This window comes from Salmo salar, chromosome 05, assembly GCF_965601325.2.
Source record: "Salmo salar chromosome 05, fSalSal1, whole genome shotgun sequence".
NCBI lineage: Eukaryota > Metazoa > Chordata > Actinopteri > Salmoniformes > Salmonidae > Salmo > Salmo salar.
In genome coordinates, this window is record NC_138295.1 from 13,499,525 (window position 1) to 13,628,184 (window position 128,660).

The 128,660-nt window shown below is 43.4% G+C and overlaps 6 protein-coding genes and 2 long non-coding RNA genes across 11 annotated transcripts; 3 read left to right on the forward strand and 5 right to left on the reverse strand.

Annotated features, from left to right (window-relative positions):
• Nucleotides 1–20,162: 20,162 nt before the first annotated feature.
• On the reverse strand, nt 20,163–52,104 carry LOC106604302 (cohesin subunit SA-2). The gene is made up of 32 exons (XM_014198813.3): nt 51,907–52,104; nt 48,879–49,007; nt 48,716–48,794; nt 46,025–46,177; nt 44,798–44,971; nt 44,409–44,613; nt 44,108–44,259; nt 42,440–42,513; nt 42,191–42,314; nt 41,959–42,057; nt 41,639–41,718; nt 41,341–41,448; nt 39,475–39,586; nt 39,228–39,345; nt 39,046–39,149; nt 38,672–38,764; nt 38,493–38,582; nt 38,011–38,214; nt 36,747–36,817; nt 36,176–36,344; nt 35,941–36,033; nt 35,667–35,841; nt 35,283–35,422; nt 34,855–34,956; nt 34,336–34,484; nt 33,945–34,073; nt 32,821–33,047; nt 32,478–32,730; nt 31,921–32,028; nt 31,371–31,497; nt 24,358–24,435; nt 20,163–22,767 (listed from the first exon to the last, which is right to left on the reverse strand). Exons 2-32 carry the CDS (start codon nt 48,920–48,922, stop codon nt 22,744–22,746), a joined length of 3,858 nt encoding a protein of 1,285 aa, XP_014054288.1. The 5' UTR covers nt 48,923–49,007; nt 51,907–52,104; the 3' UTR covers nt 20,163–22,743.
• An 85-nt stretch (nt 52,105–52,189) lies between these two features.
• LOC106604303 (uncharacterized) lies at nt 52,190–55,425 on the forward strand. Its single transcript, XR_001328646.3, has 3 exons — nt 52,190–52,596; nt 53,066–53,138; nt 53,245–55,425. It is a non-coding gene; the product is annotated as an uncharacterized LOC106604303 (long non-coding RNA).
• A 3,266-nt stretch (nt 55,426–58,691) lies between these two features.
• On the reverse strand, nt 58,692–69,211 carry LOC106604301 (E3 ubiquitin-protein ligase XIAP). 3 transcript variants are annotated; one of them, XM_014198809.3, is made up of 8 exons: nt 69,086–69,211; nt 63,472–63,751; nt 62,801–63,362; nt 62,530–62,629; nt 62,358–62,436; nt 62,187–62,226; nt 60,360–60,542; nt 58,692–59,861 (listed from the first exon to the last, which is right to left on the reverse strand). In XM_014198809.3, exons 1-8 carry the CDS (start codon nt 69,142–69,144, stop codon nt 59,668–59,670), a joined length of 1,497 nt encoding a protein of 498 aa, XP_014054284.2. In that variant the 5' UTR covers nt 69,145–69,211; the 3' UTR covers nt 58,692–59,667. The 3 variants fall into 3 exon arrangements, with proteins under 3 accessions (XP_014054284.2, XP_014054287.1, XP_014054285.2); XM_014198812.3 differs by having other exon boundaries at nt 60,360–60,597; XM_014198810.3 differs by lacking the exon at nt 69,086–69,211 and adding an exon at nt 65,539–65,900.
• Nucleotides 69,212–74,574: 5,363 nt separating this feature from the next.
• psd10 (26S proteasome non-ATPase regulatory subunit 10) lies at nt 74,575–76,844 on the reverse strand. The gene is given in 5 exon segments (NM_001141034.1): nt 74,575–75,346; nt 75,484–75,650; nt 75,905–76,051; nt 76,422–76,520; nt 76,662–76,844. Coding segments are annotated over 5 exon segments (690 nt in total). The 5' UTR covers nt 76,779–76,844; the 3' UTR covers nt 74,575–75,186.
• Nucleotides 76,845–79,522: 2,678 nt separating this feature from the next.
• On the forward strand, nt 79,523–82,993 carry nxt2 (nuclear transport factor 2-like export factor 2). Its single transcript, XM_014198808.3, has 4 exons — nt 79,523–79,783; nt 81,076–81,162; nt 81,299–81,443; nt 81,876–82,993. Exons 1-4 carry the CDS (start codon nt 79,769–79,771, stop codon nt 82,058–82,060), a joined length of 432 nt encoding a protein of 143 aa, XP_014054283.1. The 5' UTR covers nt 79,523–79,768; the 3' UTR covers nt 82,061–82,993.
• On the reverse strand, nt 82,268–99,384 carry LOC106604299 (long-chain-fatty-acid--CoA ligase 4). Of its 2 annotated transcripts, none has more exons than XM_014198806.3 (14): nt 99,278–99,384; nt 96,831–97,333; nt 96,140–96,317; nt 95,519–95,628; nt 94,544–94,682; nt 94,185–94,335; nt 89,337–89,460; nt 89,147–89,218; nt 88,315–88,454; nt 87,926–88,098; nt 87,445–87,708; nt 87,171–87,285; nt 86,833–86,990; nt 82,268–83,798 (listed from the first exon to the last, which is right to left on the reverse strand). In XM_014198806.3, exons 2-14 carry the CDS (start codon nt 97,182–97,184, stop codon nt 83,641–83,643), a joined length of 2,136 nt encoding a protein of 711 aa, XP_014054281.1. In that variant the 5' UTR covers nt 97,185–97,333; nt 99,278–99,384; the 3' UTR covers nt 82,268–83,640. The 2 variants fall into 2 exon arrangements, with proteins under 2 accessions (XP_014054281.1, XP_014054282.1); XM_014198807.3 differs by lacking the exon at nt 99,278–99,384 and adding an exon at nt 97,699–97,959.
• A 299-nt stretch (nt 99,385–99,683) lies between these two features.
• On the reverse strand, nt 99,684–101,244 carry pin4 (protein (peptidylprolyl cis/trans isomerase) NIMA-interacting, 4 (parvulin)). Its single transcript, XM_014198804.3, has 4 exons — nt 101,066–101,244; nt 100,819–100,892; nt 100,563–100,682; nt 99,684–100,136 (listed from the first exon to the last, which is right to left on the reverse strand). The coding sequence occupies exons 1-4, from the start codon at nt 101,142–101,144 to the stop codon at nt 99,978–99,980; spliced, it is 432 nt and encodes a 143-aa protein (XP_014054279.1). The 5' UTR covers nt 101,145–101,244; the 3' UTR covers nt 99,684–99,977.
• A 3,284-nt stretch (nt 101,245–104,528) lies between these two features.
• Nucleotides 104,529–109,295, forward strand: LOC145879494 (uncharacterized). Its single transcript, XR_014392282.1, has 2 exons — nt 104,529–104,754; nt 108,821–109,295. It is a non-coding gene; the product is annotated as an uncharacterized LOC145879494 (long non-coding RNA).
• The last annotated feature ends 19,365 nt before the right edge of the window (nt 109,296–128,660 follow it).

Here is a 128,660-nt window from a genome sequence, read left to right on the forward strand (position 1 = left end):
GGAGTATAGCTTGGTGCATCTATACCAGGAGTATAGCATGGTGTGTATATACCAGGAGTATAGCTTGGTGTGTCTATACCAGGAGTATAGCTTGGTGTGTCTATACCAGGAGTATAGCTTGGTGAATAGCTTGTTGTGTCTATACCAGGAGTATAGCTTGGTGTGTCTATACCAGGGGTATAGCTTGGCGAATAGCTTGGTGCGTCTATACCAGGAGTATAGCTTGGTGCGTCTATACCAGGAGTATAGCTTTGTGTGTTTATACCAGGAGAAAAGCTTGGTGTGTCTATACCAGGAGTATAGCTTGGTGAATAGCTTGGTGTGTCTATACCAGGAGTATAGCTTGGTGCGTCTATACCAGGGGTATAGCTTGGTGAATAACTTGGTGCGTCTATACCAGGAGTATAGCTTGGTGCGTCTATACTAGGAGTATAGCTTGGTGAATTGCTTGGTGTGTCTATACGAGGAGTATAGCTTGGTGAATAGCTTGGTGTGTCTATACCAGGAGTATAGCTTGGTACGTCTATACCAGGTGAATAGTTTGGTGTGTCTATACCAGGAGTATAGCTTGGTGGGTCTATTCCAGGGGTATAGCTTGGTGCGTCTATACCAGGTGTATAGCTTGGTACGTCTATACCAGCAGTATAGATTGGTGCGTCTATACCAGGGATATAGCTTGGTGTGTCTATACCAGGAGTATAGCTTGGTGAATAGCTTGGTGTGTCTATACCAGGGATATAGCTTGGTGTGTCTATACCAGTAGTATAGCTTAGTGTGTCTATACCAGTAGTATAGCTTAGTGTGTCTATACCATGAGTATAGCTTAGTGTGTCTATACCAGTAGTATAGCTTAGTGTGTCTATACCAAGAGTATAGCTTGGTGTGTCTATACCAGGAGTATAGCTTGGTGTGTCTATACCAGGGGTATAGCTTGGTGTGTCTATACCAGGAGTATAGCTTGGTGGGTCTATACCAGGAGTATAGCTTGGTGAATAGCTTGGTGCGTCTATACCAGGAGTATAGCTTGGTGAATAGCTTGGTGCGTCTATACCAGGGGTATAGCTTGGTGTGTCTATACCAGGAGTATAGCTTGGTGAATAGCTTGGTGTGTCTATACCAGGAGTATAGCTTGGTGTGTCTATACCAGGAGTATAGCTTGGTGCGTCTATACCAGGAGTATAGCTTGATGCGTCTATACCAGGAGAATAGCTTGGTGTGTCTATTCCAGGAGTATAGCTTGGTGCGTCTATACCAGGAGTACAGCTTGGTGTGTCTATACCAGGAGTATAGCTTGGTGCGTCTATACCAGGAGTATAGCTTAGTGTGTCTATACCAGGAGTATAGCTTTGTGCTTCTCTACCAGGAGTATAGCTTGGTGTGTCTCTACCTGGAGTATAGTTTGGTGTGTCTATACCAGGAGTATAGCTTCGTGTATAACTTCGTGCGTCTATACCAGGAGTATAGCTTGGTGCGTCTATACCAGGGATATAGCTTGGTGTGTCTATACCAGGAGTATAGCTTGGTGAATTGCTTGGTGTGTCTATACCAGGGATATAGCTTGGTGTGTCTATACCAGTAGTATAGCTTAGTGTGTCTATACCAGTAGTATAGCTTAGTGTGTCTATACCATGAGTATAGCTTAGTGTGTCTATACCAGTAGTATAGCTTAGTGTGTCTATACCAGTAGTATAGCTTGGTGTGTCTATACCAGGAGTATAGCTTGGTGTGTCTATACCAGGGGTATAGCTTGGTGGGTCTATACCAGGAGTATAGCTTGGTGGGTCTATACCAGGAGTATAGCTTGGTGAATAGCTTGGTGCGTCTATACCAGGAGTATAGCTTGGTGAATAGCTTGGTGCGTCTATACCAGGGGTATAGCTTGGTGTGTCTATACCAGGAGTATAGCTTGGTGCGTCTATTCCAGGGGTATAGCTTGGTGCGTCTATACCAGGAGTATAGCTTGGTGCGTCTATACCATGGATATAGCTTGGTGTGTCTATACCAGGAGTATAGCTTGGTGAATAGCTTGGTGTGTCTATACCAGGGATATAGCTTGGTGTGTCTATACCAGTAGTATAGCTTAGTGTGTCTATACCAGTAGTATAGCTTAGTGTGTCTATACCAAGAGTATAGCTTAGTGTGTCTATACCAGTAGTATAGCTTAGTGTGTCTATACCAAGAGTATAGCTTGGTGTGTCTATACCAGGAGTATAGCTTGGTGTGTCTATACCAGGGGTATAGCTTGGTGTGTCTATACCAGGAGTATAGCTTGGTGGGTCTATACCAGGAGTATAGCTTGTTGAATAGCTTGGTGCGTCTATACCAGGAGTATAGCTTGGTGTGTCTATACCAGGAGTATAGCTTTGTGCTTCTCTACCAGGAGTATAGCTTTGTGCTTCTCTACCAGGTGTATAGCTTGGTGCGTCTATACCAGGGGTATAACTTGGTGCGTCTATACCAGGAGTATAGCTTGGTGCGTCTATACCAGGGGTATAGCTTGGTGAATAGCTTGTTGTGTCTATACCAGGAGTATAGCTTGGTGCGTCTACACCAGGGGTATAGCTTGGTGTGTCTATACCAGGGGTATAGCTTGGTGCGTCTATACCAGGAGTATAGCTTGGTGCGTCTATACCAGGGGTATAGCTTGGTGTGTCTATACCAGGAGTATGGCTTGGTGCGTCTATACCAGGAGTATAGCTTGGTGTGTCTATACCAGGAGTATAGCTTGGTGTATCTATACCAGGATTATAGCTTGGTGTGTCTATACCAGGAGTATAGCTTGTTGAATAGCTTGTTGTGTCTTTACCAGGAGTATAGCTTGGTGTGTCTATACCAGGGGTATAGCTTGGTGAATAGCTTGGTGCGTCTATACCAGGAGTATAGCTTGGTGCGTCTATACCAGGAGTATAGCTTTGTGTGTTTATACCAGGAGTATAGCTTGGTGTGTCTATACCAGGAGTATAGCTTGGTGCGTCTATACCAGGAGAATAGCTTGGTGTGTCTATACCAGGAGTATAGCTTAGTGTGTCTATACCAGGAGTATAGCTTGGTGAATAGCTTGGTGCGTCTATACCAGGGGTATAGCTTGGTGAATAGCTTGGTGTGTCTATACCAGGTGAATAGCTTGGTACGTCTATACCAGGTGAATAGCTTGGTGCGTCTATACCAGGAGTATAGCTTGGTGTGTCTATACCAGGGGTATATCTTGGTGAATAGCTTGGTGTGTCTATACCAGGAGTATAGCTTGGTGAATAGCTTGGTGTGTCTATACCAGGTGAATAGCTTGGTAGGTCTATACCAGGTGAATAGCTTGGTGCGTCTATACCAGGTGAATAGCTTGGTGAATAGCTTGGTGTGTCTATACCAGGAGTATAGCTTGGTGAATAGCTTGGTGTGTCTATACCAGGAGTATAGCTTGGTGCGTCTATACCAGGGGTATAGCTTGGTGAATAACTTGGTGCGTCTATACCAGGAGTATAGCTTGGTGCGTCTATACCAGGAGTATAGCTTGGTGTGTCTATACCAGGGGTATAGCTATGTGTGTCTATACCAGGGATATAGCTTGGTGCGTCTATACCAGGAGTATAGCTTGGTGCGTCTATACCAGGAGTATAGCTTGGTGCGTCTATACCAGAAGTACAGCTTGGTGTGTCTATACCAGGGATATAGCTTGGTGTGTCTATACCAGGAGTATAGCTTGCTACGTCTATACCAGGTGAATAGCTTGGTGCGTCTATACCAGGTGAATAGGTTGGTGTGTCTATACCAGGATTATAGCTTGGTGCGTCTATACCAGGAGTATAGCTTGGTGTGTCTATACCAGGAGTATAGCTTGGTGCGTCTATACCAGAGGTATAGCTTAGTGAATATCTTGGTGCGTCTATACCGGGTGAATAGTTTGGTGTGTCTATACCAGGAGTATAGCTTGGTGTGTCTATACCAGGAGTATAGCTTAGTGAATAGCTTGGTGCGTCTAACCAGGTGAATAGTTTGGTGTGTCTATACCAGGAGTATAGCTTGGTGCATCTATACCAGGAGTATAGCTTGGTGTGTCTATACCAGGGGTATAGCTTGGTGTGTCTATACCAGGAGTATAGCTCGGTGAATAGCTTGGTGTTTCTATACCAGGAGTATAGCTTGGTGCGTCTACACCAGGGGTATAGCTTGGTGTGTCTATACCAGGGGTATAGCTTGGTGAATAGCTTGGTTTGTCTATACCAGGAGTATAGCTTGGTGCGTCTATACCAGGGGTATAGCTTGGTGAATAACTTGGTGCGTCTATACCAGGAGTATAGCTTGGTGAATTGCTTTGTGTGTCTATACCAGGAGTATAGCTTGGTGAATAGCATGGTGTGTCTATACCAGGAGTATAGCTTGGTACGTCTATACCAGGTGAATAGTTTGGTGCGTCTATACCAGGAGTATAGCTTGGTACGTCTATACCAGGAGTATAGCTTGGTGCGTCTATACCATGGATATAGCTTGGTGTGTCTATACCAGGGGTATAGCTTGGTGAATAGCTTGGTGTGTCTATACCAGGGATATAGCTTGGTGTGTCTATACCAGTAGTATAGCTTAGTGTGTCTATACCAGTAGTATAGCTTAGTGTGTCTATACCAAGAGTATAGCTTAGTGTGTCTATACCAGTAGTATAGCTTAGTGTGTCTATACCAGCAGTATAGCTTAGTGTGTCTATACCAGTAGTATAGCTTGGTGTGTCTATACCAGGAGTATAGCTTGGTGTGTCTATACCAGGGGTATAGCTTGGTGGGTCTATACCAGGAGTATAGCTTGGTGGGTCTATACCAGGAGTATAGCTTGGTGAATAGCTTGGTGCGTCTATACCAGGAGTATAGCTTGGTGAATAGCTTGGTGCGTCTATACCAGGGGTATAGCTTGGTGTGTCTATACCAGGAGTATAGCTTGGTGCGTCTATTCCAGGGGTATAGCTTGGTGCGTCTATACCAGGAGTATAGCTTGGTGCGTCTATACCATGGATATAGCTTGGTGTGTCTATACCAGGAGTATAGCTTGGTGAATAGCTTGGTGTGTCTATACCAGGGATATAGCTTGGTGTGTCTATACCAGTAGTATAGCTTAGTGTGTCTATACCAGTAGTATAGCTTAGTGTGTCTATACCAAGAGTATAGCTTAGTGTGTCTATACCAGTAGTATAGCTTAGTGTGTCTATACCAAAAGTATAGCTTGGTGTGTCTATACCAGGAGTATAGCTTGGTGTGTCTATACCAGGGGTATAGCTTGGTGTGTCTATACCAGGAGTATAGCTTGGTGGGTCTATACCAGGAGTATAGCTTGTTGAATAGCTTGGTGCGTCTATACCAGGAGTATAGCTTGGTGTGTCTATACCAGGAGTATAGCTTTGTGCTTCTCTACCAGGAGTATAGCTTTGTGCTTCTCTACCAGGTGTATAGCTTGGTGCGTCTATACCAGGGGTATAACTTGGTGCGTCTATACCAGGAGTATAGCTTGGTGCGTCTATACCAGGGGTATAGCTTGGTGAATAGCTTGTTGTGTCTATACCAGGAGTATAGCTTGGTGCGTCTACACCAGGGGTATAGCTTGGTGTGTCTATACCAGGGGTATAGCTTGGTGCGTCTATACCAGGAGTATAGCTTGGTGCGTCTATACCAGGGGTATAGCTTGGTGTGTCTATACCAGGAGTATGGCTTGGTGCGTCTATACCAGGAGTATAGCTTGGTGTGTCTATACCAGGAGTATAGCTTGGTGTATCTATACCAGGATTATAGCTTGGTGTGTCTATACCAGGAGTATAGCTTGTTGAATAGCTTGTTGTGTCTTTACCAGGAGTATAGCTTGGTGTGTCTATACCAGGGGTATAGCTTGGTGAATAGCTTGGTGCGTCTATACCAGGAGTATAGCTTGGTGCGTCTATACCAGGAGTATAGCTTTGTGTGTTTATACCAGGAGTATAGCTTGGTGTGTCTATACCAGGAGTATAGCTTGGTGCGTCTATACCAGGAGAATAGCTTGGTGTGTCTATACCAGGAGTATAGCTTAGTGTGTCTATACCAGGAGTATAGCTTGGTGAATAGCTTGGTGCGTCTATACCAGGGGTATAGCTTGGTGAATAGCTTGGTGTGTCTATACCAGGTGAATAGCTTGGTACGTCTATACCAGGTGAATAGCTTGGTGCGTCTATACCAGGAGTATAGCTTGGTGTGTCTATACCAGGGGTATATCTTGGTGAATAGCTTGGTGTGTCTATACCAGGAGTATAGCTTGGTGAATAGCTTGGTGTGTCTATACCAGGTGAATAGCTTGGTAGGTCTATACCAGGTGAATAGCTTGGTGCGTCTATACCAGGTGAATAGCTTGGTGAATAGCTTGGTGTGTCTATACCAGGAGTATAGCTTGGTGAATAGCTTGGTGTGTCTATACCAGGAGTATAGCTTGGTGCGTCTATACCAGGGGTATAGCTTGGTGAATAACTTGGTGCGTCTATACCAGGAGTATAGCTTGGTGCGTCTATACCAGGAGTATAGCTTGGTGTGTCTATACCAGGGGTATAGCTATGTGTGTCTATACCAGGGATATAGCTTGGTGCGTCTATACCAGGAGTATAGCTTGGTGCGTCTATACCAGGAGTATAGCTTGGTGCGTCTATACCAGAAGTACAGCTTGGTGTGTCTATACCAGGGATATAGCTTGGTGTGTCTATACCAGGAGTATAGCTTGCTACGTCTATACCAGGTGAATAGCTTGGTGCGTCTATACCAGGTGAATAGGTTGGTGTGTCTATACCAGGATTATAGCTTGGTGCGTCTATATCAGGAGTATAGCTTGGTGTGTCTATACCAGGAGTATAGCTTGGTGCGTCTATACCAGAGGTATAGCTTAGTGAATATCTTGGTGCGTCTATACCGGGTGAATAGTTTGGTGTGTCTATACCAGGAGTATAGCTTGGTGTGTCTATACCAGGAGTATAGCTTAGTGAATAGCTTGGTGCGTCTAACCAGGTGAATAGTTTGGTGTGTCTATACCAGGAGTATAGCTTGGTGCATCTATACCAGGAGTATAGCTTGGTGTGTCTATACCAGGGGTATAGCTTGGTGTGTCTATACCAGGAGTATAGCTCGGTGAATAGCTTGGTGTTTCTATACCAGGAGTATAGCTTGGTGCGTCTACACCAGGGGTATAGCTTGGTGTGTCTATACCAGGGGTATAGCTTGGTGAATAGCTTGGTTTGTCTATACCAGGAGTATAGCTTGGTGCGTCTATACCAGGGGTATAGCTTGGTGAATAACTTGGTGCGTCTATACCAGGAGTATAGCTTGGTGAATTGCTTTGTGTGTCTATACCAGGAGTATAGCTTGGTGAATAGCATGGTGTGTCTATACCAGGAGTATAGCTTGGTACGTCTATACCAGGTGAATAGTTTGGTGCGTCTATACCAGGAGTATAGCTTGGTACGTCTATACCAGGAGTATAGCTTGGTGCGTCTATACCAGGGATATAGCTTGGTGTGTCTATACAGGGTATAGCTTGGTACCAGGAGTATAGCTTGGTGTGTCTATACCAGGGGTATAGCTTGGTGTGTCTATACCAGGAGTATAGCTCGGTGAATAGCTTGGTGTTTCTATACCAGGAGTATAGCTTGGTGCGTCTACACCAGGGGTATAGCTTGGTGTGTCTATACCAGGGGTATAGCTTGGTGAATAGCTTGGTTTGTCTATACCAGGAGTATAGCTTGGTGCGTCTATACCAGGGGTATAGCTTGGTGAATAACTTGGTGCGTCTATACCAGGAGTATAGCTTGGTGAATTGCTTTGTGTGTCTATACCAGGAGTATAGCTTGGTGAATAGCATGGTGTGTCTATACCAGGAGTATAGCTTGGTACGTCTATACCAGGTGAATAGTTTGGTGCGTCTATACCAGGAGTATAGCTTGGTACGTCTATACCAGGAGTATAGCTTGGTGCGTCTATACCAGGGATATAGCTTGGTGTGTCTATACCAGGGGTATAGCTTGGTGAATAGCTTGGTGTGTCTATACCAGGGATATAGCTTGGTGTGTCTATACCAGTAGTATAGCTTAGTGTGTCTATACCAGTAGTATAGCTTAGTGTGTCTATACCAAGAGTATAGCTTAGTGTGTCTATACCAGTAGTATAGCTTAGTGTGTCTATACCAAGAGTATAGCTTGGTGTGTCTATACCAGGAGTATAGCTTGGTGTGTCTATACCAGGGGTATAGCTTGGTGTGTCTATACCAGGAGTATAGCTTGGTGGGTCTATACCAGGAGTATAGCTTGTTGAATAGCTTGGTGCGTCTATACCAGGAGTATAGCTTGGTGTGTCTATACCAGGAGTATAGCTTTGTGCTTCTCTACCAGGAGTATAGCTTTGTGCTTCTCTACCAGGTGTATAGCTTGGTGCGTCTATACCAGGGGTATAACTTGGTGCGTCTATACCAGGAGTATAGCTTGGTGCGTCTATACCAGGGGTATAGCTTGGTGAATAGCTTGTTGTGTCTATACCAGGAGTATAGCTTGGTGCGTCTACACCAGGGGTATAGCTTGGTGTGTCTATACCAGGGGTATAGCTTGGTGCATCTATACCAGGAGTATAGCTTGGTGCGTCTATACCAGGGGTATAGCTTGGTGTGTCTATACCAGGAGTATGGCTTGGTGCGTCTATACCAGGAGTATAGCTTGGTGTGTCTATACCAGGAGTATAGCTTGGTGTATCTATACCAGGAGTATAGCTTTGTGTGTCTATACCAGGAGTATAGCTTGTTGAATAGCTTGTTGTGTCTTTACCAGGAGTATAGCTTGGTGTGTCTATACCAGGGGTATAGCTTGGTGAATAGCTTGGTGCGTCTATACCAGGAGTATAGCTTTGTGTGTTTATACCAGGAGTATAGCTTGGTGTGTCTATACCAGGAGTATAGCTTGGTGCGTCTATACCAGGAGAATAGCTTGGTGTGTCTATACCAGGAGTATAGCTTAGTGTGTCTATACCAGGAGTATAGCTTGGTGAATAGCTTGGTGCGTCTATACCAGGGGTATAGCTTGGTGAATAGCTTGGTGTGTCTATACCAGGTGAATAGCTTGGTACGTCTATACCAGGTGAATAGATGGTGCGTCTATACCAGGAGTATAGCTTGGTGTGTCTATACCAGGGGTATATCTTGGTGAATAGCTTGGTGTGTCTATACCAGGAGTATAGCTTGGTGAATAGCTTGGTGTGTCTATACCAGGTGAATAGCTTGGTAGGTCTATACCAGGTGAATAGCTTGGTGCGTCTATACCAGGTGAATAGCTTGGTGAATAGCTTGGTGTGTCTATACCAGGAGTATAGCTTGGTGAATAGCTTGGTGTGTCTATACCAGGAGTATAGCTTGGTGCGTCTATACCAGGGGTATAGCTTGGTGAATAACTTGGTGCGTCTATACCAGGAGTATAGCTTGGTGCTTCTATACCAGGAGTATAGCTTGGTGTGTCTATACCAGGGGTATAGCTTGGTGTGTCTATACCAGGAGTATAGCTTGGTGCATCTATACCAGGAGTATAGCATGGTGTGTATATACCAGGAGTATAGCTTGGTGTGTCTATACCAGGAGTATAGCTTGGTGTGTCTATACCAGGAGTATAGCTTGGTGAATAGCTTGTTGTGTCTATACCAGGAGTATAGCTTGGTGTGTCTATACCAGGGGTATAGCTTGGCGAATAGCTTGGTGCGTCTATACCAGGAGTATAGCTTGGTGCGTCTATACCAGGAGTATAGCTTTGTGTGTTTATACCAGGAGAAAAGCTTGGTGTGTCTATACCAGGAGTATAGCTTGGTGAATAGCTTGGTGTGTCTATACCAGGAGTATAGCTTGGTGCGTCTATACCAGGGGTATAGCTTGGTGAATAACTTGGTGCGTCTATACCAGGAGTATAGCTTGGTGCGTCTATACTAGGAGTATAGCTTGGTGAATTGCTTGGTGTGTCTATACGAGGAGTATAGCTTGGTGAATAGCTTGGTGTGTCTATACCAGGAGTATAGCTTGGTACGTCTATACCAGGTGAATAGTTTGGTGTGTCTATACCAGGAGTATAGCTTGGTGGGTCTATTCCAGGGGTATAGCTTGGTGCGTCTATTCCAGGTGTATAGCTTGGTACGTCTATACCAGCAGTATAGATTGGTGCGTCTATACCAGGGATATAGCTTGGTGTGTCTATACCAGGAGTATAGCTTGGTGAATAGCTTGGTGTGTCTATACCAGGGATATAGCTTGGTGTGTCTATACCAGTAGTATAGCTTAGTGTGTCTATACCAGTAGTATAGCTTAGTGTGTCTATACCATGAGTATAGCTTAGTGTGTCTATACCAGTAGTATAGCTTAGTGTGTCTATACCAAGAGTATAGCTTGGTGTGTCTATACCAGGAGTATAGCTTGGTGAATAGCTTGGTGCGTCTATACCAGGAGTATAGCTTGGTGAATAGCTTGGTGCGTCTATACCAGGGGTATAGCTTGGTGTGTCTATACCAGGAGTATAGCTTGGTGAAGAGCTTGGTGTGTCTATACCAGGAGTATAGCTTGGTGTGTCTATACCAGGAGTATAGCTTGGTGCGTCTATACCAGGAGTATAGCTTGATGCGTCTATACCAGGAGAATAGCTTGGTGTGTCTATTCCAGGAGTATAGCTTGGTGCGTCTATACCAGGAGTGCAGCTTGGTGTGTCTATACCAGGAGTATAGCTTGGTGCGTCTATACCAGGAGTATAGCTTAGTGTGTCTATACCAGGAGTATAGCTTTGTGCTTCTCTACCAGGAGTATAGCTTGGTGTGTCTCTACCTGGAGTATAGTTTGGTGTGTCTATACCAGGAGTATAGCTTCGTGTATAACTTCGTGCGTCTATACCAGGAGTATAGCTTGGTGCGTCTATACCAGGGATATAGCTTGGTGTGTCTATACCAGGAGTATAGCTTGGTGAATTGCTTGGTGTGTCTATACCAGGGATATAGCTTGGTGTGTCTATACCAGTAGTATAGCTTAGTGTGTCTATACCAGTAGTATAGCTTAGTGTGTCTATACCATGAGTATAGCTTAGTGTGTCTATACCAGTAGTATAGCTTAGTGTGTCTATACCAGTAGTATAGCTTGGTGTGTCTATACCAGGAGTATAGCTTGGTGTGTCTATACCAGGGGTATAGCTTGGTGGGTCTATACCAGGAGTATAGCTTGGTGGGTCTATACCAGGAGTATAGCTTGGTGAATAGCTTGGTGCGTCTATACCAGGAGTATAGCTTGGTGAATAGCTTGGTGCGTCTATACCAGGGGTATAGCTTGGTGTGTCTATACCAGGAGTATAGCTTGGTGAATAGCTTGGTGTGTCTATACCAGGAGTATAGCTTGGTGTGTCTATACCAGGAGTATAGCTTGGTGCGTCTATACCAGGAGTATAGCTTGATGCGTCTATACCAGGAGAATAGCTTGGTGTGTCTATTCCAGGAGTATAGCTTGGTGCGTCTATACCAGGAGTACAGCTTGGTGTGTCTATACCAGGAGTATAGCTTGGTGCGTCTATACCAGGAGTATAGCTTAGTGTGTCTATACCAGGAGTATAGCTTTGTGCTTCTCTACCAGGAGTATAGCTTTGTGTGTCTCTACCTGGAGTATAGTTTGGTGTGTCTATACCAGGAGTATAGCTTCGTGTATAACTTCGTGCGTCTATACCAGGAGTATAGCTTGGTGTGTCTATACCAGGAGTATAGCTTGGTATGTCTATACCAGGTGAATAGCTTGGTGTGTCTATACCAGGAGTATAGCTTGGTGCGTCTATACCAGGAGTATAGCTTGGTGAATAACTTGGTGCGTCTATACCAGGAGTATAGCTTGGTGTGTCTATACCAGAAGTATAACTTGCTACATCTTTACCAGGTGAATAGATTGGTGCGTCTATACCAGGTGAATAGTTTGGTGTGTCTATACCAGGAGTATAGCTTGGTGCGTCTATACCAGGAGTATAGCTTGGTGTGTCTATACCAGGAGTGTAGCTTGGTGCGTCTATACCAGGAGTATAGCTTAGTGAATAGCTTGGTGCGTCTATACCAGGTGAATAGTTTGGTGTGTCTATACCAGGAGTATAGCTTGGTGTGTCTATAGCAGGAGTATAGCTTAGTGAATAGCTTGGTGCGTCTATACCAGGTGAATAGTTTGGTGCGTCTATACCAGGAGTATAGCTTGGTGTGTCTATACCAGGGGTATAGCTTGGTGTGTCTATACCAGGAGTATAGCTAGGTGTGTCTATACCAGGAGTATAGCTTGGTGTGTCTATACCAGGAGTATAGCTTGGTGTGTCTATACCAGGAGTATAGCTTGGTGTGTCTATACCAGGAGTATAGCTTGGTGAATAGCTTGTTGTGTCTATACCAGGAGTATAGCTTGGTGCGTATATACCAGGGGTATAGCTTGTTGAATAGCTTGGTGCGTCTATACCAGGAGTATAGCTTGGTGCGTCTATACCAGAAGTATAGCTTTGTGTGTTTATACCAGGAGTATAGCTTGGTGTGTCTATACCAGGAGTATAGCTTGGTGTGTCTGTACCAGGAGTATAGCTTGTTGAATAGCTTGCTGTGTCTTTACCAGGAGTATAGCTTGGTGTGTCTATACCAGGGGTATAGCTTGGTGAATAGCTTGGTGCGTCTATACCAGGAGTATAGCTTGGTGCGTCTATACCAGGGGTATAGCTTTGTGTGTTTATACCAGGAGTATAGCTTGGTGTGTCTATACCAGGAGTATAGCTTGGTGCGTCTATACCAGGAGAATAGCTTGGTGTGTCTATACCAGGAGTATAGCTTAGTGTGTCTATACCAGGAGTATAGCTTGGTGAATAGCTTGGTGCGTCTATACCAGGGGTATAGCTTGGTGAATAGCTTGGTGTGTCTATACCAGGTGAATAGCTTGGTACGTCTATACCAGGTGAATAGCTTGGTGCGTCTATACCAGGAGTATAGCTTGGTGTGTCTATACCAGGGGTATAGCTTGGTGAATAGCTTGGTGTGTCTATACCAGGAGTATAGCTTGGTGAATAGCTTGGTGTGTCTATACCAGGTGAATAGCTTGGTACGTCTATACCAGGTGAATAGCTTGGTGCGTCTATACCAGGTGAATAGCTTGGTGAATAGCTTGGTGTGTCTATACCAGGAGTATAGCTTGGTGAATAGCTTGGTGTGTCTATACCAGGAGTATAGCTTGGTGCGTCTATACCAGGGGTATAGCTTGGTGAATAACTTGGTGCGTCTATACCAGGAGTATAGCTTGGTGCGTCTATACCAGGAGTATAGCTTGGTGTGTCTATACCAGGGGTATAGCTTGGTGCGTCTATACCAGGGATATAGCTTGGTGCGTCTATACCAGGAGTATAGCTTGGTGCGTCTATACCAGAAGTACAGCTTGGTGTGTCTATACCAGGGATATAGCTTGGTGTGTCTATACCAGGAGTATAGCTTGGTGAATAGCTTGGTGCGTCTATACCAGGAGTATAGCTTGGTGCGTCTATACCAGGAGTATAGCTTGGTGTGTCTATACCAGGGGTATAGCTTGGTGTGTCTATACCAGGAGTACAGCTTGGTGCGTCTATACCAGGAGTATAGCTTGGTGCGTCTATACCAGGAGTATAGCTTGGTGCGTCTATACCAGGAGTAGTTACCAGGTGTAACTACGCCATTCAATCCTGGACAGATTTGTTTGGTGGAAAATTCTCAATTTGGGTAAAAACACACTCCAGGCCACTCTGAATATCTAAAACTAGATAGACAGTATGTAATTATAATGGACATATATAACTAGATAGACAGTATATAAATTATAATGGACATATATAACTAGATAGACAGTATGTAAATTATAATGCGGTAATCAGTTTTGAAATAACTGCCCTTTTTTGGCCCGCAAATTGATTTTGTCAAACAAATTGGAAAACCAAAATTCTGTGTGGATCTCCATTGAATTTTGAAATCCCGATTTGGCCCTCAAGCCCAATGGTTTGCCCACCCCTGCTCTACACAAAGAAGCAGTTTTCTGAGAGCAACCTCTGACCCTCCTTTCCTCCTCCTCTCCTCTGTGTGTGTGTGTGGGGGGGTGACCTTAGTTCCAGCCCTGACCTCTACCTCTGTTCCTCACCTCTCCTGGACTTAAAAACCTCACCTTGGCCTGTTGTGGTGACAGGATCCATTCACACACTAGTCTCTCTGCCAACCTTACACAAGGACAAGAGTGGCTAGTGCCAGTTTCACTCATTTACCAACTACAACGTCTAACACTCGTTCAGTCAGTTGTTCACCACACCTTCCTTCACTCTAGCACTCCGTCACTTACAGGGGAAAATGACAGGCAATCAAGAGTGGGCTGAACACACCACACCACAGGGTTCCCACGGCACAATATAGTTAGAACAGACATACCGTGGAATCCCTGACCTCTTTCTGCTTGTCTTCATACTCCGTAAAACCACCTCTCTTTCTCTAATGAACAGAAATGCATTGATTCTTAGATTTAACATCCCCGTCACGTTTAACATCGATCCTCTGATCCACAAAGTTTTTCTTTTCTAATCCGATAGATGTTTTTTTGCTTGTTACATTTTTTTTTTAAAGTTATTAAATGACTCTATAGGGTACTTTCCATACCTGTCGGTCTGCCAGTCTGTCTGTGTAAGGCCAGAGGAGACTAGTGAATGAATATTCTCTTATCTCTGCCCTGACATCCCCAGCGAGATTACAACTGATTACTTCATTAATGATTTAACCAGGGAATTAGAATCCTATGGATTTAACGCTTTGAGGTGCAGCCTACAGACAAAATGTTAAAGGCTTTGTTTTAACACTAACAGATTCTAATCGATGATATTACATAACGATACACATTGAACAGTTATTTACGGAATAGAACAGCGATGGGAGTAACTGACAGGCAGGTATAACTGAGCCCTTACTTAGACCAGTTCTCAAACCTCCTGCTTTAGGTTCAAACATCCGTTAAAGTCCACTGGCCAGTGCGGCTTCAGATTGCTGGTCTGAAGGGCTGCATCACAAATGGCACCCTAGTTTTTATATATTTCCTATGGGCCTTGGTCAAAAGTATTGCACTAAATAGGGAACAGGGTGCCATTTGGTATGGAGAGGGGGCCCTTAGGTTATCAGGAGTAAATATTAGCCATATCTCTGGCCTCTGCAGCTGGAGGAACTGCCAGGCTGAGATTTAACCTCTCAGCCCTGACCCTGTCAACACCTACTAGAGCAGGGCAATGAGAGATTCTAGATGTACACACACTAGAGCAGGGGAGTGAGAGATTATAGACGTACACACACTAGAGCAGGGAATTGAGAGATTCTAGACATACACACAATAGAGCAGGGGAGTGAGAGATTATAGACGTACACACACTAGAGCAGGGCAGTGAGAGATTCTAGACATACACACACTAGAGCAGGGGAGTGAGAGATTCTAGATGTACACACACTAGAGCAGGGCAGTGAGAGAGATTCTAGACGTACACACACTAGAGCAGGGCAATGAGAGATTCTAGATGTACACACACTAGAGCAGGGGAGTGAGAGATTCTAGACGTACACACACTAGAGCAGGGAATTGAGAGATTCTAGACATACACACAATAGAGCAGGGGAGTGAGAGATCTAGATGTACACACACTAGAGCAGGGGAGTGAGAGATTCTAGACATACACACACTAGAGCAGGGGAGTGAGAGATTCTAGATGTACACACACTAGAGCAGGGCAGTGAGAGAGATTCTAGACGTACACACACGAGCAGGGGAGTGAGAGATTCTAGACGTACACACACTAGAGCAGGGGAGTGAGAGATTCTAGACGTACACACACTAGAGCAGAGGAGTGAGAGATTCTAGATGTACACACACTAGAGCAGGGGAGTGAGAGATTCTAGACGTATACACACCAGAGCAGGGCAGTGAGGGAGATTCTAGACGTACACACTCTAGAGCAGGGGAGTGAGAGATCTAGACGTACACACACTAGAGCAGGGGAGTGAGAGATTCTAGACGTACACACTCTAGAGCAGGGGAGTGAGAGATCTAGACGTACACTCTAGAGCAGCGGAGTGAGAGATCTAGACGTACACTCTAGAGCAGGGGAGTGAGAGATCTAGACGTACACTCTAGAGCAGGGGAGTGAGAGATCTAGACGTACACTCTAGAGCAGGGGAGTGAGAGATCTAGACGTACACTCTAGAGCAGGGCAGTGAGAGATCTAGACGTACACTCTAGAGCAGGGGAGTGAGAGATCTAGACGTACACTCTAGAGCAGGGCAGTGAGATGGCGCCGAAGAGGATGGCTGACGTTTTACATGCTCCTGACCAATTGTGCTATTTTTTTTTTTATTTTTTTTCGCATTGTTTGTAACTTATTTTGTGTATAATGTTGCTGCTACCTTCTCGTAGGACCAAAAATAACTTCTGGACATCAGAACAGCGATTACTCACCACGAACTGGAAGAAGCTTTTTCCTTTAACAAGTCCGACGAGATTACATTACTAAAATCGTTTGACCAAATTTGTACCAGCATGTCACATGCAACCAGAGGAAAAAAAACTCTAGATCACCTTTACTCCACACACAGAGATGCATACAAAGCTCTCCCCCGCCCTCCATTTGGCAAATCTGACCATAATTCTATCCTCCTGATTCATGCTTACAAGCAAAAACTAAAGCAGGAAGCACCAGCGACTCGCTCAATAACAAAGTGGTCAGATGACGCGGATGCTACGCTACAGGACTGTTTTGCTAGCACAGACTGGAATATGTTCCAGGATTCATCCAATGGCATTGAGAAGTATACCACCTCAGTCATCGGCTTCATCAATAAGTGCATCGACAACATTGTCCTCACAGTGACCGTACGTACATATCCCAACCAGAAGCCATGGATTACATGCAACATCCGCATCAAGCAAAAGGCAAGAGCTGACGCTTTCAAGGAGCGGGACACTAATCAACGAACCATCAAACAAGCAAAGCATCAATACAGGATTAAGATTGAATCGTACTACACCGGCTCTGGCGCTCATCGGATGTGGCAGGGCTTGAAAACTATTACGGACTACAAAGGGAAACCCAGACGCGAGCTGCCCAGTGACGCGAGCCTACTAGACGAGCTAAATGCCTTTCATGCTCGCTTTGAGGCAAGCAACACTGAAGCATGAATGAGAGCACCAGCTGTTCTGGATGACTGTGTGATAATGCTCTCGGTAGCCGATGTGAGCAAGACCTTTAAACAGGTCAACATTCACAAAGCCGCGGGGCCAGATGGATTACCAGGACGTGTACTCAAAGCATGCGCAGACCAACTGGCAAGTGTCTTCACTAACATTTTCAACCTCTCCCTGACCAAGTCTGTAATACCTACATGTTTCAGGCAGACCACCATAGTCCCTGTGCCCAAGGAAGTGAAGGTAACCCGCCTAAATGATTACCTCCCCGGTAGCCAGTAGCCATGAAGTGCTTTGAAAGGCTGGTCATGGCTCACATCAACAGCATCCTCCCGGATACCCTAGACCCACTCCAATTCGCACACTGCCCCCACAGATCCACAGATGACGCAATCTCAATCGCACTCCACATTGCCCTTTCCCACCTGGACAAAAGGAACACCTACGTGAGAATGCCGTTCATTGACTACAGCTCAGCGTTCAACACCATAGTGCCCACGAAGCTCATAACTAAGCTAAGGACCCTGGGACTGAACACCTCCCTCTGCAACTCGTTCCTGGACTTCCTGACGGGCTAACCCCTGGTGGTAAAGGTAGGCAACAACACATCTGCGATGCTGATCCTCAACACTAGGGCCCCTCAGGGGTGTGGACTTAGTCCCCTCCTGTGCTCCCTATTCACCCACGACTGCGTGGCCAAACACGACTCCAACACCATCATTAAGTTTGCTGACGACACAACAGTGGTAGGCCTGATCACCGACAACGATGAGACAGCCTATAGGGAGGTCAGAGACCTGGCAGTGTGGTGCAAGACAAAGGAGCTGATAGTGGACTACAGGAAAAGGCGGGCCGAACAGGCCCCCATTAACTTCAACGGGGCTGTAGTGGAGCAGATCGAGAGCTTCAAGTTCCTTGGTGTCCACATCAACAACAAACTATCATGGTCCAAACACACCAATACAGTTGTGAAGAGGGCACGACAAAACCTTTTCCCCCTCAGGAGACTGAGAAGATTTGGCATGGGTCCCCAGATCCTCAAAAGGTTCTACAGCTGCACCATCGAGAGCATCCTGACCGGTTGCATCACCGCATGGTATGGCAACTGCTCGGCATCTGACCGTAAGGTGCTACAGAGGGTAGTGTGTACGGCCCAGTATATCAAGCTTCCTGTCATCCAGGACCTATATAATAGGCGGTGTCAGGGGAAAGCACATAAAATTGTCAGAGACTCCAGTCCCCCAAGTCATACTGTTTTCTCTGCTACCGCACGGCAAGCAGTACCGGAGCATCAAGTCTAGGACTAAAAGGCTCCTTAACAGCGTCTACCCCCAAGCCATAAGACTGCTGAACAATTAATCAAACGGCTACCAGACTATTACATTGACCCCCCCATTTGTTTTGTACACTGCTGCTACTCTGTTTATAATCTATGCATAGTCACTTCACCCCTACCTACACATACAAATTACCTCAACTAACCCGTACCCCCGCACATTGACTCAGTACCGGTACCCCCTTTATATAGCCTTGTTATGTTATTGTGTTACTTTTTAGTTTATTTGGTAAATATTTTCTTAACTCTTCTTGAACTGCACTGTTGGGTAAGGTCTTCACTTGTTGTATTCGGCGCATGTGACAAATAAAGTTTGATTTGAGACAGATTCTGGACGTATACACACTATAGCAGGGCAATGAGAGATTCTAGACATACACACACCAGAGCAGGGCACTGACAGGGATCATGGACACACATGTTTGAGTAAGTTCAGAGCTGAGAAAGGAACCTTTTTAGTTTCCCTACACAGCGGTACTTTGTCATTCTGAAAGGAGGGATGACGAGAGTCTGATGTGAGGATAGACCTCTCCAGATCTTTCAGACAAGTAGCGTATTGAATGAAACCCTTCCCTTCACATCCCTCTATTCCGCTCATCTCTTCACCTCTTTCCTTCTCTGCACCATTCACCAGATCACAGGCAGCAGCCGTAGTGAATGGTGCTGAATGGATCCCTTCCCTTCATCCCTCTTATTCACCCCTTCCCTCGTTCCCTGCACTATTCTAACGAGCAGCCATTGATTGGAGGTTCTCTTTAGCGCTGTGTTTAACATAGAGGCCTCCACAGTCTTTCATCTACTGCCAGAATCTCCTATAAACAGCCATGGACTCCATCTCTCCCTCCTTCTCTAGACAGACAAACTGATTGCTACCAGCATGGGGGAGCTGTGCCCTGCATAACTTGTAACAGTAGGTAGAAGATAAACAATGTAGAAAGAAGATGGGAGTGATATACGGAATGATACACTAGTTAGAATATCAAAAGTGGAATGGAAGTTGTTCTTTGATTTTCTATTGTTGATTCGATAGTCTGTTAACAGTGGCTACGCACTCACAATATATACACACTCTACACAGGCTGCGCAACCCATTAACAGTAAGACACCAGCTATATACACTGAACACAGGCTGCGCAACCCATTAACAGTAAGACACCAGCTATATACACTGAACACAGGCTGCTCAACCCATTAACAGTAAGACACCAGCTACATACACTGAACACAGGCTGCTCAACCCATTAACATTAAGTGTATAAAGCTGTTATCTTAAAGGCAAAGCAGCTGTGACAGTGTCCTAACAGGGCCACCCTTCCAAACTTCATCTTGTTGACTCATGAGAAGAACAGAACGTGAGAAGCCTGCACTTCAAAGGCTACTCTGACTGACACTTGATATGCAACAAGAGAACCCAAACATGTTGGTGTCTGGGATTTATGTGCCTATATAGTTCATGGGGCCCTGGCCAGTAGTGTAGGGAATAGGGTCTTTCATTTCTAAGGAAACAACACCCCCTTGTGGCAATGAGTAGCTGTGGTTAAATAAACTAAAAATTGTTTCATTTCAAACAATGTGAACTGATTAAATAAAAATCACAGCACTCATGTCGAGTTGGTTTACTTTTATTCCAAAAGTGACTGTCTCCAGACAAGTAAAAATCTGACTGTGAGTGACAATAGGATGGGGAACAAACAATACCACAGAAGAGTGTGTGTGTGTGTGTGTGTGTATGTACGTACGTACGTACGCACGCACGCGAAAAGATTAACACACACAAATGGCCAAAAAGGAAAAACACAAAATGAAAATAAAGCTTGATGTTTGTTTTATATACAGGAAGGTTCAAATAAAGGAATTATACCAATGTAGTGGTAGTAAGTGACAAAACAAAAGCCACAGTCATTTTTACTCCAAAATATTTACTTACATAAAATAATAATTAGGTAAAACACACACAGGCTGTTTGTATCTACTTCATCGACCTCACATCTGGACCATCTCGAATGTTCTCTGTCGTCATAACAACCCCAATAATCACCTTTCATGGCTACCTCTGACATGGAAGAAAGTTGTGAGAGAAAACAAATGTAGGCCCTTTCCAGAAACAACCCCAAGCACCCTAGTGTCACGAGGCCCAACCAAATCTCATCTACATAATCTTTCCGGGGCTACCTCAAGCCTAACCCCTAGGTGCTAGTGTAGATCTATAGTAATTTGATGGGTATAAGCAATACGATAGTAGCTTCACCATTTACCTCTGACAGACTAGTTGGGATGAAGCCAAATTGCTTATACCTTACCCATTCCTATCAGATATACACAGGCGCCTTAGAGAGTCTAGGTATATAAGCATAGAATGACTAGAATGGGAAAAAGTGCCCCTTAGGAATTACTAGAATGAAATTGATATTGTCTATTTCTATGGGGCTGGGGCAGTTTCTGGACAGGGCAGTTGATTTCCTTCCACTATAGCATGTTTAAGGCTCAGGCATGGAATGATTACAAAGTAGATAGATTTACCTCAGTAGACAAAACATTTAATTAAAACTTATGGACGACATAATAGTTCATGTCACATTTAAGCTTTGTCTAGCTGCCAGAGTGCTGCTACTGTTGAAAAGTGTCCCAAATGGCACCCTATTCCCTATATAGTGCACTACTTTTGACCAACGCCCATTGGGAATATAGGGCCTGGTGAGGGCACTAGGGAATAGGGTACCATTTGGGATGAAAACAATCTCAACCTTTCTATAGGACTATAATGATGACTGGTTTTTAGTTACACAGTTTTATATTGTTTCGCAACAGGTCATTATTATTACTCATGGATGTTGAAAACCTTAAAGCTGAAATTTCACAAGCCAGATTTATTTTCTCATAATGAGTCTCATCCAAACTAATTTACACGTAGGAAAAACGGTAGAAACCCCAAGACATTAAGAAAAAAATAATAATACAAATGTAAAAATCTTCCGCCACCTGACTACCCATGCTTTTCATTTGAAACAGTTTTACACATTTCTGAAACATTAACTTTTTAGGTTGAACATTTTAATTAAAAAAAAAAAAAAAAAAAGCACAGTTATAAAATCAGCACCGATTCATATATAACTTTATTTAAAATTTAGAGATAGCTATTTCAACACTAAATATGCTGGATTTTCTGGAGATGGTGAAATGTATTTTCTGTGTATTAACGTGCTGCTTGCTTGTCTCAGTCAGCACAGTGGTGGAACTACCAGAGAGAAAATCACCTCGCTGTCCATTGGGAGAGAAAACTCTTTGGGTAAGCTTCAGGACTTGTGTGACAGCCTAGTTCCTTGTTAAAACACTTTTCGCTGCATACCAAATGGCACCCTATAGAGCACTATTTTTGAGATGCATCCTGGGCCTCTTCACAGGAACTACTGGGGTCCTCAGTCAGACTGTATCCAACAACCACAGAATGGAAACAGTACCCACACATTTAGATGTGACGAAGAGACCTTACGGTCCAAACGTTGCAAGAAACTATACTGAAGCATGGTGTTATATCTACTTGTTTCGTATGAAGGAATCTGCTCTTGGAAAATGGTTGTGCCCTTTACTTAGGCCAACGGTTGGATGTGTGTTTCTACATCCACGACTCATACAGCTGATCTATTCAACAGGTCACCAACTGAACCACCAGCAGTCATCATCACAACCACAGAACCAACAGATTCTGACAGTCCAACATGGAGGAAAGGAAAAGTAAAAAACTGAAAATAGCATAAAGACCATGTCCATCCACTACTACTACAGCACAGCTAGCTAGCCACCTTTCCTACTAACAAACTGTTTATAAATTACTAGACCACACCGGGTTACTGACTATACTAGCATAGAGACAGGGTTAGAAGACATTTAAAAATCTCATTCCATCTCCATTTGGAAGAAAAATAAAACATTCTAGAATAATGGAACTTTCTTCAGACTAAATGTCGAGGATTCCTTTAGGTTTGAAACTGGTTTGCCACTAACTGAAAGGGGAAAAGCTTACCCAAGGATTATAAAAGTATTTTGTTTTCATTCAGTCCCCTCTGAGCAAGCAACACTGTGTGTGTGTGTGTTAGACCATGGAGTATAAACCAGAGAAGACTTCAGATCCGCATCTTAACTTCTCCATAAATACAAAATGCCTCTCCTCTTCGTCTACAAATACCAGTTTAAAACATGGACACTCCAAGGACCTGCAGAGACAAAAGTGATCATTACACATCTGTAAAAGCACTTAGCAACAACATGTCTTACGTGTTACTATAGAGAGGCTAAACCAACTTCCCAGATCTCATGTCGACTATTGGAAGTCTGGAGAACTTCAGTATTGGATTGTGTTTTAACGTAGCGCTGGCAGTCAAAGCTTGTGTTTGATTAGCTCGGAGTAGAAATTAAACATTGGATAGACTCGGAGTAAAATTGTGTTTCCCCTAAAGAGGCATTTCCTTGATTTAGCTTATTGTTTCAGTAGCCTATGAGGAGTTAGTTTGTATGTTATGCATACTAGCTTGTTGCATCACTAGACCACTGTACTCCACCCCTTTTAATCGTCTTCCTGAGGAGAACTTCCCCAGGCTTTCCAACAGAAAAAGCTCAAAAGGAATGTATTCAACCAAATGATCTTCCACATTTAACCCAAACCCTCTAAATCAGAGAGGTGCGGGGGCTGTCTTAATCAACGTCGGCGCCCGGGGATCAGTTATTGGGGGTCGGCTCGTATTTTCGGACCAGCAAGCTTTTGGTTACCGGCCCAAAAGTTCTTAACCGCTAGGCTACCTGCTGCCCCAGAATGTGTAAAGCCTGGGCTTCCAAGGCTAATATTACTATAAAATCAGAGGTTGGAACCTAAATTATTTTCCAATCATTCAGTTCTGAACAGAACCATAATTGTTTGTTACGTTCCACTGTTCTGACCAGCAAAATCAAGTTCTGAACCGGTTCAAAACCTAAACTAAGTAACGGTTTATATCGCTCCTTTCTGAAATTCATTTATTTTTACATTTAGTGAGACATTAAATTACTTCACCAATCATGCAGTGCGGACAGAGCAGCTTGCTATGGAGAAATGAATACATTAATCTGAAAAAGGGGCTTCCGCATTTAACCCAACCCCTGAATCAGAGGTGCGGAAGGCTGCCTTAAATCGACATCCACGTCTTCGGCACCCGGGGAACGGTGGGTTAACTGCCTTGCTCAAGGGTAGAACAACAGATTATTACCTTGTCAGCTCAGAGATTCGATCGAGTAACCTTTCGGTTACTGGCCCAACACTCCTACCCGCCAGCCTACACACGCAATGATTTACAGCCGGCAGACACACTGGGTGCCAGCTGGAATTGTCAATGTAATGCATCTCAATAGGAAAATTATGATTGTACACAATATAGAAACCTAATAATCTACAAAATGACTTTGTAATTTCAATGAAGTGTATTCATAACATCTTAGCTTTTATAATAAATTAAATGTAATTACAATGTTACATTAGTTTCTTTTAGTTGTATTATTATTTTTTTATTCTGCAGCTTTTTTACCAGATTTTTACCTTGTCAGCTCGGGGATTCGATCTTGCAACCTTTTGGTTACTAGTCCAACGCTCTAACCACTAGGCTACCCTGCTGCCCCAATAAAATAGAAAAACTCTTATTTTCTGGTGCTCCTAAATTTAAGTTGAGAGCACCAGTACAACCAATGAAAATGTTTCATTTAGAGCACGGTGTATGTATAAGGAAGAGTATTACTATAAAGTAATAATGGTTGAGTAGAAGAGAAGAGTTACTTACAGACTCGTCCATGATAGAACCAGGGTCAAAGTAGTCTGGTTTCAGCTCTGATCTCTCTCTCCTGTTCTTAGAGGGGGGCTGGAGAAAGGAGAGAGAAACAAATATGAAATGATTTCAATTCTGCTTATATGAGCCGATTGTGATAATTACACACTGAATAAAAAAAAATAACGCAACATGCAACAATTTTAAAGATTTTACTGAGTAACAGTTCATATAAGGAAATCTGTCAATTGAAATACATTAATTAGGCCCTAATCTATAGATTTCACATGACTGGGAAAACATATGAATTTGTTGGTCACAGACACCTTAAAAAAAGGTAGGGACGTTAATCAGAAAACTATTCAGTATCTGGTGTGACCACCATTTGCCTCATGCAGTGTGACATCTTCACATAGAGTTGAACAGGCTGTTGATTGTGAGCGTTGGAATGTGGTCCCACTAACGGCTGTGCGAAGTTGCTGAATATTGGCGGGAACTGGAACACACCGTCATACACGTCGATCCCAGAGCATCCCAAATATGCTCAATTGATGTCATGTCTGGTGAGTATGCAGGCCATGGAAGAACTGGGACATTTCTAGCTTCAAGGAATGGTGTACAGATCCTTTCAAAACATGAGGTGATGGATGAATGGCATAACAATTGGCCTCAGGATCTAGTCACGGTACAGTGCATTCGGAACGTGTTCAGAGTTCACTTTTTTCAACATTTGGTTACGTTACAGCCTTATTCTAAAACGTATTTAAAAAATGTTTCTCAATCTACCCTATGATGACAAATCAAAAACTGCTTAGAAATTTTACCAAATGTATAAAAAAAACAAAAAACAAATATCACATTTACATAAGTCTTCAGGCCCTCCTGTTTCCATTGATCATCATTCAGATGTTTCTACAACTTGACTGGAGTCCATGTGTGGTAAATCCAATTGATTGGACATGATTTGGAAAGACACACACCTGTCTATATAAGGTTCCAGTTATTTTTTTATGTTGGTAGTTTTACCCCCTTTTTCGTGATATCCAATTGCGATCGTCTCATCGCTGCAACTCCCCAATGGGCTTGGGAGAGGCGTCCTCCGAAACATGACCCGCCAAGCCGTGCCACTTCTTAACACCCGCTCGGTTAACCCGGAAGCCAGCTGCACCAACCTGTCGGAGGAAACACCTTTCAACTGACGACCCAAGTCAGCTTACAGGCGCCCGGCCCGCCACAAGGAGTTGCTAGAACTCGATGAGCCAAGGTAAGCCCCCCGGCCAAACCCTCCCCTAACCCGGACGACGCTGGGCCAATTGTGAGCCCTATGGGACTCCCGGTCATGGCCAGCTGTGACACAGCCTGGGATCGAAACCCAGGCTGTAGTGACGCCTCAACACTGCAATGCAGTACCTTAGACAGATAAGGTCCCACAGTTGACAGTGCATATCAGTGCAAAAACCAAGAAACTGATGTTCACTGACAGAGCTCCAGAGTTTCTCTGTGGAGATGGGAGAAACTTCCAGAAGGACAACCATCTCTGCGGGACTACAACAATCAGGCCTTTATGGTAGAGTGGCCAGACGGAAGCCACTCCTCAGTAAAGGGTACATGAGAGCCCGCTTGGAGTTTACCAAAAGACACAAAGAAACAAGATTCTCTGGTCTGATGAAACCAAGATTCAACCCTTTAGCATGAATGCCAAGCATCACGTCTGGAGGAAACCTGGCACCATCCCTACCATGAAGGATGGTGGTTGCAGGATCATGCTGTGGGGATGTTTTTCAGTAGCAGGGACTGGGAGACTAGTCAGGATCGAGGGAAAGATGAGCGGAGCAAAGTACAGAGAGATCCTTGATGAAAACCTGCTCCAGAGCGCTCAGGACCTTAGACTGTGGGGAAGGTCCACCTTCCAACAGGACAACAACCCTAAGCACACAGCCAAGACAACACGAGTGGCTTCACGATAAGTCTCTGAATGTCCTTGAGTGGCCCAGCCAAAGCCCGGACTTGACCTGATGAAACATCTCTTGAGAGACCTGAAAATAGCTGTGCAGGGAGAAACTCCCCAAATACAGGTGTGCCAAGCTTGTAGCGTCATACCCAAGACGACTCGAGGCTGTAATCACTGCCAAAGGTACTTCAACAAAGTACTGAGTGAAGGGTCTGAATACTTCCGTTAAATGCGATAGTTTTATTTTTAATACATTTGCCAACATTCCTAAAAACCTGTTTATGCTTTGTCATTATGGGGTATTGTGTATAGATTGATAAGGGAAATGTAAAAAAAAAAAAAAAAAAAAAAATATTTTAGAATAAGTAACAAAATATGAAGGGGTCTGAATACTTTCTGAATGCACTGCATCTCTGTGCATTCAAATTGCCATCGATAAACTGCATTTGTGTTTGTGGTCCGTAGCTTATGCCTGCCCATACCATAACCTCACCACCATGGGGCACTCTGTTCACAACGTTGACATCAGTAAACTGCTCGCCCACACGACACCATACACGCTGTCTGCCATCTGCACATTTGAAACAAGGATTCATCCGTGAAGAGCACACTTCTCGTCTCCAGTGTGCCAGTGGACATGGAAGGTGAGCATTTGCCCATTGAAGTTGGTTACGACTTCCAAATTCTCTATAGCTGGGTGTACACTACACAATTTCATTCCCGATTTAGCTGTTCCAGACACGTTTTCGAGATCAGAGACAAAAAAAAAAAAAACATGTTGCCCACTCCGGGAGGCGTGGCCCACACAGACGCTCGTTTAATGTGAGCAGGTTAGAGACGCAATCCGAGGGCTATCGATCTCGACTTTCAGCTGTGCCAGACGTCCCAATATTTTCAAATGTTTTGATTTTATCAGCACAAAATCTTCCATGCTCTTGTAGTGTGAGATGTGCAATGGAAATGAGCAATTGCCAATAAGAGATCGCCAGAGAAGAACCTAGTGAGATGACGCTGCTTCATATCACCCAGAATGTGTAGACTCTCGAAGGAGCCATGACTACTACTAAACTCAGCAAAAAAAAAAGGTCTCTTTTTCAGGACCCTGTCTTTCAAAGATAATTTGTAAAAATCTTCACAGATCTTCATTGTAAAGGGTTTAAAAACTGTTTCCCATGCTTGTTCAATGAACCATAAACAATTAATGAACATGCCCCTGTGGAATGGTTGTTAAGACACTAACAGTTTACAGACGGTAGGCAATTAAGGTCACAGTTATGAAAACTTAGGACACTAAAGAGGCCTTTCTACTGACTCTGTCCCTGCTCATCTGCGTGAATGTGCCTTAGGCATGCTGCAAGGAGGCATGAGGACTGCAGATGTGGCCAGGGCAATAAATTGCAATGTCCGTACTGTGAGACGCCTAAGACAGCGCTACAGGGAGACGGGGTGGACAGCTGATCGGTCTCGCAGTGGCAGACCACGTGTAACAACACCTGCACAGGATCGGTACATCCGAACATCACACCTGCGGGAGAGGTACAGGATAGCAACAACAACTGCCCAAGTTATGCCAGGAATGCACAATCCCTCAATCAGTGCTCAGACGAGGTCGACCGATTAATCGGAATGGCCGATTAATTAGGGCCGATTTCAAGTTTTCATAACAATCGGAAATCGGTATTTTTGGACGCCGATTTGGGCGATTTTTATTTTTTTGACCTTTATTTAACTAGGCAAGTCAGTTAAGAACACATTCTTATTTTCAATGACGGCCTAGGAATGGTGGGTTAACTGCCTTGTTCAGGGGCAGAACGACAGATTTTTACCTCGTCAGCTCGGGGATTCAATCTTGCAACCTTACGGTTAACTAGTCCAACGCTCTAACCACCTGCTTTACATTGCACTCCACGAGGAGCCTGCCTGTTACGTGAATGCAGTAAGAAGCCAAGGTAAGTTGCTAACTAGCATTAAACTTATCTTATAAAAAACAATCAATCAATCATAATCACTAGTTAACTACACATGGTTGATGATATTACTAGTTTATCTAGCCTGTCCTGAGTTGCATATAATCGCTTAGGTACACGTTGCTCCAACCATAAACATCAATGCCTTTCTTAAAATCAATACACAACTATATATTTTTAAACCTATATATTTAGTTAATATTGCCTAGTAACATGAATTTCTTTTAACTAGGGAAAATGTGTCACCTCTTGCAACAGAGTCAGGGTATATGCAGCAGTTTGGGCCGCTTGGCTCGTTGCGAACAAATTTGCCAGAATTTTACGTAATTATGACATAACATTGAAGGTTGTGCAATCTAACAGGAATATTTAGAATTAGGGATGCCACCCGTTAGATAAAATATGGAACGGTTCTGTATTTCACTGACAGGAAAAACGTTTTGTTTTCGAGATGATAGTTTCCGGATTCGACCACAATGACCTAAGGCTTGTGTTTCTGTGTGTTATGTAATAATGAAGTCTATGATTTGATAGAGCAGTCTGACTGAGCGATGGTAGGCAGTAGCAGGCTCGTAAGCGTTCATTCAAACAGCACTTTCGTGCGTTTGCCAGCAGCCCTTCGCAATGCATTGTGCTGTTTATGACTTCAAGCCTGTCAACTCCCAAGATTAGGCTGGTGTAACCGATGTGAAATGGCTAGCTAGTTAGGCGGGTGCGCGCTAATAGCGTTTCAAACGTCACTCGCTGAGACTTGGAGTAGTTGTTCCCCTTGCTCTGCATGGGTAACGCTGCTTCGAGGGTGGCTGTTGTCGATGTGTTCCTGGTTCGAGCCCAGGTAGGAGCGAGGAGAGGGACGGAAGCTATACTGTTACACTGGCAATACTAAAGTGCCTATAAGAACATCCAATAGTCAAAGGTATATGAAATACAAATCGTATAGAGAGAAATAATCCTATAATTCCTATAATAACTACAACCTAAAACTTCTTACCTGGGAATATTGAAGACTCATGTTAAAAGGAACCACCAGCTTTCATATGTTCTGAGCAAGGCACTTAAACGTTAGCTTTCTTACATGGCACATATTGCACTTTTACTTTCTCCAACACTTTGTTTTGCATTATTTAAACCAAATTGAACATGTTTCATTATTTATTTGAAGCTAAATTGATTTTATTGATGGATTATATTAAGTTAAAATATGTGTTCATTCAGTATTGTTGTAATTGTCATTATTACAAATAAATACATTTTATTTTTAATTATTTTCTAAATTTTATTTATTTATTTATTTATAATTAAATCGGCCGAGTAGTCGGTATTAGCTTTTTTTGGGGGGGGGGGGGGGGAAATCCTCCAATAATCGGTATCGGCGTTGAAAAATCATAATCGGTTGACCTCTAGCTCAGACTGTCCGCAATAGGCTGAGAGAGGCTGGACTAAGGGCTTGTAGGCCTGTTGTCCTGGACTGAGGGCTTGTAGGCCTGTTGTCCTGGACTAAGGGCTTGTAGGCCTGTTGTCCTGGACTGAGGGCTTGTAGGCAGGTCCTCACCAGACATCACCGGCAACAACGTCGCCTATGGGCACAAACCCACCATCACTGGACCAGATAGGACTGGCAAAAAGTGCTCTTCACTGACGAGTCGCGGTTTTGTCTCACCAGGGGGGATGGTCGGATTTGCCTTTATCGTCAAAGGAATGAGCGTTACACCGAGGCCTGTACTCTGGAGCGGGATCGATTTGGAGGTGGAGGGTCCGTCATGGTCTGGGACGGTGTGTCACAGCATCATCGGACTGAGCTTGTTGTCATTGAAGGCAATCTCAATGCTGTGCGTTACAGGGAAGACATCCTCCTCCCTCATGTGGTACCCTTCCTGCAGGCTCATCCTGACATGACCCTCCAGCATGACAACGCTACCAGCCATACTGCTCGTTCTGTGTGTGATTTCCTGCAAGACAGAAATGTCAGTGTTCTGCCATGGCCAGCGAAGAGCCCGGATCTCAATCCCATGGAGCACGTCTGGGACCTGTTGGATCGGAGGGTGAGGGCTAGGGCCATTCCCCTCAGAAATGTCTGGAAACCTGCAGGTGCTTTGGTGGATTAGTGGGGTAACATCTCACAGCAAGAACTGGCAAATCTGGTGCAGTCCATGAGGAGATGCACTGCAGTACTTAATGCAGCTGGTGGCCACACCAGATACTAACTGTTACTTTTGATTTTGACCCCCCTTTGTTCAGGGATACATTATTCCATTTCTGTTAGTCACATGTCTGTGGAACTTGTTCAGTTTATGTTTCAGTTGTTGAATCTTATGTTCATACAAATATTTACATGTTAAGTTTGATGAAAATAAACCCAGTTGACAGTGAGAGGACGTTTCTTTTTTTTTGCTGCGTTTAGTATGCGTTTGTACTTGCCTTTAAATCAGAGCCAAAGTGTCAAACTGTTACAGCTCTGAAGTTCACAAGCAATGTTATTCAATTCAACTCAGTATGGCAAGCATGAATGTCTGACTGAAAATGTTTGAGGTTGCTTTGAGCCAGATTGTTGTAACTACTTTAAATCTACATCACATCATGTTTTTGGCGAGACAGCGTGCTATGGAGAATCCTCACGACCAAGTGAAGAATCCTGCAGTGTGTGACCTACCGTCCGTGCCACATCGTTCAGTGTGCGCACCACTACGTCGGCAAGACAACAACAAACTGGGGAGATTAATGTGAGAGGTTTAGCGATGTTAGGATTTTTAAAGTCGTGTTGTGTACACCTGGGTTAAAACGACGTTTGAGGTAGCTTATTGTAGAGAAATGAACATTAGATTCTCTGGCAACAGCTCTGATGGACATTCCTGCAGTCAGCATGCCAACTGCACACTCCCTCAACTTCAGACAGCTGAGGCATTGTAGAAAATTACAGAACATTTCTGGGATCTTTTATTTTAGCTCATGAAACCAACATTTTACATGTTGCGTTTATAATTTTTAAATATTGTTTTTTTCAGGATATTTCGGGTTTCTTGACAGAGATCTTTGTGGATCACCACATAATTCGCTGTAAAAGGTTTCATAAACCAAATGCCATATTTGTAGTAAAAGGTCAAAGGTCTCACCAGGTCGATGTCCATGGTGTCAAAGTCCATGCCCTCGTTGAGGTCTTCCATACGACCCTCTGACGACATCATCACATCCTCTACGATAGGCTCCTCATCCTCCTCCATCAGCCCTGTACCACGCCGACTACACACACACCATCATTAGTACAAACTACCATCAATATAGAGTAGCTGTACATCAACAAATGGTTAGTCCACAAACAGATATGTAAAGGAAGTAGCTCTTATATGGCCTGTTGCAGGTTGGTCCTGAGCTCAGGGTTAGGGAGGGATGGGTATGTGTGTGTGTGTGTGTGTGTGTGTGTGTGTGTGTGTGTGTGTGTGTGTGTCTGTGTGTGTGTGTGTTCTTACATGGCCTGTTGCAGGTTGGTCCTGAGCTCAGGGTTAGGGAGGGATGGGTATGTGTGTGTGTGTGTGTGTGTGTGTGTGTGTGTGTGTGTGTGTGTGTGTGTGTGTGTGTGTGTTCTTACATGGCCTGTTGCAGGTTGGTTCTGAGCTCAGGGTTAGGGAGGGATGGGTATGTGTGTGTGTGTGTGTGTGTTCTTACATGGCCTGTTGCAGGTTGGTTCTGAGCTTGGCGTAGTTCATGGCTCTCTCCTGCTGCTGACGAACCTCCTCCTGCTGCCTCTGAGCCAGCATCCACGTCACCTGGGTACTACAAACACAGACAACAATAAGTTAAATAACCACACTGGTGGTTCAGGTAGCTATACGTCGAGAGAGAGGAGAAAGAGAGAGGAGAAAGAGAGAGAGAAGGAAAAAGAGAGAGAAGGAAAAAGAGAGAGAAGGAGAAAGAGAGAGAAGGAAAAAGAGAGAAGGAAAAAGAGAGAGAAGGAGAAAGAGAGAGAAGGAGAAAGAGAGAGAAGGAAAAAGAGAGAGAAGGAGAAAGAGAGAGAAGGAGAAAGAGAGAGAAGGAAAAAGAGAGAGAAGGAAAAAGAGAGAGAAGGAAAAAGAGAGAGAAGGAGAAAGAGAGAGAAGGAGAAAGAGAGAGAAGGAGAAAGAGAGAGAAGGAGAAAGAGAGAGAAGGAGAAAGAGAGAGAAGGAGAAAGAGAGAGAAGGAGAAAGAGAGAGAAGGAGAAAGAGAGAGGCGAAAGAGAATCTTACTTGTAGTCGATGGGTGTCTGGTGGAGTTGTGGGGTTTGCGGGAGTGTGTGAGGGTGAGGATGCTGCTGGGAGTCTGAAGGGAGGGCATACACTCCCATGTAGCTGTCGTCTCTCCCCCGTTTGGCCTCCTCCCTCATGTCCCCTGGTCCTCTCATCATGGTAGAGGTGAGGTGGGGGGAGGGCATCATCACGGGAGTCTGCATGCTCTGGTGCTGCCACGACATATCTGTACTGCTGCTACTGCTGTCCTCAGCTAGAGAGAACACACACCGTTAAACACACACACACACACACACACGCACACACACACACACACACGCACACACCCTGGTGCTGTAGCTACCTTCAGGGAGTTTCCTCTTGGCTGCAGCGACGGTAGCAGTGGGAGTAGCAGCCTTGGTCTTCTTGGATCTGACCGACGACCCTCTGGAGGAGTAGCCGGAGACCACAGACATGGTGTCATCGTCCCCGCCAGCCTGCAGGGAGTTCCTGTAGGAGATGAGCGGTAGCCAGCAGTCGTCTCTCTGGAGGGCCATCTGGAAGGTCATGAACCTCTCCAGATACATGTGACTACAGGGGAGAGAGGAGAGATGTTACACACACTGAACAAAAACATAAAACGCAACATAAAAAGTGTTCGTCCCAGGTTTCATGAGCTGAAATAAAAGATCCCAGAACAAAAAGCTAATTTCTCTCAAATTTGTTTACATCCCTGTTAGTGAGCATTTCTCTTTTTCCAAGATAATCCATCCACCTGACAGGTGTGGCATATCAAGAAGCTGATTAAAGAGCATGATCATTACACAGGTGCACCTCGTGCTGGGGACAATAGACTACTAAGACGTGCAGTTTTGTCACAGCACAATGCCACAGATGTCTCAAGTTGAGGCAGCATGTAATTGGCATGCTGACTGCAGGAATGTCCACTAGAGCTGTTGCCAGAGAATTGAATTTCTCAAACATAAGCGCCTCCAATGTTATTTTCCAGAATTTGGCAGTACATCCAACCGGCCTCACAACAGTAGACCACGTGTAACCACGCCAGCCCAGAACATCCATATGCCTTTTCTTCACCTGTGGGATTATCTGAGACCAGCCGCCTGGACAGCTGATGAAACTGAGGAGTATTTCTGTCTGTAATAAAGCCCTTTTGAGGGGAAAAACTCATTCTGACCGGCTGGGCCTGGCTCCCCAGTCATGTGAAATCCATAGATTAGGGCCTCATTTATTTAAATTGACTGATTTCCTTATATGAACTGTAACTCTGAAATTGTTGTGTTTATATTTTTGTTCAGTATACATACACACACAACTAAACAAAGTCATCTGGAAGGTCCTTATGGTCATGTGTCTGGGAGGGGACAGTCCCCGTATCCTGCCTCGTGACATATCATGAGTCATCACTTACACAGACATCAGTTACCACACACACACGTCTGATTAGGAGAGGCAGAGGCGTGTACTCACACAGTCCTCTTGTCCTGCCTCATTAGTTTGGAGGAAAACTCTGAGAGGATGTCTAGGAAGGCCAGGTGAAGAGGAGGGTTGCCCTCTCCCTGAGGACTGGGCTCCTTAAATGCAAACTCTATACCATCCCTGAGGGGGGGAGGGGGAGGTAGGTAGGGAGGGAGAGGGGGGGAGAGGAGACCATTTTAGTTCAGAAAATGGGAGGTATCTAACAGCATATACATATACACATACATACATTAACTAGTCCTATGTACAGCTCACATTCATCATATGCTAATCATGTTCAGTAATTGTAATCATATTAAAAAGCTGAAGTATTTCTTATCTGCTGGTTATGTCAGTCTTGTGTACAATAAAGCTACGGAGAAAGAGATCAGAGGAGACTGACTTGTGCAGCATGGCGATAGCGTCTCGTGTTTTGACCTGGTCCAGACCGAAGGTGAGAGAGAAACGTCTGGCCAGCTCCTTGATCCCACAGAACGCTGAGGACGAGCGGTCAAAACCTGTCCCCAACTCTGACAACATCTCATGGAATAACTGGAGGAGACAGGGAAGAGAGGGCAAGACAGGGAAGAGAGGGCAAGACAGGGAAGAGAGGGCAAGACAGGGAAGAGAGGGCAAGACAGGGAAGAGAGGGCAAGACAGGGAAGAGAGGGCAAGACAGGGAAGAGAGGGCAAGACAGGGAAGAGAGGGCAAGACAGGGAAGAGAGGGCAAGACAGGGAAGAGAGGGCAAGACAGGGAAGAGAGGGCAAGACAGGGAAGGGTGAATAAATGTGTGGAATAAAGACATGGTTCTTTCAATCTGATTGGTTCCACAAAGGCTGGCCTGCAGTCTGGAGATCAGGAGATCTAGCTTGACTAAAACAGTGTGTGTGTGTGTGTGTGTGTGTGTGTGTATAACCCACCTGTTGTAGACTGAGGATGAGTGTCTTGGCACATTGGATCTTGTCTATCTGTCTGGTCTTAGACATGGTCTCCTTGATGATGTCACCGTAGTCATTATAATACTAGAGAGAAGAAGACGGTTCAGCCACAAGTCAGAGTCTCTTACAGGAAATAAAACAGGACTTCAGGTCATTTGCAACCAAGCAGTAGACGGGATGTCTCCGGTAATGATCTGGTGTTTAATGAGTGTCGTAGGCAAGGAGAAGTGATAACCATATAATCTATGGAATGGGCGTCCCTATTCCAGTCAACCATGGGATAACGTGTGGACTGACAACCATTGCGAGTGTACCCATGAGTTTAACAGTCAAACTGCCAGGGTTAGAGGCCCTTTCTAACGATTCTATTTCTCTGGTCGTAACTGTGTAAAGCGTTTCTCCATTCTCACCCTCATGTACTGCTTAAAGATGTCAGCGCCAGTGTTCATCTCTACTACGTTATAGATGATAAGTTTACAGTAGGCTGCCAGGAGGTTACGTCTCTTGTGAAGAGCTTCTATCTTCGCTGCCTCGTCATCCTGCTGGCCATCTGTACATTCAACATAACAGATAAATAGTTAGACAGCCAGTCACAGAGCTCTTATCTAGAGCTTCCACCTGGCTGACCATTTAAAAAGGTAGAGCCAGGTACACACATCACAGGACCAGACAGTAATGTTTAGCAGGGTCTCATTTGGCCATCGCTAACCAACAAGAGCTATTTTCAAGTGAAAATAAGCAACCTGCTAGAAAAGACTGTAGCGGTGTGTGTGTGTGTGTGTAGTGGTGTGTACCTGTGCTGCAGTTGTCATCGTCCTGGTCTATAAAGACATGGTGCAGTATGAAGGACAGTAGTTCTGTCTGTAGCGAGTCATCAGGACTGTAGACCAGAGGCTCCAGCTGCTCTCTGCCTCCAGAGACCATCTGATGACTAAAGACCAGCAACACATCACACAGGATGGTGAACGCCTGGGGAGAGAGAGATGGACTGTTGGTTATCAGTGGTCTGCCTCCCGGGGATTCTGAGCATTTAAAATCACTAGGATGTGAATAGCTACAGGACAGTACCTGTTCCTTTACGGTTGTGTTGACGTTGGTGAGGTAACGCTGACACATCAGACAGAACATCCGCATCTGTTTCCTCAGGCTCACCAGCTCCTCCTACAAAACAATCTTATGTGATCAACACATCATCCGAGGGAACATCCCTCAAAAGACTTGCTGTATAAACCTTCACTGCCTCCCCAATGCCATTTTCCTAGCTACCAGATAACACATAAATGAATGAGAAGGTTCTGCATACCTTTCTGTGGCTGCCCTCTGAGACCTTGGCCAGGTGCCACAGGACAACGTAGTGGGTACACTGTAGAGCATGGACCACTATCTGCTCTGGCATGTCACCGTTCTCAATACCCGTGTTGAGCAACTTGAAGTTACTGCTGAACAGATCCCACTGGGACAGGTCATGGGCACTGGGGGAAGAGAGTTAAGAATGTCAGGAGAGCCAGAGAGAGAGAGAGCCAGAGAGAGAGAGAGCCAGAGAGAGAGAGAGCCAGAGAGAGAGAGAGCCAGAGAGAGAGAGAGCCAGAGAGAGAGAGAGCCAGAGAGAGAGAGAGCCAGAGAGAGAGAGAGCCAGAGAGAGAGAGAGCCAGAGAGAGAGAGCCAGAGAGAGAGAGAGCCAGAGAGAGAGAGAGCCAGAGAGAGAGCCAGAGAGAGAGCCAGAGAGAGAGCCAGAGAGAGAGAGCCAGAGAGAGAGAGCCAGAGAGAGAGAGCCAGAGAGAGAGAGCCAGAGAGAGAGAGCCGAGAGAGAGCCAGAGAGAGAGCCAGAGCCAGAGACAGACAGACAGACAGGATAGAGACAGAGTTTTCTTTACTTGTGGAATGCTGTGATTCTCTTGAGAGTAGACAGGACCTGGTAGGCATCATCATCATCAGGCTCCTCACCCTGAACACAGAGAGACCAGTATCATTATCAACCACACACAGAGACAGATCAGTATCATTATCAACCACACACAGAGACAGACCATTATCAACCACACACAGAGACAGACCATTATCAACCACACACAGAGACAGATCATTATCAACCACACAGAGAGACAGACCATTATCAACCACACACAGAGACAGACCATTATCAACCCACACAGAGACAGACCATTATCAACCACACAGAGACAGACCATTATCAACCACACACAGAGACAGACCATTATCAACCACACACAGAGACAGACCATTATCAACCACACACAGAGACAGACCATTATCAACCACACACAGACAGACCATTATCAACCACACACAGAGACAGACCATTATCAACCACACACAGAGACAGACCATTATCAACCACACACAGAGACAGACCAGTATCAACCACACACAGAGACAGACCATTATCAACCACACACAGAGACAGACCATTATCAACCACACAGAGACAGACCATTATCAACCACACACAGAGACAGACCATTATCAACCACACACAGAGACAGACCATTATCAACCACACAGAGAGACAGATCATTATCAACCACACACAGAGACAGACCATTATCAACCACACAGAGACAGACCATTATCAACCACACACAGAGACAGCCATCCCCCGGGCGATCTTATCAACCACACACGAGACAGACCATTATCAACCACACACAGACAGACCATTATCAACCACACACAGAGACAGATCATTATCAACCACACACAGAGACAGACCATTATCAACCACACACAGAGACAGACCATTATCAACCACACACAGAGACAGACCAGTATTAACCACACACAGAGACAGATCATTATCAACCACACACAGAGACAGATCATTATCAACCACACACAGAGACAGACCAGTATCATTATCAACCACACACAGAGACAGACCAGTATCATTATCAACCACACACAGAGACAGACCAGTATCAACCACACAGACTGGTCCACTCCCCCTAATTGATGTAAAATGAAGACTGGTGGTAGAAAGTCCCTCTCTGGCCCAAACAGCTCTCACACCCTCTGAGCGCTCTCCCTCAATCCCCTCTCACCCCTTGTAGGAAGTCCTTTAACAGTCTGTTGATTGTCCACCGGTTCATTCTACCATCCCCTCATCACTCCCCCTCTCACCTCTTGTAAGAAGTCTTCCAGCAGTCTGTTGAATTTGTCCACCATTTCATCCAGAAGCTGTGACCTGGCGATGTCCACTCTGTTAAAGATGGTGAACTCCTCGTTGCAGAGAGCGTGGTAGGTCTTCGAGCACACCTCCAGCACCTCTATGTCTGTGTGTTTCTCCACGATCTCCCTGATCTGACGCAGCAACGCCTCCAAGTGCTAGAAGAAGAGGGAGTCAGGAAATATGTTTTACAGACGTCTTGCAGTGTTATGTATTTCATATTTCACAGTTGTCATTGTGCTGCACAGTGTTTTGAATTAGACTACAGCGTAGGGCCGGGGGTTAGAGTTTGAATTAGACTACAGCGTAGGGCCGGGGGTTAGAGTTTGAATTAGACTACAGCGTAGGGCCGGGGGTTAGAGTTTGAATTAGACTACAGCGTAGGGCCGGGGGTTAGAGTTTGAATTAGACTACAGCGTAGGGCCGGGGGTTAGACCTTCTCTAGTCGTCCTGTGGTGTAGATATCCAGGTCGAAGAACTGAGGGAGCTGCAGCAGGTTGGTCACCTTCTCTGTATCTATGGAGTACTGAAACAAAGAGAGGCAGCACACTCACACACAGTACTGCATGCAGGGGAGACACGTTTATTAGAGAGGGTGAAGGTGTAGTGTCCTACCTTGGCCAGCAGAGGGGGTAATGTCACAGCAAACAGCTCTGTCATTCTGGTCCTGTCATCAAGCTGGGTCTTCTTCTCCTTCGCTGTCATCACCTGGCGGGAGAACAAACACCATTGTAAATACAACCCATGTTTATTTATTTTCCCCTTTGTACTTAAACTGTTTGCACATAATAAAACTTTACATAGCCATGACATTTAAAATGTCTTTATTCTTTTGAAACTCGTGAGTGTGATGTTTACTGTTCATTTCTTATTGTTTATTATCCATTTCGCTTGCTTTGGCAATATAAACATACCTTTCCCATGCCAATGAAGCCCATTGACTTGAGAGACAGAGAGAGTTCCCTTTTCTGACCAGTCTAGTGTCTTACCCTCTTCCCAGTTCCGCGGCCTACGGGTGGGTGGCACTCTGCAGCCTGGCGCACCGTACACAGCATTATCTCTATGAGAGCCGTCTCCTGTCTGTCTGTCAGGGCTACACACACCAGATATATTACAGACAAGATATAGAGGTTATGGGTCAGAGGTCAAGTATAGAGGTCAGAGGTCATACCTTCCTCCCCTGGCACAGGGTCGTCCAGTAGCAGGCTGGTCATACACTCCCAGTCCTTCAGTAGGTCTGCTCCACTCTCCCACAGAGAGTCCACCAGGTACGCAGCATGCTCATGAAGCTGGAATACACACGGGAGAGATAAGCAGGGGAAAGGTATTTCTCCCAGTGAGTCTTATAAGTAAGCAGCATGTTCATAGAGGTAGAGACAGGGTTGTGTGTGTGTGTGTGTGTGTGTGTGTGTGTGTACCTCGCTCTCCAGGAAGAAGAAAACAGTAGTTTTGATGAGGTTGGCGTTGGGGCTTTGTCTTCCTCTCCTCTTGGGGGCGCCCTCCTCTTCCGGCTCCCGCGTACTGAAGAGTCTGGAGAGCAGAGTCACGAGTATTAGATTTAGAAAACTATATCAAAGGACCCTAAATATACAAAAGTATGTGGACATCCCTTCAAATTAGTGGATTTGGCCATTTTAGCCACACCCGTTGCTGACAGGTGTATAAAATCGAGCACACCGCCATGCAATCTCCATAGACAAACATTATGGTCTAGTGCTACAAGGAAAGACCTAAAACTGTAGCTGGCCCAGAACAGAGCAGCACGTCTTGCATTGTAATCAGAGGGCTGATATAAATACTATGCATGCCAGTCTCTCTTGGTTAAGAGTTGAAGAGAGACTGACTGCATCACTCCTTTTTATAAGAAACAATGTGTGGAAAATACCTAATTGTTTGCATAGTCAACTTACACACAGCTCTGGAAACACACACTTTCTACACCATACATGCCACCAGGGGTCTTTTCACAGTCCCCAGGTGCAGATCAAATTCAACAAAGTATACAGTATTATATAGAGCCATTATTGCATGGAAATCCGTTCCATCTCGTATTGCTCAAGTGAACATCAAACCTGGTTTCAAAAAACAGATAAAGCAACACCTCACAGCACAACGCCTCTCCACTATTTGACCTAGATAGTTTGTGTATAGACATGTAGGCCTTTAAAAATAAAATAATTGATGTAGTTCTGTCCTTGTCTATTAATGTTCTGTATTATGTCATGTTTCATGTGGACCCCAGGAAGAGTAGCTGCTGCTTCGCAACAGCTAATGGGGATCCTAATAAAATACCAAAGCGTCCGCTGGAGTGGTGTAAAGCTCGCCACCATTGGACTCTGGAGCAGTGGAAACGCGTTCTCTGGAGCGAGGAATCACGCTTCACCATCTGGCAGTCCGACAAACTAATCTGGGTTTGGCGGTTGCCATGAGAACATTACCTGCCCCAATGCATAGTGCCAACTGTAACGTTTGGCGGCGGAATAATGGTCTGGGGCTGGGCCCCTTAGGGTTCAGGCTAGGCCCCTTTGCTCCAGTGAAAGGAATTCTTAATGCTACAGCATACAATGACATTCTAGACGATTCTGTCCTTCCAACTTTGTGGCAACAATTTGGGGAAGGCCCTTTCCTGTTTCAGCATGACAATGCCCCCGTGCACAAAGCGAGGTCCACTCTGGTTTGTCGAGATCTGTGTGGAAGAACTTGACTGGCCTACAGAGCCCCCTGACCTCAACCCCATCAAACACTTTTGGGATGAATTGGAACGACCTCACCAATGCCCTTGTGGTTGAATGGAAGCAAGACCCCGCAGCAATGTTCCAACACCCAGAAGAGTGGAGGCTGTTATAGCAGCAAAGGGGGGGGGGGGGGGGTACTCCATATTAATGGCCATGATTTTGGAATGAGATGTTTGACGAGCAGGTGTCCACATACTTTTGGTCATGTAGTGTATATAAACCTCACTTATAGGCACTAGCCCAGCCTAAATAAAACAGACAAGGAATGTGTCCGCGCCAGAAAACCATACCCCAGATCTACCAACCTCAAGTTCCTACTCTCTCCTTCTCACACCCCTTTCTCCCCCTGCCTGCCTCGCTCTTTCTAACCCATCCACCTTCCTCTCTTCAGCTCTGCTCCCTCTCTCTCTTGCGGTTCCAGGGAAGAAACCAGACATGGGGTTTTAGCATCACATTTGATTGATTGATAGGACTTAAGAGAAAATAAATACATGATAGAAGAATGTGTGACAACAGATTAAATAAAAAATTAAATGAAACAAATCCTACTTCTTGAAGAGGAACTCCCCGGCTGCTATGGCGACCGGTCGGTGGGCGGAGTAGACCAGGTGATAGACGCTCTCACAGTCCTCCGGGCTCAGTACCTCATCTGTACTACTGTAATACACATACAATCCCCCGGGCTCAGTACCTCATCTGTACTACTGTAATACACATACAATCCCCCGGGCTCAATACCTCATCTGTACTACTGTAATACACATACAATCCCCCCGGGCTCAGTACCTCATCTGTACTACACACACAGTATAGATTAAACACAGATAGCTGAACTGTAGCAACTTACTGTAGTACCAGAGTGAGCAGTTTTATTGCTTGTACTGCGACATCATACTCCTTGTCCAAAGTCATGGAGACAATGCGGTCCTGTGAACAGAGGAAATTACAAAGATTTCAGATACTCAAAATCAACAGGGCATAGTAGTGGTTCAGCCAGGAAATACCTCTACTCAAAACCGCTGGGGCCACCCATATGAAAACTCATCAATGTACTACTGGTAAGTCGTTTTGGATAAAATAGTCTGCTAAATGGCATTTGTTATGAAAATTGAGCCTTGAGGTAACTAGTTGTAGTGTGTTGATGTGTCCACCAGGTGGCGCTCTGACCTTGAAGCGGCTGGTGAACAGCTCCAGTCTGGTGTTCAGTTCTCTGTTGTAGTAGAGACCCTGCAGCGCTGTCAAACATTTCAGACGCACCTCGCCTTGCTCACACACACACACACACACACGTTGGAATTACACACACTTCTAACACACACATACAAACTCATTAGAATTGCACACACTCCTAACTCAAACACAACACCTTGCTGACAAGCGCGCACACACTCTCCCTCACCTTGTCGTGCATGGTCCAGCCTACGTATTTCAGGTAGCTGTCGTTGAGGAAGGCGTCACTGTACAGCTTCATCCACATTCCAATCTCCTCTATAGTGATGGCTCTGATCTCTGCTATCGCATCACTAACACAACACACAACCTTCATCATCCTCATCATACCCTCTATACAAAGGGATAATGTATCTCAAATGAAATCCATCCTATTTATGATCATTACTATGATGGGAACAATGGACAGGCCACGTACCGATATCGGTGTACAAACACACCCTTGAATATAGCATTCATCATGTTTTCAATTTCGTCCTGATTTTCTTGAAGCTGAAATTAGAACAAGAAATCAGGTAAGATAACATTTTGATCAGGGTTCATCAGGCTGAACTTACACCAACAAAATCAAGATAACCAAACATTACAGAGAGATAGCTAGTATAGTTAGGAAGGCACTGAGGAGAATAATTACACAGTGGTTCATGTGGTTCTGGTGGGGTGGTATTAGTAGGAGGAGACAGCAGTGGTTCATGTGGTTCTGGTGGGGTCGTATTAGTAGGAGGAGACAGCAGTGGTTCATGTGGTTCTGGTGGGGTGGTATTAGTAGGAGGAGACAGCAGTGGTTCATGTGGTTCTGGTGGGGTCGTATTAGTAGGAGGAGACAGCAGTGGTTCATGTGGTTCTGGTGGGGTCGTATTAGTAGGAGGAGACAGCAGTGGTTCATGTGGTTCTGGTGGGGTGGTATTAGTAGGAGGAGACAGCAGTGGTTCATGTGGTTCTGGTGGGGTCGTATTAGTAGGAGGAGACAGCAGTGGTTCATGTGGTTCTGGTGGGGTGGTATTAGTAGGAGGAGACAGCAGTGGTTCATGTGGTTCTGGTGGGGTCGTATTAGTAGTAGGAGACAGCAGTGGTTCATGTGGTTCTGGTGGGGTCGTATTAGTAGGAGGAGACAGCAGTGGTTCATGTGGTTCTGGTGGGGTCGTATTAGTAGGAGGAGACAGCAGTGGTTCATGTGGTTCTGGTGGGGTCGTATTAGTAGTAGGAGACAGCAGTGGTTCATGTGGTTCTGGTGGGGTCGTATTAGTAGGAGGAGACAGCAGTGGTTCATGTGGTTCTGGTGGGGTCGTATTAGTAGGAGGAGACAGCAGTGGTTCATGTGGTTCTGGTGGGGTCGTATTAGTAGGAGGAGACAGCAGTGGTTCATGTGGTTCTGGTGGGGTGGTATTAGTAGTAGGAGACAGCAGTGGTTCATGTGGTTCTGGTGGGGTCGTATTAGTAGGAGGAGACAGCAGTGGTTCATGTGGTTCTGGTGGGGTGGTATTAGTAGGAGGAGACAGCAGTGGTTCATGTGGTTCTGGTGGGGTGGTATTAGTAGGAGGAGACAGCAGTGGTTCATGTGGTTCTGGTGGGGTCGTATTAGTAGGAGGAGACAGCAGTGGTTCATGTGGTTCTGGTGGGGTCGTATTAGTAGGAGGAGACAGCAGTGGTTCATGTGGTTCTGGTGGGGTGGTATTAGAATGAATGATCGGGCAGATGGAAGCCCAGTGGGACATAGTGTTATGTAAACTAGGACACAGCCATTGATGCCAGCTCAACCACAGGGCCTAGTAGAACCCTTTAACTCTCCCTGTCTGATTGCAGGCTAACTGACTCGTTAAGCTCCTACAGCATGTCTTCAAGCATCCTCATCTCTAAATGTAATACATCATCTGATTGGAAAACAACTCTCACGAAGCTCCTGCACCTGGGTAACTTGTCTGTGAAGAGAGAGTGTTTTAGAAAGCACATTCTGAGAAGCAGCGAGAGCAGACAACCCTAAGGAAACCGTGAGCCAAACTAACCTTAAACCAAAGGCCCAAGAAGCCTTACCCAGTTCCCCAACACCAACCCAGGAGGAGCCTAACTCTGACCTCATCCCTCTCACCTCTTTGCGTTTCTGCAGCAGTAGCTCTAGCCGGTCATTGGCTCTCTTGGCGACATTCTTGTTTCTCTCTGTCTCGTACTGCCGCTGTGTGTTGTCCATGTTGATGCTCAGGTTCAGAGCTACATTCACCAGGGCTGTCATCAGTTTCATGGCTATTTCACACACACACACACACACACACACACACACACACACACACACATACATACACAGTTAATCAGCGTACCCGTGTGCCCAGGGAAGACAGAAATAACCGACTAACACAGACAGACATATCCCCTCACCTCACCCACTCTATTACCTGCCAGGGTGCTGGTGTGCCTGAAGGCTCGGACCTGTGAGTCCGACAGTCCGGTGAGGAGCGATATGACCGTGTCCATGAGGTACTCATCATAGATGATGCTGTACTGACACTGTCTCACCAAGACAGCAATGAACTCACAGAAACTGCCCTTAAACTTCTTCCACAGTGGACCTGCCATGGTCAGAGGATAGTCTCCGCTGTCCTATAGAGGGGGGGGGGGGGGGGGAGAGAAGGTTTATGGGAGTTATGGCTTCACTATTGCATGCAACTCAAAGGGTAATGACATCTAAAACTGAACCAATCAAATGGTACATTTCAGGTGACCGACTAAACTTTAACCCAGAGTGATGCACCTACCACGTCTCACACACACACACACAACCTACCTCGTCAAACTCCTCTGTCATCCTCCTGATGATCTCAGAGTTCTGCATGTTTCGGAACATCTCTCCACTGACCACTCCTTTACAGCCAGAACACTGGATGAAGAAGTTGATCAGGTCTAGCAGAGCCATGTCCCTGTCGTTTTTATACGCCTCAATCCAGTCATCCACCACAGACTGCAGCCAGGACAAACAGCAGCAGAGTTAGACAATAAATACAACTAACATACAGTCACTGTGTTTCAACTCTAAAAAAGCTGTTCTGGTCATTAGATAATCAAGAAGTGTTGATAATCAAATAAACTATTGGCCTGTTAAAGGCAAGCCACTTCTGTGTGTAGGCTCACAGATACACTATGTGTTTCACACACTGTAAACGTTACAAACACATATATATATATATATATATATATATATAGCCATTTCAGCCACACCCGTTGCTGACAGGTGTATATAAAAAAAATATTTTTAAAAATAAAATATATAATAAAAAAATAAATACAAAATAAAAAAAATTAAAAAAAAAATCGGGCACACAGTCATGTAATCTCCATAGACAAAGATTGACCATATCCATAGCCTTACTGAAGAGCGCAGTGACTTTCAATGTGGCACCGTCATAGGATGCCACCTTTCCAACAAGTCAGCGCGTCAAATTTCTGCCCTGCTAAAGCTGCCCCGGTCAACTGTTATTGTGAAGTGGAAATGTCTAGGACCAACAACGTTGCGAAGAGGTAGGCCACACAAGCTCACTGAACGGGATCGCCAAGTGCTGAAGCATGTAAAAATCACCTGTCCTTGGTTGCAAGACTCACTACCGAGTTCCAAACTGCCTCTGGAAGTAACATCAGCACAAAAACTGTTCGTCGAGAGATTCATGAAATGGGTTTCCATGGCCGAGCAGCCGCATACAAGGCTAAGATCACCCTGGGCAATGCCAAGCGTCAGCTGGAGTGGTGTAAAGCTCACCGCCATGGGAACAATGAATTGCGAGCCAACCCTAATCGCCCAGCGTCAGTGCCCGACCTCACTAATGATTTGTGGCTGAATGGAAGCAAGTCCCCGCAGCAATGTTCCTACATCTAGTGGAAAGCCTTCCCAGAAGACTGTAGGCTGTTATAGCAGCAAAGGGGGGTCCAACTCCATATTAATGCCTAAGATTATGGAATGAGATGTTCGACGAGCAGCTGTCCACATACTTTTGGTCAAGTAGTGTATACACACACACACCTGCATGGCGCTTTTGCCCATCTTGACAACCTCGAACAGCATCAGGTTCTCCATGCCATTCTCCTGGTAGTGGCCGTTCATCCTCCCTGCACCCCCCACTCCCTTCCCTCCTTTACCCTTCTCTCCTGCCGCCTTCTTCCCCTTTTTCCCCCCCTGGGATGGAGGGAGTGGTGGAGAGAAAGAGAGTTGAGAAAAGTCAATAAAGGTGTAAACAGCATAATACTTACTAATATTACGTGGTGTGTATACAGTAGCTTGAGGATGAAGTGAATATTACGTGGTGTGCATTGATGGGTTGCATGTTATGTCAGAATATTGTTTTGAACGTTCATTTTGGACTGATGCCCGACTGAGCACTCTACTTAATGCATCATCAAAGAGCACTGATGAAGATTTCATAAAAAATGCATTACATTGGCTTGGAAATACAATGACATTCCAGGGGGGGGGGGGTCAAATAATTAGTAGGAAAATCTTTTGATGATACCAGATTGACTTTAGATGCAGTATAACGTTAGCTAGCTAGCTAACATTGAGGGGAGGCCATCAGATTTCAGCTCGCTAACGTTAGCATTGCTAGCCATTTTTGGCAAACTTTTCTAGCTAATAACATTGCCATCTGTTTAAAGTAAATTTGACGACATGATAATGCTGGAAAAGTTGTTTCCTAATATATTTGACTACTTTACCAATGTCATGGTATTTCCAGGCACTATAGTGTAATTTAGAATAAACAGTAGTTAGCCTCTATCCAGAATGACTGGGCTTATCACCACTTTAGGACACCGCCGATAGAGGACAGCTTGTGAACATTCATAACAATGGCATGACCAAGACAGAGGCGGAACCTATGAATAGTGTGAGGAAGAGGTCCTAATATTATGTTGAGGTGTATAGAGAGAGGAAGAGGTCCTAATATTATGTTGAGGTGTATAGAGAGAGGAAGAGGTCCTAATATTATGTTGAGGTGTATAGAGAGAGGAAGAGGTCCTAATATTATGTTGAGGTGTATAGAGAGAGGAAGAGGTCCTAATATTATGTTGAGGTGTATAGAGAGAGGAAGAGGTCCTAATATTATGTTGAGGTGTATAGAGAGAGGAAGAGGTCCTAATATTATATTGAGGTGTATAGAGGGAGGAAGAGGTCCTAATATTATATTGAGGTGTATAGAGGGAGGAAGAGGTCCTAATATTATGTTGAGGTGTATAGAGAGAGGAAGAGGTCCTAATATTATGTTGAGGTGTATAGAGAGAGGAAGAGGTCCTAATATTATGTTGAGGTGTATAGAGAGAGGAAGAGGTCCTAATATTATGTTGAGGTGTATAGAGAGGAAGAGGTTCTAATATTATGTTGAGGTGTATAGAGAGGAAGAGGTTCTAATATTATGTTGAGGTGTATAGAGAGAGGAAGAGGTCCTAATATTATGTTGAGGTGTATAGAGAGAGGAAGAGGTCCTAATATTATGTTGAGGTGTATAGAGAGAGGAAGAGGTCCTAATATTATGTTGAGGTGTATAGAGAGAGGAAGAGGTCCTAATATTATGTTGAGGTGTATAGAGAGAGGAAGAGGTCCTAATATTATATTGAGGTGTATAGAGGGAGGAAGAGGTCCTAATATTATGTTGAGGTGTATAGAGAGAGGAAGGGGTCCTAATATTATGTTGAGGTGTATAGAGAGAGGAAGGGGTCCTAATATTATGTTGAGGTGTATAGAGAGAGGAAGAGGTCCTAATATTATGTTGAGGTGTATAGAGAGGAAGAGGTCCTAATATTATGTTGAGGTGTATAGAGAGAGGAAGAGGTCCTAATATTATGTTGAGGTGTATAGAGAGGAAGAGGTCCTAATATTATGTTGAGGTGTATAGAGAGAGGAAGAGGTCCTAATATTATGTTGAGGTGTATAGAGAGAGGAAGAGGTCCTAATATTATGTTGAGGTGTATAGAGAGAGGAAGAGGTCCTAATATTATGTTGTGTATAGAGAGAGGAAGAGGTTCTAATATTATGTTGAGGTGTATAGAGAGAGGAGGGGGTCCTAATATTATGTTGAGGTGTATAGAGAGGGGAAGGGGTCCTAATATTATGTTGAGGTGTATAGAGAGAGGAAGAGGTCCTAATATTATGTTGAGGTGTATAGAGAGGAAGAGGTTCTAATATTATGTTGAGGTGTATAGAGAGAGAAAGGGGTCCTAATATTATGTTGAGGTGTATAGAGAGAGGAAGAGGTCATAATATTATGTTGAGGTGTATAGAGAGAGGAAGGGGTCCTAATATTATGTTGTGTATAGAGAGAGGAGGGGGTCCTAATATTATGTTGAGGTGTATAGAGAGAGGAAGAGGTCCTAATATTATGTTGAGGTGTATAGAGAGAGGAAGAGGTCCTAATATTATGTTGAGGTGTATAGAGAGAGGAAGAGGTTCTAATATTATGGAACCTTGAGTAAGGTTACTCTTAGTCGTGGTATATTGGCGATGTAACAAAAACCCCCGGAGGTGCCTTATTGCTATTATAAACTGGTTACCAACGTAATTAGAGCAGTAAAAATAAATGTTTTGTCATACCCGTGGTACACGGTCAGCCAATCAGCATTCAGGGCTCAAACCACCCAGTTTATAATATGTAGTATATAACATGGGGAAGAGGTTATAATATGCTGTGGTGTAGAGCTTGAGGAAGACGAGGCCTGGTCGTACCTTTCCTTTGGTTGGGTTGATACTGACATCAGGAGCCTCAGAGAAGTCTGTGTCTGAGGAGAAACGGGTGTCCGAATCCCTGGCAAAAACACACACACACACACATTAGAAACAGTCTGCTGAATGCCGGTTGACTGACACACACACGGAAGTAGCCACTTACTGAGGATAGTGGAACTCTGACGGTAACTCTGGTGCTGCTATCATTTCTCTATCATGTCTGACCCAACTCAAATAAGAACAGACCTCAGATCCTCAGTGTCCACAAGGCAGTGGAACGGTAGCATAGGACCTGGAGGAGAAAACAGAAGGGGAAGAGAATACATGGGTATTGGAGTTACATTCAGAGAAGAGAGCATCCTGACTGGTTGCATCACTGCCTGGTATGGCAACTGCTTGGCCTCCAACCGCAAGGCACTACAGAGGGTTGTGCGAACGGCCCAGTACATCACTAGGACCAAGCTTCCTGCCATCCAGGACCTCTATACCAGGCAGTGTCAGAGAGCGGAAGGCCCAAAAAATTGTCGAAGACTCCAGCCACCCTAGTCATAGACTGTTGTCTCTGCTACCACACGGCAAGCGGAAGCGGAGCGCCAAATCTAGGTCCAAGAGGCTTCTAAACAGCTTCTACCCCCAGGCCATAAGACTCCTGAACATCTAGTGAAATGGCTACCCAGACTATTTGCAGTGACCCCCCCCCCCCCCCATTTCTTTACACCACTGCTACTCTCTGTTGTCATCATCTATGCAGTCACTTTAATATCTCTACCTACATGTACATACTACCTAAACTAACCGGTGCCCCCGCACATTGACACTGTGTCAGTACCCCCCTGTATATAGTCTCGATACTGTTATTTTATGGATGCTCTTTAATTACTTGTTGCTTTTATCTCTTATTCTTATCAGTATTTTTTTTTTTACTGCATTGTTGGTTAGGGTGCTCGTAAGTAAGCATTTCACCTGTTGTATTTGGCGCATGTGACTAATACAATTTCATTTGAGAGGAGTTGTATGATAACCTGCTGCTGAACTTCTACAACATACACATTGCATCCCCTGAACAGGCCTCAGTATCAGCCAGTGGCTCTTCACACAGACCAAAAAACGAAAATACTGCTTTCACATGGTAACACGGGGCGGGCTCTATCCCTCCTGTGAGCCGATTGGCTATCTCACTCCTTGGTTTACAGGAAACATCACCCCAGGGCTGGACATTGGAACGGCCCCCCATGACCATATAAAGGAGAGTTCAATTCATCCTCCGTTAGAGATCCTAACCAATCAGAACAAAGTATTAACACTAGTGGACATATTACAAAACAAACAGCAGGGAGCAGAGAGTGGGATACTCAACCAAATTACGACATTAACAATACATATTATCTAATAGTTCATTTTTATATATAAAAATGAATCAACAATATTGTTAATACTAGCATGTCGTCAGGACTGGTTTTGGGCTACAGGAGGCCAAAATGAGCCTAGCAGCGACCCTATCCTGGGTGTGTCTTAATTACGATCGGGACATACTGTACTATGGATTACAGTAGGAGGTGTGTCAATCAGCTAATGAATTGTAAGGACCAACGAGGAATCAATTGCATTTGACTGTACAATAAAATTGCTCGTGTGTGTAAGTAACCGGTTTATGCTTTTTTGCAGGTTGTAAAAAGCTTTTTTGGGGGGAGAAGTGGGGCATCTTTACCCTCATCAACCAGTGAGATGTAAGGAATGGGAAATAGATGGATTCAAATCTCAACTTTAAAATGCCACATAGCTGAGTACTTTATCCCATGGTCTTGAATTAGAACGCGTGACTTCCAATACACATTCGACAATTCCAATGGACATTCGACTTATTTCATGTTATCTAATTGCCCAATGCCACTCTTGCAAGCTAAATTCATACATAATGTGTTTGACATTGGCTCAGCTACAACTGCATTGCCAAGCAATAAAACAGCATCAGCAAGCAACATCCTGTGTTTCCTATTGCACAAGCGGAGACACTCGCGAGACAGTATTCGCTCTGGCTGGTTGACTAGAGAGGAAGCCTTGAAGATGGGGACTGAAAAAGTGGCGCCAAACCCGGGTGCCTGGGCAACACAAAGCACGTTAAAACTATATTAGCGATAGCTAACAACGTCGAAATAACCGACGGAGAGCATCCTGAACAAGGCTAGCTACCGTTGGCTAGGTAGTATGACAGCCGCTCTCTTGGGCTTGCTCAGTGACGGCCACTGTCCAGAATTGACACCAATATTATGTCGAGAGGTTGTCCGGACTGGCTTGCCAAGGAGCTAGCCAGCCAACGAAGCTAGCTAGCTTAACATCATCAGCTGTCATCAGAACGTCACCCTTTACGTACATGAAAATAACAACTTGCCTTCTATGGCTAACATTAAACCAAGAGTTAAAATTGTATCCTTCAAGTAACGGTAGTACCCACTTTTCTGTAAACTAACTAGTTACAGTTCAAACAGGGCAAAAACACTCGGGAAAATCTCAATTTTGACTGGATAGCTAACTAACTAACGTTAGCTTAGCATAGCTGCAGATTAGCTACCATTCTCCATCTTGTTATGTTAGCTAGCTAGTTTCCTGGCTAGTTAGCTAATTAGCCATGGTAACATTAGCTATCCTAGCCCGTTACCTGCAATCGAACGGAGTTCGGATAGCCAGCCATATTATCAATAAAACGGTTGATATTTAGCTAGCTAGCTAATACGGAGTGGCCCTCAAAGTTCATGTAAATATCTAAATTAGCTTGTTTATACAACATACTTGTTGTGGAGCAACAATACAACCATTTAGTTACATAAAAACACCTCGTCCCTACGTCCTCCATCTTGCCTCGGGAGTTCCGATACGTTACCTACCTAACGTTAACTCCCCAACAGAACAACATTTATTGGATGTAAACAAATAGTTTGTTATATATTAGCTTAGCTAACTTGCTAGATACGTTTCAGTGAAATGGGTCTACTTTCGGCTGTGTAACACAGATTCACGATAAACTAGACAAAAAAAGTAGCTTACAGCGCCAGCGGCTAGCTTACGACTTTCCGTAGCTAGCAGCCTCCGCACTTCTAGCCTATGTTAGCTAGCTAGCATAAGAAGCTAGCTACCAACAAAATTGCTACAAACCAACTAACTTCGAGATTCCACTCCGCCATTTTATAACTTACCCCGTTATTCAATTTATTTCCAAACGAGACACTACTTTGTTGAGTCGTTGTCTGTTCTTGTTTTGATATTACCACGATTTCCGCAAATGAGTTTGAAACTGGCGGTCAGAGGCGGTTTTGGACGCTCTCTCACCCCGCCACTTGCTCCGTAGTAGGGTTTGTTGTTTCGACGATGAGGGGGAAGGAAAACTCTTGGTGCACAGCTGCCCCCTAGCGGCCAGATGAAATACTTCCGATTCCCCGTGACCGTAAGTGATCTGACATCTAGCGGTTATTTACAAGCTGTGCAGCTGCCAGCTACCAGTAAGTACGTGACAGATGGGGGTTGGATGGCCCTACTGCTGAGTTTCTAAACATAAAGGCGCAACATCGTAAGACTTCCGGATACGCTTGCAAAGACCAAACCGACCAGGCCAGGGTTTGGGGTTTGATACAGGGGTCATGTCCCCACCACATTCTGAAATTGACTTTTTGCCCCCCCACAGTTTTATCATTGCAATTTGATACAAAAAAACGGCAATGGTGTACTTTAGGACCATGCGGACGCCTCCGAGCGGTCGGGTAGGCTGTTTGGAGTGGTCAGCAGGCTGTATTTAGGATGAAACAGACACCACAGAGTTGTCTGACAGGCTGTGTGAAGGCAAAGCTTCTGGAAGGCTGGCTGGACCAGCACAGGAGAGTTGAGCTTAGGTCAGTGTGTATGTGTTGCGCTCATTCACCGAGTTGTAAAAGCAAGCAGAGCAGAAACTGGCTGCTCATTAGTTTACTGATTTAGCTGTCAAGGTAACTGCTGTTTAACTTAACATACATTTTTTAAACTATTGTTTATTTGCAGCGCTGAGCTAGTATTGTAACTGCCATGTAATGTTACCTAATGTTTCATTCCCTCATAACTGAGGTAAATATATAAGCTACACTAGCTAGTAACTACCACAGCCAGATCAGCTTTAGCCTCTAGTTATCTGTCAGATAGTAATAATCGCCACCTCATATCGCTATCTAACAGCTGTTGTTTGTATGGAAATGTTTTGTAGCCTTTGTTTTGTCCCGTTTCAGAAGTAAATGAACTTGGCTAGCTTTCTCCAGTTGGTGTACTGTTAGAGAGAGCTGGCCAAAAGTTGGCTAACTTTAGCTATTATTTTTGCCTCAATCACACTAGACCTGAATCAAACGATGAAACCAGATGGCCAAATGATTGAAGACTGATATTCTGACATTCTTTTCATTGCAGCGTGAGTTTTATTAGTATTTATTATTAATGTTATTGATCTGTCAGTTTCCCTAGCTAATTCCCTACTTTTCACACTGGCACAGTAATAAACAGCTCTAACATTACAGGCTTCACTGTCATGGTGCACAGTAGAGATCTGCGCAGAACTGATTTCTTCATCCTGCTCCCACCACACCCGCTGGCTTTCGGTCTGACTCCTACCAGCTACTGCAAGAACTGGTCCCAAAAACAACCGAAGTCCCGCAATATAATTTTTTACATGCTGTTTAGACCAGGCACAAAGATGCATCCGTGTGTTGATTTTGTACATCCACACCAGACGCAATCCAGACACGCAGGTTGAAATATCAAAACAAACTCTGTCCCAACTATATTAATTTGGGGACAGGTCGAAACAAATTCAACATTCATGGACATTTAGCTAGCTAGCTTGCTGTTGCTAGCTAATTTGTCCTGGGATATAAACATTGGGTTGTTATTTTACCTGAAATGCACAAGGTCCTTTTTTCTGTATCTTTTTAGAATTTGGACCCATTTTGAGTCACACAAAATAGTGTGTTCTCTACTCAGACATTTAATCCACAGATAAAAGGGGAATCTAATAGTTTCTAGTAAAATCTCCTCCTTCAGTAGTTGTAGTAGTAGCAAAGATTTTTATAACTAAACCAAGATAGACCACAGCCTGTTGTTTTAAATGGGAACAAATGAGTCATAGTGGGCAGAACAAGCAAGGAGGTGGGCAGAGCCAAGCACAAGCTAGTGAGATCCTATTGGCGCATTCTAGCATACATTTGCATATTTCAGTTAGGGAACGCCTACTCTGTGAAGTGTGTGTGTGCAATAACTCAATTCTCCTTTGCACGGCTCCTAAACAACCCAATTTTTAAAAACTTTGGCAAAGGGTAAAGTCTACAAAACTTAGTCCACTCTGTTCATAACAGATTCTAGTTTTGGGAACAGAAAACGCTATTGAGATGAAATGTTTCATCGATGAGAAAATTAGCAGAATGTTGGCCAAAATCCATCTCTTTCCATCTTCTCCCCACTGCAGGCCACTGGGCTTCCTCTCACTACCAAATATGGTAGTGAGTGGAAATGCCAAATGGATGCTTCACATTTATACATCCGGGGAGTGAAATATCTGTCTCATTGTTCTATCTGTGGTGGTAGTTTTTTTCTTCTTCTGTGGACTTTATATGTCAGTTGGCAACCAACTTTAAGTTGCATTACCACCACCAACTAGATTGGAGTGTGGACCTCAAGTTCTATTTTAGCGCCTGCCTACGCAGACTGTCTTTGACACGCTCGAGCAGTTTAGATGAAACGATTGAATAACATGTATGTGTACATTTATTTTGCAACACTCCCATTGTGGTGGGGTCACAGCATGCTGACCACACCACTCTCGTTACATGTGTGAGTGTTGCAAAATAAAGGTACACATACATGTTTTCAATAATTTCATCCAAACTGCTCGCTCAAGTCAATGAGCGTCTGCGTAGTCAGTGAAACTGAGTTACATGCACTCAGAAATGTCATTCCTCAAATAAAGGTGTAAAACACAAAATGAGACATATTTGCATATAGTCTTGTGAAGGCTGGCTGAATTCTGTCAAAGAGTTCTTTTATCTCATCATGACTACAGATTCTCCCTTCTCCCTGTTTTTGTTTGCTTGAAAATGTTGATACTGGAGAATGTTATCTGAAGAAACTGTAACCAAGCATTTATAGCGGCTAAGTAATGGATTGCCATTAATTGGAAGGTTGGTTATCCTTCCACAGTGTCAACTTATGTATCATTAGATTTAATTTGTTACAAGATTAAGGGTAACTGGGACACTTTCATAAGGTCTGGATGCCTTATATGGAATACAGTAGGATTAAAGGACTCTGTATTGAAAACATGGCCACGTCAGGGGAAATACCTATTTAGGCAATACCTAGCTGCTGGGCTGCTCAGTCCTGGCCCTGGGGGTCTGCCGTCCTGTGGGTTGTCACTCTGGCCTGGGCCTAACACACCTAAAACCAATAATGAATGTTTCACTAAGATCCTAAAGCTGAGTAGGGTGTATTGGGTTGGGGCGCTGCAGGGTGGTGGACCCCTAGGGACAAGACGGGGTGACCCAGCTAAATTGTGTGCAAGTAAAAAGACCTCTACAGTACTATTAGTCCTATGAGATTAATTATATGGAGGATTGCTGTTTCTGTGTTTTAATATATATTTGAGGTGTATGTGTGTTTTTTTGTTTGTAAACCATTTCCTTGGGAATTAAAACAATTAAAGGTGTGAACTGGGAAGGAAATTGTGTTGGGAGAGAGTTGAGTTATTAACTAGACTGGTGGGGGTTGGGCGTGCAGGCAGCTCGGGCTGGCTGGTCGGTCTGGCTGAAATTTGATATAGAGGATGTCTTAATAGAAATAATCAAAAGTCTGTATTTTTTCAAGAATCGTTAATCTTTTAGGCTATTGGTTAAAGGTGCAACACAATATTTATTTTTGTAATTATCTTTGATCTAGTTTAGTCTTATTCATCACTTAAACATATTTAATAATGAGCTCTTACCTAGCTTGATGACTGTGGGAATTTTTGCTTACTTTTTGTTCTACATAGAGATGGCAAAAAAATGTAAAAATGTAAAAAAAAAAAAAATGTAAAAAAAATGTACAAATTCAGGAAATAAACTTTAGATGCCCCAAAAAATTCTGGGGGAGGACCCTCAGAACCCACACCAGGTTATGTCCCCTCCACTTCTAAAACCAAAGTGGCACCCTTGGTTTGAGAAGTCAATGAGAGAAGTGAACAATTCTTCCTTAGTTGTTCATTTTCTCGAAATCTAAAGACACAACCTAGATTTGAGCCAATGTCTTGAGTAGTTGAACATGTTATTACTCCAACCTCGTGAAAGTGACAAACTGACACGTTTTCATTTTCGTTAAAAAAAAAGTTAAATCGAAGGAATGCCTTTGATTTGACGGCCTGCACTTACGCAGTTCGGCTCGAGACGACCGTTAGACCCAATGACGGGTTTTTGTGCATGAGTTTAGCTTACCAATGTCGCCATGACATCACCTATACGTACGGATTTCTATTGGAGAAGCAGTTTCTGCCTATCTTCATACTGTACTATCTTTGGCCCTGCAGTCAATGCAGTGGTCGCATCTCAATATTAGGTGAATCTCAGTTGCATTTCCTTGACTCCCCATGTCCTCTCTTCTCACCTCAAAATCCATTGGAGAAGGTCAGAAGGGAGGACATGTGGAATCAAGGAAATCTAATTGAGATTATCCCATTGTGGGAGGAATAATCTTCCTCCTTCCTTCCTTTCTTTTCTCCTTTATTAGAACTGTTTCAGATTCTGAAGACACATATAGTGTAAGACAGTGTTTCCCAACCCTGGTCCTTGAGTACATCCAACAGTACACAGTTTCGTTGTAGCCCTTGACAAACACACCTCTTAAACTCAGTGAGGGCTTGATGATAAATTGAATCAGATGTGCTTGTCCAGGGTTACAATAAAAATGTGTACTGTTGGGGGTAATCGAGGACTAGGGTTGGGAAACACTGGTGTAAGAAATGGCAGAGACCTATTTTGGGACTTTCACCTATCTGTTTCTTTTATAGAAGTGGGGATGAAGGAAAGCAGACAAGGTGAGGAAGTCATTTTAGACGATTGACATGTACCCGAAGAGGGTAGTCACTAATCTAGATACCAGTATCTCTGCCTGGTGTTCAAGAAGATCACAACCGGCCGTGATTGGGAGTCCCATAGGGCAGCGCACAATTGGCCCAGCGTTGTTAGGGTTTGACCTGGGTAGGCCGCCATTGTAAATAAGAATTTGTTCTTAACTGACTTGCCTAGTTAAATAAAGGTTAAATAAATAAAAAAGTAGTGTTAGTAATGTTAGTAGCCTTAGTAATGTTAGCAGTGTTAGTAGCATTAGTAATGTTAGTAGCGTTAGTAATGTTAACAGTGTTAGTAGCATTAGTAATGTTAACAGTGTTAGTAGCATTAGTAATGTTAACAGTGTTAGTCATGTTAGCAGTGTTAGTAGCATTAGTAATGTTAGTAGCATTAGTAATGTTAACAGTATTAGTATCATTAGTAATGTTAACAGTGTTAGTAGCATTAGTAATGTTAACAGTGTTAGTAGCGTTAGTAATGTTAACAGTGTTAGTAGCGTTAGTAGTGTTAGTGTAACAGTGTAGGTTTCGTCCCTCTCTTCGCCCCAACCCGGGCTCGAACCAGGGACCCTTGCACCCATCAACAACTGACACCCACGAAGCATCGTTACCCATCGTGCCACAAAAGCCGCGGCCCTTGCAACGCAAGGGGAACAACCACTTCAGGTCTCAGAGCGAGTGACGTCACTGATTGAAATGCTATTAGCGCGCACCACTGCTAACTAACTAGCCATTTCACATCGGTTACATTAGTAATGTTAACAGTGTTAGTAGCATTAGTAATGTTAAGTGTTAGTAATGTTAGTAGTGTTAGTAGTGTAAGTAATTTTAACAGTGTTAGTATTATTAATAATGTTAGCAGTGTTAGTAATGTTAGTAGTGTTAGTAGTGTTAGTAATGTTAGCAGTGTTAGTAGCATTAGTAATGTTAGCAGTGTTAGTAGCATTAGTAATGTTAGCAGTGTTAGTAATGTTAGCAGTGTTAGTAGCATTAGTAATGTTAGCAGTGTTAGTAGCATTAGTAATGTTAGCAGTGTTAGTAATGTTAGCAGTGTTAGTAGCGTTAGTAATGTTAGCAGTGTTAGTAGCATTAGTAATGTTAGCAGTGTTAGTAGCATTAGTAATGTTAGCAGTGTTAGTAGCATTAGTAATGTTAGCAGTGTTAGTAGCGTTAGTAATGTTAGCAGTGTTAGTAGCATTAGTAATGTTAGCAGTGTTAGTAGCATTAGTAATGTTAGCAGTGTTAGTAATGTTAGCAGTGTTAGTAGCGTTAGTAATGCTAGCAGTGTTAGTAACGTTAGTAACGTTAATAATGTTAGCAGTGTTAGTAATGTTAGTAGCGTTAGTGTCATTGTTAGCAGTGTTAGTAATGCTAGCAGTGTTAGTAGCATTAGCAGCGTTAGTAATGTTAGCAGTGCTAGCAGTGTTAGCAGCGTTAGTAATGTTAGTAGCGTTAGTAATAGCAGCGTTAGTAGTGTTAGCAGCATTGTTAGTAGTGTTAGCAGCGTTAGTAATAGCAGCGTTAGTAGCGTTAGTAATGTTAGTAGCGTTAGCAGCATTAATGTTAGTGTTAGCAGCGTTGTAATAGCAGCGTTAGTATAATTAGTAATATTTGTAGCGTTAGTAATAGCAGCGTAAGTAGCGTTAGTAATGTTAGCAGCATACATGAAAGTACAGATATTTTTAAAAACATGATTTATTTTCCACTTTTGGTCAAACAGGAGTTGCACTGAAGTGCAAAGGAAAGATTAATTTCAAAATAACATGATTTAAAGAGGTACAATATTTTGATGTGATCGCCACAACTAAATCACATAATGAAGTGGATATCAGTTATGCCATTATACCTAAATAATGGAAATTGATCCAAGTATACAATTCATCCATTTATTCACAGAGCACACATAATGAATCATACAAGTGAAAGCATACTAGTTGGCCTAAGGAACCTACGTTTGGGAACCCTCAGGACTTCTATTTCAGAAACCTGTAATTTGCAAACTAACGAGAAACGCATGATTTGCAAACCAATAAGGAAAGCCCAGTCAACAACTTCATAATATTAAGAGAAATGACAAAAACATGGAAATGGCATAATAGTCTGAATAAAGAAAATATACACACAATAAGTAAATGAAACTATTTGAAAAGGCACTGTTGATAACTGCAATGGTAGATCATGGTCCTGTACAGCAGAAGTATCAGAACTGTGGGTAGATGGAGTACAGCCATGGACAAAAAGTTGCATGTTTGACTCACATCGGGACAACAGTATCATTTTAGCTAACCCTATCCCTTTTCTTAACCTTTACCTTGTTTTCCTAACCTGCTACGTACATTTTCCTAACCTTCGTTAGTTCTGCTAACCTGCTATGTAAAGTCCCTTCTGTCTGTAGCTGTACTCCATCTAGTCTCAACCTTAGTTTCTCATCTTGGTTCGAAGATTCAGAGGCCCATTGCCTCTTGGGTATTGTATCAGTGAGCGAACACTACATCACATAACAAGGAAGTGTCTGTCATTATCTTTAAAACAATAATTGAAAAATAAAATCACCACACCTCTCATGATTCTCTTATTCATATTTACAGTGGTCCTCCTCAAATATAATATATCTTTATGTACATTTGTAGTAGGAAAGCATGTGTTAATAAAATAATTGAGAAGGTAAAGCAGCATTGCCATTTAAAAAGAGTCTCATCCTCTTGGGCCCACATTCATTAAGCATCTCATATTAGGTGCTGATCTAGGATAACTTTTGCCTTTTAAAACATAATGAGTAAGAGACAGGACCTGGTCCTAGGTCAGCACTCCTGCTCTGAGACGACAATCCCTGACACCAGGTTGCATGTTAGGAGATGTAGGTCTTGATCTTCTGTGTAATGGCTCTACAGCAGATGGGACACTTGTCAAGGGCCTGGGAACACTCCTTGCAGACGACCAGGTGCCCACAGGGGATGAAGACGATGCAGATGTCTCTGTCCATACACACTTTGCACTGTTTCTCCCTCTGCAGCTTCCGTAGCTTCTCAAGGGGATCCTCGTCTGAAATAGGGGAGAAACAGCAGTTGGTAACCGAGCACAATGAAGTACTTAGAACACTGACCAACACAGCTCGATTATGTTTTGGGGGCGGCAGGTAGCCTAGTGGTTAGAGCATTGGGCCAGTAACCGAAAGGTTGCTAGATCGAATCCCCGAGCTGACAAGGTAAAAATCTATCTTTTTGCCCCTGAACAAGGCAGTTAACCCACTGTTCCTAGGCTGTCATTGTAAATAAGAATTTGTACTTAACTGACTTGCCTAAATGAAGGTTAAATATTATATATTTTTGTATTGTTCCTTCTATAGCCAAGCCTCATGTAGACCTACAGTGTGAATAGCATTGTTACTGGATAAACAAGGTCAAATTGCAAAATCCTGTGGAATAAATTCAGGAATTTGACTTACACTGTAAACCTCAATAACAGTTTTAATAGACCAGTGCCCTGATAAAATGATACTAGCAAGCAATGCTAAGAGTTTCCCCCTTATGAGACACATACCATGGTTCTCTGCTGTCCCTGCGTCGCTGTCAGGGTCGCTGTTAAAGCAGTCCTGCAGCAGAGTTTCCATGGTGGAGTAGCCTGTCCCATCCCTGCGTATCCTCTCCTGTATAGTCCTCTCTACCAAGGCAGGCTCCAGACCCATCTCCACCGCCTTCTGGGCATTGGCTGACTGCAGCACCTCTGTAGAGAGAGGGAGGAGACTGAGCATGTACTAGTAGGTGATGGAAATAGCACCCTGTGAGAGAGAGAGAGATATAAGTACCAGTCAAACATTAGGACACACCAACTCATTCAAGGGTTTTTCTTTATTTTTGCTATTTTCTACATTGTAGAATAATAATGAAGACATCAAAACTATGAAATAACATATGGAATCATGTGGTAACCAAAAAAAATTAAAAATAAGTGTTAAACAAATATTTTATATTTGAGATTCTTGAAAGAAGCCACCCTTTGCCTTGATGACAGCTTTGCACACTCTTGGCATTCTCTCAACCAGCATCATGAGGTAGTCACCCGGAATGCATTTCAATTAACAGGTGTGCCTTGTTAAAAGTTCATTTGTGGAATTTCTTTCCTTCTTAATGCGTTTGAGCTAATCAGTTGTGTTGTGACAAGGTAGGGGTGGTATACAGAAGAGCGCCCTATTTGGTAAAAGACCAAGTCCATATTATGGCAAGAAGAGCTCAAATAAGCAAAGAGAAACGACAGTCCATCATTACTTTAAGATATGAAGGTCAGTCAATCCGGAACATTTCAAGAACTTTGAAGGTTTCTTCAAGTGCAGTCGCAAAAGCCATGAAGCACTATGATGAAACTGGCTCTCATGAGGACCGCCACAGGAAAGGAAGACCTAGTGTTACCTCAGAAATTGCAGCCTAAATAAATGCTTCACAGAGTTCAAGTAACAGACACATCAACAGTTCAGAGGAGACTGCATGAATCAGGCCTTCATGGTCGAATTGCTGCAAAGAAACCACTACTAAAGGACACCAATAATAATAAGAGACTTGCTTTGGCCAAGAAGCATGAGCAATGGACATTAGACCGGTAGAAATCTGTCCAAATTTGTTCCAACTGCCATGTCTTTGTGAGACGCAGAGTAGGTGAACTGATGACCGCAAGTGTGGTTCCCACCATGACGCATAGAGTAGGAGGTGTGATGGTGCTTTGCTGGTGACACTGTTGGTGATTCATTTAGAATTCAAGGCACACTTAACCAGTCTGGCTACCACAGCATTCTGCAGCAATACGCCATCTCATCTGATTTGCGCTTAGTGGGACTATCATTTGTTTTTCAAACAGGACAATGACCCAAAACACACCTCCAGGCTGTGTAAGGGCTATTTGACCAATCACTCAACCTCAACCCAATTGAGATGGTTTGAGATGAGTTGGACCGCCGAGTGAAGGAAAAGCAGCCAACAAGTGCTCAGCATGTGGGAACTCCTTCAAGACTGTTGGAAGAGCATTCCAGGTGACGCTGGTTGAGAGAATGCCAAGATTTTGCAATGCTGTCATCAAGGCAAAGGGTGGCTACTTATAAGAATCTCAAATATATTTTAATTTGTTTAATACTTTTTTGGTTACTACATGATTCCATATGTGTTATTTCATAGTTTTGATGTCTTCACTATTATTTTACAATGTAGAAAATAGTAAAAGTGAAGAAAAACCCTTGAATGAGTAGGTGTCCAAACTTTTGACAGGTACTGTATATATAATCTAACAATACCTTTAGCTAAAGTTCCAAAACTCTAATGAATAAAAAAAAAAGTGAAAGGGGAACAACTTTACAATGTTACATCAAAAAAATGGTTTTACCTGTCTCATGACTTGAACATCCATTTAAGTGACTTGAAGCCTGGGAAATCAATAGAAGGAAGGAATTTGATATGGTAGGAGTCATGCAAGGATGGGTGCAGTTTAATATGTTTGACCACAAGTTTAGGGGTTAGAGGTCAGGGTTAGGAGGATGAAGTCTTGGAGACATACAGCATTGTTCCAGCCTGAACCTTGTAGCTGAACGCTGCTGACAAACTCCTGTCCTTTCTCTGCCAGTAGAAAACTGCACCTGGATTAAAACATGACACGCAATGTTAGTGACAGGGAAAAGAAGCATGCATATGGTTGTTTACTTTCTACTTGTGAGTGTGTGTGTTTTTACCCAGGATAGTGTTTGGCGTGCTCCTCCCAGGGATCCTCGTCCTGCTGCCAGCCCTTCAGACCTCCACCACAGCGGAAACAGCCCACATGGTCTGGTGTACCTGCACCAACACACCAACACACACACACGTTAGGATATATACCCGGTCCTTTCCATATCAACTCCTCCCTGGCCCTTTTACCATAGCAAGTAATAGTAAGCATGGATTGTATATATGAATTGTACTTTTCTCACAGCCAAAGCTCTAGTCTACACCGCTCCCAGGTCTCACCTGTGTTGTAGAAGCCTGCTCTGGCCAGCCTCTCGTGGTCAATAGGGTGCTGGATTCCTGCAAAGCTGCCTAGCCTCTCCTCAAAGCTCTGCATGGATGCCTGAGGACCCGGGCGTGGCCTGGTCTCCCCCACCTCCCTCCCCCCCTGAGAGGGGAGGTTCCCCACATCATGCCCCAGGATGAAGAAGCAGTAGGGGTAGTGTTTGGAGTGCTCTCCCCACGCAGTGTCCCCGGCCTCCCAGCCTTTCAGCATCCTTCCACAGCAGAAGCACTGCACCTGGTCTCCCTCCCCCAGATAGAAGAGCCCCGCCTGGGCCAGCTCTCTAGGTCGGACCGGGGATGTGGAGGGCCACGGGCCGAAGGTGTTGAACCGGGAGTCTTCACTGGCCATGTGCGGGGCCATGGGGTAGGTGGTATCGTCTACCACCTCTCCCGTCCTCAGGCGGAACTCCATGTCCTCAGCGTCTTCGTTGTAGGAGGTTTCATTGGTCATCATGGCACCTTGAAGAGAGTTAACCCTGGATCGATGGGTGCAGCTCAGGAACTTACAGGTGGGGGAGACCTGAAACGTTGCAACAGTAGTATGATAATTTGGCAGAAACAAGAGATAATGAAAAAATATATATACAAAAAAGTTTTGGGCATCATCGTCATCCCCCTTTCATCCTCACCTCCACGTGCCTCTCCACGGGTGCGTCACCTCCACACCAGTTCTCTACAGTCTTGTGGCAGCTGAAGCAGCGCACCTTGTCGGCCTGTCCCGTGAAGTAGAACCCAGCGCGGGCCAGCCTCTCCGCTGACACCTGCTGGGCCAGGAGGGAACCCCGGAACGAGTCCAGCCGCATGTCCATCATGGACCAGTCTATTGCATGGTCCGACTCCATATCACTGTCTCTCCCGGGGCCTGACATCACGACACAGGGCTGGGCTGGGCTGCCTAGGATGAATGAGCTGAAAAAATAGATATAAAGTCATTTCCGGAGGCGCTAGTGAACAAGCTATCAGGAATCTGAACAGACACCATGTAAATGCAGAAGTTTGACAAGAGACAGCATTGTATTTCCTAGAGTACCACTAGATGGCAATATGCACATTGCTATGGTCACATGAAGGCGTGGCTGTTACATGTGAGGGGTGGAGAGGCAGGAACAGGCTCTGGAATATGTTCTCACACTACCAGGCCGCCCTGCTCACCACAGGAATACATAGACCATAACACATACACAAAGTGAGCACACAACGACACACACAGCTAAATGTAACGAACACTATTTTAAGTGAGCACTGGCCTCAGTTTTCCATTCGTTCCTATGATCAACAATGCTCAGCATTTCGTAGGAAAGGAGTTACATAACGCTTACTTTGTGAAGTGAATCAATCAGCCCTCTTTGAGTAGTGTGTTGCAACACAATCAATACCCAGCCTTATCAATGTTGGGCTACTGTAGGCTAGGCGTTATGCTACTTTCACACCACACATCCCCACCAACATGGAGGATCAGGAACCGTTGTCAGAACAATCAGGTATTTCACCGCAGGCTGTATTCACCAATCAAACCATGATCCAATCCCATCATTGTTCCTGCTATCAACAGTAATGCAATCAATTACATACAGTACATCGTTGCCATGCCTTGTGTTAGGATAGATAAGTTGGCTAAAGCAGCAACAGACAGCCACCCAGGCTACCAAACATAGAACGATCATTCCTATGGAATAGAAATTGGCTACTGTCTATGCTAACAATCAACCAACCAATATTGGTCATGCTGGTTTTAATATTTTGTATACCTGCCATGTCCATCGCAGCAAGCAAGGCAAGTTTCAGACTTAAACGTTCAGTTAGACTGGAGGTTGTCATGGTTTCTCAGGCAACACTCTCACACTAACATGAACCTGCCATATTGCTGTGAAAACAGATGAGTAAATATGTGATGATGTCCTAGGAAAATGTTCTGTACCCACTCATCCCATGCTCTCCCTGACAGCTCCAAAAGGCATCATGTTCATGCCATCATCATAAACAGGGCCCTGAGCATAACATATTCTTGACTATGAACTGGCTAGCTTTTCATGATTGTATAACTATAACTACAGTTTAGTACTTTTATATGTCGCCCATCTGTTACTGATCAGAGCTAAACTGAACCTTAAACCTCAATGCACAGGAAGGATAGATATGGATGGATGTGGCACCACTTGGTTGAACGACAGCAATAGGCTGATCATACATGTGCAAAGTGCATGCCAAGGGGTCTGGATGACCTTTTCCGCACACTAGCGCCGTGCCATTGGTTCAAACTCCAATCTGACTCACCGTTCCCACTCAATCGCAACAGTCAGATGGACACATTGGGGGGGGGGTCACGTAAATTCTGGAAAGTTCACAGGCTCTTGTTTGTGTCTATAGTCAGACAAAAGCGCCAAACATAAATATAGGTTGACGCGGATCGCAATGTGCTGCCGATTGTCCTGTTTGACAGTTGAGTATTTATTCTGCTGGGCATGGATGCGCGCTGTCAGGGATTACCACTCTTCCAATGATATTTAGGACATAGTTAAATAAAACAAAAACATTGTCTAATAACGAAAACAAATAAAGCCAACGTTAAATGTCTATAATGCACTTTGATCAGTCGATATTGAGCTGTTTCGCCATAGACAGTAACGTAACACGACCGACGAGCTGTCAACCGTAACAGTTGAAAATGCATGCAAAGACATACCCAATACAAATACCTTAGAAAAGCTTGGATGTCACCTAGTGCCTCTGAGGTATTGGATGCTGCCCGTCTCCTTTCCAAATAAGATAGATCGCCAATATTTTTTGACCAGACTATTTAACCATGGTTTGGGGAAGTCAGTTCAGCGTCGGTGTTGTTCTGCGCACCAGTAAAGGGGCGGCCCACCTGACCACCATTGTGGAAATAGATCGTTTATGACGTAGGAAGAAAAGGGGGGAAGTATGGGGAATTCGTGCTAGTTTTGCTGCGTTCAAGCTGAAATCAGAACTAGGAAACTCTGACATTTCTGACTTGCTAAATGGTTGAACGGAGCACGTGTATAACTACAACCAAATTTATAACTACAACCAAACGTAACTGTCAAACTTATTCCACAGAGGACAGAGTGTCTGTGGGGTTTCGCTCCTCCCTTGTACTTGATTGATGAATTACGGTCACTAATTAGCAAGGAACTCCCCACACCTGGTTGTCTAGGGCTTAATTGAAATGAAAAACCTGCAGACACTGGGCCCTCCATGGAATGAGTTTGACACCTCTAAGTAGGCAAGTTCTAGTTCCCACTAGTACTTGAACGCGGCATTTCCATTACATTGGGGTCGAAACCCATCACTGCGACCTGTATGCTCTTGTTGGCTGGCCCTCACTACATATCGTCACCAAACCCACTGGCTCCAGGTCATCTATAAGTCTTTGCTAGGTAAAGCCCCGCCTTATCTCAGCTCACTGGTCACCATAGCAACAGCCACCCGTAGCACCGCTCCAGCACGTATATTGCACTGGTCATCCCCAAAGCCAACACTTCCTTTGACTGCCAATCTTCCAGTTCTCTGCTGCCAATAACTGGAACGAATTGCAAAAATCTCTGAAGCTGGAGTCTTATATCTCCCTCTCTAACTTTAAGCATCAGCTGTCAGAGCAGCTTACTGATCACTGTACCTATACACAGCCAATCTGTAAATAGCACACCTGACTACCTCATCCCCATATTATTACTTACCCTCTTGCTCTTTTGCACTCCAGTATCTGTACTTGCACATCATCATCTTCACATCTATCACTCCAGTATTAATGCTAAATTGTAATTATTTTCGCCTCTAGGGCCTATTTATTGCCTACCTCCCTACTTTTCTACATTTGCACACACTGTACATATATTTTTCTATTTTTCTTTTCTTTTGTGTTATTGACTGTACGTTTGTTTATGTGTAACTCTGTGTTGTTGTTTTTGTCTCACTGCTTTGCTTTATCTTGGCCAGGTCGCAGTTGTAAATGAGAACTTGTTCTCAACTGGCCTACCTGGTTAAATAAAGGTGAAATAAATAAAATAAAAAATTATAAATGAGAAATGAGTAATAGGCTGTTTTGATGAAAGTGGATGTATGGACAGGGATGTAGGCTATACCAGAGAGGAAGAGGCGAAGCGAGAGGGTTTAATCCAACCAAAACTGAAGTGAGGAACTTTTGTATGAAGATCAATGAGTGTCGAATTTGGTCAACAAAAAAATGTAATTGCTAATTTGCTAGGTGAGGCTTATTTGATAGAATATATGTTTCATAATGGCTAGGTTGTTATGACTGCACAGTTATAAGTGGACGCACGTGGCGTCTCGGGAAACTTTGAAAAAAATATATATATTATTGGAGTTGTGCTTGTTGTTCACACCTATTTGCCCTCTCATTGACTAGAATGGTCACACCTCGCCACCCTTCCATGTTTGAGGACATGTATTTCCATTGTTAGAGCAGTCACTCGACCATCTTGTCAATATAATAGATACTTTGACTATACATTGACTTTCAATAAGGGAGGCAAAAGGGCCAGGGCTGCTTTTTATTTTATATGCTCAATCCAATTATCCACCATTTGTTTCTCCCAAGTCTACACACACAGAGCGAGAGAGATTTTGTAAACCCTGACCAAAACAAAAGTGATATGGGAAGAATATGGGCATTTCTGTGGTTTTAAAGGTGAAACGGCACAGATCCTTCTTTCTAAACCACCCCAGACTTTCTGTGAAGTTTACACATTAGGCCTATGTGACATCGGAAATGTGATGCTGTCATTTATTTCCATTTTTGGAGTTGTTCATTAATCCAAACATCCTTCTACCCAAAATGTATTTTTATGTCCGATTCAATGAACTCAAATAGCCTTTAATAATTATTATTTATTACATTTCTACAGTGATTTTCATAGAATCTCAAAGCTCTTCAAGAGCAAAAAACAAACAAGCTGTCACATCCTGACCATAGAAGGGTGTTATTTTCTATGGTAGAGTAGGTCAGGGCGTAACAGGTTTTTTTCTATGTTTTATATTTCTATGTTTAGGTTCTAGTTTTGTATTTCTATGTTGGGGTTTTATTTGGGATGATCTCCAATTAGAGGCAGCTGGTCCTCGTTGTCTCTAATTGGAGATCATACTTAAGTAGGTGTTTTTCCACCTGGGTTTTGTGGGTGATTCATTTTGAGTTGTGTATGTGTTCATCACTGCGTCATGTTTTTTTTATTTTTATATATTCAATGTATTTATGTATTGCATAGTTTCACAGTATAAATAAAATGTGGAACGCTGCACTTTGGTCCTCTTCTCCTTTCGACAACTGTGACACAAGCAATATTTCATGACAGGTCAACCAATAGAGGCCAGGTCTTTGAAAGCTGCATCCTCAGAAGAGCGGGTCAGTTTATTTATGGCTTGAGTGGAGACAGCTGGTCAGAGGACGGTAGATGATGGAGTCTGCTGATGATCTTGTAGAGGGCAAGTCTGGGAACCAGCCTGAATCTTATACAGCGCTCGACTTGGACTGAAATAGGTGCCGGTACTCATTTTGGGTGTCGGTACTGTTTACAGTTTAGGTGCAGGAGCTCAACAATACGTTTGAGCTAATATTCTACAAGAGGAACAGGAGCTCAAGCAGTAGAACATTTGAGGTGCAGTTATTCAGCTCCTGCCCAAGAAAGCACAGCTCTTATAGCCACTGGAGTTCTCCTCTTCCACTCTGTATCAGCCACTTGGGTGATGCCTCAGCAGCTCTGTGTGCCAGAAAACTGATACCTAGTCAGTTGTACAACTGAATGCCTTCAACTGAAATGTGTCTTCCGCATTTAAACCTCTTAAGGATCTGAACCTTTTTTTAATCTTCGCCTAAAATGACATACCCAAATCTAACTGCCTGTAGCTCAGGACCTGAAGCAAGGATATGCATATTCTTGATACCATTTGAAAGGAAACACTTTGTTTCACAAGTTTGTGGAAATTTAGATTTTGGCTACTAGATGGCAGTAGTGTATGTGCAAAGTTTTAAACTGATCCAATGAACCATTGCATTTCTGTTCAACATGTATCAAGACTGCCCAAATGTGCCTAATTGGTTTAATACATTTTCAAGTTCATACTTGTGCACTCTCCTCAAACAATAGCATGGTATTATTTCACTGTAATAGGTACTGTAAATTGGACAGTGCAGTTAAATTAACAAGAAATTAAGCTTTCTGCCCATATCAGATACGTCTATGTGCTGGGATTTATTTTGTTACTTACTTAGAACATCCGCACATCCAGGTACTTTCCACAAGTGCTGGAGTTGTAGGCAAACTCATGGAAAACACCGCACACTGCTTTTCATTCTCCCAGGTGAAATGTATTTACAACGTTTCGACCCTTAGGTCTTCATCAGGCATCCATATCCCAGGTGGGGGTGGGAGGTCCTATATATAGGGTCAGTACTCAGTGACGTCACTTCCTGAAACAGGAGGTAAAAAATGTATAACATAGTTTTTCAATATTAACATTCAATGTAGCAAAATATGTGATCATACACAGAGAATGTGATCAATATTTATAGTAATATACATACACATACAATATTCAATTAGGATTTAAAAAATTATAATAATTTGAATTATCGAAACTATAAAAATGGTTTCAAGTCAAACTCCTCATTAAGGCCAAGAGGAGACAGCGTGTTCAGCCTGTGGATCCAGAAAGATTCCCTTTGAAGAAGTTTCCTCTCTATGTCCCCTCCCCTGCAGGACATCTTGACCATTTCTATTCCAATGTATCTCAGAGAACTAATAGGAAGTCCAGCTTGTACAAAATGAGTTGCAACCATATTTTTTGTCTCACCTGTCCGTATATTTCTGCGGTGCTCACTGATCTGTGTCTTAAGGCTTCTACAGGTTTTCCCTATTTAAGACAGACCACAAGGACATTTCAACATGTAAATAACATTGGTGGACATGCAAGTAATCAGGCCCTTGATCTTAAATATTTGTCCTGTGCGGGGGTGGGTAAATGAGTTGCATTTGTACGTAAAGCTGCATTGAGCACATTGGCCACATTTGTAATTACCCTCGGGAATCCAAAATTGTTTTCCCTTTTCTCTGGAGGGTAATCAGATTTAACCACAATATCTCTCATGTTTGGAGGTCTTTTAAAAACCATACGTGGGGGATATTTAAAAATGGGTTTCAATTGTGGGCCAGTATCAATAATGTACCAGTGCTTCCTGATAATGTCCTTAAATGCCTTCCCCAATGGTGAGTATTGGGTAAAGCATGATGGGACATGTTCTACTTTTTCTTTTTCTTTTGGTTTTAGGCTTTCCAACTGTGTTAGTCCTTCAAAACGATCATTGGCATGTTTTACCCAATTGTCTTTGTACCCCCTTTCCTTAAACCTTTATGTGAGGTCCGTTTCTGATAAGAGGCATCAGAGCTGCATATTCTTCTGATACGACTGAATTGACTTATAGGGAGTCTTTTAATTAATAAGTGGACGTGGATGAAAGCTGTCACCTCTAAGGAGGGTATTCCTGTCCGTAGGTTTCCTATAGAGATCTGTAGAGAGGGAGGTTTGTCCTTAATAACCATCACATCAAGAAAACTGATTTGTTATAGGTCATAGTTAATGCTGAAATGAAGGTGTACATTCATAGAGTTTAGATAAGCATGGCATTCCAAAAGTTCTTCCTGGGTGCCACGAAAACGTCACCAAATATCTCAGAATTAGGAGAATATTGGAGAGAAAAGGGTTAACCCTTTTAGCTAACCCTTACCCTAACCCCAACCTTAATCCTTTATTCTAACTCCTACACTTAACCATAACCCTAACCCCTAGCCTTGCTAATGTTAGCCAGCTACCTCGCTATAACGTAACAAATCCTACATTTTGCAAATTTGTAACATATTGTATGTTTCGCGAATTTATAACATATTGTATGTTTTTCGAATTCGTAAGATATTGTACGTTTAGAAAATTAATACATACCATATAAAGGGCAACATATAATATTAAATGGGGCACCTCGATTTACATACATAATAATACGAAATGCTCTGAGACCAGGTTGCCAGCCTAAGCACAGAGCTCCTGTAAATCTGTACATATTGAGTTATTTTGTCGGTGTTTTTTACATTTATTTTTAACAGTGAGTTTTTATTGCATATACAGTGCTTTTGAGCCACGGATTTACAGATTGACTGACAAGTTAACACTTTTTGGCTTGGCTAACTAGCTTGCTGGCTAATATTTTTGTTTGAAAAATGCATCTGGACAGTACCAGCTTTTTTGTTTCACCTGGCTGCCAATTCCTGATCTTCTGAGAACATCATTTGAGGAGTTGCCTGAAGTGTGAGAGGAATGAGAGAGAGAGAGGAATACAGCAGTGCTGATGCAGAGGGATGATAGTGAGGATGACTAGCAGGTAGCCTAGTGGTTAGAGTGTTGGGCCAGTAACCGAAAGGTTGCTGGATTGAATTCCCGAGCTGACAAGGTAAAAATCTGTCGTTCTCCCCCTGAGCAAGGCAGTTCCCCAGATGTCGATTAAGGCAGCCCCCCGCACCTCTCTGATTCAGAGGGATTGGGTTAAATGCAAACCTCTACGGGTCGGTGTCCCCCTAATGCTCTACCCAGCACCAATTGTATTGTGGACTTGGCTGAACTTGTACTAACCTCCAACTATTTTCTCTTCAGAGGAGACTTCTTCCTCCAGACCAAAGGGACAGCAATGGGACCACTATGGCTCCTAATCATGCTAACCTATATCTAGGAATGTTTGAAAAACAGGTGGTGCTGAATCCAGAACTTAAGTAACCATCGGTCTTATGCAACCATACCAAACATAACATCATACTAGTTTCAGTGTCCCGGATGTACTTTTACTATGTTACGTCTAGTCTATTAGACCAGGCTGAGGCTGCTACTAGGGCACCATGACAACTACAGAACTCTTGTTTTTACATATGGAATCAAATCAAATCAAATGTATTTATATAGCCCTTCTTACATCAGCTGATATCTCAAAATGCTGTACAGAAACCCAGCCTAAAACCCCAAACAGCAAGCAATGCAGGTGTAGAAGCACGGTGGCTAGGAAAAACTCCCTAGAAAGGCCAAAACCTAGGAAGAAACCTAGAGAGGAACCAGGTTATGAGGGGTGGCCAGTCCTCTTCTGGCTGTGCCGGGTGGAGATTATAACAGCACATGGCCAAGATGTTCAAATGTTCATAAATGACCAGCATGGTCAAATAATAATAATCATAGTAGTTGTCGAGGGTGCAACAAGTCAGTAACACAAGAGTAAGTGTCAGTTGGCTTTTTCATAGCCGATCTTTGAGAGTATCTCTACCGCTCCTGCTGTCTGTAGAGAGTTGAAAACAGCAGGTCTGGGACAGGTAGCACGTCTGGTGAACAGGTCAGGGTTCCAGCAGGTCTGGGACAGCAGGTCTGGGACAGGTAGCACGTCCGGTGAACAGGTCAGGGTTCCATAGCCGCAGGCAGAACAGTTGGAACTGGAGCAGCAGCACGGCCAGGTGGACTGGGGACAGCAAGGAGTCATTAAGCCAGGTAGTCTTGAGGCATGGTCCTAGGGCTCAGGTCCTCCGAGAGAGAGAAAGAAAGAAAGAAAGAGAGAATTAGAGAGAGCATATTTAAATTCACACAGGACACCGGAAAAGACAAGAGAAATACTCCAGATGTGACAGACTGACCCTAGCCCCCCGACACATAAACTACTGCAGCATAAATACTGGAGGCTGAGACAGGAGGGGTCAGGAGACACTGTGGCTCCATCCAAAATAAATGGAATGTTGAATCATTTACATATACATTTACGTCATTTAGCAGACGCTCTTATCCAGAGCGAATATTTAATCTTCTGATTTAATCAAGCTTATTGTTTTCCTTTTCAATTTTGGAAATAAGTTTAGGTGACAAGCTGATGGGTCAGAACCTCTGCTCAAATATCGACTATATTATAACGCACCTTAGAATTTGTAAATGTGCGCCAGAAGCGCACTCAGACCTGAGACCTATCCAATAGGCCCGAAGATGCGCCTCAAGCAGCAGATCCTTCTGCAGTTGATGTGGAACAGGAGATCCTACAGCGGGCCTCAATGTGTACCATACATCCGCGACATCAGACAGCTGCAAGTTGAGAGCTTCAAGTTCCTTGGTGTCCACATCACCAACAAACTAACATGGTCCAAGCACACCAAGACAGTCGTGAAGAGGGCACGACAAAACCTATTCCCCCGCAGAAGACTGAACAAATTTGGCATGGGTCCTCAGATCCTCAAAAGGTTCTACAGCTGCACCATTGAGAGCATCCTGACTGGTTGCATCACTGCCTGGTATGGCAACTGCTCGGCCTCCGACCCCAAGGCACTACAGAGGGTAGTGCGTACGGCACAGTACATAACTGGGACCAAGCTTCCTGCCAACCAGGACCTCTATACCAGGCGGTGTCAGAGGAAGGCCCTAAAAATTGTCAAAGACTCCAGCCACCCTAGTCATAGACTGTTCTCTCTGCTACTGCATGGCAAGCGGTACTGGAGTGCTAAGTCTTGGTCCAGGTGGCTTCTAAACAGCTTCTACCCCCAAGCCATAAGACTCCTGAACATCTAATCAATTGGCTACCCAGACTTTTTGCCTTGCCCCCCCCCCCCCTTTTACCCTGCTGCTTCTCTCTGTTATCTATGCATAGTCACTTTAATAACTCTACCTACATGTACATACCGGTACCCTCTGTATATAGCCTCGCTATTGTTATTTTACTGCTGCTCTTTAATTGTTACTTTTATTTCTTATTTTTTTAATTAACTGCACTGTTGGTTAGGGCTTGTAAGTAAGCATTTCACTGTAAAGTCTACACCTGTTGTATTCGGCGCATGTGACAAATAACATTTGATTTGATTCTACCTTTGTAGGTGAAACCGAGATTCCCGAGGGTCTGATCACCGGTGACATCTCCACGGCAACGGGCATCTCGCACAGCAGACACACCTGGAGCGTCATTCACGCAGGAGGTCAGAGAGGATGCGTCCCCTGGAATTACAAACTACTGTTCTGCTGTAGCGGTGTCTCCTCACTGCAGCCTTCAGGGGAAATATTTGAAGAGTGGTGTGGCAGTTTGATGGAAAACTATGGGAAATGTTCAATAGTGGTGAACATTCAAAGCTGGAGGTCGCCAAGAAAAGGCAACAGTTGTAACTCGAGTTTCGCGGGGTATGTTCGACACCTGCCTGAGGCCTCGGAGGATCTCATGCCCATGACCTGCTGCCTGGCAGTGGCGCACACCCACACGCACGAGCTTCTTCAAATCCCATTCCAGTGCACACACCTGAGCCCTGATATGGTTTCCGACCAATGACCGGCCCTCTACAACTGAGGCACTCTACATAAATACATCTTTTGGAACGAGCTATTGGAGAGAACTCTGAAGATCAGCAAGAGGAAATGAGAGGAAGCCTCGTCTCGAGTTAGGATGAATGAGAATCATTACCTAAATGACAAACGGTGACAAGGGGTTAATTCAGACTATATAAAACAGATGCACATTACATTGATAATGTACAGTAGTGATTGAGGAGGAGCAGGAACCGTGCTTGAACCAATAACCTTGCAGTATGGGGTGAGTGCACTATCCTGTGCCATAAAGGTTCAGACCTCTTGGCAGAGACCATAGCACTAACATCACATACTTTTACCAAAAAAAGTCCCTTAGCCAAACACTGACACGTTCAGATTCACAACCAAAATAGGAATTTAATGTAACTTGTTACAGATTATCAATTGAATTGGAATCAAATGAATGCAATGAACTTACTACAAAATCACATTACACATCCAGACAGTGAAACATGTTTTAAATAGGCCTGAATATTAACATATGTAGTTGAGGTGATTCATTTAATCAAGTTGTTAAGACACCAACTTATTACATCTTTTTTTTTTAAAAGCAAGGTTTAAGAAGCTGAATTTCTAGAACAGTTTCAAACTTCATACAACATAGGTTCCTCTGGTAAGTAGCTGTAGGGTATTATCATGGTCAGTCTCTGAGATACATCCAGTCCAGTCAGAAAAGCTCTTTCCTCCAACAAAAATGCTGCCATACAGACTGCATCTCAATAGTTCAGTGGCCTCCTCTCACTCATCTACACTGATCTGGAACTGGACTGGTGGAAGTAACCCTCCCCCCGGACTGGAATATAGAGGATAGGTCAAAGCAATATGGAAGAGTTTATCCTGTTTTCTCAAATCAGTGCAGATGAAGGTGAGATGAGAAAGGATGGAGAGATGAGAAGCCCATTTAGACCACGTCGACTGGATCTTCTCGCTGCTTCAGTGTGTAGTCAGATGGATCAGACGTTTCCTCCTACGATCCTCCGCAGCAGAGTGGCCAGACCTCCTTTAGAGATCTGTAATGGCGTCTTCTCCTCCTTGTTCTCTATGTAGATGCTGGCTCCGTTCTCCACCAGGAGTTTAGCTGCCTCGACACGCTCCTCGTCACACGCCAGGTGGCTGGGGGAGACAAATATTTAGCATGGTGTAAAAAGTGTAGAAAACAGCATCATCAACACACAGACACAAACATTAAGCACAGTAAAACACACAGCATCTAGAACACAACTTCAATACACACACACTCCAGTGCTTACAGTGCAGTGTTTCCCTCCGAGTCCTGTATGTTGGTAGAAGCGCGCTGTTGAAGCAGCAGCTTGATCAGACGGCAGTTGCCCTTGCTTGAAGCTCTGTGTAGGGGAGTAGACTCCAGTTTATCTGTGACATTAGGGTTCGCTCCACTCTCCAGCAACAGGAGGGCGATCTGTGAAGAAGACCAACCATTTGCATTATCACTCAACATAACGTTATACCGTTCTTATTTTCTGCTTTAATAGCTGCAGAACTATTGTAGCCAGGGGAACATAGTTGGTTCTGGCAGGGATTGAACTAGCAACACTCAATCCCTAGACGGAGCTAATGGCCCCTGTGCCAACTAACTAACCCACTTGGTATTGAGTAAACCAGATTACTTCAGAACAGTATCTGTCTAACATAGTGGACCCAGTGTTGGTGTACCTCATATCTGTCCTTGGAGGCAGCATAGTGCAGAGGGGTGCAGCCGTTCTGGTTGACTGAGTTCAGCTGGGCTCCTTTGTTTATCAGTGACTTCACTATCTCCTCCCTGCCTGCAGATGCTGCGATGTGGAGGGGAGTCCAACTGACCTGGGGACAAGGACAAGAGATGAGACATCACTTTCAGATGGACAGTAACAACTTATTCTTCTAGGATAGTCATGTAGTGATAGAGGGAGTAACTGAGCAGGCATGAACCAGAGGCTCAGTGGTTAGAGTAAGTGTGTCTCCTGTAACATACAGGTCCAGTGTCTCCAGACCTCTTGGCAGAGGCCGTAGAAATAGATTTGTGTGTTGGGGAAACTACTACCACCTGTTCATCTGTACTAATACACTATAGTGATATTCAATAGATCAAACATCTACAGTACTTACAAGATCAATTTAAGATACAATTATTGCAACACAGCAAGTCAATATAATTGTACAATGTTGCAGACAATGACTTTTCAATATTTACATCATCTTGTGGGTTGACTTCCACCCCCAAATCCAACAGAAACTCAACGATCTTGACGTGTCCAGCCGAGCAGGCCCAGTGGAGAGCGGTCCTTTGGTCCTGGGAAAGGGAAGAACACAGGCGACCAGATGAATAAGGAGGGGGACATGTGGATGTATTAACAAATGTACCTAGCTAATTGACTGACTGCTGCCTGAAGCAGATAGCTCTGGTAATGTATTTCAAGTGATGATCATTTACCTGGTCCGTTTTGCAAGCGAGCGATTTATCCGTTAAAATACATTTCTTTAATTTGTCAAATTCACCAGTGAAGGCTAAATTACAGACTTCCACATTTGAAACAGTTTGCTCCATCATGAAAGATCTAGCTCAACTCACTAAGCGGTAAATTGGACTGAAATAAACATCAACATGACTCAGGAAATTTACCTAGGTTCTATTTCCGGTGTAAATGCGCGTAATTTGAGCTTTCAGAATAAAAGCTCCCAGCAGCAAGGCGGGAATTTTGCTCCATTATTGTTAGAGGGATTGTTAATTTTTTAAAGGAAACGTCACATCTGTATCAAGTAAAGAAAAAGCAAATGTCCTAGGTGGTGCATTTACAGTGGTTCATAGATGTGAGGAGGAGACGGGGAAAATTTCAATGAGTATGGAGAGTCCGGAGAAGCTATGGATGCAGAGTTCTTTATGTTTTAGATGACAAGGGTGTTGGAGGGCTGCGGCAAGACAACTCCTGGAGAAGATAGTGTGTATTCTGTGATGTTTAAGCACGCACCAGACAGTGTGTTGGAAGCAGTGTTAGGGTTGTATTTTAAAACAAAATTATTTAACTAGGCAAGTCAGTTAAGAACAAATTCTTATTTTCAATGACGGCCTAGGAACAGTGGGTTAACTGGGGCAGAACCACAGATTTTTACCTTGTCAGCTCAGGGATTTGATCTTGCAACCTTTCGGTTACTAGTCCAACGCTCTAACCACTAGGCTACCTGCCGCCCCGAAAGGTGGTGTGGAGGACTGGGGGGATTCCTGCTGGGTGGACACGTGCGGTTGTGTTACCGTTTGTAAAACCAGGTAAAGATCCTGCTAGGGCGGGCAGTTATAGGCCTATCGCTCTGACATCCAACATGTGTTCATTTATGGAAAAAATGATAGTGAGTAAAATGGTAGAATGGTAGAATGAGTAGAATGGTGTACCTCTTGGAAGTCAGGGGTTTGATGAGCGTAGTCAGAGTGGGTTCAGGAGAGGGAGGTCTGCCATGGATTTCCTGGTTACAGTTAGTACAGAGATAACCAAAGCCCTGACAATAAAAGAGGTGATGAGTGTTGTGTATTTTGACATTGAGAAAGCTTAAGATGCCATGTGTAAGGAAGGGTTGTTGATCAAATTGAGTGCATTGGGGGACGTCTGTATAACTGGATCATGGACTTCCTGTTCGATCGAGCCATAAGGGTGGACTCAGAACTGTCAATGGAGTATAAAGTGGACAATGGTATTCAGGAAAGTGTGGTTAGTCCGGTGTTGTTCACCCTGATGACAGATTACATATTTAAGGAGGTGGGACAGGAAGTGGGTGTGGCCTTGTAATCCGATGATCTGGCTGTATGGAAGAGAGGTGGAGATGTCAAATATGTGATGAGGAAGATGCAAGAAGCTGTCGGAGTTGTGGAAGATTGGTCTAACATGGGGGCTTAGGATGTCTGTGGCCAAGTCCTGCTTTATGGTGTATTCTAGGAGGAAGATTAGGATGTCTGAGTTTAAGTATATAGGTATGTGGTTTGATAAGAGGCTTACATGGAAGAGACATGTTGAGCATATTGAAATGAAGTGTAGGAAGGTGCTGAACCTCATGAAGGCAGTGGCAGGATATGATCGGGGGTCAGATAGACAAACACTGTTGTATATGTCTCAGGCATTGATCAGCTCATCTTTGAATTATGGGTGTTTTGTATATGGATCGGCAGTCAAAACAGTACTACAGCGCCTGGATAGATACAGTCAAGGGCCCTGAGATTGTGTGTGGGTGTCTTCAGGATGACACCTGTTGAGGCATTGCAGGTGGATGGTGGGGAACTGCCACTGAGAATAAGGTGGGACTAACTTGGCTTAGTGTACTGGGCGAGGTTGAAATGGAGTTCAGAAGGACATCCTGTGGTCATGGCAACTGGGGAATGCTGGGAGTGAGGAGTGGGGTTAAGCAGAGGGCGTACGGGTGGACAATTGGGCAGAAGATGGTTGAATATGGACTGGGGGAGAGAGAGAGAGGGTCGGCAATAGCATTGGGGAACGTTCCTCTGTTGCTTTTTCCGAAACCAAGTGTAGACGTGGACATGATTGAGGGCAGGAGAGAATGGGGTGAGGACGTGAGAGATATATAGAGACTATATATATTTAGTTTTTTAAGGATATATACAGATGGTTGAACGGATCCAGTCAGTGGAAGAGTGGGGGCAGGGGTGTATATCCCAGATTTCAATGTTAGAGCATGTAAGTGGTTAACTGATTATGTGTCAGTGTGTGCGGCCGAGTTGATGGCCATGATTATAGGTTTGAGATGGGTGAAGGAGGTGAAACCACTCAGAGCGGTGATCTGTTCCGATTTGGCTGCAGTGTCGAGTAGTGAGCTGAGTGGGGATAGATATTCAGGTCCTTGATCCAGGAAAAAGGCTTGATCTTTGGCAAAGGAAGTGGGATGCTAGCAGTAAGGGGAGGGAATTATATTGCATGCACCAATCAGTAATGAAAGAAGTGGGGAATATGGGAAGTAGGAGAGAGGAAGTTGTGTGTAGTAGATTACAGTTTGGGCACACAGATTCGAAAGCTAGGTTGTGGATGATAGGGAGACATGAAACAGGTCTGTGTGATGAGTGGAGCATGTCTGAAGTAGATAGGGAGAGATTCTGTGAAAGGGTTTGAAAGGCTGCACGGGGTTTGGGTGTTGTAGTGGAAGGAGGGAAGTGGATTTCAGGGCTCTATTTCACTTTCTTAAAGGAACAGGACTAATGAAGCGAATTTAATGAAGGTTGGCTGTGACTGGCCTGACACTCCAGTACAGTAGGTGGCGCTGTAGACACCTTAAACGTTGGATGCGATCTGCCAACCCAATCCCAAAGAAGAACCCCCCTAGCAAAAGTAACGTTTACCGCAAATGACTTTTATTTTGATGAAACATTATCTATGACCAGGGGAAGTAATTACATCACACGCTCGTCGACCCAAAAATATTTTGAGTCACACACATTTTCATAAACATCGTGCTTTTGAAGTTGAATGCTGTGGTATTTTGATATCCCTTAAATGTAGAAATTGCCTTTTGACGACGAGGAAAGACAACAAAAAGTCTACAGCGATGGCTGCAACAGTTGTAAGTTTATCTTCTAGCTATCTAACTACAATAAGCTAACCTCGTGTTCTTTATTGTAGTTACGTTTTTAGTCGTTGGGTTATATATTTGTAGACGCATAGCTACACTACAAACCCTACATGTGAACAGCGGTGTACTGATCACAAAAGCCACTGGGGCAGCCAACGAGATTGGACAGTGAAACTGGGTTTGAACCAATGAATTATATATACACCATTGGTTAGAACCAGCAACACTGTCAGTTATGATATACTTTGTCCCTGAGGGGTAATTTACATTTTAGTCATTTAGCAGACGCTCTTAGCCAGAGCGACTTACAGTAGCGAATGCATACATTTCATACATCTTTTTTCGTACTGGTCCATCGTGGGAATCGAACCCACAACCCTGGCGTTGCAAACACCATGCTCTACCAACTGAGCCACACGGGACCACATAACAGAGTGCTGCTGCTTCCACATAAATTCATAGAATCAATTGATACAGCGTACACCCCCATCCCTCCCCACCCACACAAAAAGTAAATAAATTCATGCCAGGCAAGGCTGCAGTTTCACATGGTGAAGGCCTACAGGCACTGGACCGGCCACCTACCTACAGGCCTTCATCATGGTGAACTGCCACCCACCTACCTACAGGCCTTCATCATGAACTGCCACCCACCTACCTACAGGCCTTCATCATGAACTGCCACCCACCTACCTACAGGCCTTCATCATGAACTGCCACCCACCTACCTACAGGCCTTCATCATGAACTGCCACCCACCTACCTACAGGCCTTCATCATGAACTGCCACCTACCTACAGGCCTTCATCATGAACTGCCACCTACCTACAGGCCTTCATCATGAACTGCCACCTAGTGACAGCCTTACAGCGCAAGCGCACTATTACCACCTGTGCCATCATTTTAATTAGACCTGAGGATGACTGGTCTCCCTGTAACCCAGGGGTGGGCAACCATCAAGTCATTTCAAAATTCAGCAGAGTCAAAATCAATTTGTGGGCCAAAAAAAGTCCCATTATAATTTACTAGTCTATCTAGTTTTAGACATTCAAGAGTGGCCTGGAGTTTTGACTGAATGTGCTCGCTGGCTGTACATTGCCCTCCCTTGCTGTAACACAGCGGCAGGATCGCTGTGGTCTGACTCAGATTCTATTGAAGTAAATGATTTCTAGAATTACATTTTATCTGACTATTCCCCCCCCCCAAAAAAAATCTAAGGCATATCTCTATTGACCAAGTTGTCAATGGCTGTCATTCAATCACACCTCTTGTCCCTTCTCTAGGATTTCAGGACCCACGTTGATGCGTCATGCAGGTATTCAGAGGAGTTTACCAACATATATTATGACTGCATGGACAAGAAAAGAAGGGTAGGTACTGAACCATACTGGTTACACAGGTACAAACACCTCCCTTGGTGTCCCTACTTTGGAAAACACTTCTTTGTGGGTTCCTTAAAAAAAAAAAAAAAAATCTGTAGATAAACAGTTGGCTATCTTTCCCCAGAACTTGATGCGGCTCTACCTGGACAAAGCGACCCTGGTTTGGAACGGGAATGCTGTGTCAGGGCAGGCTGCTCTCGGAGAGTTCTTTGAGTCACTTCCCTCCAGCGAGTTCAGTATCCAGACTCTGGACTGTCAGCCAGTGCACGGTGAGATTCTTTCCCACAATTAGAATTTTCAAAACTGGGATTTATTCAGTTACAATGTAAACAATGATTGACTCATTGCATTATACATTCAATTAAAACATGGGGAAAATGTTTAATGGAGGTAAATAGACCCATAAAATATAGAAAGATTATAACATTGACACTAAAGAGCATGTACTTCTCTATATGATATCACTTAGAAATACTTTGATTTATCCACCATTTGGCAATTACACTAATCCTGTTTTTTGATAAGCTTGGATTCATTGAGATGTTAAATTGACCTTGCTGCCTAAAAATTTATAATACTGACATTTGCAACCCAAAATGTATAGTAGTCCAACTTTTGCCTCTTTCCACCATCCTGAAAACACAATGTGATCTTGCGTGAGCAGGTTTGTGGAAAGAGGCCAATACCATTTTCCCATACAGAACAGGCAACCCAGGGCCAGACCACGCTGCTGGTGGTGACGGCAGGACAGGTGAAGTTTGACGGTCAAAAGCAGCGCTACTTCAATCAGAACTTCCTCCTCACAGCCCAGTCCTCACCCACCAGTGACCAGCCTGTCTGGAAGATTGCCAGTGACTGTTTCCGCTTCCAGGACTGGAATAGCTGAGGGCTACTTTAATCTACTTTCAGGGTCGTATTCATTTGGGCACACAATAGCAAAACAAATTTCAACGGGCTACAATGACAAGTTTGACGAGTACAACCCTGCTTTAAGATTTAGTTGGTAAATCTGCTACAGCCCACTTTCTTCAAAGTTATTGTATGTTAATGAAGGTACTCTTGTAATAAAAATAAAGACTTAAGCACAAAGTAGTCAAATACAAAACATTTTTATTCACCACAATGTCCTTTAAAGCATGTGACCCCCAGAACTGAATAAGTAACCATTTTTCACACAGTAGTTAGAGAAAGAAAATGGACTCCTAAATGTTAATTAGGCCTTTTTGTTATGAGGATACTAATATTTTCACATTGCTTTGAGTATTCAGGTAAAAATAGTCTATCCTCCTGGCCAAATAATCTATTAAATAGCTGCTATTTTAAGTTTCCTGAGTGACGTTTGGTGCGACAAAAGCAAAACAATACAACATTTTTGGGAAAAAACGAATTGTTAAAGTCAATGCTTATTTAGTCTTAAAATATACCTTGGCTTTTCTAAAGCAATGGATGGCTAACATGCTTCTAAATAAATATAACCAAACTTGAACAGACACTGGGAAGTGAGAGCAGGGAAAGGCACAGTAATGTCAATACTGCCATCTTACCACTAGAGGGCAGTACAACTGTCTCAACTACATAACATGAGAAATAGATGGACTGAGGAACAAAGTATTTACAGAACACACAGCGAGAAATACATCCGTTACAAAACGGGTACAAAGAGCTTAGGCTGGAATGGCAGGTAAGCGTTGACTGTTTCCCTTTCCGCAATGTTCCATTTGTTTGTCGGTGAAAGTAGTGGAGTTTTCTATAAACACATTTCTATAAATGCTGGATCAGCTTCAAGTTTGATTTCCCAATAAATAATTTACCATCTACAGTTCAGACTCAGTGTCTTCTAATGACAACAATTGGAGGGCAGAACTGGACGTGCTTGAGTGCAATGTTTTTTTACAAGTACATTATTAGCACAAATAACTGTCTAATAGGGATATTCTTTACACACACACTAAGAACAGTAGCCTGGGTATCGAACAGTTTCTGTTGAACAACACTACAGCTGCATCCCAAATTACACCCTATTCCCTTTACAGTGCACTACTTTTGACCAGAGCACATAGGACTCTGGTCAGAAGTAGTGTACGACGTAGGGAATAGGGAGCCACAAGACAACAAAGTAAGCTGAAGCAGAAACATGACTGGCACCGACTGAGGCTACATAAACTAACAGCAGACTGTTGGCGACTTTGGCTTAGGTCAGGAGTAGCCAACCCTACTCCTGAACAGCTACACAGTGTGGATGCTTTTGCTCCAGCCCTACTCTAACTAACACCAAATTCAACTAATTGGCTGCTTGTAACCAAGACCTTGATTAGCTGAAATCAAATGTGTTACAGCAGGGCTGAGCAAAGGACTGCACACCCTGCATCTCAAGGCTTGCACCCCAAATGGAACCCTATTCCCTATATAGTGCACTACTTTTGACCAGAGGCCTATGGGCATTAGATGAAGTTGTAGGTCATTACATTACGGTCTCCCATACATCCTCTCTATGTGCTGGAGATAGTGGTTCTTTAACTCTTTTCTCTTCAGCTTGAAGGCATCAGTCACCAGTCCTGTCTCAGGGGTCCAGGGCTCTGGGCTGAGGTGGACCTTGACTGGGATCTCAAACCTCTGGAGTTTAACTAGGAGGGAGAAGGAAGGGGAGGTAAAGAGAGTGAAAGGTCATTACAAAATCTGTTTTCCATTAACTTGTCCATTTCTTTTTTTGTCAACATTTTTGAAGTTTGCATAGAAACTTGTTGCAACAATTGTCTGCCATGATGCATTTCCCTTAATGTCACACCTATAAAAACACTTGTCAAATACAAATGTGGTTAAAGTGTTTCAATTATCCTATTAGGCAAATTGGCATTCATAAAGTGGCAACATCCTGTGTAGAACCCCCACAAAACCTAGCGGTCAAACAGTGAAATGGTTCCAAGCCTTCATTTTTCCTAAAGGGGATTTTAGAAACACTTAATAAGGGCTGTGTTTTGTGTAGACTTACACGGTTATCAAAACGTCACACCAGGGTAACGCTCTCTCGGACAAGGTGACTATCTATATTCTTTATGATAGCCACATTAGCATTACAATTTTGGGGGGATAAATACAGGCTACTATATTAAGTCACCTTGTCCTAGAGATTCAGTTCTCAAAATGTCCTCCCAGGGTAAGCCTACACGAAACACAGCCCTTGTTTTAATTGTTTCTAAAATCCCATGTGGAAAAACGATTGGAACCATTTCCCCGTTTGACCGCTAGGTTATGGGTATTATGACTCATACTGTGGTACTCGATGCCCTGCCCACCTATCTTTAACATCTCAGGGACCCTGAAAAAAAAATCAGCATGGCTAGAATGCAAGAATTGACTAATATTTGCCATATTCTAATACAGTAATTCTCATGTGCCTACTTACACCGTGGCTATAACTTGCACTCACGCAGGCCTAGCTGGTCCGAAACAATTTGATGGTGAAACTTGAAATTGCAGTGTGAAGCAATTCAGGCATTCTTGAAAGTCAAGAAACACATTGTTGAAGAAATAGATTTTTCAAGCAGTAGGCATTTAGAATGAAATAAGTTGTGCTTTAAACGGTCAGTGACGTTTAAGATGAAGGAGGACACTTTCAGGAGCATGGCCTTATTTCTATTACAGCATATTGGATGACTCATTCATATTCCATTCACCCAGTTCAATGTAACATTGATAGGTTTAGGCTACTACATGACTCTTATTTTCCCTATACCCTGCACACTGGTCAAGAGAAATTTGAGGCAACAGTGACATTCAATATCACATTGCACACTCTTGCCTGCATCTAGCTGATCTAGGATGTAATCATTAGTCCAACAGTTGCAAACGAGAGTTATTGGACAAATTCAGGTCATGTTTATCCCCGTTTTGTTACGTTTGCGTCCTTTATGAAAAGTCTTAACAGAATTCGTGGAATGAATACACCCTTGATCACTCAAATGCAGTTCACTTTCATAGCAGCCATGTTATATTCCTTCTATGCGCTCCTCTCCTCCTTCACTTGAGGACTTCAATGCACAGCAGCTGTATGTGACCAGGCGGAAAAAAACCGTTCCAAGCCAAACCGCTACACACAACCTACATCGTTGTCACCATAGTATTGTTGACAATGTGCATGCTGCTGAAGTGGCATTGGAGGGCCAGTAGGAGGCACCCTTTCCTCTGGTAAAAAATAATTATATCCCAATGCACCAGGGCAGTGATTCGGGACTTTAACCGGGTGTCCTGACTCTCTGTGGTCACTAAAGATGCCATGGCATTTATCGGAAGAGAAGTAGGGGTGTTAACCCTGCTGTCCTGACTGAATTCCCAATCTGGCCCTCATACCGTCAGTCATCTTATCTTCCCCAGCTTACAATTGGTTCATTCATCCCCCTCTGCCCTGTAACTATTCCCAGGTCATTGCTGTAAATTAAAACGTTTTTTTTTTAGCTAAAGTAACATAGTCAGCTAATAGAGCTAACATGTTAGTAAACCCACTACAATCATGCAGTAACGTTAGTGTACAGTCAGTAAGCGGTTGCACCGGCGGGCCCCAGTGGCAATAGATTGGTATTACTAAAAACTCACCTTGACTTGGAAGATTCCCAGTGTTGTGTTGGATAGTCATAGACAGCTAACATATCATCCCTCTGTTTGAGCAGGGTGTTTCAGTAGGCTAAACTAAAAAATCTAAAAAAATCTTTATTTAACTAGACAAGTCAGTTAAGAACAAATTCTTATTTTCAATGACGGCCTAGGAACAGTGGGTTAACTGCCTTGTTCAGGGGCAGAACGACAGATTTTGTACCTTGTCAGCTCGGGGATTCTATCTTGCAACCTTTCGGTTACTAGTCAAATGCTCTAACCACTAGGCTAGAGCTAGCTAAGTAAGTGAAAGAAGCTTATGCTTTCAGTACTAGATTCATTCTCTGATCCTTTGATTGGGTGGACAACATGTCAGTTCATGCTGCCAGTGCTCTGATAACTTCCGGAGGATGACCTCCAGCCCGTCATAATTAATGTGTAAGTCTATGGAATGGGGAGAGAACCATGAGACTCCTAGGTTTTGTATTGAAGTCAATGTACCCAGAGGAGGACAGAAGCTAGCTGTCCACCAGCTACACCATGGTGCTACCCTACAGAGTGCTGTTGATGCTACTGTAGACCTTCATTGCCAAATATATGTGTGTTAATCAATTGTTTGGTGACGTGATTATATTTAGTATAGTTTTATCTAAAGGATAACTTTAAATGTTATACAATTTTCATTTTTATGAAATTCACTGAGGATGGTCCTCCCCTTCCTCCACTGAGCAGCCTCGACTGGTGTACCTTCAATATTATCCTGCCATCATAATTTATTAGAAAAACAGTTTCATTTGTCACAATAAAACAAGTTCGACAATAAAAATCTGTTCTTTAGAAAATGTATCCATTATACACCGCAACCTTTTTTTGACATTGTCGCATGAACCTAGGTCGCTGGAAACCTGCCCAGTGAGACGAAAGCAACCCGAACATCTAAATCTAATGGACATCAGGGTTGTGTTCACTAGACCAAACATAAGAAAACAGACTGAAACCTTTCCCAATAAGAAACCCTTGTTTATGTTGCCAAACGGTATGGCCTAATGAATAGGACCCAGGGGTTCTTACTTGAAGTGGCCACCTCTTTGATCTCCTTCAGCACCTCCTTCTCCATGGCAGGGTGAGTGCACACCTCCTCCCAGCTCCCCTCCACTCCCCTCTGTCTAGCCAGCTTAGTCAACATCTTCTGGTTGGGTACCACAACACTGATCACATAGTTCTGCTCACTGCAGGGGTTAGAGGTAAGAATGGATCCAATGTCAGAGTTCATGGGTTAGAAGCACCCCTATAGACTGAGAACTGGAGTTACATGTTGCCAGTAAGCACAGATCTAAGACCAGTTCACACTCTGCAAATGTAAACCACAACCACTAGAGGCTGAGAGGTAAAACTGGGCTAGGGCTCACCTGTTAGCGTAAGCACAGATGTTGTCGATGAGGGAGCAGTTCTTCAGAGCAGCTTCTACTTTCCCCAGAGAGACGTATTCCCCAGCCTGGAGCTTCACTAGGTCCTTCTTACGGTCTAACGAACAATAACACACAATGCAAGATATTGCTTTAAATTAATTTACAGATGCTTTTCATTTTTTAATATTTGGCCACTAGATTAGAACGTATATGCCAATGATGGAGAAGGAGAAAATCCTCCAACGCACACCCATTCCACACCCACATTACACACCCACTATCTGCAGACATCCGTCAGGGTGGATCTCTCCTATGTCTCCTGTACAGAACCACCTCTGACCCTTCTCGTCCACAAAGTAGTCCTGGCCGTTACTCTCGTTCCTATAGTAACCCATAGTGATGTTAGGCCCTCCAATCAGAATCTCCCCTCGGGGGTGAGGTTTGTCCTGATTGGTGTAGCCTCCCTCCAGCCAGTCCCTGAGTCGGATCTCACAGCAGATGACAGGAGCTCCAACTCTACCCGTGCTGTTGTCTGCCACTGGACAGGGGGAATAGAGGAAACAACCTTTAGTTATGCAGTTAAAGCAAAGGCTTTCCATACTACCCGCCCTCCTCACTCCATACCCTCCCGGGGCGCCGAAGACGTGGATGTTGATTAAGGCAGCCCCCTGCACCTCTCTGATTCAGAGGGGTTGGGTTAAATGCTGAAGACACATTTCAGTTGGACAACTGACTAGGTACCCCCTTCCCCTTACCCTCGGTGATAGTGCCAGCTCCACAGGTTTCGGTCAGTCCGTACCCCTGGCCCACAGGACAGCAGAAACATATGTTCATAAACCTCTGTGTGGCGGAGGAAAGCGGAGCACCTCCAGACAACATCAGCCTCACCCTGCCGCCCAGCAACTTGCGCACCTTACTGAACAGCAGCCTAGACACACAGAAAACTGTAAACACACTAATACACTAACTTAAAGTACTTCTGTTTAATGTATGATTCCCTATCTGGATACATGTGTTGTTATTCTAGGTGATTTACACTGAATCATTTAACATGCGAATAATACTTATTCTCCAGGTTAATGTGATCGTCAGAAAACACATTTTACTACATATCACATGTTAGTAAGGTATAAAGTGTTGTTACACGTTGCAGAGAGGAGCATCGTAACCCCTCTTGACCTGCTCCAGTTTGTAGTTGTATCCCAGGTTGAACAGCGTCCTCTGAATGTAACTCATCTCCCCAACCTTACTCATCACATTCTTATTGATGCGGTCCAGGATTTCCTGTTCAAACAAACAAACAACCGGTACAGTAGACCACAGAGCAATATGTGTTGTCTTACCGGTACAGCAGACCACAGAGCAATATGTGTTGTCTTACCGGTACAGCAGAACACAGAGCAATATGTGTTGTCTTACCGGTACAGCAGAACACAGAGCAATACGTGTTGTGACAAAAAAAAATGACTAGGTTGTTATAATACTGTTTATGCATCAAATAAGGGTTGATGAGCACCCTCTCATGTGTCTTTGGTTTGAGTTGGGCCTGTGGGGTTTGAGCTGACAATTGATTGACTTGGTGATAGAACTAACAGCTGGCATTCCATAGACAGGATGTGGAGTGGTTGTAACTGGGACAGAGAGGAGTAGAACAAAGGCCACAATGGTTCTTAGACACCCTGGCATCTGAGAAATTAGGCCAGGGTCGGGAGTTAAGATAACACCAGGTGCAGATAAAGACAGAATAAGCCCAGGGTGGCTTATGATGCCCCTTGATCTTCATGACTAAGCATTTTAGTAATCCTATATAAGATGTCTGTTTTTTCATTATTAGTTAGGCTCTCAGCCTAACAGTCAAGACTGTTGGGCTGACGGTTTCATTATTGCAATAATTAAATCGATATTAAATAAAGATGATTGTTCAAAGAAATGACCAAGTCTCTCTCAGTACTGAATTTCCACGACAGTCGTCTTACCGGTACAGCAGCCATTAGAGTTGGTTTCAGCACAGAGCTGTCTCCTCTACTTCCTCTCTTTATCTTAGTGGACTAGAGAGAGAGGAGAGGACATCAACATAGGACTGGATGAAGAGGCTTAAAATATCTTCAGTGACAGTATGGAGACAGAATAACAGGGGAACCACTGATTAAATCAAGCGTTCATTACCTGGTCAGAGAGTGTCTGAGGGGAGGAGTAACCGATGGGACAGCCGTACGCCATGCAAGAGATTTCTGCTGTCATTTCCAAAACATGGGCCAGAGGCAGGTAGGCTATGTAGGTGTCTTTAGGCCTGAGGGAGAACATGGTTAGCATTAGGGTCAGAGGTTTAAGGGCAGGTAGGCTATTTAGGAGTCTTTTGGACCGAGAACAGATACATTATAATACTGCATGGGGTCAGGGATTTGAGTAAGGTTTTTAGAGAGCAGGTATGTTATGTATGTGAAGTTAGGTCAGGGGCAAAGAACAGGGTTAGGAATACAGTTAGAGCAGGGGTTCTCAAAGTGGGGTCTGCGGACAGGTATACGGTACCAGTCAAACATTAGGATACCAACTCATTCAAGGGTTTTTCTTTATTGTTACTATTTTCTAGCATCTGTAGAGATAATGAGTGAAGACATCAAAACTATGAAATAGACATACTGGAATCATGTACTTAACCAGAAGAAATAAAGAGCTCCTGTTAGCCGCACCCACGAATCAAAATATATTTTATATTTTTGAAAGTAGCCACCCTTTGCCTTGACAGCTTTGCACACTCTTGGCATAAATGTTATTTTATTTAACCAGGTAGGCTAGTTGAGAACAAGTTCTCATTTGCAACTGCGACCTGGCCAAGATAAAGCATAGCAATTCGACGCATACAACAGTTACACATTGTTAGCGTTCCCCAGTTGTCTGTGTTGTGGTCTGTGTCATTCTTCACGTACTGCAGTTTCCAGGAAATGGCTTCCTCGACACATTCTCTCCAAGCAGCCGATTGGTCGGCCGCCTATTGCCTGATTGGAGAGCTGACCCCGCCCCTGGACGCAGCTCGCCTCCAACTTGACCAAGCTCCTTCTGAAGCTATATAAGCCAGTGTTCTGTTCCTCAGAAGGCAGAGGATTGCTGAGACAGAAGGCTGACCGGATCAGCAATGATGGGAAGTTTGAGAGCACTCGATTTAATCTAAACAGTAAACAAAAAAGTTTTGACCTTAACCCGTTCGGCAATTTCATTGGTCTAATGAAAGCTTCATGCCGCCAAAAAAACTGAGTACCTCACAGAATGTGTTTTTTTTTAAGAAAAAAAATTGAAAGTGGGAAAAATCCATATATTAGCCACGTCATTGTTTAAGCCGCGAGGTTCAAAGTCTGGGGAAAAAAGTTGCGGCTTATAGTCCGGAATTTACGGTACGTGTGTTATTCTGTTTCATTTGTTCCCAGGGGGGAAGGGGAAGGCACCTAGGGAGTGCTTAGGCAAGAGGCCCACGGGCATACATAACCCATAGTAGTTTACCATCTATGCACACTAGGAAAGACCTGGGCGGACCATCCCGTCTTTTGGTTAGTGCACCAGGTGGTGCTAGTTAAGTAGTGGGTAGGCAGGTAAGGTAGGAAAGGGGGCTTGGATATTTACTTTCTTTGGTTCCGTCCAGCCCCTTTTCCCCAAAAATTACCGTGCGACGGAATAAATTCCCTGTAAACGGTAATTCTCTGCCTTTTGTCATCCTTACTCACACCTACAGTCCATACCGTTTTCACACCACGGAGAGTTGAGTTGTAGCAGGGTGTTGCGTTCCCTCTTACTACAGGCGTGCGTAACACACATGGAATAAACAAAACATAGTCAATACAGTAGAAAACAAAAAGTCTATATACAGTGAGTGCAAATGAGGTGAGATAAGGGAGTTATGGCAATAAATAGGCCATGGTGGCGAAGTAATTACAATATAGCAATTAAACACTGGAATGGTAGATGTGCAGAAGATGAATGTGCAAGTAGAGATACTGGGGTGCAAAGGAGCAAGATAAATAAATACAGTATGGGGATGAGGTAGATAGCCCATCTATGTACAGGTGCAGTGATCTGTGAGCTGCTCTGACAGCTGGTGCTTAAAGCTAGTGAGGGAGATATGAGTCTCCAGCTAATTAAAAAAAATAAAAAAAATTGCAGTTTGTTCCAGTCATTGGCAGCAGAGAACTGGAAGGAAAGGCGGCCAAAAGAGGAATTGGTTTTGGGGGTTACCAGTGAAATATACCTGCTGTAGTGCGTGCTGCAGGTGAGTGCTGCTATGGTGACCAGTGAACTGAGATAAGGCGGGGCTTTACCTAGCAAAGACTTGTAGATGACCTGGAGCCAGTGGGTTTGGTGACAAGTATGAAGCAAGGGCCAGCGTACAGGTCGCAGTGGTGGGTAGTATATGGGGCTTTGGTGACAAAACGGATGGCACTGTGATAGCAAATTGGATGCAGTCTGAGTAGAGTGTTGGAGGCTATTTTTTAAATGACATCGCCGAAGTCGAGGATCAGTAGGATGGTCAGTTTTACGAGGGTGTTTGGCAGCATGCGTGAAGGATGCTTTGTTGCAAAATAGGAAGCCAATTCTAGATTTATCTTTGGATTGGAGATGCTTAATGTGGGTCTGGAAAGAGAGTTTACAGTCTAACCAGACACCTAGGTATTTGTAGTTGTCCACATATTCTAGGTCAAAACCGTCCAGAGTAGTGATGCTGGACGGGCGGGCAGGTGCAGGCAGCGATCAGTTGAAGAGCATGTATTTAGTTTTACTTGCATTTAAGAGCAGTTGGAGGCCATGGAAGGAGAGTTGTATGGCATTGAAGCTCGTCTGGAGGTTAGTTAGCACAGTGTCCAAAGAAGGGACAGAAGTATATAGAATGTTGTCGTCTGCGTATAGGTGGATCAGAGACCCACCAGCAGCAAGAGCGACATTGATGTATACAGAGAAGAGTCAGCCCAGGAATTGAACCCTGTGGCACCCCCATAGAGACTGCCAGAGGTCCGGACAACAGACCCTCCAATTTAACACACTGAACTATCAGAGAAGTAGTTGGTGAACCAGGCGATGCAGTCATTTGAGAAACCAAGGCTGTTGAGTCTGCCGATAAGAATATGCAACACTGTTGATGACAACGATGCAGTTGTCACTTTGCTTCTTAATATATATCAACTAGCATTCTATAATTACACTAGCTTGTTTCTTACATCTGCAAACAGCTAGTTTGTCTAGTCTTAGCAAGTTGTTCCTAAATCTTGTTAGCCGCTAATGCTAATCGCTAGCTAATAAAATGTACTGAGTAAGAGCAAGCGTAATTAGCTTTACAGCCTGATAATACCAGTGATTGTGTAGACCTAAATCAGCATGTTTGTGCAACAGTGTCTTCTAAATTGAAGAGGTAAACGCAAAGCAAGAATTTGTTAGCTACATGAAGTAGCTAAGAGAAAACATTAGGTGTTTCCTAGGGGACCCTATATCGACACATTAGTTCCTACCCTGTCACAATAACTGCTCCCTGGCATTTTCATTCGTTGTCATATTAAAAGTGCCCAGTATTATATTCTAACTATATAATTACAATAGAAATTCTATTCCCATGATTCCAACAGTTAACCCAAGTGTATTGCTCTAAATCGCAAGTCCAATTGCAACATTTGGTTAAAAATAAGGCCCAGATTACTTGCCCATATCATGCAGCCCTACATGGCAGCAAGGAAATGATCTAAAATGCAGAAATTGAAAATTATTACTTTTTTGGGGTTGAAGTTGAACAGTATAAAACAATCAGAATGGAGAAAGACCCGTTGAAATCACTTAGAATATATGTTTTCCCACCCTAGGGTCATGCACTACTCACAAAACAAATGTAGAAATTGTATTATTAAAAAAAACATAAGTCATACCGTCAATTTTTTTTCAAAACACTATGATATAATATTTTGGTCATGTCGCCCAGCCCTAAGTGGGACTACCATTTGTTTTTCAACAGGACAATGACCCAACACACCTCCAGACTGTGTAAGGGCTATTTGACCAAGGAGAGTGATGGAGTGCTGCATCAGATGACCTGGCCTCCACAATCAACCGACCTCAACTCAATTGAGATGGTTTGGGATGAGTTGGACCGCAAAGTGAAGGAAAAGCAGCCAAAAGGTGCTCAGGATATGTGGGAACTCCTTCAAGACTGTTGGAAAAGCATTCCAGGTGAAGCTGGTTGAGAGAATGCCAAAGCAAAGCTGTCATCAAGGAAAAGGGTGGCTATTTGAAGAACCTCATTTAGATTTTTTTAAACACTTTTTTGGTTACTACGTTATTTCATAGTTTTGATGTCTTTATTATTGTAGAAAAGTTCGAAAATTGTAAAAATAAAGAAAAATCCTTGAACGAGAACATGTCCAAACTTTTGACGAGTACATTTTTTTGTCGTTGAAATGAACAATTAATTTTGTCTCAGGGATCCGTGGAATAAGTTAAGAGTGTGTAATACAATAATATTAATCTAGAATGTATGTTCTTAACCCTGGGCTACATGGGCCTAGGAGGCTCACAGGGATATTGGTATCCACAGTACTCCAATTAAATATTGTTGTTTTCCTCCATAAGTGCAGTGTAATTTAAAAACTGCAAAGTTCTCTGCCTAATGAAAAAATGTGTAGAATTGCAGGATATTAGCTTTAAAGCGGCAACAACAAAAATAATCTGTCCCATGACAAAATCTTTAGAATTAGAGGAATTTCGCTTGAAAACTGCTAAATGTTCTCGCCAAGTCCAAGAGGCGTTCCTTCCCAGGGCCCGATACGTGGTTCGTTCGGCCATGCACTGCCGATATTATAGTAAAACTCCTTGTATGCCATTTTTTATCTCACTCGAGTTGTGTTGTGATTATGAGGGGGTCCCTGATATGCTATCAAAAAGAGTTTGAGAACCCCCGAGTTATGGGTTAAGGGGGTGCCTCAGAAGGCAGGGAGGGAGAGAGCCCATTCTCCCAACGTAAAACTACTAAACCCAACTGTCACTCACCCCAGGCCAGGGATGCGTTCACACTGTCCGGTCATTCCAGCAGTGAGGTTGCTGTGGACGACCATGACTCCTTTGGGTCTGCCTGTAGAACCACTGGTGTACATCACTACAGCCAGGTCTGATGGCTGAGGACTCACCACCGGCTTAGCCACTGTAACAGAGACATTGGTTGGTTTAACAGGTCTCACTTCACTGTAACAGACACAGCCATTGGTTCAACAGCTCTTACACACCAGATTTGGTCAAATAAGATAGTTAGTTGAATCAAGTGTTTTAGTGCTGGTATGGACCAAAACCATGCTCTAACATTACTTGTCATTTCCATAGCGTTTCTCATGCAGAACTCTGGTGTTACTCACAGTTGTCAGGCTGTGACCCCAGCTCCTGTACTGATGCCATGCTGTGGATGGTGAGACCAGGTGGGTATCCCTCTGTACTGACCCTCCTCTGGTCTACAGAGATGATGTGTTTCAGCTTGGGGACCTGAGAGAGAACACCCTATGACGAATAGAGGGAGGAGAAAAGTTAATTTAGCTAGTAGAAAGGCATCCCTGTCTGTGACCCCACTCTTCGAGGGCTTCTCTGGGGAAGTTTGGATATGTAAAAAAACCTACTTCCAATTCAGACACGTGACTTAGCTACAGTTGGCAAATAGTCTCAGACAATTGCAACACATATGTAAGACTAAAAATGGAGGCTAGTTGACACATACGTTTACTACGGAGTGTACAAACATTAGGAACACCTTCCTAATGTTGAGTTGCATCCTCCCTTTAACCCTCAGAACAGCCTCAATTCAGCCGGACATGGACTCTACAAGGTGTTGAAAGCGTTCCACAGGGATGCTGGCCCATGTTGACTCCACTGCTTCCTGGAGTTGTGTCAGGTTGGCTGGATGTCCTTTGGGTGGTGGACCATTCTTGATTCACAACAGTTTCTCGTGTGTAAACCCCAGCAGCGTTGCAGTTCTTTACACAAACCGGTGTGCCTGACACCTACTACCATACCCTTTTCAAAGGCACTTAAATATTTTGTCTTGTCCATTCACCCTCTGAATGGCACATACACAATCCATGTCTCAAGGCTTAAAAATCCTTCTTTAACCCGTCTCCTCCCCTTCATCTACACTGATTGAAGTGGATTTAACAGGTGACATCAATAAGGGATCATAGCTTTCACCTGGTCAGTCTATGTCATGGAAAACGACATGTTTTGTTAACTCAGTGTATATTCTGTCCATTTGGTCAAACCCTCAACTCTACTGCACCACCATGTTTCAACCCAACTGAGCCATTCTAGGGTTCTATGTTCTAGGTCAGGTGGTTCTAGCTCACCTTCAGTTTGGTCTCCAGTAGTTCTGTGCTGGTGATGAGGTGTGTGACCCCTGTCTCTTTCAGTCCAAACGCCACCGCCTCCTCTCCCAGTGTCGCATAGAACGTCACCACTGTGTAAACACAGAGCAATGTCAATGCACTTTGGACATTGTGTTACGGTCATTTTCTACCTCTTATCTTGCACAATACTTCCTGGACTGATTGGGAATTAGGCACATTCTTGAATGATGTACATCCTAATTCTGTTAATTGGGTACATGACAGGGTACTGAACTGACGGGGTACTCTGAATTTGTTATGTGCTGACCTGAACAAAATGTATTCCCATGTTAGTGTACAAAAGGCATTCTAATATAATACAATGTACCTCTATTTAAAGAGGTCTTTATATGTTATAGATATCCCAACACCAGGCCAACATGACTATGATTAATCAAACTTTCTGGAAAGAAAGCCCTGTTGCTGTTTAGTTGGCTAAATCTGGTCATGTTGAGCCTTCCATCTCCTCCCAGAACACACCCTATTCCTTATGTAGTGCACTACTTCAGGTAAAAAGTAGTGCACTACGTAGGTAGGGAATAGAGTGCCATTTGGGAAAAAGCCCCAGGGTACAGTACTCACATGGGAAGTTGTATCTGAAGCAGGCCTGAGCAGAGATCATCCACTCAGCTCTCGTCTCACAGAAGATGGCAACCATACTCTTAGGCTGCTGGCCCAGTGCTGCCAACCCACTGCCCAAGTAACTCACTACAGAGTCTACCTGCTGGTAGGACAGCCAGCAGTACTCCCCCAGAATCAGCTGCAAGAGAGGAGACAATGTCACCTGTTCATCGATTTTAATTTTTGTAATTTGGCAGGCGCTCTTCTCCTATTTGAATACAGGAAGAGTGTGCCTCCTTGTTTATTTTAGGTCAGCTAGAGCTGGGTGAAGATAATGTGTTGCGAAGAGGCAGCTTTATGTATACATATGTAGCTTCATTTGAACTGAGCACAACAATAGGCATTTGTGGCACACGTGTGTAGCATTAACGCCTCGTTCAAATGCTAGTCGGAACTAAGAAACTGACATTTCTAACTGGTTGTAGTTATACACGTGCCACGTTCAACCAGTTAGCAAATCGGAAAATTTCAGAGTTCCGACTAGCGCATAAACGCGGCATTACGACAGCCGTATGTAGCATTACGACAGGCGTATGTAGCATTACGACCTTTACATTTTAGTCATTTAGCAGATGCTCTTATCCAGAGCAACTTACAGGAGCACTATGGCAGGCGTACGTAGCACTATGGCAGGCGTATGCATGTAGGTTACCTTCTTAAAGACTTTTCCGCTGGGCTGGGGCTCATTCTCCTCACTCAGTACCTCTCTTGTCCCTAGACAGTCAGAGTCCCCAAAGCGCTGTACGGCTTGCTGGAACAGTTTGTCCAGCGTGTCTTTCCCAGGGAAGTCTTCTGTGGCCAAGCTCTGGAAGCGGTCTACACAGCGGTACGGCCCCTCGGAGAGGCCGGAGGTGGAGCGAGCCTTGACCCGTGTGGCCTGGGTTCTCTTCTCCCCAGCCCTGGTGAGGTAGTACCAGGGCAGGAAGGACAGGAGGGAGTACAGCCACACCACGAGGTGGAGGGGCAGGAGGAGCAGGGAGTGGAGCTCTGATTGGTGGAGACCCATATTGGGGGGGGGGGGGGGGGGGGTTAAATGTCAGGTAAAACCGGAGAGGAGATGAGCCTTATCGATGCCGAGGATCCAGAGACAAGTAGGGGCTTAATTTAGGCTGATGCCGTCTGGTTCCAAGTCCACTCAATCCAAACAGAGTAAGCCTAATGTTGGAACACAATAAAAGGTATTAATATATGTGAGGAAAAAGGGTAAGTGAAAACAAACAGAGCAGTGATGGTCAGGTTGGATCTATCAATAACATCATTAGGATTCTCTTGTCTACTTGTTCTAGACCGCTTGTCATTTTGACAAGAGGGTTTCTACACCGAATGGTAGTTTACTACTACAGTATGTCACATGCCGGAGGCTTCATTATCCCATTCAACATTATATTTTCCTGAACCCCTTACTCTAACCCTAACTCTTAAGCCTAAAATAGCCTTTTTATAAGTGAGAACTGGCTAAATGTTCTCACTTCTCTGATTTTTGGTTGATTTACGGTTTTGCGCTGACTTTTGGTACTCACAAGTATGGTCAAATGTGTATAGACACACACGGCACCTCTCTCCCAGTGCTGGCTCTTGCTCCCTAGGTTAGCTGTCCTATGTGAAGACAGGGTGCAGCCAGAGTGTGGAAACGAACTTTGCCTTCACTCCTCCAATGCCTGAACTACCTCTCCCTGTGAAGAACAACCAACTACTGTGCTCTGGGTCCTCATATAGGCTACTCCGGCTGTGTCTTATTAACTAGCTTCCTTTCCTTGAGTCCTCTCCATGATCACTGATCTGGTAGAGTAGGGCAGGACAGGTGGTAGCAAAGCGGTGGGAACACACCCAGTATACTCTCCTGAAGGAGATGAGGAGAAGAAGCCACGACAGTGTTGAGACCCAGCCCCAGTAGCCAGTTGACTCACTGACCAATGTCCACAGCTCAGCCAACTGAAGATGGAGCCAGTCTCGACCAATGATATCTTCCCAGCTCACCCCACGATGAGCTGATCAGGGTCAGAGTACTGGGGTACTCCTGGTCACGCTGACTGCTCTTTAAGCCATCATAACTGGCAAAAACAACAAACCTGGATAGCATCCTTTGACTGGACTATACACTGACAAGTGGACTGGAGAGACACAGACACAGAGCTGAAGTCACAGTGTTGTTGCCATACACAGAAGTCATGATCTAAATGTGGACAAGATGATTTTCTTTCATCTTATGAATCCAGGCTAGGCATGAGACTAGGCGATCTATTTATATGGGTCGTGATATCATGTGACGCAGCCATCATACAGCAGCAGGCAACGGGTGGGTATAATTTGTGGAACGTTCGACCAGGAATCTGTTCCAAAAACTTAATAAAGAACAATTTTGACAACAACGAATACAAAGTAGCATGATGACCTAACTAACTAGCTGCCGAATAGACATCAACTCACCACGTAGCTTATTCTTAATGTTTGTCATTAGGCTACCAGAGTGAGGACAGACATTTTTCAGGAATAAACGTGGTGAGTGAAAAACGTATTGAAATAAGCCCACTCCCTACCCGGTATCTTATTCTGTTGCTATACAACTTTGTATGCGTTGTTTGGTGGCAACCTTATGTTTATGTTAGTTTCCTGTTGGAACGTTCCACAAAGTATACCCACCCACAAACATCATTTGGTTAAAAAAAAGTTGCCACCTGATTGCAGTCAAATTTGCACATCAACAGAGAACACAACTTTGCTCTACTCAGGTGCAATTCAACGCTGCTTTCTGCGAGTAGGCCAGGCTGTTGGTAAACCGAAAACATAAACGACTGAAAGTGACACTGCTTAGTGTTCAAATTCCCAAATTTGACAGACAGCCCAGAGGGCCACACGCATTACAAGAACTAGTTTCAGTTCACTGACGTTGCAAGTAAACATATTTTGATCTTCAAAATAGACATTCTACGTGCTTTCATTTTAGCAGTCGACTATGTTAGAGATGAATGCAGACAGATATTTATATTGACCATTTAAATTAGCCTCAATTATCTACATACGGATTACATTGTAAATAAGATTACAGCAGCCAGCTAGCAATTGACACCCATTTACCTGGCAAGCTCACAACATTCTTACCTTCAGCAGCCAAACCCGATCAGTCGATCTCTCTTGCCGGAAAGAATTGACCGAAAGTTACCTTTTTGTGATCTCCGCCAGAAAGGGAACCCGGAAACAATACGTCATCTGATTCCATATTTCTGGGCCAATGAGCTGTCGAAGAGGGATTCTTACTTTTAGGTTCTTCTTTAAATTAGTTTCATTATTGAATTTATCTAACTTTAGGTTATTCAATTACTTGGAATGTAAGTGGTATACCGTTGGTTGCATGATTGAAAAGCGAGGTAATGTCAAACATTAATTGTATCATGTTTGTTCTGAAAGCAGTGGACAACTTTGTATCCGAAGTACATTTCTGCAACAAACTCAATGGGCATTCATTCACATACATTTTATAATGTTTGTTTAAATGACGACCAGTGTAAAAAGTACACCACTTTTTATTAGCTACAGACAGGAGTACATACATCTTAATAGCCTGTGTCTCTTTACAGCGCATTTCATTGTTAGCTTTTGTTGTGCCATTACCAGGACATGAAAAACATTATGCAAGAAAAAAAACATGTTTTTTTGGGGATTGTGCTATCTCATCTGAGAGAAAGCAGTGTCCCAATGTCAACGTGAAGAGTAGTGGATCTTTCCTTCGGGTCATTCTTCTTCGATGGGTTTTAACGGCGGTTGGCATCCAATGTTAATGGTGCATTAACCAGCCTTCGGGTCATTTCTTCCCTTCCACCATGATGATGTGGTAGCCAAACTTGGTCTTGACGGGGGGGTCTGTGTAAATGGGTTTGTCCATGGTGCTGTTGGGTAGGGCGAAGGCAGCGTCCTGGAAGGGTCCGGTCATAGACCCTCTTATCATCCAGCCCAGATCACCCTGTCACAACCAGGATAACACTACAGTCAATATTGCCACAGTCACACAAAGGCTAAAACTTAAGTCAGACACTGTTGCAACATTTTTTGCAATGGAAACAATTCACAACAAAATGGGAAATTCGTATCTATTGGACAGATTCAGGTATGTCACTCCCATTTCATTGCTTTTACGTCTGTCTGGTTCCCAGAGTAAACGGTTTCCGTTGCAAAAAGTTTTGCAACAGACCAAAATGTTCCACAACAGTCTGCGACTAATGAATATTCCCCTGGTTCTCTCACCCAAACAACAATATTGAAAAACTGTAGACAGCAAGACAGAGGATGCCATCCAGTGGACCTTTTAGGTACTAGCAGACAGCACCCTATACATGATAAACCAATAGGTTCATGTATGTTCGTTGGTGCATGGGAACTGCTCTCTTACCCCTTGTCTGGCTTTGTCTTCACTGTACTGTGAAGCCACTTCACTGAAGCGAACCCCAGCCTTCAGTTTCTCCATCGCCTCCATACATTTACCATGTTTTTCACACAGGATATGTCTGACCTGGGGAATACGTTAAAACAGCATAGTCAGTCAATTTAACTAGCTGTCTATACTTACATAAGAACACGAACACAGACAGTGTAGCTAAAGACTATATGGTGTAGCATTGCATAGAGTAGCTAACATAGCTAGCCACCTTAACAGAAGTGCCTCCTTTAATCGTCTTCTCTTCCTTTTTTTCTTTGTCTCCACCCCCTGCAGCAGCTCCACCTGAATGATAACATTCAACATAATAACATGACTTACATGGAGATATCTAACGTTTCCTGGCTGCTTACTAATTTCCACTGAACTGCACACAGGCTGTGTTGTACAGTTGGCTAGCTAGTTAGCATGTTTCTCAATCCAACATGCTTTGTCGATTTAGTGAAGAATAAACAGACCTTTGCCTCCCTTGGCACCTTTCCCTGTCTCCTTGCCACCTTTCCCTGCCTCCTTGCCACCTTTCCCCTTAGGTGGCATTCTTGAAAATACCCTTTACTGAAAATGAATTGGACAACTGGAAAGAGAACTGCCAGCTACCACAAGGCAAGCTTGTCTTCTTCTTCGGTGGGGTTTATCGGCGGTTGATATCTAACGATATGGTGCATTACCTCCACCTACTGTACTGGAGTGTGGGCCAGAGACACGGATATGCTCAAACCTACCTTGCCAGCCCGGTTGCTCTTAAAAAAGATACAATATTTTAGACTATATCTAATGACGGAAAGTCTGTTCAATCCAAGATTACAACCAAAAGGACTACAGCATTACCACAAAAATAGAGGAGGCAGGTGGCAGCGGGAGGAGGTAGGGAACCGGTCTGTCTGCAAAATATATAGGATCAAAACTCGCAGAGGAATACAAATAGCGTAAAGAGGAAAGTATAAATAGTAAAGTATGCTTCAGTGGGTCTCACTGGGTGAGAGACTGTTAGATGACTAATGTGATGTAGATGTTGAGCGGCTTCACTGCAAGTTTTAATATTAATATATATATATATTTTTACAAATAAGAAAAAAAAGTATGTTCTACTCAATATACTCTGTAAACTCATTTCCTGTATCCCCTTCTCCCTCATACCAGATCTCAGCCTCTCTTTTTCCCTCTGATACTGCCCACACTGTAGCAATACATGCTCCACTGTCTCTCTTTCCTGGCAACAATCACACTTTCCTGTTGGATGCTTTCCTATCACATTTAAGGTCTTATTCAACCGGATGTGTCCCACCCTTAATCTTGTAAAATAGCCTCCTCTCTTCTGTCCCTTCCTGCCGTCCTCCCCTCCCCGACTTTCCTCTGTACTTGAAATAAATGCCTGCCCTTAGCATCTCTATTCCACTGCCCTGCCATCTCTGCACCATCAGTGTCCATATCAGGCTTTTTGCCTCTGCCTTGCTCATTGAAACTACAACATCAACATCTCCACTACTAAGTGCTTGTTTAGCCAGTACATCAACTGCCTCATTCCCCTCCACCCCAACATGGGCTGGGACCCAAATCTCTGTAACCCATCTGTCTAATCCTGCCATGGGTTTGCAACACCTCATAATGCAGGTCTCTGCTACATGACCTAAAGGACTGAAGACTCATCAACACTGCACATGAATCAGATCAAATAACTACTCTGTCTGACTTGACTTCCTCCACCAACTGCAAGGCCAACAGTATGGCCATCAGCTCCGCCATATATACAGCCAGATGATCTGTAATACATTTCCTGACTGCCACCCCACATTCCTGAACTACAAATGCTGACCCAGTACGTCCTTGGATCTTTTGAACCATCTGTGTAAATGGCCACAAATTCCTGATACACAGTATCCAGACATCTATTAAACAAATCAGATGGATCAACACCCTCCGTATCTTTCTGTAGTCTCTCCAACACTTCTAGATCAACTACTGGAGGCGGGAGTAGCCATGGTGGATTTACAGGAATAGCTACCGTTGGACTAAACTCCCTTCCGTACAGTGCCATCTCCTTCGCCTGCGTATTACCCACCCACCCAAAGCTTGCGTTCTGTCTTCACTCATGTTCCCAGCATGCCTGCAAAATTCCTTTTGCAGGATGAGACCCAATGTCCCTGTAGGTTGACCCAATAATTCTTTGTCAGCTGCTGTCTCCTAATCTGCAATGGCATCTTCACCTGTAGTGCAGCCACTGGGGAGGTCAGAAATGCCCCACTACATATTCTGAAAACACCCTAAAGTTTCTAAAACTGTTTGAATGGTGTCTGTGAGTATAACAGAACTCATATGGCAAGCCAAAACCTGAGAAGATTCCAAACAGGAAGTGCCCTCTCTGACCATTTCTTGGCCTTCTATACCATCTTTATCGAAAACAGAGGATCTCTGCTGTAACGTGACATTTTCTAAGGCTCCCATAGGCTCTCAGAAGGCGCCAGAACGTTGAATGATGACTTTGCAGTCCATGGCTGAAAAACAGTAGCGCATTTGGATAGTGGTCGATCTGAGAACAATGAGACGGGCGTGCGCGTGCACGTGAAGAGTCCATTTGACATTTTCAGTCTTTGAACGAAAACAACGACTCCCGGTCGGAATATTATCGCTGTTTTACGAGAAAAATCGCATAAAAATGTATTTTAAACAGCGTTTGACATGCTTCGAAGTACGGTAATGGAATATTTTGAATTATTTTGTTACGATACGCGCGGGCGCGTTACCCTTCGGATAGTGTCTTGAACGCACGAACAAAACGCCGCTATTTGGATATAACTATGGATTATTTGGAACCAAACCAACATTTGTTGTTGAAGTAGAAGTCCTGGGAGTGCATTCTGACGAAAAACAGCAAAGGTAATCCAATTTTTCTTATAGTAAATCTGAGTTTGGTGAGTACCAAAGTTGGTGGGTGTCAAAATAGCTAGCCTGTGATGGCCGGGCTATCTACTCAGAATATTGCAAAATGTGCTTTCACCGAAAAGCTATTTTAAAATCGGACACCGCGATTGCATAAAGGAGTTCTGTATCTATAATTCTTTCAATAATTATGTTTTTTGTGAATGTTTATCGTGAGTAATTTAGTAAATTCACCGGAAGTGTTCGGTGGGAATGCTAGTTCTGAACGTCACATGCTAATGTAAAAAGCTGGTTTTTGATATAAATATGAACTTGATTGAACAAAACATGCATGTATTGTATAACATAATGTCCTAGGAGTGTCATCTGATGAAGATCATCAAAGGTTAGTGCTGCATTTAGCTGTGGTTTTGGTTTTTGTGACATTATATGCTAGCTTGAAAAATGGGTGTCTGATTATTTCTGGCTGGGTACTCTCCTGACATAATCTAATGTTTTGCTTTCGTTGTAAAGCCTTTTTGAAATCGGACAGTGTGGTTAGATAAAGGAGAGTCTTTAATATGGTGTAAAATAGTCATATGTTTGAAAAATTGAAGTTTTCAGATTTTCGAGGAGTTTGTATTTCGCGCCACGCCCTATCATTGGATATGGAGCGGTGTTCCGCTAGCGGAATGTCTAGATGTAAGAAGTTAATCATTTCCAAGTGACACAAACCTGAACTTGTGTAGGACATTGACTATGCATTTTTACCAACCAATACAGCTATGTATATGTTTTGGGAAGACATGTTTGTACTAATTAAAATCTATTGGAAATGTACTTATAATGGGAACATATATGTAATAAATGTATTATTTTTTATAGTGAACCTGTGGTTGCGCCAGCAATATAATCTAAACTGAGTCAGATGTGGACGTAAACAAGCCAGAATTAAAACAGAAAGATAATGGTGGTGCAAGGCCAAGGGGAGTTAATCATTTACATAGAAAGGAGGGAACATGTCTGGTGGAAATGTATAAATATTGATGTTTTGAACAAGAGAAGTCAGTCGTTCCATGGAATTGCTCGGCTTCTGTTACTTTTATAATAAAGTATTTTTGAATTTACAAGTTCCGGTATCTGAGAAATATTTGATTCAATATTTCCACGACATAAATGGAGAGCTTGCCAGGAGTGGCTACAAGGGACCAGTGAATGGTGAAACTTTTGTAGCTGATGTCGGGTCTTCTGGGCGAGTCTCACAAATGGGTGGCCATCCTATTATTATTAGGTAAGCTCAGTTCTTACTTATAGTTAATGTTTGTGTGATTTGCTTCTGGAGTTCTGCCTCAGCAATAGAAGCACCAAGTAGGTCTCTCTTGGTTTTCGCTTTTGAATTCAATAACTGCATGCATGAATGTTAAGAAAAAGCTTTGGGGGTTACAATTGTTAAATAATAAGTAGAAATATTTGTGTGAGCATTGTGGATTGGGAGTTGTATGCCTCATTGGTGTCAGGTAGCTCAGTTGGGTAGGGCCGTTCACTTGCTGTGCTCAGGTGGTTCATTTGACCCGCATGATTGGCCTGTCTGAGTAGGGATTGTTTTGTCTGATTCTATCTAGCAGGACGCATCTGTTTCAGGATCTGTCTGAGTTTGTGTGCAAACACAGCCCATTCAGCTTGATCAGGTTGTCCGAGTTGGGTGTGTCATTCAGTTCGTCCCACTCGCCGGACCATTCATCTGGGTAACTTGTCCAATCTGGTTCGGTGCATCTGTTTGCCCTGGCTGATTGGTCTGCTTGGTTCGGTTTGGGGTAGCTACTGTCTGTCTGCACGGTCAGCACAAATAAATAGGAAAATCCTACGGATACCGCTCCGACTCAATTTAGCGGAGGTCTGCCTGGGGGAGTGTATAACCTACAATATCGCTTTGACGCGATTTGGCAAAGGTCTGTTTTGATAGGTGTAAATCCTGTATAAATACTGCACCCTGTGTTGAGGAAGTGCAGCAGGGGCAGAGCTGAATTTACAGGTCGTTTTAGGGAAAATGTAAATAAAAGTGTGAACGTGAGTGTGAAAGTTGCCTGTCCTTGGGGAGAGGGGATAGCACACCCTTCCTGTGACATCACTTAAATGTGGCTTGACAGGAAGGACGCATCCGATCCCGCGCTAGGAGAGGCGAGTGTAAATGATACATGAATGACTAATGAAATTGCATAATATTAGAAGTATGAAGTAATTCATATCTTCAGGAACCATCATCCACTAATTAGAGAGGAAACAAAAAAATCACATACTGAGCTACATGTTCAAGAACTATCATTTACTACCTAGAGAGGAAACTAAAAACCGTATACTGAGCTGTATACAGTAGTAACATAGATATAATAACATTTGAAACCATACTACAATCAGAGACAGTGAGAATATACGCACATAAGGTGACAGGAAACATAATACATTTGGGAGTAGAATTGAAAGAGTAACGTGGATATCAGTGGGAGGAAACAGAGTGTGTTCAAGCTGTCCGTGGCTTAATGGACCCTTAGGAAAATATAGCCCAGGAATAACAGGGACACATGTTAGACTAGAGAAAAGGGAGTGGTTTTAAGTGGGTGGATAGTACAGCAAAAATAAGAGATAGTACAGATATTATAAATAACTAAAAACTAGAAATAAGGGTATCAGTAACAATAGGACAAGTAGAGAAAACAATACATAAGAAGTAGAAGAATAACAAGCAGCAAAAATGAGTAAAACACCAGTAGAAATTCTAGGGGCTAGGCATCCCCAATGCAAAGAAGAAATAACAAAAACATCTATGAAATGGGAGAAACGGACACGGAAAATGAGTACCAAATGGCCAGCGGAGGGAACATTGGATGTCTCGGTGTGTGAGGAGATGGAAACCCTGATAAAAAAAACGCAAAACAAATGACACAGGAAAGAAAAGAAAAAAGAAAAGAGAAAGAGAACAAAGTGATGAAAATGTTTAAAGAAGAAGGATTGCTGAAGAGCATGAAAACAGCAAGAGAAACACTGAAAAAGGATGACGAAAAAACAAGTACAGAAAAGGTGGAGTGGGTTACCGACCCTCCACCGTACACCAATGTACAATTCCCGATGGTAACAAGGATGATGGAAATAATGGGAGAAGTAGAGTGTGGAGAAGAGAGAGATGTTTCCCCCACACTTTCTTTAGAGAGAAGAAAGAACTTGGAAAAGAACTTGGAAAAGATCATGGAGACTGAGCGCGGTGCAGGAAGAAATCTGGAGAAGATTAACTGTTATGAAATGTAATGAAATGCAAACAGCACCGGCCCTAGCAGCCCCAGATTACACAAAACCATTTTCGATATATTTAGCAAATAGGTGTCACGTCCTGATCAGTAAAGGGGTTATTTGTTATTGTAGTTTGGTCAGGACATGGCAGGGGGTGTTTGTTTTATGTGGTTCGGGGTTTGTTGGGATATGTATTTATGTAAGAGGGGTGTTTGTTTTATGTGTTCCGGGGTTTTTGGGTAATGTTCTTGTTTTGTATTTCTATGGTTTTTCTATGTTGTGTATTTCTTTGTTGGCCTGGTATGGCTCTCAATCAGGAACAGCTGTACATCGTTGTTGCTGATTGGGAGTCATATCTAGGTAGCCCTTTTTTCCACCTGTATTTTGTGGGAAGTTGTTTTTGCACTGCTGTGTGTAGCCTGCGTTACTGTGCGTTCGTTAGTTTTCTTGTTTTGTTTTTTCAGTGTTCAAATAAAAGTTAAAATGAGCACTCAACCCGCTGTGCCTTGGTCCACTTCATACGACGCCCGTTACAATAGGTGTGATAGATATGCAGCAGCATTACTTACGCAGGGTACATGTAGTGGAAGAAGGAAACAGACAATTGCATAATACAGTACTAAATCAGATCCAGTAGCTCAAGTTTATCCACCGTGTTACCAAGTGGTGGCAGCATTACATTATGCTTATGATAAAGTGTCAACCATAACTATGGGATATCCTGTGACAATAAACACACATCATAAGATAGTGGAGCTGATAGAACAAATTTGTATTAACTAATGCAAAAACTTTGGATTACATGACCCTTATCCAGATGTCTCAATTAAAAGATGTACTACTGTCAATCCAGCTGAAAGAGTTCCATTATAATTTGAAGGGAAAGCACATGATTGTGTAGCAGAATCTCCAACGTTTACCAAATTGCGTCCGGATCTTAAATCTATACCATTGCTAGACAGAGAGGGAAGTGATTTGGAAAATTACTTTGTAGATGGCTCCTGTTATAAAGTAGAGGTCAACCGATTAATCGGAAATCGGCCCTAATTAATCGGCCATTCAAGTTTTCATAACAATCGGTGTTACGGATACAGGTAGTGTGTATCCTGTATGTGTATTTCTTTTCTCTCCTTCTCCTCCTCACAGGTGGCAATCATCATTCCCCAATCAATCATCAATCAGAAGACACCTGCTCCTTTTTCATTACCCTATCACATCCCTTTCCCTTGGTTTAAAACCCCAGTCAATCTCTTTCTAGAGTTCAATCTCACTCTCTGTAGCTCGATCTCTCTGTGTTGAAATCTCGCTGTGTCTCAAGCTCTTGCTATCGCTCTGTCTTTGAATACAGATCGTTTGTTTGTTTTGCCCATACATGTCACATTTGTCCGGTACCTGTGAGTATTGTTTTGTTGTGGTGCATGACTGTTTGTTTGTTAGTGGGAAAAGGGGTACCAAGACAAGTCGCCCATAAGCATACACTACCCGTAGGTAATTGTCTAAATACCCTAGTTAGAACTGGGCGGACCACCCACTGTATTTTTGGTTAGTTAGCTAGCTGTTATTGAAATAGGCTAGTCTAGCTTAGGGGTGTTTTTGGAATATTGTTTCTTTCCTTGGGTCCAGCTCAGCCCCTTTTCTCACACCCCATTACTGTGTGTTTAGAAATAAACCATTAGTATTAGACGGTACATTTAAGTTGTCTGTGGTTATTTGTTCTCACTGTTACTTTATCACTATTATGATTTGCATGAGTTATGTTATGGGTCTCGTTGCCATCCCCCCTAGACTGCAGAGACATCCCTCTAGTGGTGTGGGGGCTGTGCTTGTGCTTTGGCAAAGTGGGTGGGGTTATATCCTGCCTGTTTGGCCCTGTCCGGGGGTTTCATCTGATGGGGCCACAGTGTCTCCTGATCCCTCCTGTCTCAGCCTCCAGTATTTATGCTGCAGTAGTTTGTGTCGGGGGGCTAGGGTCAGTCTGTTACATCTGGAGTATTTCTCTTGTCTTATCCGGTGTCCTGTGTGAATTTAAATATGCTCTCTCTAATTCTCTCTTTCTCTCTTTCTTTCTCTCGGAGGACCTGAGCCCTAGGACCATGCCTCAGGACTACCTGGCATGATGACTCCTTGTTGTCCCCAGTCCAACTGGCCATGCTGCTGCTCCAGTTTCAACTCTTCTGCCTGTGGCTATGGAACCCTGACCTGTTCACCGGACGTGCTTGTTGCACCCTCGCCAACTACAATGATTATTATTATTTGACCATGCTGGTCATTTATGAACATTTTAACATCTTGACCATGTTCTGTTATAATATCCACCCGGCACAGCCAGAAGAGGACTGGCCACCCCTCATAGCCTGGTTCTTCTCTAGGTTTCTTCCTAGGTTTTTGGCCTTTCTAGGGAGTTTTTCCTAGGGAGTTTTTCCTCGCCACCGTGCTTTCACATGCATTGCTTGCTGTTTGGGGTTTTAGGCTGGGTTTCTGTACAGCACTTTGAGATATCAGCTGATGTACGAAGGGCTATATAAATAAATTTGATTTGATTCGTAACAATCGGTACTCAGTATTTTTGGACAATGATCATGGCCGATACCATTGCACACCACGAGGAGACTGTGGCAGGCTGACTACCTGTTGTGCGAGTGCAGCAAGGAGCCAAGGTAAGGTGCTAGCTAGCATTAAACATATCTTATAAAAAACTATCAATCTTAACATAATCACTAGTTAAAACCTGTTAGGGCTAGGGGGCAGTATTTGCACGGCTGGATAAAAAAATGTACCCGATTTAATCTGGTTACTAATCCTACCCAGTAACTAGAATATGCATATACTTATTATATATGGATAGAAAACACCCTACAGTTTCTAAAACTGTTTGAATGGTGTCTGTGAGTATAACAGAACTCATTTGGCAGGCAAAACCCTGAGACATTTTCTGACAGGAAGTGGATACCTGATGTGTTGTATTACCTTTAAACCTATGCCATTGAAAAACACAGGGGCTGAGGAATATTTTGGCACTTCCTATTGCTTCCACTAGATGTCACCAGCCTTTACAAAGTGTTTTGAGTCTTCTGGAGGGAGATCTGACCGAACAAGAGCCATGGAACGATGATGGCCCATTAGACACCTGGCGCGCGAGTTCATGTTGGGTACCCTCGTTCCAATACGTTATAAAAGAATGCATTCGTCCACCTTGAATATTATTCATGTTCTGGTTAAAAAAGGCCCTAATGATTTATGCTATACAACGTTTGACATGTTTGAACGAACGGAAATATATTTTTTCCCCTCGTTCATGAAGTGAAGTCCGGCGGGCTTAGATCATGTGCTAACAAGACGGAGATTTTTGGACATAAATGATGAGCTTTTTTGAACAAAACTACATTCGTTATGGACCTGTGACATCTGATGAAGAGAATCAAAGGTAATGGATTATTTACATAGTATTTTCGATTTTAGATCTCCCCAACATGACGGCTAGTCTGTATCGCAACGCGTATTTTTCTGGGCGCAGTGCTCAGATTATTGCAAAGTGTGATTTCCCAGTAAGGTTATTTTTAAATCTGGCAAGTTGATTGCGTTCAAGAGATGTAAATCTATAATTCTTTAAATGACAATATAATATTTTACTAATGTTTTCTAATTTTAATTATTTAATTTGTGGTGCTGACTTGACTGCCGGTTATTGGAGGGAAACGATTTCCTGAACATCAACGCCACAGTAAAACGCTGTTTTTGGATATAAATATGAACTTGATAGAACTAAAAATGCAGGCATTGTCTAACACAATGTCCTAGGAGTGTCATCTGTTGGAGATTGTAAAAGGTTAGTGCATAATTTTAGCTGATTTTATGGTTTTGGTGACGCCTGTCTTTGAATTGGCACAACATTACACACAACTCTTGTAAATGTACTGTCCTAACATACTCTAAATTTATGCTTTCGCCGTAAAACCTTTTTGAAATCGTAAAACGTGGTTAGATTAAGGAGATGTTTATCTTTCAAAGGGTGTAAAATAGTTGTATGTTTGAAAAATTTGAATTTTGACATTTATTTGGATTCAAATTTGCCGCTCTTGAAATGCACCTGCTGTTGGAGTGCACCACGGGTGGGACGCTTGCGTCCCACCTAGGCCATAGAGGTAACTACACATGGTTGATATTACTAGTTTATCTAGCTTGTCCTGCGTTGCATATAATCGATGCGGTGCCTGTTAATTTATCATTGAATCACAGCCTACTTCGCCAAATGGGTGATTTTGCAAAAAAGCACTGTCGCACCAACGTGTACCTAACCATAAACAACGCCTTTCTTAATCAATACACAAGTATATATTTTTAAACCTGCATATTTAGTTAATATTGCCTGCTAACATGAAATTGTTTCACTTCTCTTGCATTCTGTGCAACAGAGTCAGGGTATATGCAGCAGTTTGGGCCGCCTGGCTTGTTGCAAACTGTGTATAGACCATTTCTTCCTAACAAAGACAGCCTACTTCGCCAAACGGGGGATGATTTAACAAAAGCACATTTGCGAAAAAAGCACAATTGTTGCACGAATGTAGCTAACCATAAACATCAATGCCTTTCTTAAAATCAATACACAATCTTTTTTTAAACCTGCATAGAAATTAATGTTAGCAGGCAATATTAAACTAGGGAAATTGTGTCACTTCTCTTGCGTTCATTGCAGGCAGAGTCAAGGTATATGCAACAGTTTGGGCTGCCTGGCTCGTTGCGAACTAATTTGCCAGAATTTTACGTAAATATGACATAACATTTAAAGTTGTGCAATGTAACAGCAATATTTAGACTTATGGATGCCACCCGTTAGATAAATGTAACAGTCTTCGTCATCTGAAGAAGATGAATCATCGGACCAAAACTCAGCGTGGTAAGTGTTCATGATTATTTTAATAACTGAACACTAAAACAAAAATAACAAAGAGAATACTGAAACAGTTCCGTAAGGTGCAAACACTAAACAGAAATTAACTACCCACAAAAACCCTGTGGGAAAAGGCTACCTAAGTATGGTTCCCAATCAGAGACAACAATAGACAGCTGTCCCTGATTGAGAACCATACCAGGCCAAAACAAAGAAATACACAAAACATAGAAAAGGGCACATAGAATGCCCACCCTAGTCACACCCTGGCCTAACCAAAATAGAGAACAAAACCCTCTCTATGGCCATGACAATAAAATATGGAATGGTTCCGTATTTCACTGAAAGAATAAACATTTTGTTTTCTAAATGATAGTTTCCGGATTTGACCATATTAATGACCTAAGGCTCGTATTTCTGTGTGTTATTATATTATAATTAAGTCTATGATTTGATAGAGCAGTCTGACTGAGCGGTGGTAGGCAGCAGCAGACTCATAAGCATTCATTGAAACAGCACTTTACTGCGTTTGCCAACAGCTCTTCGCAATGCTTCAAGCGTTGCACTGTTTATGACTTCAAGCCTATTGTTAGGTTGCGTCAATCGAATCTGGTATCAAAACAGAATTTAACACTAAGTCACTGAATATATTCTCAGCTTTTTATTATAGTCAAGCGATAAATGGTACATGCAATCTTCGTATATACGGGTTCACTGTAACACCTCGCAGGGCAAACACAGAACTGTTCAAACACAAAGTTATTTTTTAATACTCTGACAGAGATAGTTCCCGCTCAGAGCGAGCCTGTCAGAGTAGAGGCTGAGCGTGGTTTAGACTTGCTCAGCCTATCGCAGGCGCACAGGCTGGTCCCAGCCCCTTGGCGCATCACTGTTGCCAGGCATAGTTGTCTTCCAGCTTATCTTCGTGTGTGTACCCGAGAGTCAGACACCCAAGGACAGTGCCTGTTTTTATTGCTACAGTTATTCTCCCCTCTATCAGTTCCTCACGTACACCTGTCCTTGAGCGGCTTCACAACCAGGCAGTGTGTGTGTGTGTGTGTGTGTGTCACGAGTCTCCTCAGCCTACACCCTTGCTGCCCAGCAACCCTCCAGTTAGTCACATCTATTATATGTTGCTCAATCTATGTTAATACAATACAAACCTGTTATATTTAACATTAATGTATTCATAAGCTATGCACCACAACTAGTTTAAGAAAATATAACCCAACACTATCAACTCCCGCTATTAGGCTGGCAATACTAAAGTACCTATTAGAACATCCAATAGTCAAAGGTATATGAAATACAAATGGAGAGACATAGTCCTATAATAACTACAACCTAAAACTTCTTACCTGGGAATATTGAAGACTCATGTTTAAAGGAACCACCAGCTTTCATATGTTCTGAGCAAGGAACTTAATCATTAGGTTATTTACATGGCACATATTGCACTTTTACTTTCTTCTCCAACACTTTGTTTTTGCATTATTTAAACCAAATTGAACATGTTTCATTATTTATTTGAGACTAAATTGATTTTATTGATGTATTATATTAAGTTAAAATAAAAGTGTTCATTCAAATCAAATTTATTTGTCACATACACATGGTTAGCAGGTGTTAATGCAAGTGTAGAGAAATGCTTGTGCTTCTAGTTCCGACCATGCAGTAATATCTAACAAGTAATCTACCAATTCCACAACAACTACCTTGTACACACCTACCTTGTAAAGGAATGAATACGAATATGTACATAAAAATATATAAATGAGTGATGGCCGAACGGCATAGGCAAGATGTAATAGATGGTATGGAGTACAGTATATACATATGAGATGAGTATTGTAGGGTATGAAAACATATAAAGCAGCATTGTTTAAGGTGGATAGTGATACATTACATCAGGATGGCAAGATGCAGTAGATGGTATTGAGTACAGTATATACATATGAGATGAGTAATGTAGGTTATGAAAACATTATATAAAGTGGCATTGTTTAAAGTGGCTAGTGATACATCTAATTACATCAAGATGGCAAGATGCAGTAGATGGTATGGCGTACAGTATATACGTATGAGATTAATAATGTAGGTCATGTAAACATGATCTAATATAAAGTGGCAAGTGATAAATTGATTACATCAATTTTCCCATTTATTAAAGTGGCTTGAGTTGAGTCAGTATGTTGGCAGCAGCCACTCAATGTTAGTGATGGCTGTTTAACAGTCTGATGGCCTTGAGATAGAAGCTGTTTTTCAGTCTGTCGCTTCCAGCTTTGATGCACCTGTACTGACCTCACCTTCTGGATGTTAGCGGGGTGAACAGGCAGTGGCTCGGGTGGTTGCTGTCCTTGATGATCTTTTTGGCCTTCCTGTGACATCGGGTGGTGTAGGTGTCCTGGAGGGCAGGTAGTTTGCCCCCGGTGATGCGTTGTGCAGACCTCACTACCCTCTGGAGAGCCTTCCGGTTATGGGCGGAGCAGCTGCCGTACCAGGCGGTGATACAACCCGACAGGATGCTCTCGATTGTGCATCTGTAAAAGTTTGTTTGTTTTTGGTGACAAGCCGAATTTCTTCAGCCTCCTGAGGTTGAAGAGGAGCTGCTGCGCCTTCTTCACCACGCTGTCTGTGTGGGTGGACCATTTCAGTTTGTCCGTGATGTGTACGCCGAGGAACTTAACTCTCCACCCTCTCCACTACTGTCCCGTCAATGTAGATAGGGGGCTGCTCCCTGAAGTCCACGATCATCTCGTTTGTTTTGTTGACATTGAGTGCAAGGTTATTTTCCTGACACCCCTTCCGAGGGCCCTCACCTCCTCCCTGTAGGCCGTCTCGTCGTTGTTGGTAATCAGGCCTACCACTCTAGTGTCGTCTGCAATCTTGATGATTGAGTTGGATGTGTGCATGGCCACGCAGTCGTGGGTGAACAGGGAGTACAGAAGAGGCCTGAGAACGCACCCTTGTGGGGACCCAGTGTTGAGGATCAGCGGGGTGGAGATGTTGTTATCTACCCTCACCACCTGGGGGCGGCCCGTCAGGAAGTCCATGACCCAGTTGCACAGGGCGGGGTCGAGACCCAGGGTCTCGAGCTTAATGACGAGTTTGGAGGGTACTATGGTGTTAAATGTTGAGCTGTAATCGATGAACAGCATTCTTACATAGGTATTCCTCTTGTCCAGATGGGTTAGGGCAGTGTGCAGTGTGATGGTGATTGCGTCGTCTGTGGACCTATTGGGTCGGTAAGGAAATTGGAGTGGGTCTAGGGTGTCAGGTAGGATGGAGGTGATATGGTCCTTGACTAGTCTCTCAAAGCACTTCATGATGATGGAAGTGAGTGCTACAGGGCGGTAGTCATTTAGCTCCGTTACCTTAGCTTTCTTGGGAACAGGAACAATGGTGGCCCTCTTGAAGCATGTGGGGACAGCAGACTGGGATAAGGATTGATTGAATATGTCTGTAAACACACCAGCCAGCTGGTCTGCGCATGCTCTGAGGATGCGGCCGTGGATGCCGTCTGGGCCTGCAGCCTTGCGAGGGTTAACACGTTTAAATGTTTTACTCACGTTGGCTGCAGTGAAGGAGAGCCCGCAGGTTTTGGTAGCGGGCCATGTTAGTGGCACTGTATTGTCCTCAAAGCGAGCAAAAAACTTGTTTAGCCTGTCTGGGAGCAAGGCATCGTGATCCGCGACGGGGCTGATTTTTCTTTTGTAGTCCGTGATTGGCTGTAGACCCTGCCACATACCTCTTGTGTCTGAGCCGTTGAATTGCGACTCCACTTTGTCTCTGTACTGACACTTAGCTTGTTTGATTGCCTTGCGGAGGGAATAGCTACACTGTTTATATTCGGTCATGTTTCCGGTCACTTTGCCCTGATTAAAAGCAGTGGTTCCCACGTTCAGTTTTGCGCGAATGCTGCCATCAATCCACGGTTTCTGGTTGGGGAATGTTTTAATAGACGCTGTTGGTATGACATCACCGATGCACTTGTTAATGAACTCGCACACTGAGTCAGCGTATTCGGCAATGTTGTTGTTCGCAGCAATGCGCAACATTATCCCAGTCCACGTGATCGAAGCAATCTTGAAGCGTGGAATCCGATTGGTCGGACCATCGTTGAACAGACCTGAGGGTGGGAGCTTCCCTGTCTATAGGCTGGGAGCAACGAAATGGAGTCGTGGTCAGCTTTTCCAAAGGGAGGGCTTGGGAGAGCCTTATATGCGTCGCGGAAGTTAGAATAACAGTGGTCTAGGGCTTTGCCCACCCTGGTAGCACAACTGATATGCTGATATAATTTGGGGAGCCTTGTTTTCAGATTAGCCTTGTTAAAATCCCCGGCTACAATAAATGCAGCCTCAGGATATGTGGTTTCCAGTTTACATAGAGTCCAATTAAGTTCTTTCAGGGCCGTCGATGTGTCTGCTTGGGGGGGGGGATATACACGGCTGTGATTATAATCGAAGAGAATTCTCTTGGTAGATAATGCGGTCGGCATTTGATAGTGAGGAATTCTAAGTCGGGTGAACAAAATGACTTGAGTTCCTGTATGTTGTTATGATCACACCACGTCTCGTTAATCATAAGGCATACACCCCCACCCTTCTTCTTACCAGAGAGATGCTTGTTTCTGTCGGCGCGATGCATGAAGAAACCAGGTGGCTGTACCGACTCAGATAGCGTGTCTCGAGTGAGCCATGTTTCCATGAAACAAAGAACGTTACAGTCTCGGATGTCTCTCTAGAATGCTACCCTTGCTCGAATTTCGTCTACCTTGTTGTCAAGAGACTGGACATTGGCGAGTAGTATGCTCGGGAGCGGTGCGCGATGTGCCCGTCTACGGAGCCTGACCAGAAGACCGCTCTGTCTGCCCCTTCTGCGGCGCCGTTGTTTTGGCTCGTCGGCTGGGATCCGATCCATTGTCCTGGGTGGTGGGCCAAACAGAGGATCCGCTTCGGGTAAGTCGTATTTCTGGTCATAATGTTGGTGACTTGACGTTGCTCTTATATCCAATAGTTCCTCCCGACTGTATGTAGTAAAACCTAAGATTACCTGGGGTAACAAATAACATTACAGTTACAACATTACAATGTAAGAAATAACACATTAAAAAAGCAAAATACTGCATAGTTTCCTAGGAACGCGAAGCGAGGCAGCCATCTTTGTCGGCGCCGGAAGTTACCATTCAGTATTGTTGTAATTGTCATTATTACAAATATATATAAAAATCGGCTGATTAATCGGCAGCGGGGTTGAAAAATCATAATCGGTCGACCTCTATTGTAAAGACTATACAGGGAACCATGCAGGGTATGCAGTGGTAAGAAATCAGGGAAAATATTTCATAGAGGAAAAATTGGAGTATTGTCCTCAACCATGTTCAGCCCAATTGGCAGAACTTAAGGCATTGACTGCAGCATGTGCTCTAGGGAAAGGAAATACAGTTAATATCTATACTGATTCAGCTTACGCAAATGGTGTATGTCGTTTGTTTGGTACAGTTTGGATTTAAGAAAAGTGATGGTACCTCCATTCAACATCACGCACAAATAGTTAAATTAATGACAGCATTGATGTATCCTAGGAAGTTAGCGATAATAAAATGTCAGGCACACAAAAAAGGAAATAATGCAGCAGATGAAGCAGCTATAAAGGCTTCTAAATGTATTGTTCCAATACTAACAGCACTAACAGCAACAGCATCTTGTATCCCTACCATCATCTACTGACCTAATTCAAATCCAATCTTAAACTGGGATTTATGAACAATCTATGTGGAAACAAAGGGGGGCCCCTATTGACAGGAACAGGGTATGGAAATCCCATGATGGAGCCATAGTAGCATCTACTACCTCGTTGAATTTGCTTTTAACGATGCACATGATCTAGATCATTGTGCAAGGGGGAGGTAATAAGAAATGTAAAAACAAGGATACTGGTCACCATACCTACAGGCAACAGTAGATGAAGTATAGTCAAAATGTGAAATATGTGTGCAAAATAACATACACAAAGGTGTTAACTACACCCATAGGCCACATACCGGTCCCAGAAGGACCGTTTCGACACATTATAATGGATTATGTTGATATGATGAAACCAGTGCGTGGCAAAAGATACATACTAGTTATTATAGACAGGTTTAGCAGATGGATAGAATCAATACAATCAGCAGATCGGAGATCAGGAACAGTAATAATGTTTCAGAAATCAGCTCAGATAATGGATCAGCATTTGTGCAAAAAATCATAAAATTGATAATACAAAAATTAAGAATGAAGCAAAAGACTGGGATGTGTTTATCATCCACAGTCACAAGGGAAGGTTGAAAGGGCAAATTGAACCCTCAATGCTAAGATAAATAAGATCTGTGCAACTTCAGGGCTTAACCTGTTGGGTCTAGGGGGCAGCATTTGCACGTCTGGATAAAAAAAATGTACCCGATTTAATCTGGTTACTAATCCTACCCAGTAACTAGAATATGCATATACTTATTATATATGGATAGAAAACACTCTAAAGTTTCCAAAACTGTTTGAATGGTGTCTGTGAGTATAACAGAACTCATTTGGCAGGCAAAACCCTGAGACATTTTCTGACAGGAAGTGGATACCTGATGTGTTGTATTGACTTTAAACCTATCCCATTGAAAAACACAGGGGTTTAGGAATATTTTGGCACTTCCTATTGCTTCCACTAGATGTCACCAGCCTTTACAAAGTGTTTTGAGTCTTCTGGAGGGAGATCTGACCGAACAAGAGCCATGGAACGGTGATGTCCCATTAGACACCTGGCGCGCTAGTTCATGTTGGGTACCCTCGTTCCAATACGTTATAAAAGAGTATGCATTCGTCCACCTTGAATATTATTCATGTTCTGGTTAAAAAAGGCCCTAATGATTTATGCTATACAACGTTTGACATGTTTGAACGAACGGAAATATATTTTTTCCCCTCGTTCATGACGAGAAGTCCGGCTGGCTTACATCATGTGCTAACGAGATTTTTGGACATAAATGATGAGCTTTTTTGAACAAAACTACATTCGTTATGGACCTGTGATACCTGGAAGTGACATCTGATGAAGAGAATCAAAGGTAATGGATTATTTACATAGTATTTTCGATTTTAGATCTCCCCAACATGACGTCTAGTCTGTATCGCAACGCGTATATTTCTGGGCGCAGTGCTCAGATTATTGCAAAGTGTGATTTCCCAGTAAGGTTATTTTTAAATCTGGCAAGTTGATTGCGTTCAAGAGATGTAAATCTATAATTCTTTAAATGACAATATAATATTTTACCAATGTTTTCTAATTTTAATTATTTAATTTCTGACGCTGACTTGACTGCCGGTTATTGGAGGGAAACGATTTCCTCAACATCAATGCCATAGTAAAACGCTGTTTTTGTATATAAATATGAACTTGATAGAACTAAAAATGCATGCATTGTCTAACATAATGTCCTAGGAGTGTCATCTGATGGAGATTGTAAAAGGTTAGTGCATCATTTTAGCTGGTTTTATGGTTTTGGTGACCCTGTCTTTGACTTGACAAAACATTACACACAACTCTTGTAAATGTACTGTCCTAACATACTCTAAATTTATGCTTTCGCCGTAAAACCTTTTTGAAATCGTAAAACGTGGTTAGATTAAGGAGATGTTTATCTTTCAAATGGTGTAACATAGTTGTATTTTTGAAAAATTTGAATTTTGACATTTATTTGGATTCAAATTTGCCGCTCTTGAAATGCACCTGCTGTTGATGGAGTGCACCACGGGTGGCACGCTAGCGTCCCACCTAGCCCCAAGAGGTTAACTGAGTAGATGCACTACCGCTTGCTTTAATGAGCTGTCGCATGGCTTAGCATCCCAATTCCATCCCTAGCAGAAGTTCAGAGGTCCGTCTCAATCAGGAGAATCAGACCTCTACCAGAAATAGCACTCTGTGGATGGACCCATCATCAGACATTGAGAGAAGTAATCTGGGACTCAGAAGGGTGCAACCTAAAAATAAACAAAGGAGAAGCTAATTGGCTGATTACCATGGAAAAGCGTGACCTAAAGGAAGGAGAAGAATACATAATAGAAATAGTTAGTCACACTATTCCCTTCAGTCCATTTAGTGCTATCATCCAGATTGATCCCACTCTGGAGCCTTTGACGGAAGAAAAAACAACAGCAGTAACAGCTGCAGTGAACACAACAGCAGTTACAACCCAGCTACAGTCCACTGCTATTACGAAAAAGTCAGAAACATCAGAATCAGGTTGGTTCCTCCAAAATATTTGGAACCTTCTAAACAATCCCAATAGTCTAAGTCAAGAAAAGGGCACTGTTACTCCAATTGGTAATTTAGCCCCAGAACTGCACAAGGACAAATCGTTGGAGGAAGTAGAAACAAATGACTGGTATAAGTGGTTCAGTATACAGCAACAAAACATGGGATGGACAATTGTATATTGTGTAGCAAATCCCCTTTGGCAGATCTATTAATAGTACCTGAACCTGCAACATTTGAAGAATTTGCAAAATGGGAACATGATTGATGTAATCAGAGAAAATACTACAATCCTTTGTGTAATATAGAATGCAGGTTAGCCTTGGGTAGGAAAAGGTAGGAGTTTATTAAACAACACTTTTACGGAAGAAAATAAGTGTGTCACATATTACATAAGAACTGAAATAAATGGACCCCAGAATGAAAGGAGTACTGTTGTGAAGGGAAAATATGAATGTTTCTTTAGCCATGTAGATAATGGGATAGATGTAGGAAACACTATGGTTGAATGCAAAACAATCTGGGTGTTGGAAACTGCAGAAGTTCGAAAATTTGATGAAAAAGGACTAATTATGCATCGAAGGGAACCATGCGGTAATATAATTGAAATAGGACCATCTCTAACAATGTTAACCTCTTACATCTAGACGTTCCGCTAGCGGAACACCTGCTCCAATATCCAATGATAGGCGTGGCGCGAATTACAAATTCCTCAAAAATACAAAAACTTCAATTTTTCAAACATATGACTATTTCACAGCATTTTAAAGACAAGACTCTCCTTTATCTAACCACACTGTTCGATTTCAAAAAGGCTTTACAGCGAAAGCAAAACATTAGATTATGTCAGCAGAGTACCAAGCCAGAAATAATCAGACACCCATTTTTCAAGCTAGCATATAATGTCACAAAAACCCAGAAGACAGCTAAATGCAGCACTAACCTTTGATGATCTTCATCACATGACACACCTAGGACATTATGTTATACAATACATGCATGTTTTGTTCAATGAAGTTCATATTTATATCAAAAAACTGCTTTTTACATTAGCATGTGACGTTCAGAACTAGCATACCCCCCGCAAACTTCCGGAGGAATTTGCTAACATTTTACTAAATTACTCACGATAAACGTTCACAAAAAGCATAACAATTATTTTAAGAATTATAGATACAGAACTCCTCTATGCACTCGATATGTCCGATTTTAAAATAGCTTTTTGGTGAAAGCACATTTTGCAATATTCTAAGTACATAGCCCAGGCATCACGGGCTAGCTATTTAGACACCCGGCAGGTTTAGCCTTCACCAAAATCAGATTTACTATTATAAAAGTTTGATTACCTTTTGTTGTCTTCGTCAGAATGCACTCCCAGGACTGCTACTTCAATAACAAATGTTGGTTTGGTCCAAAATAATCCATCGTTATATCCAAATTGCGGCGTTTTGTTCGTGCGTTCCAGACACTATCTGAAAGGGTAAATAAGGGTCGCGCGCATGGCGCAATTCGTGACAAAAAAAATCTAAATATTCCATTACTGTACTTCGAAGCATGTCAACCGCTGTTTAAAATCCATTTTTATGCCATTTTTCTCGTAAAAAAGCGATAATATTCCGACCGGGAATGTCCATTTAGCTAAACAGAGGAAAGTAAACAAAGCTTTCGGTCGACGCGGGCACGAGCCTGAGTCTCACAGTACTGTAACCAGCCACTACCCAAACGCGCTACTTTTTTTCAGCCAGAGCCTGCAAAGCCACGATTCAGCTTTTTACCGCCTTCTGAGACCCTATGGCAGCGGCAGGAAGTGTCACGGGACAGCTAAGATCCTCACTCTTCAATAAACAGAGACAAGAAGAACGACACCTTGTCAGACAGGCCACTTCCTGAATGATACCTTCTCAGATTTTGGCCTGCCATATGAGTTCTGTTATACTCACAGACACCATTCAAACAGTTTTAGAAACTTTAGGGTGTTTTCTATCCATATGTAATAAGTATATGCATATTCTAGTTACTGTGTAGGAGTGGTAACCAGATTAAATCGGGTACGTTTTTTATCCAGCCGTGAAAATACTGCCCCCTAGCCATAACAGGTTAAAAAACCAAGACAGAGGTATAGCCGACAGTTTCTGGATGTGTGGGTAGAACAAACTCTTAAATGTTTCACCAGAGAGCTGGACTGGACTATGTGTTTTGGTTAGAGCAATACAACAGGTGACCATTATAAAATATCAACAGGATCAGTCTGTAAAACAGAGTAAAAAGAGCCTATGAATCAGATCCATAGGTATACCTAGATGCAATAGGACAGCCTAGAGGAGTTCCTAATGAATACAAAGCAAGAGATGAGATTACATCAGGATTTGAATCAATATTTCTGTGGATAACACCTAATAAAAACTTAGAGTGGATAAATTATATTTACTATAACCAACAAAGATTCATTAACTATACAGACTTGGCATTGACAGCCTTAGGAGAACAGGTACACGCCACTAGCAAAATGACATGGCAGAATAGACAGGCTTTGAATTGGCTCCAAGCTGAGAAAGGTGGAGTCTGTGTAATGTTCGGAGACGAATGTTGTATCTTCATTCCCAATAACACTGCACCAGATGGATTGTTCACAACAGCTATGACCAAACTTAAAGGATGAAGGTAAAAGACAACGCTGGATTTGATACCCATGCTTGGGATTGGCTGGACTTAACTTTGGGAAAATGGGGAGTAATGTTTGCAAAAATGGCAATCATGATAGAAGTCGCACTGGTGGTAATGGGAATCATTTTTTTGCTGTGTCCTACCTTTGTTGAAATCTCTTTTGGTTCAAACTACAGTGAAACAAATGGCGATAGGTATTTACAACCCACCGGTGGTAGTAAACCCTGTGCCTGGAGCTTCTTTTCATCAAAGAAGTTCATGAATTTATCACTGCTGAAGTGAAAGCCATCTTCTCTTGGGGAATGCTGCTTTTTAGTTAGCTTTGCGACAGTATCAAAAATACATTTGTATCGTTCTTATTCTCCTCAATTAAGTTGGAAAAATAGGATGATTGAGCAGCAGTGAGGGCTCTTGGATACTGCACGGTACTGTCTTTCCAAGCTAATCGGAAGTCTTCCAGTTTGGTGTAGCGCCATTTCCGTTCCAATTTTCTTGAAGCTTGCTTCAGGGCTCTGGTATTTTCTGTATACTAGGGAGCTAGTTTCTTATGACTAGTTTCTTTCTTGTTTTTAGGGGTGCGACTGCATCTAGGGTATTACGCAAGGTTAAATTAAGTTCCTCAGTTAGGTGGCTAACCGATTGTTGAACTCTGATGTCCTTGGGTAGCTGGAGGGAGTCTGGAAGGGCATCTAGGAATCTTTGGGTTGTCAGAGAATTTATAACATGGCTTTTGATTATCCTTGGTTGGGGTCTGAGCAGATTATTTGTTGTGATTGGAAACGTAATAAAATGGTGGCTCGATAGTCCAGGATTATGAGGAAAAACATTAAGATCCACAATATTTATTCCATGGGACAAAACTAGGTCCAGAGTATGACTGTGACAGTGAGTAGGTCCAGAGACATGTTGGACAAAACTGACTGAGTCGATGATGGCTCCGTAAGCCTTTTGGAGTGGGTCTGTGGACGTTTCCATGTGAATATTAAAGTAACCAAAAATGTGAATATTATCTGTCACTACAAGGTCCCATAGGAATTCAGGGAACTCAGTGAGGAATGCTGTATGCGGCCCAGGAGGCCTGTAAAGAGTAGCTATTAGGGTTGCCAACTGTCCCGTATTAGCCGGGATGTCCCTTATATTGGGCTAAATTGGTTTGTCCTATACGGGTCCTCTCTTGTCCCATATATTCATCCAATCACAGTACAGCGTAAACGCGCCAATTCCTGCAAAGTAATTTCTGTTGTTGTTCGGTCAGTTTGGCATATTAAGGCAATATGGATAAACCTGCAAAAAATAAAAGACTGTGCAGCTACAACAAACAACGGGAAGCACAAAAGACGTGTGTTAAGGCTGTCAGTGGTGACTCGACGAAAGCATTCTGTACTTTATGCCGTCCGGAATTCTCAATTGACCATGGGGGGAAATGACCTAACTCAGCAAGCATCCACAGAAATGTACAAGAAGGCCACGCTAGCTAAAGGTGCTAGCAATATCGGTGCATTCTACTGCGGAAAATGACAAAATCGCGGCAAGTGGAGCCTCATGTGTACCATACGGTTAAACATGGACTCAGCTAGAACAGCACCATGTCGTGATCGCGTTTGGTGTGGGGGGACAAAATACATTTATGTACGATGGCGTACGCGCGCAGCCGGTTTGGGTTCCGTGCGCGTGCACCATTGTGCATAAATGTATTTTGTCCCCCCCACATGAAACGCGATCACGACACGCAGGTTAAAATATCAAAACAAGCTCTGAACCAATTATATTAATTTGGGGACAGGTCGAAAAGCATTAAACATTTATGGCAATTTAGCTAGCTAGTTTGCACTTGCTAGCTAATTTGGCCTATTTAGCTAGCTTGCTGTTGCTAGCTAATTTGTCCTGGGATAAACATTGAGTTGTTATTTTACCTGAAATGCACAAGGTCCTCTACTTTGCCAATTAAGCCACACATAAAACGGTCAACAGAATTGTTTCTAGTCATCTCTCCTCCTTCCAGGCTTTTTCTTCTCTTGACTTTACATTGCGATTGGCAACTTTCCTAAATTAGGTGCATTACCGCCACTGATCTCGTTCAACTTTCAGTCACCCACGTGGGTTTAACCAATGAGGAGATGGCGCGTGGGTATTTGCTTCTATAAACCAATGAGGAGATGGGAGAGGCTGGACTTGCAGCGCTATCTGTGTCAGAAATAGAACTGACTTCTATTTTAGCCCTTGGCAATGCAGACGCTCGTTGGCGCGCAATAATTGAATAATATAGATTTCTAAATTTATTTTGCAACACGAACGCATGCGACGCGAGCGGTGTAGTCAGCCTGTTAGGTGATCGTTCTCCTCTATATTATGAGTACAGCGACTGCAATTAGAAGGCATAATGTTAATGTTACTACTTAGCTTTGGCTGGTGGAGGTCCTGTAGAACCATGACCAGATAAAGTGTCCCGGTGAAAAAGTTGAATGAAAAAAAGTTGAGCGAGGGAAAATTTTTAAATATAAAACGGTAATTAAAAAGTAAAAACCATAAAGTTTTTTAGCAAAGTAACGCCAGCAACAAAACGCACAGCAGCACATAAACAAGTCCACAAGTTGTGACAGAACTGCTTCTGTAACCCATTCCTCTGACTGAGGAAAATGAATGGGCAGCGAGGCTCAAATGATGCATACATCTACAGTGTTGGAAAAAGTACCCAATTGCCATACTTGAGTAAAAGTAAACATACCTTAATAGAACACAACTCAAGTAAAATTGAAAGTCCCCCATAAGCTATACTGCCAGTCTATTACAAATCGGATTAATGCAACATACATGGTCCTCATCGAGCAATGCCCAGCCCCCCTAAGGCAAGGTGCTTGGTCATCCTGCTTCTGCCTTGTCATAAATGTGCACTAAATTGCACAGAAGTAACGCTTCGAACACACCGACTGTGTTATTGTGTTTTGATACACCAGAAGTACATTCATTTCCAATGGAACGCTGCGTTTTGCTTGCAGCATTGCGTTGCAGAGCGTTCTGTGTGGTGCATACGTTGGATTTATCGAATGTATGCATCAAATTGTATGCGTATACTTGACAGAAAGTAGCAAAATGTGAATGTTGAATTTTTGTTGCACACATATCCAGTAAAAAAAAATTGGGATAACATAATAAAAACAGTTTGACTGTAGAATTTCTTTACATTTTTTTATAGTATATTATTTATTCATGACATCCACAAATGAATTGTGAGAGCCTATAATATAATTTCCCTCAAACGCAGAAATGCAATAATAAATAGTCAAGATAGCAGAGTCGGCTCTTTCAACAATGAGACCAACGTTGAGGAAGGTGGTCTTGATCGCGCTGTTGGGCCGGGATCAGCCCCGCTGAAAGCGCAGGTCTGTGTGGGTCCAGAGATGGTTAAAGTCCCGAAAGCAGGCAGGGGAGTTCCACCGTCTCATTCAAGAGCTTCGACTGTTTGGAGAGGAATTCCGAAGTTACTTTCGTCTGGACCGAAGCCAGTTCGATCACCTGCTACAGATGGTTGGAGCCAGGATCGCCCGGATGGATACCAACTACCGGGAGTCCATCAGCCCAGTCGAACGCCTGGCGATTTGTCTCCGGTAAGCTACATTCTAGTACATTTTTAAAGCCTTTGATACCATAATTGATTGATATTTGATACATTGTTTTTATGTGCAACCTAGCTAGCTAAAGGGCTCTCTAGTTAATAGTCCCTATTTGACATCAGATGTACTTTTACAGAATGTTCATTAGGAATATAACTTTTCCAAAGTTGGTTTTTATAATCCTTCTTTAATGATGCAATGTTACCAAATGAAAATAAAGTTGAGGTGCCTTCTGCTCTGATGAAGGTCTTCTCTAGTCTTCTCCAGGACCAATTGTTGTTCTAGACCGTTACAGTCATTCATTACATTCTTATTGGACTCATTCAATTTTTGGTTCTAGGTATAATCCTTTGTGGAAAAGGTTATACATGGAACCAAAAAGGGTTCTACCTGGAACCAAGGAGGAAGACTGGAGGGCCATTGCTGCCGAGTTCCTGGAGAGGTGGAATTTCCCAAACGGTCTTGGCTCCATTGACTGGAAACATGTAGTAATCCAGGCTCCACCGTGCTCGGGTTCGCAATTCTACAACTACAAGGGTACATATTCAATTGTACTCTTGGCTGTAGTAGATACCATCTACTGTTTCTGTGTTGTCGATGTTGGTGCTTACGGCAAGGGAAGTGATGGCGGGACCCTCCGGGACTGCCTTCGGCCAGGCACTTCAGGATGGCACCCTGGAGATTCCACCACCTGCATCACTCCCTGGGTCTGAAGACCTGGGACCTGTTCCCACCTGTATCACTCCCTGGGGCTGAAGACCTGGGACCTGTTCCCACCTGTATCACTCCCTGGGGCTGAAGACCTGGGACCTGTTCTCCACGTCTTTGTCGGCGACGAGGCCTTCCCTTTGAGACCCAACCTCATGAGGCCATATGCTGGACGCCAGCTGCCATTGCCAAAGCCTGTAAGGATCTTTAATAAACGACTGTCCAGGGCAAGGTCAGTTGTTGAATGCGCCTTTGGGATTCTGGCAGCCCGGTGGAGAATGTATCGGAGAGTGCTTGGTCTCAGCCCCTCAAATGTCGATGCCTGCGTGAAGGCCACATGTGTTCTCCACAACTACCTGCGGAGGTCATTCCAGGAGCCACTCCGGATGGAGATGGGCACACCAAATTGTCACCTACCTGATGTCACCAGGGCAGGTGCCATCAACGCCCCCAGACAGGCACTCCAGGTGAGGGAGAAGCTGACCACCTACTTCTCATCGCCGGCAGGTGAAGACCCATGGCAGCATGCCGTGGAGTGAAAAAGCTCTTTTAAGAGCCCCCTAACACAAAGCTTATTTTAGGAACCATCCACCGTTGTCCATAATATTGCATTTTTCCCCAGATTACTTTATGTATCATTGTCTCTCTTCATTTGGAAGTTATATTTAAGTGAAATTTGAGAGTAAAAACCCCATCTTAACCCCTTCCCTCTCCCATTAATGTCAGTATTATACACACCTGGCATGGTACATCAGGTGAGCAGGAGGACTAATTAAGGTTATACGACATACAATAACAAAGGGAAAGGGTAACCTAGGGTCCATACAAATAGTACAGTTTACCACCATGTTCACTTGCCTGACAAAATACAGGTGGAAAAAAACTAATTAGGGAAGAGATTGTGTTTTTACTTTCATCTTGTCTTAGATCTGCAAAGGTGTAGGGAAGAAATAGGCAGATTAAGTCTAAAGGTGATATTAATAAACAAATGACTATGAAAACATTACAATTTAATAAGTATTCAAGTACAGGAAAGAACATGACAGGTATGTGTGTTGTAAAAATGTTTAAAAAATAAAACTATTGAAAGAGGTGTGTGTGTGCGTGTAAAAATAAAAAAATGAATGTGTAGCTTGTAATCTGTAAGAGAACAACAAGAGCATGTTATTTTAGCACAACTGCAGACCGATACAGGGACTACTCATAAAGCCTAGACGTAGTAGAGGAACTGCAGACAGATACAGGGACTCTACTCATAAAGCCTAGACGTAGTAGAGGAACTGCAGACAGATACAGGGACTACTTATAAAGCCTAGACGTAGTAGGGGAACTGCAGACAGATACAGGGACTCTACTCATAAAGCCTAGACGTAGTAGAGGAACTACAGACAGATACAGGGACTACTCATAAAGCCTAGACGTAGTAGAGGAACTACAGACAGATACAGGGACTACTCATAAAGCCTAGACGTAGTAGAGGAACTTCAGACAGATACAGGGACTCTACTCATAAAGCCTAGACGTAGTAGAGGAACTACAGACAGATACAGGGACTACTCATAAAGCCTAGACGTAGTAGAGGAACTTCAGACAGATACAGGGACTACTCATAAAGCCTAGACGTAGTAGAGGAACTTCAGACATGGCCATAAAGGGCACTGGAGATCTGAAGTACAGAGAGGAGAGGTGTGTGTCTCTGTCTCTGAAAAAAATAAAAATAATGTGTAGCCATAACACAGCTAAACAAACAAATGGCCCCTG

What these genes read in the sequence shown, in the direction of transcription:
- LOC106604302 (XM_014198813.3), bottom strand. Translation starts at nt 48,922, where the DNA reads ATGATAGCAGCACCAGAGTTACCGTCAGAGTTCCACTATCCTCA. An exon ending in GGGGAGTTCCTCTTCAAGAA is followed by an intron (nt 39,587 to 41,340) that starts GTAGGATTTGTT and finishes TCTGCTCTCCAG; the next exon opens with ACTCTTCAGTACGCGGGAGC. An exon ending in ACACAACCGTAAAGGAACAG is followed by an intron (nt 35,842 to 35,940) that starts GTACTGTCCTGT and finishes CTCTCTCCCCAG; the next exon opens with GCGTTCACCATCCTGTGTGA.
- LOC106604301 (XM_014198809.3), bottom strand. Translation starts at nt 69,144, where the DNA reads ATGAGTTTGCCTACAACTCCAGCACTTGTGGAAAGTACCTGGATGTGC. An exon ending in ATGTTCAAGTCATGAGACAG is followed by an intron (nt 60,543 to 62,186) that starts GTAAAACCATTT and finishes CTCTCTCTACAG; the next exon opens with AGGTGCTGCAGTCAGCCAAT. An exon ending in AGGGACAGCAGAGAACCATG is followed by an intron (nt 59,862 to 60,359) that starts GTATGTGTCTCA and finishes CCCCTATTTCAG; the next exon opens with ACGAGGATCCCCTTGAGAAG.
- nxt2 (XM_014198808.3), top strand. An exon ending in GCATGGACAAGAAAAGAAGG is followed by an intron (nt 81,163 to 81,298) that starts GTAGGTACTGAA and finishes ATCTTTCCCCAG; the next exon opens with AACTTGATGCGGCTCTACCT. An exon ending in GGACTGTCAGCCAGTGCACG is followed by an intron (nt 81,444 to 81,875) that starts GTGAGATTCTTT and finishes TTTCCCATACAG; the next exon opens with AACAGGCAACCCAGGGCCAG.
- LOC106604299 (XM_014198806.3), bottom strand. Translation starts at nt 97,184, where the DNA reads ATGGGTCTCCACCAATCAGAGCTCCACTCCCTGCTCCTCCTGCCCCTC. An exon ending in GCGGAAAAGTCTTTAAGAAG is followed by an intron (nt 96,318 to 96,830) that starts GTAACCTACATG and finishes CCTCTCTTGCAG; the next exon opens with CTGATTCTGGGGGAGTACTG. An exon ending in TACTGGAGACCAAACTGAAG is followed by an intron (nt 94,683 to 95,518) that starts GTGAGCTAGAAC and finishes TATTCGTCATAG; the next exon opens with GGTGTTCTCTCTCAGGTCCC.
- pin4 (XM_014198804.3), bottom strand. Translation starts at nt 101,144, where the DNA reads ATGCCACCTAAGGGGAAAGGTGGCAAGGAGGCAGGGAAAGGTGGCAAG. An exon ending in AGGTGCCAAGGGAGGCAAAG is followed by an intron (nt 100,893 to 101,065) that starts GTCTGTTTATTC and finishes GTTATCATTCAG; the next exon opens with GTGGAGCTGCTGCAGGGGGT. An exon ending in AAGGAGGCACTTCTGTTAAG is followed by an intron (nt 100,683 to 100,818) that starts GTGGCTAGCTAT and finishes CGTATTCCCCAG; the next exon opens with GTCAGACATATCCTGTGTGA.